The 142,023-nt window shown below is 45.6% G+C and overlaps 4 protein-coding genes across 5 annotated transcripts in view; 3 read left to right on the forward strand and 1 right to left on the reverse strand.

Annotated features, from left to right (window-relative positions):
* Positions 1-18,318, forward strand: part of TTC12 (tetratricopeptide repeat domain 12) — an 18,616-nt gene extending 298 nt beyond the window's left edge. The window contains 21 exon segments of the mRNA XM_037409976.1: positions 371-411; positions 413-523; positions 1,121-1,151; positions 1,712-1,789; positions 2,289-2,410; positions 3,229-3,288; positions 4,258-4,329; positions 5,954-6,014; positions 6,301-6,489; positions 7,071-7,140; positions 8,381-8,469; positions 9,060-9,225; positions 10,832-10,924; positions 11,094-11,157; positions 12,156-12,290; positions 12,839-12,940; positions 13,653-13,721; positions 14,059-14,160; positions 15,030-15,129; positions 16,872-17,097; positions 17,989-18,318. Coding sequence (XP_037265873.1) covers positions 371-411; positions 413-523; positions 1,121-1,151; positions 1,712-1,789; positions 2,289-2,410; positions 3,229-3,288; positions 4,258-4,329; positions 5,954-6,014; positions 6,301-6,489; positions 7,071-7,140; positions 8,381-8,469; positions 9,060-9,225; positions 10,832-10,924; positions 11,094-11,157; positions 12,156-12,290; positions 12,839-12,940; positions 13,653-13,721; positions 14,059-14,160; positions 15,030-15,129; positions 16,872-17,097; positions 17,989-18,064 — 2,057 coding nt within the window. The 3' untranslated portion in view covers positions 18,065-18,318.
* Positions 18,319-24,243: 5,925 nt separating this feature from the next.
* On the forward strand, positions 24,244-35,394 carry LOC119158267. Of its 2 annotated transcripts, XM_037409995.1 has the most exons (6): positions 24,244-28,875; positions 29,461-29,700; positions 30,585-30,741; positions 31,851-31,980; positions 32,669-32,863; positions 33,018-35,394. In XM_037409995.1, exons 1-5 carry the CDS (start codon positions 24,587-24,589, stop codon positions 32,698-32,700), a joined length of 4,848 nt encoding a protein of 1,615 aa, XP_037265892.1. In that variant the 5' UTR covers positions 24,244-24,586; the 3' UTR covers positions 32,701-32,863; positions 33,018-35,394. The 2 variants fall into 2 exon arrangements, with proteins under 2 accessions (XP_037265892.1, XP_037265891.1); XM_037409994.1 differs by lacking the exon at positions 32,669-32,863.
* Positions 35,395-37,078: 1,684 nt separating this feature from the next.
* On the forward strand, positions 37,079-46,595 carry ANKK1 (ankyrin repeat and kinase domain containing 1). Its single transcript, XM_037410080.1, has 8 exons — positions 37,079-37,266; positions 40,983-41,277; positions 41,691-41,842; positions 42,733-42,782; positions 42,880-43,035; positions 43,290-43,408; positions 44,414-44,459; positions 44,851-46,595. The coding sequence occupies exons 1-8, from the start codon at positions 37,079-37,081 to the stop codon at positions 46,197-46,199; spliced, it is 2,355 nt and encodes a 784-aa protein (XP_037265977.1). The 3' UTR covers positions 46,200-46,595.
* A 22,850-nt stretch (positions 46,596-69,445) lies between these two features.
* Positions 69,446-103,163, reverse strand: DRD2 (dopamine receptor D2). Its single transcript, XM_037410094.1, has 8 exons — positions 102,532-103,163; positions 80,653-80,965; positions 77,638-77,747; positions 76,998-77,134; positions 76,132-76,322; positions 75,178-75,264; positions 74,183-74,522; positions 69,446-73,636 (listed from the first exon to the last, which is right to left on the reverse strand). Exons 2-8 carry the CDS (start codon positions 80,932-80,934, stop codon positions 73,443-73,445), a joined length of 1,341 nt encoding a protein of 446 aa, XP_037265991.1. The 5' UTR covers positions 80,935-80,965; positions 102,532-103,163; the 3' UTR covers positions 69,446-73,442.
* Between the last annotated feature and the right edge of the window lie 38,860 nt (positions 103,164-142,023).

Here is a 142,023-nt window from a genome sequence, read left to right on the forward strand (position 1 = left end):
GGGGAGGGAAGGAATGGGGAGAGGAAAATGCCCGCTCCCCCCTTCCCCGCCCCCCTCCCGCCCCGGTCCGAGTTTGGTCTGTGCGAAGTCTTAAGAGCTCAGGTGTGGTGAGGCTTTGTGGGTGCCCAGAGTTGCTTTCTAAACCTAGGAATTTTTATAACGCAGAAGCCGTAGGTAGCGCTTGGAAGTGTATTTGTATACAGGAAGCTGTATTTGTAAATATTTCCCTTTGTAATAGCCGGGCTGCTCGCCAGTGCCTTCAAAAGTGTATGTCATTAGAGGCGCGACTGGTCTGCTCCCTCCAGGACCACTTACAGTCCTTTGTGTATATCTCTTCTTAAATATATTTTTTTTTCCATCCCCTTTTTAGCCACTTTACTGCAAGGCTTGAATTCCACAGACCCAGCTGTCCAGGAAAAAAACCATTGCTGAAATAGAGAAAAGGCTCCATGACCCAGAAACCAGCAAGGAGGAAGAAAGCAGGACTGCAGTGAACAGAACTGTCATCAACGCAGGACCTTCTGTAAGGGTTTTTTTCCCTTTGAAGTTCAAGCTGCATGCACTTTAGGTCTTTTAAATAACACTAATTCACATTCCTTGCCCAGGAGAAGAAGTTTTGAGCAATACTTACAAGTATGTTCTGAGTGTGACTTTATTTTTTTCACTAATTATTTTATTGGGAGGTTCTTGCTGTTGCCTTCTCTTTGCCTTAAGACTGCTAATAACACAGAATACTTCTGTTGGATTTATCCAAGTTGAATGGGAACTCTGAGGTGTCATAACTTGTAGCTTTTACCTGCGCTTCAGGAACTTAAGCAAAACTAGCCAAAGACAGAAGGGTGCCTTCATTAAGTTCATTAGGCTTTAATTCCTGCAGTAGAGTTTGGATTTCAGTGGCGTGTCCCATTAAAGGAAATCTTTCCAGTAACGTAAAAAATTATTAAGCCCTTACTATCCTTTGCTTAAGGGTCAATTTGATATTCCCAGTATGCATCAGCCTGGCAGTTACGGATACCCAGTAGCTTTAAACAGCTTAACCAAGTGTTCCCTTGCTGCTCTCAGTTTTACCAAAACATCTATGTGTGTACATGCATGTGCTGTGTTTCTCCTTTTTTTTTAGGATACGGCAAATACAGAGGCAGTGAATGCAGGTAAGGCAGTGTTCTCTCTAGTATTTAGCATCACTTCGATCTGTTTTAGTAGAGATGGAGTTAAGGATTGCTGGTATTTCATGCAAGACCTAATTCCACTCCTGCCAAAGTCAAAGCTAACTTCTTTAGTGACTTCTTAATAAAAATACAGTCAGATCTAGCAGCACACTCAAGGATCTTACCAGTGTGGCTGTACTTGTTCATAGTAGGAGGCTTGTTGTAGTTTTGTTATCACATTCTGGCCTCTCATCTAAAAAGTTAGTATTCTGAATTTTAGAGGAAACAAGTTTTTCTCTAGAGATGAGATACTTTGAGGCAAGTATGCAAATCCTAAGTGGTCTTTATCTGTATAGCTTGTCATTCGTGTTTCAGTTAATTGTTAAAATGTCCCCTTTAATATTTTCTTTGTAGAGAAATTACTCAGAAATACCTTAGAAATTACTTTTTTTCCTCATCTCTAGATTGATTTTAATGAAGCTTTTCTTTTGTGGTTTTGTTTTGTTTGGTTGTTGTTTGTTTGTTTTTTTAACTAAAATACCACCAACTCTCCTGGCTCAAAGACGGCTTTCTAGCAATTTTGGAACAGGATGCAAAAGAACGAGCTAAGCAAAGGAAGAGAAACGAACGCTTAGCAAATGGTAATTGCTAAAGGTTTTTCTAGCTAATGCCTTCAAAAACTACTTAGCAGGAGCTGGGCTGATTTAAGAGGCTGTTGAGGTACCTCTGTTAGTGCCATTCTTATGCACACTGAGAGTGCTTTGGTTGTCTGATGTCCGCAGCGGTGATTAGCTGGATATAATGGGGTTATATACTTCACAGAGTTGTTGCAACCTGTTCTTCTCCATACTGCCATCTTTATGCTAAGGGTTTGGGATGGAGGGAGTGAGTCTGAGTATTTCAGAGGTGGGTTAGGTAGAGACAAATGCAGTTTGCCCTCTGAAAGAGGAATGGAGATCATGTGCACTGAACAGCTCACAGGTCCCTTGCAAATAATGGCTAGTGAAGACAGCTGCAGTGAAGCTGGACTGGAATCTTGATGGCTGTTCCAACAGGAGACTGGCTTCTGTTTCCTCAGTCACCATTTGGGGAAATAAAAACCAAATGCATGTTTTTGAATACATGTCTGTTATTTTGCAGCTCTGAAAGAGAAGGGAAACGATGCCTTCAGGAAAGGAGACTATGTCATAGCCATTCAGAGATACACTGAAGGTCTGGAAAAACTGAAAGATAAGCAGGAACTTTACACAAACAGAGCACAGGTCAGTGTGTGGAAATGAGCTACCACTATACTGCTTTTACTGTTACTTTGCCAGGATAGAACCTAAGAAGATTGTTCTGTTATATAAGTGAATTTCCAAAAAGGTAAGATATGTTGCCTTACAGAGAGGCTTAAAAAAGGGAGCAGACAATTTTTCCTCCTCTACCGGGAATTAATGAGTTCTGCTTTGCTGCCATATTATCAACAGTTAATTTTTACTGTGGCTGGAAGTCAACAGCGATACAGTGCAGACTGAAGATTTTAATCTTTTTACAAACTTAATGAAAGAGTTGCACAAAGAAGATCATTAAAGGTGTAAATTCTTCCCTCTTGATCAATGTGTCCAAATTCCTCAGAAGCTTTAGTTCTGCTGTGGCTAGTCATTCCTCAGGGGGTGTTTGTGTCTCCTCCATCTTGGATGTGGCACAGGTGAACCCCTGCTCCGCTTGAATAAGTGGGGAACAAATAAATAGTTCTAGTTCATAGTTTTATTTAAATGCACTGATATTTTTTTTATTTAGTTTGGGATCACTTTTATAACTAGAATGTTAACGTTTGCTTTGCATTCTCTACTTGCCTTTGTATAATCCATGTGTGTATTGAATTTTTTATTATTAAATTTATTCTAAGTTACAAACTCCAAGCAGATGGAAGACATGTTTAAGAAACAGATGGTAATTATCCTGCAAAATCAATGGCTAGGCAAATCAACAGACTGACTTTATCTTTTTTTAATTAGGTAATGTTTGTACAATAGTTAGTGGAAGTTGTTTGAAGTATTCTAACTGTTCCATCTGAACTCTCTTGGCTTTATTTCAGGCCTACCTGAAGATGCATGAGTATGAAAAAGCCATTGGTGACTGTGAATGGGCATTAAAGGTAACTTTGACAGGAATCTGTCTTTTATGAACAGGTTAAGTGCTCCTGGAAGGCAGGTTTGTGGGTAACTGATGACATGGAGACAACTTGCTAATGGAAATGAAAGAATATGGTGGTGGTGCACAGATTCCTGCATCCTGAGTTAACTTGAATAGTGTAAAGCAGTTAATATTTCAGTGCTGCCTGTGTGCAGAAGCTTTTCTAGCTCTTAAGAGATTTTAATTAAAAAGTTTATTATAAGTGGTAACGAGCTATTAACTGCACACGCTGGCACACGATATCTTGCCTACCCTTCTAAAAGGGGAAAAGGACCTCTTTAAGCTCACAAAGACCGGATCTGGTGGGAAAGGTAAAGATTATATAAAATGCCAAAGAACTGAATCCAAATTATTCAATTGTGTTACATCAGCAGTGTCCATGACTACAACACAGATTATTAATAATATTGGCAGCACCATTTCAAGAAATCGGTATTTTTGACACACAATTGAACTGGAAAAGATTACCTAATCTGTTAGTGTTGAGCTAGATGTTTCCTTGCTTTGTCTTGTGCACAGCTAATGAAAATTAGTACCTTTTTCATTCCTGGCTAATCAAAAGACACACGGAAATTCTGTTGTTACAGAAGTCTGTGATTGTAGACTTGTTGCTGCAGGCCTTAATACCTAATAGCATAAGCGTCTGCTTATATTGCCTGCAGTGCAGTTTTCTGGGAAGGATATTCGCACCCGCTGCTTTCCACCTTTACCCAGACCGAGGCCTGTGGTCCTTGCATAGGGAAGGAAAGTTGGTACCAGGAGGTAATAATTCAGCACATAAAATTTAGGTGCATCTAGTAGATGGTATGAACACCCACTTCTCTGCTTACAGTTATTTTGGGTAGCTATAACTATTAATCAGAAGGCTGGAAAAAATATTAAAAGGTTTAAATTTATAAACACATAACTAACAATTCCTTTTTTAACACAGTGCAATGAAAAATGTATTAAAGCCTGTTTTCTAATGGGGAAAGCTCACTTGGCCCTGAAGCGCTACAGTGAGGTAAGCTGACCAAATCTTGTGGCTGTGGGACCATGTTTTGTTCTGCTTTTGATGTGATGTTGTGGGTGAGAGGCAGAAATCTGTGACCTTAAAAATCGGTCATATGGAAGTATGCTGAGCCTTTAGACTTCAGAGAAATTTTCTGTGCTTTGCAAAGACTAGTAATTCTAAAGTCAAGTCTTCTTTCCACATCTAGTAGAATAGCCTGTGTCCTTTACTTTGGTACACACAAAATGTAGAAGGACGCTTCTGTGTAGCTGTACACTACAAGATTGTACTCTAATCAACCTCAAAAGAATGAGGGAATTTTCTACTCAGTATACATGGTTTATCTGGTGGGAATTTGTCACCACTCGGCTGTCAGACACCAAGACAGCAAGCTTTATCTGCTGCTGTGAGGCTTGAGTCTAGACTGGGTGAGTGTTTGAGGAGTCTGCAAGGATTGTGTGTTCACTCAGAGGATCCCATGTTTGGCACTTCTGGTGAAGTGCTTCAAGATAGATATTAGCAGTGCATCCTCGGGGACGTGGTAGTGCTGGAAGTGCCATATTTCAGCTCAGGTAAGGACCAGAATGAAGGAGTGTCCTTGTCAGGTACTGCAGACTCTTGTGATTGCAGTCTACTAGCAGTGACTATATTTCCCCCAAAGAGACAATTGAGTAAAGTATATTTCACTTCTTTTATCTTAACTTGCTCTGTGCAGCGGGTGTTACTAATCTGTTGCTGCATATAACTAAGAAATGATTGCACATCACCTGTGGATGAGAAAAATCTCTACAAATTTCAAGTTAAGTGAACTGTTAAGATGAAAGATGCTAGTGAGAGTGATTATCATTTTTTTTTCCAAGATCCTAGTGAAATGAATGTTGAATAAAAGATTTCATTGTGCATTTCATGCGTGAAAACCTATGGAAGCATAAGTACTGTTAAAATAATGGAACATTCTAATAAGAAATACTTAAGCTTGAAGTAAGCTGCCGGATATTTTAGTGCAACCCTGACCTTTCATCCTCAAAAATAATAAAGAGCCTGAAGAGGAGAGCAGCCAAGCTCAAAAGCATTTCTGATCTTGTCAGACATGACTTCACTACAAGTAACTGTAGAGCATGGACAATACGAGTCACATGAAATCCACCTTGAGTTGTTCTTGGCAGCTTGATCTGCGAAGAGGGGTCTTCCCTGTTGTAAGCTTGGTGATCAGTTTATTTCTGAGTGTATGCTCAAGATACACAAAATGCACAAATAAAAGATAAAGATGCACGTGCCTGATCTCTGCTAGTAATTACAGTTCCTGCAGGTTTAATGCTGTGCCTCATCTTCTGTTTTCTCACTGAAACCTTGCTTTTTTGTTCCTGCGAGTATGTTCATAGGTTTTGTACTTGAAATTTTCCTTTTAGTTTGAAATAGCAGGCAGATGTAGGGACTGAGAATAATATTCAACTTACATTTTTAATTATGAAAGCTTTGACTTGTGTGTTTCCATAAATTTTATTTTTCATGTTTATTAAGTACTGTGGCCCAAGAACTTTTGAGCTTTAACAGGGTGACTCTGACTAGGATATATTCTTTTCATCATTTTCCCTTTTATATCTTAAATTGAGAGCCCATTTCTTTCTCTGTTAAGTCCAGGCAGTGTTATGAGAAGATCTTACAAATTGATCCCCAGAAGGAAAACCTATTTAAAGGTAAGAAATAGAAATTTTTACACTGCCATCCCTTGTTTTCTGGTCAAGATGGAACTTAATTGAAACCACCGTGCTGCTCTTCAGACCTTTCAGTGGAGTCTCTTCATGCAGCTGTTGTTTCTGATTGTTTCTTCTTTAAGCTCTGTTTCACTCCCCAGAGCTGTGGGTCATTCTCTGCATCTGTACGTAGAATCTCTCTGTCATGGAGTCAGCTTCATCTTTCACTTAACATTTGACCATCTCAACACATGCAACTGCCATGCTTTGTTTTCTTTTGACTTCCAAGATTGCATGAACGAGGTAAACTTGGAGGAGAAAAGAGTGAAAGATGAAGAGAGAACAATGAAGGAAGTTCAGTCTGGAAAGTTTGCTGCTCTGTCCATAAAAGAACTGCTACAGAAACTTGATAGGCCTGACCAGAATGTCCTGGACTATACAGGAGGGATCAGACTTCTGACAGGAGCCGTGAAAGACTGTAAGTCTTTGATGCAAAGGTTGTTGATCAAGGGAGTTATAATCCAAGTAGATGAATACAAGTGGAGTAATTTTTAAAGGAATGGGGAAAACTATTCCTGCGTTTAAAACATCAAATCAGCAATATTTGATATTTCAAAATTTATGGCCAGTAGAAATTTACATATATATTTTTAGAACTAGACCGATGTTGTAGCTGAGCTGTTAAGACTTCTTAGAGATTTGGGTCTCTTAAGAGCTGTTTCATTTATTTAGAAATATTTGTAATTCTCTGTTGAAGCAAATTGATTTGCACAGCTGGTCTCATGTTTCAGTCTACCTAAAAACCCGTTAAGTTGAAGTCAGTTATTCTTTACAGCACGAGGCATGAATTAGAGCACTCTTCAGCTTCAAAGGTGCTTCTGCTTCAAGTTGCATTCTTGGAGCTTTTCCACACTATTAATGGTGTTCTTTCCCCAGAGCTGTTGATTCAGTGACCTTTTCTTTTAACACTCTGTTACAGAAGAGCAGGAGTCTGCCTTCACCATAATACATCGGCCAGATAGACCATAGGGCTGATTTGTTTATCTCTGAATTTTTCAGGCACTGAGCAAACTTTATTTAGAACAAACAATGGCTTCAGTATCCTCAAAGACAACGAGATTATAAGACGGTAAGAGCTCTCCAAAGGAAAACAGTAGGGTGTAACAGCATGAGGAAATGAAAATATTGTTTTCAAGAAACACAATCACCTCTTGAAATGCAGATGAAATGATTAAAAGATAATGCAATAACAGATTTTAATGTCTGAATGGTCTGACATATCTGACTTCTGCACAAACAGTGCTTTCTTAGATGCAGTGAACAGACAGAATTAATGAATTTCTGCTTTTGTCTCCTATTTCTGTACAGTTATCCTCTCTCATGGTGAGAGCAGATTTGTAAAAAAAAAAAAAACCAAAACAAAAAAAACCAACAACACCAAACCCAAAAAACTCAAAAACAAATGAAAAAAGAAACCCACTAACTAAAACCCCTCAACTTAATATAAAAGAACATCTGAAAGCACTTAGTTGCCTTAAGAATGCCTGGCTAGACTCCCTGGTGCTACTGATTGTCATCAGTAAATATTTGGCCATATAGCTCTGTAATGTAACCTGTGAAACTCCCTAATCCTGTAATCAAGGAAGAGGGTCATCTCTGGTGACCTGTATCTTCTGCTGACGTTATTTTCTTAGTTGCCATTATATTGTGTTTTGGTAATCAAGAAACAGATCTGACTTTGTTTATCTGTATTGCTTTATAAACATTGTTTTCAGAGGGATCTCTTGTCTGAATGTGTATTTGTAGAGTCAGGTTCAGATAGATAATGGGAACAAATAAGACGTACAAAATTTTCAAATCGCATCTTTTGCACAATGAAGTTGGTTCAGAAGAGCACGCTTGGGTTGTGCAGGGCAGGAGAGCTGTTCTTTAAGGCTCTCAGTGGGAGTGCAGCACAGGGAGTTCTTTGGGGCTTATTAGTGTTTTGAGTGTTGCCTGTAAACAGACTTCAGAGATCAAGCACTTCCAAATTGGCTCAAAGATTTTCCTCTCTGGCTATTCACAACTATCTCAGTGCAGAACTGAATTTATCACTGTTTTGTGCTGGGGAATGCCTGTATAGGGTCTGGGCCTGTTGAGGGGAGAGTAGAGCTACTGGATCAGAAATCTGATCTTGGGGGAGGTCCTCTGGAAAACAAGTCTGATAGTCGTAAAAATGTTTAACCAATGCTCTGGGCTTAGAGCTTATGAGCTGAAGTGTTTGTGTGGCAGAGCCTCATCTCTGTGGGGCTTTGCTGATTTCCCTAGCCAAAGAGCTAATTGTTCGATACGTCCTTTGCTCTTTTTACAAGCAAACATTTCTAATTTAGGGGCTTTTGTGCGGAGAGAAAAAACACTGCTGAAGTGGAAATGACTGTATCTCTTCTCTTCCTTTGGCAAGCAGTCTGCGCTGGGAATGGTAATACTATGTAATCCACGTTAATCATTGTTAATGTACTGTTAATATGGCACTTACTGACTCTAAAATTGTTGTTTGGCATGAAAGTCACTTTCCCAGAGCACTTGGGTCTAGACCTTATCGTAAACAAAGTTTTACAGGTCAATACTATTAGCAGCTAACACAAGTTTGGCAGTTTCGTGCATCATGAGGTGAAATTTCCAGTCTGCTTCTGTAAGCTTTTTAAATCTACTGAAGGGGTGGAAAGTAAATTCCCTGTGATTATTGCTGCTCTTAAGATAATATCGCTTGTATCATTTTGTCTTTTTTAAGCAGTTATACCAGCAAAAAGCAGAGTTTTATAGAAGTGCCATTAGAGAAGGCTGAATTCCTTTGACATTCACCCACAAAGATTGGTGGGTGTTCTGCCTTTACCATTGCACTGCAGGAGTGTTATGCAAGATGAACACATCAGAGTCAATGAGCACATTAGTGCATGAAATAAAGACATTAAACTTGTTAAATCAGCACCTAGGGGGAAAAAAATTGTAAGAGTAATGGGGATGTCATTGTGTGTGACGTTATTCTTGGATTTTCTCTTTCTTTAGCAGAAAATCAGCGTCTTCTATTGACTCACCCTGATGTGAATGCACAGCTGCCAAAACTGCTGTCTTGTGGGGTGTCAGAGATCCAGAAGGCAACACTGGCACTAATTTCCCTTTACTCAGAGAATGAGGATGGGAGGAGACTGCTGGTCAGGCACCAGGACCTAACCAAGTAATAAACACTACTGTACCTCAGAAACATTGCCTCAGTGCCTGAGTTCACAGCTGTTCAGAACTCATTCCACTAGCACCAAGGGGACAGGCTTTCTGAAAGGAACATAATGACACTGAGACTTCCGTCCTTGAGGGACGGGCCTAGCTAAGCAAAATTAAAAGGCGTGTGGGAAAAACTTTAGTAAAGTTTGTATCTGAAGATGTCTGTGAACATACAAAGTAAGGGCTTGTTCCTGAGCACGTTCATGTAATTTTGAGGTGTAGTTACCTTGTTGTAAACCAGTAAGTGTGTGTTTGTCAAGCACAACTAGCTTATGCTGTTGTCTCTTTCTTAATAGCTCGTGGCTTCAAGCTGCGACTCTCTTCTCATTTTGTAATTGGTATTTATGATTATTCAGTGTTGCCATGACTCACTGAGTGCAGAAGGAAACAACAGTTGATTACCTTTATCGTGTTATCCCTGCTATTTCTTTCTGGAGTTAAGCAGAGCAGAAATTTTAATTTACTGTTTTGTACTACATCGTTTGAAGTAATGGATGAGCAGAAAAGATTCTCCAACAGTTCTATACGCTTCACTATATGATATACAACACTAATTAGAGATATTTTTCTTTGGGAGGAAAGGTTAAAGAAATTACACATCTGCAAGGATGCTTAAAAAAGGCAGATAATATCACCATGTCCTGAAATACCAGGAGGCTGAAAAATCTTCTGTCAGCTTCTGAAAGAGATCCTGGGCCTGATGGCTTGAAAAGAGTTAGGAAGTTCAGAAAGTAATGTTGCAGATACTGAGCTTCTCAGCAGTCGGATCATCATTAGAAAGAGACAAGACTATAGGTTCTCTTACTGTGCTACAAAGCTGGGGAAGAGTGGCAGAGAATTTCAGCTCAGTGGAGGAGCACGTGGAAACCCCAGCATACGTACTACAGCTGTACTTACTGTTTGGCAGAGCTTCTGGGTTCACAGGCTGAAATCGTGTGAATTGTATGCAGTTCAAATCACACACCCACAAGCTCACACTATTCCAAAAGCTCGAAAGGTGAATGCTATGATGGTCTTTTTTATTCAGGCAGAGGTTAATTTTTTATCTCGCTACCATAAAGCTTTGTAGTTAAATGCCTTCAAAGACTGTTGGGTTTGCTTAGCATGTCCTTTTAAGCCATGCAAGCATCAACATTGACATTCCCTGCAGGCCTTTACAGTCTGTTGCAGCTGTTCAGTACTGGGCTGTGCTGATGGTGTTCTTGGTCCTGACTGTTGCATTCGACTTGTCTGTCCCCAAGATGTTCGCCAGCAGCAAAGCAGCTTAGCTTCAAAAGCCTGTGAAGCTTACATGTTGATGAAATGTTCTGATGCTGACAGAAATTTTATATGTGTTAAAATCACTGTACTTGTGCAAGGAGAGACGATATTGCGAGAGAATCTAGTGCCAAAATACTGTTCTAATGGCAGTTAGGTGACTGAGTGTATTTGGAGGGCAGAGCTTGGTCTGAACACAAAGGAGTTTAAGATCATAAACTGTGTTGGTGTGCTAAAAATGCCATTTTGGTCTTTAATAATTAAACAAAAGCTGACGAAAATTTTGGTTTTTTTTTAAATAACAGATGGTTGCAGATTTTGATGACATTTGTCAACAGCAGTGATACCAGGGCTAGCAGTGCCATGAACATACTGTGTGATTTAACTGAAGAGGAAAGGTAGAGGTTTCTTCATTTGTTTTTATAAAGTTGTACTTTGAAATGTACTAAATGAGCTGGTGATAGAGGCTAGTGATCTTGTCTTTATGTTGCTGTTGTGTTGCCTTTGTCTGTGTTTTTTGTCTAAAACTTTAGGTGTCCGAATGTGGCTTTCTTTATCCCCCAACAGGTTCAAAACCCAGTGTCGTGTCATGTTTTCCACAGGTGCTTTACCTTTATTCACCCAGTTGCTGGTATGAGAGATCTCAGTTTCTTTATTTCTGATTTACTTTTGTGTAAACATGTCTTACAACCACTTTTCCAGTTTTACAGCCAGTTGCTCTTAGACAGAACCCCTCTGGTACAACTGCAGTAGTTACCACGTTTCTGGTTCTGTAGGTGTAAGAAATGCAGTTTTGTCATATGCTTTGTTCAGGAAAAGGTTCTCAGTCTCCAATGCTTAATGCTTACTTTCTTCTACACATTACTAGTTTAATGTTCAGTGAAAACTCTGGACTTGGTTGCAGGTTCCCACTGGTAATCTCTCAGGCCAGGATTTCACCCTGGGCTTTGTGTTACGCTCTTCTTAGTGTGACTTTAATCCGCTGTCATCAACTTGTTATATCTTGGATAGGGACTTCCTCTGTTTCTTTCTAATCTGAGAGGTCAGGGTGAAGAGGTGGCATTAGGTGACAAGGCAAAGATGTTTAGTGGTTCAGATCCCTTTCCTGGTTATCGTTTATTTAAGCTATAAACTTACAATACTGTTGGCACAGAAACCTGTCCTCAGGAAGAGGGAAGACGATAGGGAAGATTGGTTCTGTTGCAGAACAGCAGATACAGTTGGAAAGGAAAATACTTCCACTTCTCCAAACAAGCACCAAGACAATGCAGTGATTATAGCAATTTTACATTGCTTGTTGCTCTCTCCTTTTGAAAATACTTTACTGGAATTACAGCTGCAGCAGAGGATGTTCTGTTCTGTGACCTAAATAAGTGATAGTAGGAAATATTCACAGCCTGAGGTTAGGCACCACAGAATCCAGTCACGTTTTCCCAAGACTCTTAAAACATCATCAGGAGATTCATTGTGAAAATGAGGGTGACTTGCAGACTTGGGACAATCAGGATTTAGCATAGGTGGGTGAGAGATTCTGGAACCCTGTTTTCCATTGCCAGATGGATAGGAACATGTATTTGTTGTTTCCTTGTCACTTGTTCTTAATTTGTTATTCCACTCTTCTGTTTTTAGACTTCTGCCAGGCTGGTGAACCCGGCAGCCCTTGCCCGTTGCATTGGCATCATGGGGAGCCTGTGTGCAGATGTCGTCATTCGAATGCAGATGGCTGAGTGCAGGGAGTGCTGGCAAGCGTGCTTAAAGCTTGTGGTAAAGAAACTTGATGGCTCCCTGGAATGGTGTGTTCAGCCCTGCCTCCTGTGGAAATGGCACTGTGTGATCATGTTTTCTGCCTCCCCTAATAGCTCTGAACCCCTGACTGAGGTCTTTCAAATCTGGCAGCTGGATAAAGGTGTCAGAGCGGTCCATTGTCCACATAAGCTGTGGATGGATAGATGGGCGGAGGAGAGTGAGTGGTCCCTTATTGTAAGTGGCCCCTTTCAGGTTAAGGATGCGGTATGAACTTAGTCCTCAGAAACTAAAGAATCCAGAGGGTGGGAAAGGATCCTGTAAACTGCCCAGACATCGGAAGTTTGGAGTGTGCAGCTTTAGATCCCAAAGTGAAACAAACACAAGAATGAATCTGTATCAAAAAGGTGTCATGAGCTCTGGTGCTCACAGGACTTTTTCTTCCTTCTGAGTTCATGGTGCATCAGGGGAACACCGATGCCCCGTGTAAGTAAGCACACTGAATACACACTGAGGAAGTGCATATTCTGCACCTCTGAACTGATTGCACTCTTCTCCTCTGTACACAGGACGAGTGCCTTGATGTCAGCACACCCACATACCAGGAGTGTTTATTTGCAGTCCTGGGCCTAATGATGAACCTACTGCTTGAATCAAATGCGGTCATCCAGGTATACAAGATCTATGAATGTTCTTTGGTAGCGTTGTTCTTATAATTACTTCCTCAGAGATTCAGAGTTGCTTGAGCAGTAAGAGCATCCTCCTCCCTTGTCACTGTAAATGGGCCTGATAGAAGCCTGATACCAGAACATTCCAATAGTATAGGCAAGGGAATGATCGTGGAATGTTGTGACCTTGCAGTCTGTACAGTGAAAAAGAACTTGACTGCATTAAATGGATTTAGAGCCCTCTTTCACAGCAGGCATGCTGGAGCACTTGAAGGCTGCCACCCCTGGATTTTTGTGGTGTCCAGTTAATTTTTAATTTTTATTGGCATTTAAGGTTACCATTAAGGGTAGTTCACAGAGTGTGAAGTAGAAAAAAATTACTATATTTTCTCCTCCATCACCACCACACACCCCCATATACCCACAGTTATGAGAGAAATAGTATAAAGTACACACCTTTCCATAGTGGTATAAGTGCTTTGTTTGGCATCTGTCTCCAATTGTGTGATATTCTTGGGTGTTTGGCACGTTCCAAAATGATTTAAAACCAGGGGTTCCATCAAGAAGGAAGAATTTCTTAAGTTACATCTGGGTGCTGAAGTGTTAGCAACTTACTGCCGTGTGTGCCCCAATCTCCATTGGATTCTTTGTGGTAGAGTACTTTTGTCTGTTAACCCATTTCTGCTCTAACAATGAGTTTTTCACATTGTTTCAGAACTTCGCTGTGGACGTAAGCAGCAGGTGCATGTCTCTCCTCAAGGATAAGGTTGGAAGGATTGTGACAGTAAGTAGGATATCTATGGACTAATGAAAAATTAGCTGGGCTGGTTTCTACTAGGATTTTTTTTCAATAAATAAACATACGGGGAGTTGTCTTGATCTCAGCTTGGTCTCATCTCTTTCTACACTGAGTCTTTAGAATCTGTGCTGAGTTCAGTTTCCAGTAAGCAATGAAAAAGCCATGTCCTAAAGATGTTTCTCATTATATTTCCTTAAATTTCTCCTTTTATCACTTTAATTACTTTGATTTTATTCTGAAAAACTAGAATAATTTGAAAACTTCTCAAAGTAGTCTGAACAAATAAACTTTTTTTTTTCCTTCTCACTCTTTTCTAATTAAGAGAGCCATTGGAGTGCTAAGTCGCATCCTGCCAGCGTCCTCCTCAGCAATAGAAGAAGCAGTGAAAGGAGGGGTGGTGAAGAAAATGATCAAATTCTTGAAAGTAAATTAATTTTTAAAAATTTACTCTATTTTTGCTTGTATTGTCCCTTAAGAAAACTGTAGTTACCTCTGTGTTTAGCCTCCTTTCCTTGGAGAAGGACCTGTGCGGTCACTCTGACTGCATGTGCCTGCATCCCTGTTGTCTGTTGTAACAGTGCTCTCAAGTTTAATTTTCAGCTAGGTCACCGGTTTGGAGACTAGACTGCCTTCTGTAGTCTGGTCCATAGCCCAGATTTTTCAGCTCTTCCTGTATGAGTCAGATGCCTTTGCACAGCTCTGCTTGCAGAGACCTGCAAATTCAAGAATCCACTACTGCAGGCCCAGCTGGAGGATTAAATCTTAAAACTGGTATGGTCTGATTTGGACCACTGAAAAGCAATGGAGCCCCTTCCCCTAATTACCAGTGAGTGCTAAATCAAACCTGGAAGCAAAGTTTCCCTAAGTCATGCGTATGTTAAAACTGTAGACAGCGTTTTGCTGTACACCTGTGTATCCAGCAGAATGTGTATCCACCCAGCCAGATGTGCATTCTACAATTGGCAGATAAAAATAGTCTAGAAAAATGTGCCATTCAGCTTGCCTCTTGTAACTAGCAAGCATCGGAGGAGTTAATAGTTTGAAAGAAATTGGGCTCCAGAAATTCAGAGAATTTTTTATGTTCGTGGCTTGCAGGAAGGAGGTGGTTCTTGCGTCGTTTTCAGCCTGTGTTCATCTTGAGAGATATACTCTACAAAGGTCTTAATTTGGTATTTGAGGTTACGTGTAAGGAATACCTAACTGTCTCCATGATACTTAAGCTATTCTGTAGCCTTGAGTAAGTTGGGGTATGATGTATATTGTTAATGTATGCCTTACTCTGATTACATCTAGACTGGAGGACAGATCACATCCAGTTACGGTATAAAGACCCTTTCCATCTGCACCAGAAGTAACAGGCAAGCTCAAGAAGATCTAGTGAAGTCAGATAAAAGTAAGTGACAGCTGCACTAATTAGAGGTTGAACACAGAGATGTAATCTCAGCATCATCCAGATATGTTCTTCCCCATTAGAATGGATCTGAACACTGGGTTTCACTCTTGTAAGACTTTTACCGTGTTTTCTGAGTCATGTGCCATTTTACATCCTGAAATAGTGCTTAATGAGCCTTAGCTCTGTGTGTGGATGGAAATAGGCACATCAGATAATGAGCCTGAGTTAGAGAAACGCTGCTTCAGTAAAATGGCTTGATATGCTTTTTCAAAGCCACAGGTATATGTGTTTTGAAAGAAGTGTTGTAAACTGTAACTGAATTACGTTTTATATCCCAAAGTTAGTGGCTAAAATAAGAAACCTCATTTAGACATCTGATTTCCAGAGGCTGAGGCTGTTTATAGTTTCCTTCAATTCACATGTGGATATTTGGCCTGGTATTAAAAGGAAATTGATATGGAGACAGAATGATGCTATCAGACAGGTGTCCTTGGGTATTTTTGAGCATATTTGCTCTAGTCATGTGGTATAACACTACTTAGATTGCTTTAAAACCCAGGTTCAATTAATGCTAATGTACCTACAACAGAGAATACTTAAGTTTTATCTAAATGGTTCAACCTGTCAAGAAACTGTCAGCTCGTGTAGTTCAACTTGAACCCTAGGGATTTCCACTCATTAAAAACCTCTCACGGAATCATCTTCCTTTTGTACACCCCATATTATTTTCAGTATCGTCTGTAGATGAACCTTTCATTTCCTCAGATTAGCAATAACACTTCACTCTCATTCTTTCCACCAGAACTTTGGGTATTAATCTTGCGAGAAGTCACTATTACGTATTTTTGTCACCTCTGTTTGCCAACCTAGACGTTGCCCTGGTGCTAGGAGCCTGTTGGAATCAAGCTGTAGTCCCATGACATTAAATTGCATTCCAGCTGGGCCACTTAGTTCAGCTTCTGCACCAGCGCTGATGCCGTCTGGAGCAGCACTCCCTTTTCAGAAGATATTGCAGCAGGAAAGGTGGGATGTGATCTGGAAGAACAGATGGGACCGTTAAAGAAAAGCAAAGCAAACTTATGTAACCCCCAAGGAAACTTCATGCATGTGAAAGCTGTGGCTGTATTTTATTTAGAAAGTGGTTTATCTGAATGTTTCCAGATTCTGTAGCTGGAGGTGCTGCTGCTGCTTACAGATGCCAGCAAGAGCTATACAACTCTGTCGAGTATAGGCAGAATGCTCTGCCACTCCACATTAGTTATAGAAGTAGATGAGCTGGGCTGCTTTATGTTAGCTAACCAGATACAGAAAGCTTTTCTATGTTCCTTTTTTTCAGCTCTTCTTTCTGCAGCAGCATTTCTGTCAGGTGTAAGTGCTCTGCTCTGTGCATGCCCTGCCGGTATGGTGGGGTGAGAGGCCAGTGCAAGATCCTGCAAGCAGCAAAGGTGGCATGTTCAGTTTCAGAGAAATGTTAAATGCAGAAACACGAGCTCTGTGCTAGAGAACCTCTTAGAGTGTAGGTTCAGTTTTGTGAGAAAGACATCTAAGCAGGTGCAGCTGAGACTGCATGCTGGATCCTGAACCTTGCTATGAAATTCCCTCGCACCTCCAGGTTTCCTAGAAAAATGCCCAACACTGAACAATGCTCACTCCCTAGGAGTCTAGGTAAAGACGGGAAAAATATCAGTGCTACTTGAACAAATCTGTGTGCATTCTGTACAATTAATCTCTCTTTCTCCCAGGGTTCAGTGTGCTTCTGAAGCTCTTGGACTCAGAGAATGAAATGATTGTGGGAAATGCTGCTTTTTGCCTTGGCCAATGCCTCGCAGTTCCCGGAGCAGCGACATCCTTACTGAATTCTAATGTTGTGATGATTTTGTTGAAACACGCTGGTGGTGATGCTACAAGAACTTCAGTGCAGGAGAATGCAGCCATTGCTCTAGGAAAGCTTTGCGTCGCCGAACCAAGGTATTGTAAAAATTATACTTGTTCTCCTGCACTGTTTGGTTGTTAGCAGGTGACAATTCTTGAAAAACTGACCAGTGTAAGTCAATTCTATTTGTAGAGCAAGCAGGTACAGGGCAAGTGATTAGTTTTTATAAATGCTCCATGAAATCTATTCCCCTTCCTCCAACTAGAATTCCCACTTGTGGTACTGTCCTCACAGTACTGCTTTAGGGCTCCTGTGGTTTTATTCGTCTGTCTTAACATGTTTTATAAGGAGTTCATTTTATGCTGCTTTCTGGTGTTACCTGCGCTAGAAGAATGGAAGGAGGAGGAGTGGTGTTACACAAGTCTGTAGAGGTCAGAACAATAAAGAGAGCAAAACCAAAGTATAAATGTCAGCAAAGCGTGTCTGCTGCTGCCTGCTAAGAATATGTCAAGCTGTAGTTAGCTGCAAACTGTCAGCTGGATCTTGAACTGCATTCAGGACGGAGGAGCTGAGTTCAGCTTATTAATATACATCCTGAACCGCTGCAGACAGCAAGGAGTAATGCTTAAGTTCCAAAAAGTACCTTGCTTCCGCTGGAGCTCCCCAACGAGCGATGAAGTATCTGCTCTGAGGTTTTGCAACACACTGGAGAGAGAAAAGGGAAACACCTGACTTTCTTAGTTTTGTTAATTTGAAATGTCACCTATTTGAGCAGTTGTCAAGTATTATTTAGTTTTATTTTCCTTTTTGTGGGAAATAGTGATCTGGAAACTCTGTTTCTCATACTACTTTAGGAGGAATTTATCGAATGTGGCATTGAACATCCTTGAGAGTTTGGGCATGGGGTATAGCAGAGCACTGGAAGCTTAAAATTTTTATTGTTAGTAATCTTGCTGCCCGCAGCAACCTTTCTGTTGTCTTTTCAGGCATGTTATTCAACTGCGGAAACTCAATGGACTGGCTATCCTGAACTCCTCTATGAAACACGTGCATAGTGTCTGAAATCTTCAAGAGACCTTCAAAATGTGCTGTTAATATCACTTGCTGTTGAGTATTCTCTTCCTTAATAAAACTAACTCAAAAGCACATCAACTTTTCAATTGCCTGTCAAAGTGTGTGCTGGTCCTCCGTAGGAGCCAGTGAAATAATATCAGTATAAGTATTAGAAGAGATAATTTATTATCTAGGCTAACAACTAAAACAATGGCTTGCATTAAGCTTATCTTTGCTTTAATAAATGATGTTGTCCTTTCTTACTGGTGATTTCCTTGCTGGTTAATCATTGGCCAATGGCTCCACCTAGTCTATTTTCCAGTTTGGGTCCAGTATCCAGTGTATTAGAAGTAAATAGAAAAAAAAAATATGAGTTGTGATTTTTGAAGAATCCTTTTTCCTCCCCTCCATACGCTGTCCTCTGGTGGGCAGATTATGATTTGGTATCGCACTTTGCTTAAACCTTAAACCTCATACTTACCTGCTTAAATATGTTGGTCTTAATTTCGCTAAGCACTCAGTCTTAGTGTTGACTTATGACAATGAGGCTTGTTTATGAATTATGGGCTGTTTATTGTAGTAGCGTTACGCTTACTATCTTTGTAAATTTAATGGTATCTCTTTGTCCTTTACTTTTGTGTGGAGTTTCCTGATCTTAAGCGCTTTCTCATGGCCCCTTGTGTTCATCTCTAATCTCCTCTACAGTTACTTATTTTTTTTAAATAATAACACAAATGGTGCATCCTTCTAGTGTCTTTTTTCTGGAGAGGTCAAAAATGAATTAGCGCTAATGGCAAGTGTAACTTGAAAGGAAAGGGAGTAATGCATTGCTCTTACTTCCTATGTGTTACTCCAAAAAGGCAGTTTAAGATCCTTCTGGAAAGCGTATCTGTTGAGGACTCCAGTGCTAACAGAACAGCAGCTACAGTACTGCGGGCAGAAGCCTGTCAAATTTAACAAATAGTCTTTTTGCAAATAAACAGATGCACATAGACACAAATCAATACTAAAAGCTTGTAGAACTTCGGCTAGATGAGGGCTTTGGCCATAAATACTTCTTTTGTCTTGATTTCAAACACAGGAAACAAAAGAATATATTACATTTATATGAAGAAGCACAGGTCAAGTCATGTTTGACCTCAAAATGGCTCTTCAGTTTGCCTCCTTGACACATGTGGGTGTCTATTCTGTATGTAATCTTGTCCCTTCAGAACAGTGGCTGACAAATTATATATCATCTCATTTTCAAAATAGCAGCTGAATCATCTTCCCACTTCAGAAGGAAATTCTTGCACCTGGTTTTTCTCCCCTGACAGTGAGAAGCACACAATTGATAATATCACTGGGGTTTTTTTAAGCTCCTGCCATTAATTTATGCCCTGCCTAGACAAATATGTAACAAATGCTGTGTGTAAGGTTCAAGTAAGGGTTAAAATAAGCACTATGCTCCAAACCTGACAAACGCCACACATTGTCTTATGGAAAAAAAGTTATTGAATCTTGTGTTTACAGAGGCAGGATGTCAGAGGGGAACAGCAGGTGGAATGTGTCACCAGAAAATTACAGGAGAGTCAAAATCCTCTTAAAAGCCTAAAAGCTAAAGATTTTCTTGATTTTTTTTTTTTTTTTTTTTTTAACTTGACAAGCTGTGTTTTACTTAATGGAACCTTTCACATGCCAGTTGCTATTGTCCCCTGAAGAACATGGTGATCAGGTAAGAGAATTGCTTCAAACTTCTTTCTGCAAAAGATGTTTGAGAATTGATTTGTCCTCCTCAAAAAGAATTAACTGTTGCAGAATTTTTACAGTTGTACCAGGTTACCAGCAGGAGCTACTGACATACGGGGTTGGGAAGCAGACTTGAGCGATCAAGCAGTTACAGAAGGGGCATTGAGCTTGTACAAGCTGTCATGTCAATTGAAGAACAAAGAACCTGTCAGTAGATCCGAGCTGGGAGTTGCTGTGGATTTATGGTTCACTTCTGTAGTGTCTTTATACTTGTGAAACAGTTGCACCAGATCTTAGTTTAGGAATATATCTTGACTGGTGTTCGGGTAGTATAACTCATGACAGGCTGTGGGAAGAGACCGATGCTTCTCAAGGGTAAGTGGTCTGCAGAGACTATGAGTGTACTAAGTACTGTTTCCAGCAGAATTACATCTTTAGTTGTAAAGTTTCATGCTGTTTAGTCTTAACAGTTCCAAGGCCGGTGTCCATGCTGATGCATGATGCCACTTTTTGTTTGTCAAACGTGATGTGGGTTGAATTGCAAATTGCAAACTTTGATCACAGGATGCAAAATAGCTTATCTGTTCTAATCAGGGTAATGCAGGCTTGTCTTCACACAGCTGATAGTGAGGCCAAGCCCAGGCAATGGTTTGACTGTGAAACAGTGAAAGAAGCAGAAACACAACTGGGAGCTGTGGAACTTCTGCAAGTGGAACCTTCTGGAAAGGGTTTGATGTGTCGGCAAACGTGACAAATTAATGTGTGCTGGTTTTGGGTAGAGGCACTGACTAAAACTGGGGCTCTGTGTGTCAGGTGCTGTGCAAGTGCCAGTCGGGATTGTTTTCTTTCCCAGACAACTTGGAGTGGGGATAAAGATGAAGTGACCTGACCTTGGTTACCACATTCAGGTGAGTGACATGGCTAGGACTAGAAATTTTATCTGTCGGCACCTTATCTGTGGTATTATCTACTAAACTACATTTTTTCAGTTTGCTGAAGGATGGATAATGGCTTATTGTTACTTCCCTAGAGCAATCACCTTGTCCTCAGTGTCTTTTGCAGTGCTTTTCTGTCTTGTCGTTATTCTGCTTATCTGACTTTTGCTCATTTTTTTACATAGGATTTCCACTGCACCCCCAACAGTCATGGCTGTGTAATGTTTTATCTCCTCAACCTGCATTGCTCCACATTTCCTGTCTCTGAGAGTTTCACTCGCTGTTTGTGTCTGTGCAGGTGCCTGGCACTAAAAAGATGCCTGAAATACACTGCTTACTATCTCCAGATGAGTATTTGCAAGGATACTACAGCCTTACAGTTAAAGCTAAAAGGAGTGTAACTATGGCTTTGCCTAAGAAGCCTCTGGTCTCTTCTTTGGTTGTTATGAAAGTTTAAATTGTATGCTTGCTTAGCATTTGTGGTGCTTGTTCTTTCGCTGATCTCATTCCTTTCTCACCAAAGTGTTAGTCCAGGGTGCTCTCAGCTAGGTGGGGTTAGTTGCTATACTGTAATTTGCTTCTCTTCAGCGTGTGTTGGCTTTTCTCTGTGTCTCTTGAATTCAGAATATGCTTTGCGAATGCTTGTAAGCCTAAGGAAGAAAGGATCCATCAGGCTTGATAGAATGATAGAAGCAGCACCACCAGCTGCCTTCCTCTGTGGCCTAACCCTGCTTGGAGGGTCATGGGGAGAGAATGTCCATCTTATTTGGGCTTACAGAGCCAAACATCTGCATAATGGATTGCTTTAGTGAGGTGTCTCCATCTGGGATCCGGACTGATCCTTGCGTATATCTGTCTCTGCACAAACTGGCAAAACCTTCTGACCCATATTGGGTTGAATTACAGAACAGTTCAGTTGGAAGGGATCTACAGTGATCAGCTAGTCCAACGGCCTGACCAGTTCAGGGTAAAACAAAGTTAAAGCATGTTATTAAGGACATTGTCCAAACACCTTTTAACACTGACAGGCACAGGCTTTGATCACCTCTCCAGGAAGCCTGCTCCAGTGTTTGACCAACTTCTCAGTAAAGAAATGCTTCCTAATATCCAGTCTGAACCTCCCCTGGCGCAGCTTTGAGCCTGTTGCCCTCCTCTGGATGAATTCGAGAATTCACGTGCTTCTGAACTCGGGCTCAGAACTGCACCCTGTGCTCAAGGTACTATTTTAACCCTTCAGACAGAAAGAGCTGCCTTGCATGGGCAAACTCTCGTGTTTACAATCACATTTTCCATCTTTGCCACACACGTGAACGCTCTTCTTTTGTCAAAAATCAATTGATTCCAATTGGTCCAGGCTTTTTTTCTTCTTTTTTTTTTTTTCTTTTTTTGAAACAGATTATTGGTTGCTGTCTGACCTAGGCTCTTATAAAGTAACACAATACTCTGCCCTTCCAGGACAAACACAACAAATGCCCATTGCTAAGAGGCAGCAGAGACTCCTTAGCAAGCTGCTTCCTCTCTGAATATAGTTATTGGGGTGACTCGGGAGCTGCTTCACAAGATGCAGGAAAAATTCCCCATCTTTATTCTGATTGCAGCTGGACTAGTGGATTTATTTGGTGAGTGATGTGTTTTGTTCTAATCTCAATTGCTGTCTTTCTGTGTTCTTTTCCTCTGTTACCAGTGAGCAGGAAAACTACGCTAAATATTGTGCCATCAGTCTCAGGTGTGTGACAACAGTGAGATGAAGGAGCAGCTTGTCTCTGTGCAGCTGTGCTGTAAAGCTCAAGATTTGGTTTAAATGGTTCTGTTGTGGGACTGGTATGTGGCCCCAAAGCAGGACGTAGCTGTGCTATTTACCCAAGCTAAGAGACGGTCCATTTCCCAAAGAATATATTGTCTCCTTCAGCCGGGGGAAAGCAAAGGAAAAACTAGAGTCGCTTTTCACAGAGTAAGTCCATAGCAGAACTGAAAATCCAACTCATGTCTGCTGAAGCCTTGTTCAGAATACATGTTTCTAGGCTCCACTGTTTATCACAATACGCATGGGCTCCCCTCTTCACCGTGTTCTGCATTTTCTTTGGGAACAGATGTCCTGCCAAATATTTCTGACAGCATGAAATCAATGACGAGTTTGTAATGTTGTCATGCCTCAAACGAGTTCCTAGGGCTGCTGTCACTCACTGCAGGGAACCAGTCAGTCTTTGCTTTCTACCTCTTGTGTGCCTGTGAGCATACCCTCCAAGTGTCAAGTGTACCTAAAATTAACTTGGCTAATGAAAGCAGTCTTGGGTCTTCAGGCAGACTGTTCTCTTCAGTAAAGATAAACTTTGAGAGGGGTTGTCAAAGAATTTTCCACCTAATTGGTAGTTCTTTTTGTGGGTTTTGTTTAAATTACCTTGTCCCCCTGCAAGGTCTATTTGTGGATATTTACACCGCTTTCTTTATGCAAGACCTTTATTCAGTAAGCACTTGTCTTTGTAGATAAGTCACTTGTGTTGCTTTGCTGAGTTGGGGCTAAACCATGGGAGTCTCATTTGTTTATACAAAACCACAATTCAAAATATTTTTAGATTTAACTTTCCAGTCTCTATCGTCCATTAACTTCTATTTCTTTTTTTTTAAGCCATGTATCAGCTTTTGGGGCTCCCTTGTATCAGCTTACTCTGCTCACTGTTGACTGAAAGTAGTACTGGTTCTCCAAATGACCGCAGAGAAGTTGTAATCTCCTCTTAAAGCACTGCACTTGGATGCCAACTTCAACGATTTAATCTGAAACAAAATGCTAAACCTCTGCTTTAACTTTGTCAAAAAATACAATTTAAATGCATGATCACTTTTTAGCTTTTACATACATTTATTTGCTGGCAGGTGCCTAAGTGAGAATGCTTCAAGTTTTTGGAGAAGAAAGTACACGGTTTGGAAATTTTACTTGGGAATGCCAACCTTGTGAAGGCAGACAGAAAAAAGTAAAATGTGTGGATAAAACAATAGCCATTTAAACTGTAGGTCTGCCTCTTTAAATGACAGTGTCTGCTTCTGATTTGAGAAGTTAAAAGTAGAGAAGTTTCTATGTCCTGTCCACTCTGTGTCACTTCTACAAACCAAACCAACGTTGTCTTGCCTGGTCACCCAGTGTGAATTGGAAAGCTTGTCACAGGACTGGGATGTTGGAGGAGGAAGAGTGGTTAAGGAGAGCCGGGTGAGGTGGCTCATTCAAGTATACATTAATTTTGCTTCGCTGTTAAAGAGCTATCAGCCCATCCTCAGGCAGCCTGAGGGTTTCATTCTCCCTGCATCTTTGGCTGTCATTTATATCCTTGTACAATTAAGATAAAGGGTTCCTCTCTGGCTGGTTAATGCTTTGTATCAGTGTGGCAGGAATTTGAAGTGTCATCCTTCATATGACACTGAATATAAACGGCAGAGGATCAGATTTATAGCAGCTGGCTCTAAGCATGGCAGTGCCAGAGCTGCTCATCCTCCCTCCTGCACAGTTCCGAATGGAGCCAGTGGCCGCTTAACTTTCCGCTTCCCCCTCAGCCTGTTGCAAAGTGCTGCTGCAAGCTGTTATAAGTTCATATACAACTGAATAGGTAACGGGTTTGTTTTCTGTTCATTAGGTGCCTCCAGGAATGAACATCGTGTCGGTGAAGAATTAGGCTTGAGATTTCCTGGAGAAGCCCAACCAAGAGCTGAGAGCAGCCCAGTGCCCAGCAAAGTGCTTTCCGTTACAGAAGATAACTCAGATGAGGTGACCTTTGATTTTCAGAGTCCTGCAGTTGATCCTACTAATGAAACGACAGCTGACTTCATTCCTCTCCACACAGAGGCCGCTGCAAAAAGAACAGCCGTGCTGCCTAAGGAGATGGTTAGAGACTTGGAGGTGCCTGAGCAACCACACTCAGAAGCAGCAGCTCTGAAACTCCAGGATGGACACACATTTCCTAGCAAGCTCTTGAGTAGCATAAGCATCCCTGTCTCCACACAAGGATCACAGGTTGCCACACGTCTGGAGCAACCAGACAGGTCACTACAAGGAAAAGGGGAAAATATTACTGAGGCTGGTTTCAGTCCTACCAGCACTAGTGCTGGGCTGCCTCAGCCCATATTCGGTGGAGGGACTCATCAAGACACTCCCAGGTTTACAGCTGTCTCTTCCATTCCTGGTATCAAGCAGACAGAGGTGCCAAGTCCTAAAACATCTCTTTTGGCTTCAACAGTAAATTTTCATCTTCCAAGAAAAGAAATAGCATCTGCATTTCCCACCAGAGTCAAGATTGCTCTTGAAAGTGCAAGGGTGGACTGGTTACCGACAGGACTGCCTGCCACTAGCAAAAGGCCAAAAGACACAAATGTACAAGTCCAGCCTGACAGCAAAGCTGGCGTGACACCTGCATACCTGAAGAAGACTCAGAGTATGGATGCTAAAGTTACAACTTCTGTGTTCCTACAAAAGCCAACTTCAGGGGACCTCAGTGCAGTCTATTCCAGAATGACGCAGACAAGTGCTATTCCATTCTCCCCTATTTTATCTCTGCAGCAAGAAACAACAGGCAGTAAAGCCAGAAACTCAACAGCAGCTGTAATATATGGTTCCAGACATCCAACCCAGTTGCCTGCTCTTCATACACTCCCACAAGGCAATGTGCATCCTTCTTCATTATTGATGCACCAGGAAGCTCTAGTTCATGACGACTCACTTCCATCTCCATTTCGAGGGCCCATTAGCACAACCGATAGACAACAGCCCTTTTCTTTGCCCCGGACTCTCAACTGTACTAAACACGTTTCCCAGGAAAACAACAGGAGCTCTCACGAAATTGCAGTTCTAGTTTTGCAAAGACATACTGATCGTCAGATAATGACAAGTAAACCTGAAAAATCCAGATCCCCCGAGAGCCCACAGGCTCCTGCTAATTTGCCCTCATTAGGCCAGTTATGGATTTCCACATTAGAACTTCCCCAAACGGCTAAAGAGCTAAAAGGAGCAACATCTGCACCCTTTCCGGCTACGTCTACCATTGAGAACGCAGCCCTTCAGCCTGTAAGCACTCCTGAGACTGTTCATGCAGGGCTTCAGCCACCAGGTACATCTTTTCCTACTTATGTTGGATTGCAGCTAATGGGCATCTCCACCTCTGCTGAGAAAGGACTTCACACAACAACTTCATCCACCTCTACTAGTTCTGGATCTCGGGTTCAAGGCATTTCTGTCCATCCTGTATCTCGGGAAGCCTTCCCTACGATGCTGCAGAGGAGCACAATGGAAGACTCCAAGAGAAAGGAAGTTCTCCCACAACAGATAAGCAAAACAGGGTCTTCCCCCCTGACTCCCCAAGCCAGCACAGTCTCCAGCCCCTCTGGACTGCATGACAACAGGAACCAGAAAGTTCCTTTTTACAGCCTTGCCCCTTCAGCCTCCCAGATCCAGCAAGCTGGCAGCCTGGCAGCTTCTGCTTCAAAACTGCCCTCACTCCATGCCCAGGGAAGCCCGTCCAGCTCGGTAACACCATATCCTGAACTAGCGGTGCCCAGTGTTGCGGCTGAGCTCCCAGCATATCTGGCACAAGCAGTGGTGCAGCAGTTTGGTATGACACATGATGCAGCTACCAAAAACCTCAGTGCTTTTAGAGGTGATCAATTTACAATGCTACCTTTGTCACCATACTTGTCCTTTCTGCTTAAAAGTACTAATGGCATGATATGCCTGCAGCCCATGCAAGATTCCTCTCTACCTAAAAAACTCCCAAATACCAGTGTTGGGGGTCTGGTTTCCATTCAGCAGATCCTGGCAGTGTCAAATTCTTCAGTGCTGGACCTTGCAAACTTAGAAAATCTGAGTCCTTCTAGCATAATTCTGGTTAAGCCTGTATTTATCCTTTTGCCCAGTGACAGACCAGACTTACAGATGGTGCCCTCTCCTGAGAGTGAAGATGACAACAAAACTGCCCTCTCGTTCACAAGCAAGCGAGATCTGAATTTGGGTACCCCTGAAAGCAGTCGTGATATCCCAATGAAAACTAGTTCCTCTTACCCCGTGAGCAAGTTTTTGAGGCCTGAAACTACTCTTCCTACTACATATAACCAACAAGCAGAGAAAACAAAAGTAACTTCTCAGCCAGTGCTAACTAATCCTAATCATACAGCCATCACTAGTTTGTTTCAAACTGTTACCTCAGTACCGAATCGTTTGCTGGAGCCGCGGGTGAGGATTAGCACTGCGGCGCAGGCTCTGCATCTGCACAGGCTGCCTGAAGAGATGCAGGTACCTGCTCCCAGTCCCCAAGATGCCGAGGGGACTGATTTGCTTTTACGTAACAATACGTTAGCGGAGCCTTTCACCTCTACTGTGCCACCATTAGTGATGTCTGCACAGCAGAGCCCCCATGTTGCCCCCAAAGCGTTTTTCACCACTGAAAAGCCACGTTCTTCTGTGTTTCCTGTACTGTCAGCAAAGGGCTTCCTGGATTTTCAAACGCCTGCCCAACCTCTGTTTACTGTCACAGGGACTGTAGATCAGGTTCAGCACGGTAAGAAACTAACGCTGCGAGCTACCAGCCATCACCAAGGCTTAGTGGCCACACCTTCCTCTGTCCGTGCACAGTGCGCAGACTGTTTGACCTTGCACTCGGCTAGAACCATAAAATACCCATTAAGGATGTTTACAAGCATCGTGCCATTGCAGTCCACATCACAACATCTCTTAAGTACCGAGTCATTTCAAAGGCTGCCATCAAGAGTTCAGTTTGTACCCAGTGCATCGTCAGCCTTCTCAACACGTCCAGCTGGAAGTGATTACAAAGATTCAGCAGCGGCCAGCACGGCCTGTTCAGGAGGAGGCGCTCTGTGTGCTAAAGCAACACGAACCCACACCACCTCTGTAAAACATGATCTTACTAAACATTTGGAATTTACTCCCATTGTGCCTAAGCCCTTTGTAATGACAGAAATACTGACAACAGCACCAGCACGTACTCCATTTTCAGCAAAGGTCCAAATGAAAACAACAGATTCTGTGAAACTTCTGGCTACAATTACCCATCCAAGGATGTATACCAGCTCTCCTGCGAGCCCACCTTCACCTGCATCTACACATGTTCCCCTGCTGTCAGCCACGAAACGGGACCAAATCCATCAAGCCCCAAGTAAACTGTTCTCACAGGCCAACTTGAGAGAAAATGCAAAGCCAACTGAAATCAGCACAAGTGCAAGAAAAATAGGAACTAGTAAATTCTTGGGAACAGGCATGTCTCTGTCAGCTGTGTTTAACACAAGGACGAAGCAAACCCCCACAGGGCATAAGGTTTTAACCCCAGTACAGCCATCTGTGTCTGCAGGATCTCTTGTTGCTCTTGAGAGAGAGCCTAAATTGACACAGAGCATGTCACGTTCTCCATTAGCAGTGACTTCTCTTTCTGCAGCTAAGAATGATTATATCACTGCTTCACTTACAAACAAAAAAGTGTTTCACCTGCCAACACCAACTATTCAATCTGATCCAAACTTGGCGCTGCCTACAGTTGCCGGAGTCAACAAGTCAACCGTGGTCTCTACACCAGTGGGGAAGAGTGAGGACCTGTTAGAGAAAGGAGATGCAGCCACCACTAGCCAGCTGTCTACTCGGGCACCAGCATCTTCACCACATCAGGCATCAGCGAGACGTCCTTTGGAGAAGGTGTCACTGGAAGATAACATTGAACGTGAGACCGGTCATTCCAGCCCTGACACTGTCATGCATGCCAGTGAGCCCTCGACAATAAAAGCATTTTCTATCTCTGCTAATAGGCTTGTAAATAAGGTTACTAATCAGTTAGCTGTCTTCAATAAAGTAGCTGCCAATGATGCTGAGATGCTTCTAGCCGGAGATCTAATCCAGTTCCTTCCAACCCCAGAGGTCCCCTCATATTCGTCCCAGAGTCTGGTAGCACTTACACCACAGGGGGATTCCTTGCTGGGTGTTGCAAACACTGGGCAGTCTGAGAGGCTGCTCTTGAACACAGAGGCAGAGGAGATGCTTAGAACAAACGAAGTAACAGAAGAAGCGGCTGAAGGCTTGGTAACTGTTCTAACCCTGCTGGATTCGGAGCCTAGTGCGCTGCTGAGTGAATCACATCAGAGGAGGGTTTTGCAGTCAGATGCTGCCATTCTGAATGGGTAATTATCTCGGCGTAGTTGCTGGTGTGTATTTATGCTGCATGATTTAAGGGGGGCGTGGAGGGGTGGGTGCTAATTTTCAAATTGCTCCATGGGCTCAGTAACATGGGTGTGCTGTGTTGTGGTTTTAAAAACACCTAGTTCATTCAGCAATGACCTCACATTTAATGAAAAAAAAAAAAAAAAAAAAGAGTCTTCTCACATTTTGGATATTAACGCTGTCATTCAGACCTAGTTTTCTTTTTCATAATAGCCTTCAGCTCTGCCTCTCCTCCCAAAAACAATCTATATGCAATTTTGCAAGTGATACTGCTTAAGTGATCGAATGCACTAGCAAGGAAGGTAGATATTCCCACACAGTAAGACCATTCCAAGTTCCCCTCAGTTCAAAAGATTTGACTGTGCAGAGGGGCAGGAGGTGGTTCTGGTCGTGGGAGGCTCTGTCATGCCACAGTCTACATGTTGTTCGTTTGTTTCAACTTGCTGTTTGGGTTCTCTGCGGAGACTCACCCTAATGCTGTTTTACTCCTAACAGGCTGTGGAGCCTGAGTTGGACCTGAGCTCTTCTTTGCTTTTTCCCTAAAGCCTTGCAGTTGTGAGTGATGACGTCTGTGGCTCCGGTAACTACACTGTGCAGATGAGCTTGCGCCCTGTTGCAGAAGCAAGCCCTGAGGTCGAAGGGTTGGCACCTTCCCAAGACACTTTCCTGGCTTTAGTCGCTGTGCAGAGTAACAGCAGCCAGCCCGTACTCCAGATCCGGTCGTGCTGCGTGACACCCTCTGCCAGCCCGGGGGCACCGGGCGCGATGTGCTGCCTGTTCCACAGGTCAGACACGGAGCTGCAGGGGTGGGTGTAGCTTCACACTGCTCTTTGAGGCCTGGCTGATCCTTAGAGGACCCTCTCTCTAGCCTGTGGCTGCAGTCTGATCTCTGGAGTACAGAGTAAGCTCAAAGCAGCGAGAACAAGTCTGAGAGTGCTGTTCCCTTAGCTGTCTTGTAATTAATACCAAGGGCTTGGTAAGACAAAGAACCCTCAGGGAAAAAGTCTCCCTTCACCCTTTGATTTATGTGAATAAGACATCTTGCTGCTCCACGCCATGCTGTCACAGATACCAGGTTTACAGCATCCTCCTGCACTTACTGCTAGGGGATGGTGCAGCCTGGAGCAGAGCAGTCCAAGGATGGGAGCCAGGCTCCTCCATGGGCCTCCATTTCCCCATCAGCATTTCACAGCTGTTCGTGCCTAACCTGACTGGATCGAGCACAGGGAAATCGGAAGATTGATTAGTTGGTGTTTGTACAGCCAGAGGGCATGAAATATGCATTAGAAGTGCTACACGTTATTGTCACCAGTAAAAGAGCTTTCTGATTTGCCCATATTAGCATCTCCCATAGGGGGAGATGCCCTCTGCAGTGCTTCTGAATTTGTCTGGGTTAAGGAATGATTATTGCACTACAGCAGCATTTGTGGTGGTTCTAGCGAAATCAGCCTCCAAGAAACAATTCTGCTGCTCTGGGACCGTGGCCTTCACAGCAGGGACAGGTACAGCCTGAGACCCTGACATTTTTTGGATTTTTGTTTAACTCTGACTCTGTAGATGCAGATACCTTGCTTAGAACTTGCGCAGACCTGTGTCAGCAGATCCCTCTCTCAACCCTTTAGTCAGGGAGAGCTGGAAATTGAAACTGTTTGCCATTTGTCCTTGTCAGGTTGCCATTTGAATGCAGACACATCCAATTACTGCAGAGCAGTAACTCTAGAGCTGCTAGCTTCACCATCCAGCTGTTCCAGATGCTGAATCACTCGGTGGCCTATTTGCACTGTGAGCTTAATGTCTGTCTGCATGGCCAAACAGGATGTGAACAGGTACGTGGAACGGGCCCCATCTCACTGGTCTAAGGAACTTTTGGAAAGATTTGGTGCTTCCAGCAAGTACAGTCAATTAAGTAAAGAATCTTAATGGTAGATTATAGAGCTCCACCTTCTTTCAGCTCATACAGTTCTTTCTTAATCCTCCTGCGTACTCTGTGTCTGCTAAAGCCTCAGCGGAATTTCTGCTCTCAATTAAGCTAACTGAGCTCACAATGGTTTATTTTCACTTTACGTGTAATCAGCATAAGAAGCGTATCAACAAATAAGCAAGTAGCAACCTTATAGGAGAATGGCAAGGTGAAGGCTCAGCAGAACTGTGTAATTTTGCATTGTAGAATTATGAGAAAGGGCTCAAATCTGTCTCTGTATTCGATTGTTCTGGGTCTGGGGTATAGCATTTTTCAGGCTTCCACAAGCTTGGAGGGCTCAGGGATAAGGCTTCTGTGAAACACTTGGCATGGTGTCTCCTACTTAGCCATAGACCATGCTGTGGATTTAAAAGACACAGCACTACAGAAGTCATGCAAAGAAGTGTTTGAGAGGGATCTAGAAGAGACATTCATGAAAGTTTAAGTGGTTGAGGTGCACAGTAGAGCTAGAAAAGATCCAAAATTCAGCTGGTCAGGCTTTTAAGAAGCCTTGGCAGGAATTAGAAAATCAGTTGTATGGGCACATGAAGGATACATCTGCACCTCGCGTATGCCCTGCTTGCTCTGGCAGTACTTCCTGGCCTGGAGGCGCAGCTGTTGGCCCTAAAAAGAGAGTTGGACCCTCTGGGAAAGAACTTAGCCACCTCCTGTAACAAAGTCACCGCATCAGGATCATCCCATATTTGGTCAATCCTTTTGTTAAAAGTCTGGAGGATGAGTTAATGATATGAAATGATAGCAGTAGTTGCTAATCACTAGGGAAAAGGAATTAGGGAATAGAGATTTACATATGGGCTGGTCCAAGCATTTTTCTGAGGACACCTTACTTTTTCTGAGGACACCTGCTGCCATCAGCACTGTGGTTGCTGCAGACTGTCCACAGTCACTAGAGCAGGAGGTTCTGTTCAGGCGCTGCCAGTATGCTTTCAGATGTTCTTCATGTGTCTTTCCCAGGACTGCTTTGAAAGTGTGGAGCCACTTATCCAGCCAAGTGACAGGAACACCTATGGAAACCTGCACAACCTGATCTCGTTTGGTCCAGTTTTGAGAATGAAGAACAGGTTTCTATATAAACCTGTGGAAGGTGGGTCTCCTGGTTTTGCTCCTCTGTCTCTTGCAGGAGCTTCTGTTTGACTTTTCCTGCTCTAAGAAAAACAGCACACTTGTAACAACTTTCTTGACAGCCATTTGGTATGACTAGGTGATATCCCAACAATATCCTCACCTTTGTTGTGGCCTTCCAAAATCCCAAACATGATGGTTAATCAATATCAGATCTGATAAATTTTCATACAGGAGACACAGCCAAATGCATCCTCTACAGGAAGTGAAGCTTTAGAAGGAGGAAAAGGGCGAAAAATTAGGCTGAATGTCTCTGAGAAGAATTTTCCTGCATGTTGTAGTATTTTGGTGAAACATGTTGACTGAGGATGAGCAATGTCATTAAAATAATTGTGAGAAGTATTCACTAACTCTTTCTTTCAAGTGGCTGGGTTTTAGGTGGCTTGAGATAGGAGTCACCAAGGTATAAGGGCCTCCTTTTAAATATTTTTTTCTGTTAGTTTTGCAGCTTTTAGAATGAAAGAGCGATGCAGTCTTTTCTTTTCTTTTCTTTTTTTTTTTTTTTTTTTTTTCACTGAGCTTAGGGAAGAGTCCGGTTATTTAGAAGTAGTTATCTGGTACAGCAGGGAAACACTTAATTTAGGAACATTAGGTGCAGAATGAGGCTGGCCATGAGTCAGGAGTGTTTTCTTTTTTCTTTCTGTTCATAGGTGAAATACAGCAGCTGGTTAATGTTAATTAGATGTTGTCCAGCTATTAGAAAGGAATGACGCTGAACGTGGTACATCATGAGCATGAGAGACTTCTTAAATCCACTGGCACCATCCCTGAGAGTCACCTAACTTCTTATGTCTTTACTTGTTTATGCAAAGAATATTTACTGCTGGGATCTTATGGCAAAGAAGGTAGTGTGTTTGGAAAGGCACTACCCTATGGAAAGAGACTTTGCCCTACCTGCTTGGCATGCTATAAAGATGAATGGGAGTTTAACCTTCTTTTTCTTCTCCCTCCCTGTCGTAACGCTGTTCACTGCTTGATTACTTCTTTGTTTATTTCCAGGTCCTGATTCTGCCATGCTGGTACCCATTTTGCTGGGATCTCTTACTGGCTTTGCTGTCCTGGGCAGTGCTTTCATAAGCCTTTGGCTGCACCACAGGCAGAAAACCAAAAACATAGGCTGTCCACAACTCGGAGAAATCCATGGCCTGTGAACTACAAGCAACTGACTGGTCCTGCAGATCCCATGCCACTGCTGCTACAACGATCAGAAAAGCAATTGATTTTGCTTTGCACACTATTGTTTTGTAGAGCTTCTGCCGACCCAGGGAGCAAGACATCCAATCTCCGCTTTAAGCTTGTCTCTCCTTCCTTTCTTTTGTTCTGCATGAGCGAGTCCACAAACTGCGGAGTAGAGAAAGAATTGTAGTAGTGGTCCAGCTGTAAGGGAGAGCAGAGCTTAAAATGCAGCGTGTGCAAGCACCAGCACACTGTTCACAGAAATGGGACAGCAGACGGAAATCAGGGTGCAGAAGAACCATGTAAAATAGAGCAGTGTAGGCTAGAGCCATGCCATCAAGGAGAATAGGTTGTTAGGAAAACTGACAAAACCCAAGTTTATTGATTGGAATGTGGACAGGACCCAAAAGCTCCAGAGATCCAGCCTCTCAGCTTTACAGCTTTTCTCAGCTGAAGGAGCTGAGTCCCTTTATCCTCACGTTACTATTTTCTCTTTGTCAGTGGAAGCAAGTTTCCACTAACTGTTGGTAAAATCCACGTAGTGGGAGAAAGTTAGGAATGCAAAAGCATTGTCCATAAGGCTAAATTTGAGAGCGCATAAAAATAACTCACCATATTTAACTTACAGGTCCAGTTTCTTTACTGTTGATGCCAGAACACAAGCAGGAAAGGGGCCACAGCCAGAGCCCCTCGTGTCAAAGGCAACAGGGAAGGAGCCTGCACTTCCTCCTGGATCGATCTGCCTCCAAGAATTTCTTCAGATCTGATACATAGCTAAAAATCCCAGGTCAAGCCTCAACAACAAATACCCTTCAGAAATACTAATTATTTTCTGTATTGCAGTGGTGCTGAGGAAACCAGCACCACGTTGTGGCTGACATTGACTTACCTACAGCGATGGTACCTGTGCTAAGCCCTTAAAGACGTACGTGCACGAGACCCAGACGAGTGTCGTTAAACCCTTCTTACAGCTGGGGAGTCAAGGCACAAAGCAAATAAAAGTGTGTGGGCATCAATACTCTGATGCAGCCAGGAGGGAATTCGGCTTTCCTGTGCCCTGACCTGCTCTTTAACCAAAGGACTGTTCTCTTTCCTGAAATAAGTTTGTAAACAGCGTCTCGGAGACTGACAGGACAGGTTCTGTATGGAATAGCAGCGAAAGGAATAACAACGTAAAAAGCCGTGCTGCTTTTGGCACTGCAGTGCACCTGAAATGCAGCCACATGGGAAGCAGCTTCCTAGAACCACAAACAGAAGCGCTTTGTGGCTCTGAAGGAGCCTGGCACGGTGGCCAGGTACAGTGTGGGCAGAGCGGGGCCGCAGCTGGGCCACCGCAGCTGGCACGATGGGGGCCATGGCTGCGGGGGGAGTGGGGGTCGGCCGCCGCCTTGGCAATGAGAGTTGGCAACTGTCCTCGGGGGCAGGTCAGGAGCAGGACCAACAGCCTTTGTGGGGACAGTAGTCAGGCACCTCAGGGAAGGGGTGTTGAGCATCTGTCCCGCAGTGGGGCGACACACTCAGGCGTCTCAGGGTGAGGGGGTTCAGGGTCATCAGGGCAGGGGTGATCAGCAAGCACCCCAGAGAGGGGCCAGCGGCAGCATTTTGCCACGTTTTTGGGGTGAATAAACCAGATAGACTGCTGTGCTGGCTGCTGCGGTATGGCTGCCTTCCACTTTGCAGATGGTTTGTTGGTGCTGTAAAGCTTTTGAATGTCCCAGCAGAATTTTCGTCGCCGTCTGGCATGCTTTCCAGCTCTGCAGCGGCTGGGGTGGGACACGCCAGCCAAGGAGCCAGCAGCACAGCTGGTGGCACACGGCTGGCTGTGGCAGCCAGAGCCAGGTTTGTCTGGGCGATGTTGGGTCCGTCAGCGCAGGGGCTCTCGGGGCTGTCAGTGCCCCGGCTACGGGCAGCGTGTGGCTTTTCAAGTGTTTCTCTGACCACCTTCCTATGTGCGTGATGTCAGCTTTCGGGTTCCTGATGAGGAACGAATTGATGAACTTGCTTTTCACACCATTGCCAGGCATGTGCCAGGGGAAAGGATCCATCCAGTTAATCGACTGCTTCCAGCAGTCAGAGACCGGAGGGTAGAGCCTCTGCTGCAGGCTGACCTGTCGGTCCTGTGACAAGGCCCTGAGCCGTCAGGAGGTGGCAGAGGTGCAGCTGCTTTTTCGGAAGGAAATAAACCGATGCTTGCGCGTAACTCTTCGGTAGAGCGTGGTGTGTTGTTTTTGGGTGCTTGAGCAGTGTCTGCGCTTGGTGCCAGTCTGGAAGATGTGGCCTGCCTCTTGTTGGACCTAATGCTGTCTGTTAGTGCGGTGCCTCTTACAAAGGCGGTGTGGGCTTCAAGTACCTGCACACATTCTACATGTGGAAATTCCTGTTAATGAAGACCAAACACCTTCCTGTTCTGCACGTGTGTGATGAAACCTCATTTTGAAAAGCAGAGCCTTTCTTTGCTAGGGTCCAGGGAGGCTGGACTTGATCTCCTTCCCGATGCCAATTTACTTTTCCTATTTTTACTTGTGTTTGCCCAGCATCTTGTGCTGCTGGCAGCTGTGTCGGGTACACTGAAAGAGGGAGGGTCTTCCTATTTCCAAAGGGTCATGTACAGTCCAACCCCTGAAAACCGTGCAGATGCTCAGTCCCTGTGAGCAGGGCTGTGATGGCCCTTTGGCCACTGCTTTACATGCCCAGCTCCATTTGCCCAGGGCGCCCAGCTCCGAGCCTGGTTTGGCACCGGCTGGAACTCTGCAGGTGGCAGCAGTGGTGCCTGGGGAAGCACCAATTCGGTGAGAAAAACGATCTGTGAGGCTTTTATCAGGGTAGGCGGGGGGTGTTGGGATGCAAGGGGTAGTTGTCAGGTCAGGTGGCGCTGGATAGAGGTCCCTCTGGGGACCAACCCAGCATCCCTCTGTCCTGGATCTATCTGCCTCCAAGAATTTCTTCAGATCTGATACATAGCTAAAAATCCCAGGTCAAGCCTGAACGACAAATACCCATCAGAAATACTAATTATTTTCTGTATTGCAGTGGTGCTGAGGAAACCAGCACCACGTTGTGGCTGACATTGACTTACCTACAGCGATGGTCCCTGTGCTAAGCCCTTAAAGACGTACGTGCACGAGACCCAGACGAGTGTCATTAAACCCTTCTTACAGCTGGGGAGTCAAGGCACAAACAAAGCAACTAAAAGTATGTGTGCTGTTACTAGTGCTCACAGGGTAATGGTTCAACTGCTCAGACCAGCTCTTCCGTGTTGTCTTATTTCTTCAAATGCCCCTCGCAGGCATTTATCAGCACACTTTATCTCTGAGGTTTCAGTATTTGCTCAGCTTCATGCACTCATGTTTGCCACCTGCTAGTTTTGGGCTCTCTGTTCTTTAGCTTTCTGGCGGATTTTCCACTTTTCTCCTTCGTCCAGCTCACGTATGCAATGCTGCACTGTAGCCTTGTGGTTTTTTCTCTGTGTAAAGCTTTCCTTTCCTTTAAGTATCGGTCTGCTTCACTCTCACCCAGCGTGTACTGATGCCTCAGGTGAGGACTCCCGTCCTTAGCACAGTGCCATTGCTCAAGGACCGCTGCATCGCCCTGTTTTTCATCTTGCAGTGTCTCAGCGCTCGCCCAGCCTGTGCTGGACATGAGGGGCAACCTCGCAGGAAGGCTGACGTACACCCAACCCAGCCGAGCTCTGCACAGCAGCCTGGCATGAGTGTCTGGAATTAAGTAGTGCAGCTCCTCTGCATACCAAATGGGAGTGACACTGAGGATCCACCTCTTGGCTCATCTCAGGTAACTCCCTATGCAACTCAGCAGTAGGAAGAGCTCCTTTATTCTTCTCTGATCCCGCCGAGCAGGAGGCAGACAGCCAGGCTGCCTTTTCTGTCATGACTTCGGTGGGAGACCGGCAACTGAGCGGCTTAACTGTCTTTAATAAGGAGGATTTTGAAGAAGACTGGGTTAAAGTGGCCAGTGGAGGCTTTGGGCATGTCTACCAAGTCAAGCACAAGAGGTGGAGAACAGTTTACGCAGTGAAATGCTCTCCGTACCTGCTGCAGGACTCCAGCATAGAGAGGTAACTGCGGTCTCTTCTGGGTCACACTGTCGCTTAGAGCCGCCTACAGTGATGTGCTAAAAATCTGAAGGAAACGTTCACGTGGCTGCTTCTCCCTGGGAAGCCTAGCTTTTGGTATCCCAAAGGGAGTGGAAAAAACACTAGTGAGCTGGAGTTCTTTCCTCTTTCTTTCTTATGTGTGTATGTGCATGTGCAAGCAGGAAAGGAACACTTGGAGTAATTGGTGCTGAAGTCTGGAGGCTGAAGCAGGCATCCAAACTAAAGATGAGCATGTGGATGAAAGCAGCCTGATTACTTATTTTTAGCTTTCACTGGACATTGGGACTAATGGGTATTGGTTAAACTAAATTATCCCTTAAAATTACCAGGTTTAAAGCCGAGGGATGGAGAATTTCTAGCTGGTTTTGCTGGGCTCACAGAGTGCTCTGCCTCCTCGCTTGCCTTCCCCTCCACGTGCCCTTTTGGTGGTGCATCTGCACCCCCGGTTTGCTTTTGCTTTTGCTCTGTCTCTTGCCTGCAAGACTCTTCTGCTGACTGCCTTGGGTCTGGAGGTAGGATAAAGCCAGGTAATCGCAACCACTGCTGATACCACATACACTATAGGCAATCCTGATGAAAAAAACAAGCAAAGGTATTTATTCTAAAATTTTATTCCGTTCAAGTTGGAAGAATCCCACCTGGTTAAAAATCACGTGCTCGTATGACATCTTGTCATGTTACCGACAAGAGCTGAGGTGGTTCAGTCTGAGCAGTGACTGTCCTCTTTAGATTGCATTGCTTGTGCTTGTCAGACATTACATTTGCATTTCATTCTCTTTTTGGGCAAAAAAAAATTAGTCCAGTTAATCAGTTTTAGTTCTGTTTATATCAGTTCTAGTAAATTTAATCATACAGCTTTCATGGATTTCAAGTCCTCGTGTACACTCCAGAAGAATGGTTGAATGTGAACAAAGTGTTCATTGATTATTTTTTTTTTTTTTAACTACTCCTGCAATCACCAGGATTTGAAAAACTAAATCTGAAAATCTGAGTTTGGGAAAAATACCTAACTAACAGTATATGTGCCTTCAGTAGTTACTGTACTGGTCTCCTAGGGACTGAAGTTATACTATTTTGTCATTAAAACAACTTTGCACTACAATGCAGTGTTATAGAAGGCTTTCCTACCCCTTAGAGGTGTCCAAACAGCCTTGAGGCTGCTCTGACTTAGACTACTCAGTATCCTGGGTGAGTTCTGGGGTTTCGGGGCCAGGCTGTGCTGTCCTGCACTGTGGCTGCGCCACGAATCCCTCCTGTCCGTGGGGGCTGTAAGAAGGGCCAGCATCAGCCCCGTGGTCCTGTGCGCCTGGGGGGGTTCAGTGGCTGCTTCTGCTTGCTTTAGAAGGTGTCTGCTTTTGCGAGAGGCAGACCCTCGGTGTGCACTTTGTCTAAGGCACACACATACCCCCAGAGAACCTCCTTGAGTGCACGGCGTATCCATCTGGCGTGAGCCTTGCCATGCCTGTTATAAAATGGTTCTGGTTTCTCCGGCAGCACCACATACGAGACCCAGATGCAAATCTGAAAGCTTCCAGGCCACTCAGTCGGAAAAAAGCACAGTGGCGCGGTTGTCTGGTAAGGGGGTGAAGGAGGCAACCGTTTCAGAGAAGCTTGTGAAAGTCCTAAGCACTCCTGTCTGTGGGCTTGTGAAAACAACGTGTCCCCGCAGGAGCGACGCGTGGAGGCAACGGTGCGGTGACTTCCATCTGCTCACATTCCGGATGCATCACCAGCTGCTTCGCACTGTTCCTTCGACATGATGGGGCAAATTGACAGCAAGTTTGTTAACCTTGGGTGGGTTTGCTTGTCAGGAGGAAAGAGGAGATGCATTTTGTGGGCTGATGGAAGATGCCCCTGTGGGCACGGGAAAGCTGGGAGGGCAGGTGCTTGGTGGCTGCCACTGAATCTATGTATCACCCAAGAGAAGGAAAGAGGGCGGCTGGAAGACGGCTCTGGCCTCAGCTTCTGTCAGCTGTGAAGGCCCGTGGTTCATAGGTCTGTTGAGGCTGAGGAGAGAAAAAATATCACCGGGAACCCACAGAAGAAGAACAGCCACAGTATCTCCCAGAGGGCTGAAACACTCGGATTCTTCCATGGGAACTGCTCTGGGGCTCTGGCTTTTCTCCCTTGGAAGCCTCATCTCTTGGGGCTCCCTCTGCTTGTCCAACACCCACCTTCCTGCTGTGCGTTCTCACGTCTCTGTGCTGATGGTGCGAATGCCTCCTCTGGGCCAAACCCCGTCCCCCCACTGCTCCCCACCACGCTGGGCTGCCCCAGGGTCCAGCCCAAGCTCCTGGGCCGTCAGCCCTCACCAGTGCCCGGGGCAGGGGGCAGAGGGGGGCTGCGCCCAGCGAGTCTGTCCCAGGAAGGGACCCAGAAATCACAGAAGTCACTTCTCTCTCCATGCCCATCACTTCCCGGGGAGGGGGAAGGAGCGATCTGCAACCCTCCCTGCTGCAGGTTGCAACTGCTCCCCTGTGTCAAGCCTTTCCCCTGCCGTGGGCTGGGAGTCCTCAACACAGAGGCACATTTTGCTGTGGGGAGCCTGCTGGAGGAAGTCTGGCAGGAGGATTTGCTTAGCTGAACTGTGTTTAGAGCTATTAGTGGCCTGGCATGATGTTGTTGCAAGCTCGGATTCATTCCTAGGGTGTGCTTTTTAAATGTAGTTTTGGCACTTCACTGCTTGGCTGCTGTCAGCGTGCTCTGGGCACCCCAACTCGTTCAGCAGGTTAGGAAATGTAAAGATTTAGTGAAACAGGTCTGCCGAAACAGGCAGCGACGGACAAGCATGTCTAGACTCCCTTTGGGACCACATTCCCAGTGCTCAGCGACAGAAAGCTGCAGGCAGAGGCATGGGGATAGGTGCAGCCGAGGCATGCCCTGGGGCACTGCAAGCCTCCTATGTCCTGCTCCGCAGGTGAGTGTGTCCCTGGACCCTGGGCTCAGCAGGTGAGTGTGTCCCTGGACCCTGGGCTCCGCAGGTGAGTGTGTCCCTGGACCCTGGGCTCAGCAGGTGAGTGTGTCCCTGGACCCTGGGCTCAGCAGGTGAGTGTGTCCCTGGACCCTGGGCTCCGCAGGTGAGTGTGTCCCTGGACCCTGGGCTCCGCAGGTGAGTGTGTCCCTGGACCCTGGGCTCTGCAGGTGAGTGTGTCCCTGGACCCTGGGCTCAGCAGGTGAGTGTGTCCCTGGACACTGGCCACCTGCGTGCAGGCTGTCACTGAAGCTGCCCTGTGGGCACGTGGTGTCTGACAAAAGCATGGCTCACCGTGCTGCACCTGCTCCTGACATCGCACTTTCAGGGAAGCGTCACTTGGGAATTTCGCCACAGTATGGGAACGGGCACGTGGACGAGGCTTTCTGTGATCACTGCAGGTCTCTTGAGAGCTGGGCTGAGATGGACGTTTTGATCGCTTTGTCTAGGTGCATCGTGGCTGAATTTGCCCAAACAATCCTCGGCTCATTTTGAGACGTCATAACACCTTGTGTACTAGATTTTAGTCATGATGTGGTTGCATCACCAATTCAAGAGGCAAATTGGAATTAATCATTTTGGGGTCGGCAGGGCTGCTTGGAAAGGCTGGATGTCACTAAGCTACTGTACAGTAACAGCCTGTGAATCGTCTGATACCATTCTTTGGTTCCACTTTTTAAATTGTTTTTATTTTTTATTTTTGCAGGACCAGTATGAACTGTCTAATGGAAGAGGCAACTAAGATGGAGAAAATCAAATTCCAGCACATTGTCACTATCTACGGGGTCTGCAACAGTCCTTTGGGGATAGTGATGGAATATATGGCGAGAGGGTCCTTGGAGAAAATTCTTCCCACTCACAAAATGTCGTGGCAGCTCAAATTCCGGGTTATCCATGAGATGGGCTTGGCTATGAATTTCCTGCATAGCATGACACCTCCTTTGCTGCACTTAGATCTAAAACCGGGGAACATTCTCCTAGATGGGAATATGCATGTCAAGGTGCGACCTTAATACCATGTTTGTAGGGATGAGTTATTTCTCAAATAAGAGAAAGGTTATTTTTGCCAAATGAGTGCAGAATCCTAGTGAGTTAGGTTCTTCAGGAGCACTCAATGAAAGATTGACCGGTGGGGCTTAGGAGAAGCAGCTGGTAGACATATTACATGGTATTCGCAAGATCATCCAGGCAATTTGTGCCGGAACTGGGAACTTAAGGCTCCAACTGAGGAGGAAACACTGATCTGCTTGACTCAGCGAAAAAATTACAATTTTATCAGGGTTTTATCAAGTTTCAGCTGCTAGACACCTCCTCACATCCCTGACCATGAAGGATGGAGGTTATTTCCCAGCTAATATAAGGAGGGGTGAGATTATGAGCTAAATTGGAGAGGCTTTCATTTTTCTGCTTGCAGATCTCGGACTTCGGGCTATCAAAATGGATGGAGCAGTCTAGCCGAATGCAATATATTGAAAGTTCTGCTTTGAGAGGCACTTTGAGCTACATCCCCCCCGAGATGTTTCTCCAGAACAGCAAACCCCCAGGAATCAAATACGATGTGTACAGGTAAGGTCCCTGTTCAGAGGTCCCACAGAGGTGCCACCTAGCTCGACACCGAGCAAGGCTGGCACGCTGCCTCACTGCGTTTATGTTCTGGCTCTCTGCCTTGCCTCGTGTCCTCGGTGGGGAACACACCGGGAGTGATGCGTGGCACTCCAGCCTCCGTGGTGGAGAGTGAGGGGCAGTGGGGTTATCTGTGGTTAACCACCCGCCTCTTACCCGATGCACCTCTGGGCTCACCGAGCCCACGTGGGCTGCAGGCTCCTTCAGTTCCATCGTACCCTGTGAGGCTGCTGGAAGTGATGGAGGAGTAAGTTTAGAGCACGGAACAGACAGTGTCTGCCCTTCCATAGCAGTCGCTGCTCAGATTTGTTCTGATTTTAACACAGCTGTACTACTGCTTGCCTGCTTTGGTGTTCAGCTTCATTTCGGTCAGTAGCTGGTGGAGAAAAGATTTCAACTTCATTGTTTTCCTTTGGGCCAAAGTGCTTTGCAGCCCACTTACACGAGCTACATATATACGTTCTGGAAATCCGTCAGCTCCTTAGCCTTACACAGTAACGCAAGAAGAAACAAAGGGGGGTTTGCATGGCCACATAAATTTGCAGGTCTCTAAACCCCGAAGTAAATAAAGTGCAAAAAAGGCACCGAGAGCCTGACTTTCACAGGCGATGTCCTAAGTCACTCATTCACCACCCCAAGCCTTTCACTGAGGCATCAAGGATGTATGTGATGATTCATAAGATCTTGTCCTTTTGGTGAGGGGGCTGAAATCCTTCCATCCTGAGCAACTTCCTTCCTTATTTTTCCGTTTGTCAAGAAGATGAAAGCGGTAAGTGACCTTTATGTCCGTGTACCTCTGGGGGTGTTTGCTCACGATCTCTCATTGCCTGCAGCTTTGGGATTGTCATTTGGGAGGTCCTTATGCAGAAGAAACCTTACGCAGGTAAATATGAACACTTCTTACACGCACTGCACTTATGAAATGTTGATTACAGCCATTTTCACAGAGGAAAAGCCCAGCGCCCGTTGCTCTTTTTCAGGAGCCAACATGATGGCCATTATCGTCAAAGTCGCAGCAGGGAAGAGGCCGTGCCTAGAACCCATCAGCAACGAGTGGCCAGGGGAATGCCAGCAGATGGCTGACTTGATGAAGAGGTGTTGGGACCAAGACCCTAAGCAAAGGCCAAGCTTTACAGGTGCAGTAGCTGGTTGTGATACGTATTAGCCAAGGGCCAGCTGGATTAACAAGCGGGCGATGAGCTTGTGTATAACTCTTTGCCAGCTAAATTGCCTGTCACCTTGGAAATGTTTGGTACCCATTTGCTGTCAACACATCTTTCTCCTTCTTTCCTTCCTCCCCACATGGAGGATACATGGAAGACGTGGGTACTGACTGCGTTCTGGCCGTCTGGGTATTCTGCACAGCTAACAAGTCTTTTTGCTCTGGTAGATATCCCTGTGGAAACAGACATGCTGCTGTCACTGATACAGAGCCATGTCGTAGATCCAGAGAACGAGCGTCTTGTCAGGAAGATGTCCCACAAGCCTGCCATCTCTGGGAGCCAGCAGGTGAGGAAGGCTTCCCAGTACCACTCGGGAAATTCCACTGAGTCCTTTCCCTGCTCTTACCAGCTCTTGAGGATGTGTTTCCTTCCTCGTCATTGTTTAGCATCAGACAAGGGCACCTCAGCCACCTTGGCGCAGTTTGTTTGCGTGGGTTGTGCAGCTGTAATTCATTTATGGGGATGGAAACCTGCAAATAAATTTAGCAAGCCAGTGTGCTGAATGATAGACAGTCTGAGAGGAAGAGCTTTCTGCTTGCTCTGATGTCAGGCGGGCCTCGGTCCTTAAAAGAAACTCAGGCAGACACAGAATCACAGGGGTTCTGCTTGTGGCACTGGCATACATGAGCAGAAGACCATTTTCCAGCTCCATGGAACTGAGGACGCTGGAATTAAATAAGTCTTGTAGGAGAAAAAAAGAAAAAAAAAGAAAAAAAAAAAGTGAATCCTGTGTTTCTCTGACTAAGAAAAAAAGCAGGTTTCAGGATAGTCACAATTTTAGCCCAGCTACCAGCAGGTAATTGTCCCTAGAAGTCAGCCTCATCCAAGGCGAAGCAGGAGCTGAGAGCTGCTGCTGGTTTGAAGTTGTGCCGAGCTGTGCAGGCAGCGGGCAGCGAGGTGCCTGAGCGGAGGGGAGCGATGGGGGGCGAGGTGTGTGTGTGTGGGGGGGGGTGTTCCCCGTACCATAAAGCAGGTGACCGGCTGGGATGCTGCCCCCGGCCGTGGGCACGTGCTGCGGGGAGGAAGCAGAATATATGCATGTTTGGGAGCAAACAAGTAAAAGGAGGAAAATCTCATTAATATCCAGAGATCGTTCTCAGGCTCCCACATTCCTGTTAGTGTCGTGATTTGCTCTGCTGCGGTTTAGATGTCAGAACAGGATCGGATAGAAATCACTGGAATGATAGTACCAACTTCTAGAGCAGTAGCAAATTGCTGTATGCAGACATTACAGACTGCAAATAAGTAACTTTGTCTTATGGCTTTTTTTCCCCCCTTTCCTGAAAATGAGAGTGACAAAGAAGAGTTCACCTTCCCCCGAGACACCAGAAGTGGTGGTAAGTGGGGGACTTATAATTCAAAAATAAAGAAGGAGAAACCTACAAGAAGTAGCCTATTTCCTTGCTCTCCAGGGATAAGGATCTGGCTCAAGAATGTTTTCCATGTGGGTGACTTTTCCTTTTAAATGAAGGAAAATGAACTAACTGTACAGGAAACGGCAGGGACAGTTCTCGGCGGGGAGAGGGCAGACCTCTCGCTGCTTTCTAAGGGCCTGCAGCCTTGCCTCATTTCGTATTCCCTGTCTCTAAAATGACTTATTTAATTTCGTTTCATACTGTAAAGATTCCCATGCTCTCCCTCCCATCTCGTGCACACCAAACTATTTCACTTGACCTTACTCTCTCCCGTTTCTCCCCCCACCCCCACCCCCCACCCCCCCGCCTTTAGAAACTGATAATCAGGAGGTTCGTATGCCACCTGCTTACGGTCAGGCTGAAAGTCCAGAGGAGATCCTGTCCGAGGAAATCTGCAGAGTCCAGCAAAACGGCCTCACGCTGCTTCACCTCATGGTGATCCAGGGAAATGTGGAAAAGGTGAAGTTTCTCCTGAGCTGTAAAGCCAACGTGAACAGCCGGGTAGTCTGTGGCTACACCCCCCTCATCATGGCTGTTCAGAAGAGGTCACCAGAGATCTGCTCGGTTCTGATGGAGCACGGCGCGGACATCAACATGCCTGACGATGATGGTTGGACACCTCTTCACTTCGCTGCTCAGAACGGGGACGACAGAATCGTACGCCTCTTGCTGGACCACCAGGCGCAGGTAAACGCTCAAGAGCATGATGGGTGGACCCCTCTGCACCTGGCATCCCAGAATAACTTTGAGAATGTGGCCCGAGTACTGCTGTCTCGCCAGGCTGACTCCAACACCCAGGAGGTGGATGGGAAAACGGCCCTCCATGTGGCAGCTTGCTTTGGACACGTCGGCCTGGTGAAACTGCTCGCCAGTCAAGGAGCAGACCTGGAGAAAAAGCAGAAGAACCACAGAACCCCACTTCACGTTGCTGTGGAGAGGGGCAAGTTCAGGGTAGTCCATTACCTGCTGAAGAACGGGACCTCCGTCAACAGCCTGGATCAGAATCATTACAGCGCCCTGCACCTGGCCGTGGTGAGGGGCAAGTACCTCATCTGTGAGAAGCTCATCAAATCCGGAGCCAATGTGGAACTGAAGACAGACAAAGGCTGGACCCCCCTGCACCTGGCTGCTTTCAAAGGGCACATCGAAATCATCCACCTGCTCAAAGACAGCCACGCCAAGCTGAATGCCAGAGGGAGCATGGACTGGACACCACTTCACTTGGCCACTCGCTACAGCGACGAGCCGGTAGTCTGTGAGCTGCTGAGGTGTGGGGCAGACCCCAACATCGCCGAGAAATCAGAGTGGGCCCCCCTCCATTTCGCAGTCCAGCGGGGCTCCTTTTTGACTGTCATCAATCTGCTGGAGTGCAAGGCAGATGTCAACGCTAAGAACAAAGTGGGCTGGACACCCTTGCACCTCGCTGTCCTCAAGGGCAATATGGCCATTATAAAGACCTTGATTAAGGCTGGTGCTCTGCTTGACCTGGAAGATACCACTGGCTGTACAGCCCTCCAGCTGGCAATCAGACACCAGAAAGAAAACATCATTACGCTGCTTCAAGGCAAGGACTCGCTGATTAATAGATTGGGGAACAGGACTCTGGTGAATGATGCTAAGATTTCAAGACCCAAATTTGTTCCAGGAAGGACGGATTTGTAGATTCATCAAGTCCAGCATTTATCACTTCAGCCTTCCAGCTTAAACCACCGTATCCTGTCACCTGGTGATTACAGGAAAATAGTTGTTTTATTTTTCATGGAAGTTTCGAAGCATGAACACTAAAAGAGTAAAAGAAAATGGAGCTGCAGAAAGAAGCCGACAAGTTATTTTCCAGAGTCTGACCAAGATGGTAGAACATTTTGGCTTGTTGATGCTGGCTTTAGGCAAGGCTTTCCTGTTGTAATACTTACTGTGCAGTGATGGAAATGGGTATATGTACTCCCTTTTCATATGGGCAATGCTGAAGATGTGTACAGCAGCCCATATATATACACGTGTCTTCCGCAGATTTTATTGCTTTTATTCTATGTTTCCCTACAGAGCAAATTGGTGTAAAACGGCCTTGGCACAGGTGGGAATTGAATCATGAAATTCTCACCTGCTGCTGGAAATAGATACTAAGCATATGGTACAGCAATGTGTCAGATTTTCTGACATCTCATTTTTGTAACAAGAATAAAATAAAACAAGGAAGGAAGAAAAATCACTAGTAGAGAGTATTTAAATGGATGCAACACAGAGGAAAGAAATTCCAGAATAATTCCACTCCATCCCTTCAGAAAAAAAGAGCCAAGAGCTTTTTTTCCTAAGCATTCAAATTACTTATTGACCGCCTCCACACCTCAGGCTTTAACCACTGAGGCTGTCATTAGAAAGACTGCTCTAAGCGTAAACAATGAGTGGGTGCAGCTCTGAATCCTGTTCCCTGCCATGAGGGCTACCAGTAACCTCCAGTTGTAACTTCAAAATGCTGCTGTGGGATTGTCATAGATGGGTTGTAAGCCTTTCTGCTTAGGAAAGCAGTATCTAATTAGGGTTACCCCAAATTCTCATCGCCTTTTTTTTTTTTTTTTTCTTTTTTTAAGAGCCCTGAGCAGCTGGGAAAATTAGCAGGTACTTCGTCAGTGACAAGGGGCAGGTGGGCTTGTAACAGCCCGCTGTAGGTGTTAGCTTAAAAGGCCAGGCTTTAAGAGGGGATGGGATGGGGGTCTTCTGGAGAGTGATGCTTAAGGAGTTGAGTTCAGTTGCCTGGCTTCGATCCTTTCTGCTAGAGATATGCTTCTGCGGATGAGTAGAACCGGCTTTATGATAAACACATCCTATTTGTATGCCTGGCCCTCTTTGGGGGGGCTGGTTTCAGAGGTGAAGAATCAGGGAAATTGTTCAACAGTAAGTTAGGTGGCAGCGTAGGTTACTCGCTGTGCTGGAAAGGAGGCTTTCTAGCCCCAGAGAAGTTGTCAACAGCTGATATACAAGAGAACTGGCTGTTTTCAGGTCAAGGTCTACGTCATGTCTCTGCTGGGAAATAATTCTTGATCTCCGTCGGGAAGATGTTCTACAGCTGCATTACTTCACTGGAGAACATACAGTCATCATGGATTCGATTCTTTTATCACAGTAAGTAGCATTCACGTAGCTTGTGACAGCCCTGCTGTGATTCGACAAGCACTTCCAAAATGAGCCTGGGATGATGACTTTCTTTCATGCCCTTAGCTGGAAAAATGCTGTAATGTCAACAAGTAATCCACAGTTCTGGAGGGGAGAGGGTGCATCTTCCCTGATGGATGTTACTAGCCGGGGGTCCTTCCTTGAGCAAGTGTTGCTTTTTATCCTTTAGAGGTGGAGAAGTAAAGTCTCCTTGTGCGTGCAGCACGCTTCAGGTCCCAGCAGGGCAGTAATGCAAACACGTCACGTGCTTCCTACAGCGAGGGGCTGGTGGGCTCCAGACAAACGGGCTCCCGAGGAGTGACCAGGCAGCTGTCGAGGCTCCGGGAGCTGCGCTTGAGCTGGGAAGTGTAACCGTGCTGGGGACCGTCTCCTCTAGCTGAACCTCGGTGTCTGCTCCTGGTTGCTGGTGTTTCGGTGCCATCTGTTCAGAAATGTGGGGCTGGCTCCTTCCCTTGGGAAGAGGGGTGAATGGCGTGCGGAAGGGAGCTCCTGCTCGGCCGTGGCCAGCAGTTGGAATTGCTCTAGGACAGGGAAGTTCTCAGCGGCTTCCTCGAGGCTCGGTGTGCCTGGGAAACGCCGGCTGTCCGGGGGAAGCTGGCAGCTGTTGGAGCAGGACAGGGCAGAACATCGGGTTTAAAATGCCCTGCAAGAACTAAGCTGTATCGTGATGTGTAAATCATAACTGCATGTTGTTGTTTAACGCGGCGTGCCTTTCCTTACGTTAGCTTTGACCCACTGAAGGTCTCTGGACTACGCTAAATGAAAGATCCGGAGGGATGACTGCGATGGCAGTGCCTGCTATTAAAAATAGCTTAGTCTCTTCTCATGCATTTATTTTCCTTTTGAGCAGCTGAACATGTTGTGAGGACGTTATCAGAAGCTGGGCAGGGGGAGGGCAGGCTACAGGCTGCTTTTCCGTGGGAGAGACGACGGGATCAGCCGCCACCGGAGGACAGCAGTGCGGGAGGAAGGTGTGCTCCTCAACCACGAAGGTGGGGAGATGCCTGGTTTGCTTCCCACCTCTTGCAGGGCACAGAAGTCTTTGGCTTCCAGGCTTGCCTTCTGCTTGAAGGGGGTCCACTACCCTGCCTTCCCCGTGGGAATGCGATGCGTGTCCGTGCAATACGGTTTTGCAATTATCTGCTGTCAGATCCTGACAGAAGCGTTTCAGATTGTCGGTATGCCGCAAAGGTTTTCTTCTGGCTGTGTACATGGAACTACCTTCATTACATTATCAAGGGATATAGTTGATGTTGTTTTCAATTGACATGTTTTCTGTGGGGAAATGGATGATGTTACTTATGGGAAAAGTCAAAATGATTCATGAAGTGCTGCCTGAAAACTTCCAGATCTCGAGAAGGTTTAAAAGCCCAACCTCTATTTAATTTTAATTTTTACATTAACTTAGAATATTAATGTGTAATATATTTGAACTCTGGTCTTCATCATCCTTTGACACCAAAGCAAAACCTTCAGATATTTAAAAACAGGTTGTATTAAAGCAATTCATTTGTAGCATTTGCAGTTGCTGGAGCAAGGAGCTCTGCAGCTTATGAATTGAAATGCTGGTGAGGTTTTATTTCGCAGGGAGCTTAAAAAGGTACCTTCGTTTGCAACAAAACCAAACGAGGCATATAGAAATTCCTCGAGAATGGAAATAGCATTTGCCTACCTGCTCATGCTGTTCACCTTCCAGCGTCAGCTTATGATGCAGGTTTTCAAAGGAAGGAAAGGGGCTGTACAGAGCGGGATTGAAGGCTGCTATAATATATAATATATAAGGCAAAGGAGCTGTGTAGCTTGTACCCACCATACAATATGGAACCAAGTTTCCATCACCTGTGCTAATATCTCCTTACTTTTCTTCCTCCCCCTCCCCAGTTGTACCGCCCCAAGGGGCACCTTGCATCACCTAAAGATTGCATACGTGTAACCTGGCTTATTTCAGACAGCTCCCAGCTTAGTTCCTGTTCTTGGATGATGTTCACTTTCTGTAAGAGCGGAGCTCTATGCACAGCGCGAGTATCTGCAGAATTGCTCTTCAGCTGATGGGGGACGTCACTTGCTCAATACAGTCCGCAGTCTTTTTTTTAGCCGTTATAGTATTTCCCTGCCAAAGAGCTGGAGCCATCTGTTCCGCTTTGAAGCCTAGCTCCGAAATCCGGAGCTCTTTCCCGGTGCTGGCTGCTAAATGTGCCCTGCCTTCAGACCAGGGCGTGGACACAGGCAGGGTTTTGGAAGAGGCTGTTCTGCTGCTGGTGCTTTTTTCTTACTCATCAGCTGAAGTGGAAGGGAGGAAGGGTAATGACATCTTTTGTATTAAGTCAGTGCCTGGGGGATTGAAACAAGGCAGCAAATCGGAGAGTAAATGCCAGGGTCCCAAGTGGCTCTCAGGATGCCACCCTCCTGCGATGGACCTCTCGCACACAGAGGTGCCTGGGTGGGGTTACCCGTGTCTCGTTAATCAAGGAAAGCCTGCAATTTAATGCACTGGAACTAGTCACAATTGTTGAGCTCTGAAATTATACAGCTCTTGCTCTGTTTGCTCTCTGTGCTTCTCAGTGCCTTGTTATGAGCTTGACATTCCAGGTGATTTTATTATGGATATCATGCAGATAGCAGGACTGTGGCTAATATCTTCTATTTCTGATGGTTTTGTATCACAGCAGAGTGAAAAAGACCGTACCTTTGCAGGCTTCTTGCTGATGCTGTAGTTACCTTCTTGGGTTCTGTGGCGTGCTGAAGGCAAACTGCATTACATGGCATCAACACTGGCCAAACGGTGAATGGCTGTCTAGCTAGCACCCCCACCCCCACCCTGGGGGCAGGGTTCCTTCGTCATAACACTTGCAATGGAAATAATTAAATTTTGCTCCCGTAAGAGTGTCCTCCAACACTTCCCATTCAGACGCTCTGGTGAGGTGCCCTAACTTTATTTAACAGGAGTATTGTGATGCAATGGCGTTTTTCCTTAGCGTGCTGTCTCCAAAGCGCCCCGGTCCGTGCCAGGGTTGCCCAGCCAGCATCCTTTCTCTTAAGGCCAGAAAACTGGGGACCCTGGGGGATAAAGGCCCCAGTAACACCAGTAGTGCTGCCCGCAGAAGTGCCAGGGGCTCCGGTAGGAAGAGCAGGGCTCAGACCCGTACGGCCACCGCTGCTGCCGCGTGCCACAGCGTTCCTCTTGCTCAGCCTCAGAAGGGTGTTCGTAGCAAATCAGCAGCTTTGCCTCTAATTAAAATGTCATACTTGTCATGTTCGAGCACCCTGGAAATCTCTCGCTGAGACCTAAGCTGTTTAGCTGTTTTTTAAGCTGTCAGAGGCGTAACGTTAAAGAAGTACGAGGCACAGACAGGCAGCTCTCCTTTGGTGTGACCTTTTTACTCCAATATCACTTTGTAGCTGTTTTTCTTAGCAGCGATGCTTGAAATTCTGCAGGATGATGGATGTGACTGGCAGCAGGAGCACTGGTCCCCCTGCACTAGTAATGCCTTTAAAAAGGGGGAGGAAAAAAAATAATAAATTCCAACAGCCCAAATAACCCAAAACCTCAGTGGTAACTGAAGTCAGTCCAGGGAGGAGTTTGGGGTGCTTTTTGTTGTTGGTTTTTTTGGTTGGGGCTTTTTGTTTGGTTGTTTTGAGGGTTCTGTTTTGTGGGTGGGAATGTTTTGTTTGGTTGGTTTTTAATTGTGTGCTCTCAAGGGCTCAGGCTTGTGATGGGAACCTCTGGTGTTCATTTTACTCCATTTAATCTCCAGGTAGCAGATGGGGGCAGGCGGGGGGAGGGATGGAGGTGGGACATGGAGGACCGACTCCTCCTGCTGTGCACAGTGCATTTCCCAGCTTCTCTGGGTTGGTCACAATTGTTGCTTTCACCAAGGTGCAGAGATGTGAGAATTCAGAGCAGCACAGTTCACTGCCCCGTGCCTTATCCACACAGATGCACGTCTCTGCAATCCTGCATGTGATGGCATCTGTGAGAGGAAAGGGGAATAGTAGAAAAGCAGCTGCAGAACATGCTAATGTGATATGAAAAATGAAGGACTTCTTATTTTATATATATATTATTATTTTTAATATCAATATGTTTTTTACATATTCAACCTTGAGGTCAGCCAATGTCATGTGAACTTTCCTTCCTTCCCCCTCTTCCTGGGAATCAAAGTTGAAAGGTTTAGGATACCAGAATCCTCATAAATGCTGAACAACAACAGGTTAAAGACTTCATTAATCGCTAAGGGTGCTTTGGGTTTTATTCTCGATGTTTATGTCCAGCTCTGACAATCTTGCAGCTGCAATACAGCAGGCAGGGTGTATGGGTCTTCAGGAATCTGAGCTTTTGCAAAACTTCTGGCTTCGCTGTATTGGTGCCCCCAGCAGCTGCCTGTCGGACAGGAGCGAAGGCAGATGTTTGCAACTGGCACTTCATTAAAAAGGAAAAGCGGGGAGGGAGGGAGCATGGGTTTGGTTGTCAGCCAGGACAGCCTAGAACCTGCCTTGAGGACCACCACATGGTAACGTAATATAATAATAGTTTTAATAACATCTCTATTCAGACATAATTTGTGACAGTGGTAATCACGTGATTAGATAAATTTAATCTGGTAGTGTCAGCTAACTGTATGAAATGAGCAGGATGTTAGAAACAGGGAATCAGCCTGGGATAAAACTTCTTAATCTGCAAGGAGAGGACCAACCCAGTAAGTGTCCCAGTCAAGTGTCGTCCTGTTGGAACATGGATAATACAGCCTGTGTTGCCTGGGAACTGGGCCCCAGTAAAAGAGAGGACCCTGGGAAGAGCCCTCCCTGGAATAATAACATCTCGCTATGAGGGCCAGTACAGAAAGAAAAAGTGATGGCAAGGGAGGGGTGTTCAGCTGTGCACTGATCTGGGGAGGATCCTTAAATGCCAGTTTTGCACCAGAGTAGGGTATTCCTCTGGATCCACTGCTGCTGTGCGAGCTGCGGCATCTGGAGCTGTGGTCCTAGGCCTGCCTGCGTTTACCTGATTTGCACAGAAAAAAAAATCTGCTCTGGAGATGCTCTGCAGAAGGGCAGCTGCAGGCATTGTCCGCGGGCGGGGGGCAGGCGTCAGGCACTCGGTACAGCTCTTTCTCTTAACTTTAGCCATACTGCTTCAGCTGGGGGAAGCGAATGTCTCCACTGCTTAATATTATTTGAAATATTTACACGGGGGAAAAAAGAAATCAGATTACCACATAATTCAGCAGCTCCTTCCTGACAGAAAAACAAAACTCAGCTCGTATGTCATAGAATGTTCCCTAGAAAAGCTTAATTAAATTTATAATGAAAATAACAGGGGATTAAGAAGACACAGGGGAAATAACATTCCTCTTGCAGAGCATTACAGAGGTGATAGAAGCAATTTGCAGAGAAAATTACCTGTTTGCTGCTCAGTTTCTATAGAAATTAAATGAGTCTTTACAAACTCTGAAAAACCGCATTCCAGCCTCCGCTTTGTGACTGTGCGACTTGCAGCTTATTTCTAAAATTAATCGTAGGTCTCCATCCCCCCCTTTTTCCCCTTGTTCAGATACATTTTAGTCTTTTGTCCCTGCTGATAAACATACTGATGATTATATCGTGTTCCTAATGGAGACCTGCCAACGCTGACAGCCAAGGCAGCACGTCAGCAGTGCCTTTGGAAGGGAGCGGTGACAGGACATAAATCTTCTGAACAGCTCGTTTCTCGAGTGCACTGTTCAGGCTCTCCAAAAGACCAAAACTGTTGACCCTTATGTGTGACACAAAAATCACGTCTGTGAGGTACCCAAGGTTGCTTGGGTGAGCAGAGCCACGTTCCTCACTTTGCCACCGACCTTGCTCGGGAAGGCGAGTGCTGCTCCAGCACAAGAGGTTGATTTTTGTCCTTAGCCATGTGTGCCTGACCCTGAGTGGGCTGAGGGGCTGCCTGTGGCCTTGAGCCAGGGGGATAGCTCTGAGCACTCCTGCAGTACCCCAAGCGCAGGAGAAAAAGCAGCCGCACACACTGATGGTCCTCACGTGCCCGTGTTCGGGGGCAGTTGTGCAGCACCTTCAGCAGTGGGTTCTCAGCACTCTTAAACTTAAGACTCTTTTTTTTTTTTTTTTTTTTTTTTTTTTTTTTTTTTTTCCTCTGTATCTAAGGACAAATTTCAAGCAGCTTAATGCATAGCAGCATTTGAATCCAGGGCTCTACTAGCAGTGCCACAACCCTCTTGTTTGGGTGAAATCTGGGAAAGGGAAGGGAGACACTCTGCGCCTGCTGCTGACAGCCCTGGCTTACACAGTGAATCTGCACGCAAAGTCCACGGGCAAACGAACAGAGGGTTTGCTAAATGCTTCCTTGTATTTGTCTGTGAAACACAACCCTGGGCAGCTTCCCTCTGTAACAGGCATTTCATGTCAGGGAATTCTACAGCGTGTTTACTCCGTGCCCCCTGATGGGATGGCTCGGGAGAGCTACTCTGAGCATCTCCACGTCGCATAGCAGCTCCAGCCAGCGTGAACCACGGGGACAGTTTTAAATTGATTATTCTTCCAAACCTTGTCTGACTTGGCTCACATCCTGCTGGAAATGAAACATCTTACAGCGTAAAAGAGCAATGCTCAGCTCACGTTAGTTCTGTGCATGGTATGAAAAGGTAACGCAGCCAAAACCTGGGGCTTCTGTGACTTGTACTTCCGAAACTGGAACCACGTTAAAGCTGGACAGGCTGTATCGCTGTCATCTTGTGGAGTTGTAGACACGCATGTGTAATTGGTGTAATTCGTTACTGATTTGATTTCACGGTGGTTTTCATTTACTCAGCACTATGCATGGTAGAAGATGATGGAGAATCAGTTCTGGAGGTTGATTGGGTTCTCGGGCAATTTCATATGCTTTTATCAATGAAACTCCTGCTGCTGACAGGGGCAGGGAGGCACTGAAGATATTTTTGTATGGATATGGTTAGGAGACTACATCACAGCAACTTTTACTAGCTCTTAAAAAAAATACACAACCAGTATGATACCTGGTGGTTTGTGTTTTCCACACTGCTTTACTACTGCCCTTCGCCTTGGGCTGGAGACACCAGCAAGGTAACTCCTGTGAGCTCTGTCTGACCCCGTCCTCTGCTAATTCCATTCCCGGCACTTCGGGCACACCGGGCCGGCTGCCTGCATCCCATTGCCACTGCTTGGACCCAAGAGATCCATGGGGAAATGGCCAGGGTGCAGCTTCTGACACTGTTCTCGACAGACACCACACGTATAAATTCAGTTAAGAGGAAAGGTACCGCCAGAACCAAGGAACGGCCTTACAGCACCTCACACTCTTCCAGGCAGGTGGAAGCCGGGACTGTTACTGATTCCTGAAGTGCTGTCTGCTCTCTTGGTGCTTTGACTATAAACAATTTTCCACTTGAGAAATTTACAGCCCAAGTAACAGAAACTGAGCAAGCGGGGACTTGTCATGTGCAGCGTGGAGCAATAAAATTCCCGACAAAAAAAAAATTGTTTGCAGGAGAGATGGTTTTGTCACGATCAAAATGCTTTGTGGACATTTCAGTGGAAAGTTTAGGTCTTCTGTGGGGAATTCTTTACAGTAAAATGTTTTGAAATGAAATCTTCCTGTCTGCACTTATGTTTTGCTTTGATCAAACACTTTTGTTTCAATGCTATTGGATTAAAAAAAAAAAAAAACGTTCAGTGTAAATTGACAGTGCTCTGGCATTTTTCTGATCTGAAATGAAAGCAAATATCACAACTGCAATTTCTTCTGGCTGGCCAGAACCGGCCCCCAAGGTCTCCTTGGTACAAGTGTCGTAGGGCAGCTGTGAATCTTGTGGGACAGCAGGACTGGTCATAAGGTTTGTCTGGGGGGAAAAAAAGGAAGTGGCATATCCTCTGTGAAAGGGATGTCCAGAACACGCTTGCCTTTCACTGATTCTGCACCCTTGAATATTGGAATTTCTTCCAGAAGAGAGCCGTAGAAAGTACCTGGCTTGGGGAGGGTTAGTTTTAATTCATGACTAGCATGCGCTGAGAGGCAGCCTCATGATCCTCCTAGGAGCAGGGTTAGAGGGAAGGACTGGGAAGTCATTGCTATTATCTCGTCCCCTCTCCAAAACCAGGGGAAAAAATCGCATCGGGGGTTGTTCTCTAGACTGAGGACTGCCATCGCTCACAGGTACGTGACTTCTGATTCCCCAGCAGTTCTGCAGCTCATCCCTCCTCATACACAGCTCAGAATGGCTCTTTGGGAAACAGCACTAAAAGAAAAAGGACAGTCCTGAAAGCAGAGAAACACGGTGTTTCTGGGGAAAAAAAAATTTCCAGTGGATCTCGCTGCAGCAGACATCTTCTGCTGACCTTTGGAATTTCTCTCGCTGGTTTTGTTACTGATGCTTGTGCAGGATCAGCCCCCGTGGTGGAGAGCAGATGCTGGCGTCCCGTAGTGCTGGGTGCTGAACCATGCTGGGCGCCAGCGCTGCTTCTGGTCCTGAGGGAGCTGGGGTCTAAAGGGACAGCACAGCAAACACACGGGAGGAGGGAGATCAATTCCTCCTGTGGAGAGGAGAAACTGCTTATGTGAAGGAGGTGTGAATCTGCACGAATCCATCCTGGCACTACCTGCGTGCCCAGCCACGCCTCGCTTGCTGAACGATCTCTTCTGTTGCTGTGAATCTGGTCATGAGATCGTACGGTCACAGCACAGCATCATTCAACTGCACCTCCTGCTTGGGATCCCAGCGTCTGGTAGCAAATGCCCACTGCTTTGCTTTTCTGTTGCATCTGTTGCTCTCGCTTTTTAGAAATTACCTTCATTGAAACTTAGGGTCCTTAATTACTGTCCTGCCTCCACCCTGGTGTAAGACGTCAGATCTTTGAGCTGATCTGAATTTGTCTGAACCTTGACTTCTACATCCCCTGCTGTCTCCAAATTGCTTCACTGCATAAATGGATCTTCAAAGATTGTGCGTGTGTGTGGTGATGCCTTGTGCTCCTGCCTGGACAGCTTCAGATCACATAGCTCCCAGCTCTCCAGGCAGTTCTACCGTTTTGCTTTGGGAGTCACTACTTTCCTCCGGGTGTTTCCAACGCTGGCTTCTCCGCGTGGCTGCCTCTCAGCAGTGGGAACTCTGCAGGGGGGAGAGCTCCTGCTTCCCAGGGAATACAGTTCCTTTGTTTGGCAGTACTGGAATTATCTAGAAAGGCAATTCAATTACAATTAATCCCACATTTTGGAGGCAAATAGATCTGAATAAATACATCTGGGGGCGGGGAAGTCTGTTTTTAGCAGGAATGCTTGTGTCTTTTCCATGGCCCCTTAGGTGTGGAGAATCAAGATGTTTCTGACAGTGATGATGTGAATGTAGGAGGGGGTGGTTTTAATGTAAGAAGAAATAGTGAATTCTGTGTGTTTCTTTTCATTATAAGGAGGCGACTGTAGGATCTGTATTGGATCAGGCATCGGTGTAAGACATGCCTTACTCCCTTCACAGACTCCTCATGGCCTGACATAATTAATCCTCATCTGGCTGCTCTTCCCAGACTATACAGCACTAACCTATGCTACTCCCCAGCTTTAGGGAGTATTTTCATCCTCTTGCTTTGATATAATTTCAAAAAGCAGCTCTCGACTCAGTTCTATCATCGCATGCAGGTGTGCACTAACTTCCATTAGTAATGGAGAAAGGTGCCTGACTGGGTGTTGAGGAGTGCTCGCTGTTTGCTCCTACCAGGCATTTCACTCCCAGCAAGCTGAACGTCTTTTGATCCTTTCATCAGCTGCTACTTCCCTTTAATCTGGATTAGAGCACAGCATGAAACCCTTCTCTCCTGCAATTTGCTACTGGTCCTTCTCTTATTTTGGGGCGGGGGAAGGGGAGAGAAAAAATACCACAAACCAACCACACAAACCAACAATGATTGTTTTTAAAGCTTGGTAACACTTTGCGTTGTTACAGCCCCAGGGAGGCCTGAGCTCAAGAGCACGGGGGCAGGCTGGCAGGGGGGTACCACGGTTCAGGCCGTCACTTTGGCAAGTCAGCCCTCTGCTCCTCACACTCTCTCTGGCCTTGGGAAAAGTCTTTGCTACGCAGGAGGAGATTTATATCCCTACCAGAATAAGTAACACAGGCTACCCCAGAAGTTCAGCACCACAAAGCTGCTTCCCAGCAGCAGCTGCCTCGTGCCCAGGGTGCTCAGCAGGTGATGGAGCTGTGCTTGGGACGTTCGCCACGTGCAGGGCAAGGACCCTGCGCAAGGGAAGCCCCCAGGCCTAGCCTTCCTCATCGAAAGGAAACTGCTGCTTTTGCACCTCTGAGTGGAGCTGGGATAAAATCCCAGAAATGCTGGAAGGCCAGAGGACCGCTCCCATCAGCGATGCCGTGAGAAAGCCTGCCTAGTCCCAGAGCTGCCTCGTGTGGATGAAGCCAGGCAAGCATCTGTGCCCTTTCTACAACCAGGTCACCGCGTTCGCCAATAAACCCGACCGGCGAGCGGTTAGATGTGATCGCCCAACCTGGTTACTGCTCTCATGGTTGGGTACGTAGCGAGAGGATGCAGCTGCCACCTGGCGCAGTATAGATGAGGGCCAGGATGAGCACTGAGAAGACGGGTGAGAGAAGCGGAGTTAATGGCTGGAGTAGCTGGGAGTATTAAACTGAGAGGAAGACATTGTCTCTCTTGACCTGAATCCGAAAGGCTGATGCGATTGCAGCGCTGCTTCGGTGCCGAGTGCTGCGGATCATCCACTGTGTTTAGCAAAACCTTGTGAATGCTTTCTCTCATGTCTGGGTTGCAGCCTCTCCTGGCCCAGCAAACCCTGTGTGGTGTCCGTGCCAAATTCTGGCCTAAAACACACTTGCTAAAGGGAAGGAAAGGAAAAGGGGATGGCGGGGAAACCAACAACAACAAAACAAAAAAACCCCAAAACCCACACACATCTGATTTAATGTTAGGGTTTTGGAGAAAGAGGACTCATGTCCCTCAGCTTGGACATGTGTCTTGTTCTGCCTTCGGAGTAAGCAGGATGAAAACCTGGAAGAAGCAGACTTGGCCATCCCATACAAACCTCCTCCTACGGACTCAGTCCGTAACAATTCTCTCTCCTTCAGAGTGCTGCTGTCCCGACGGGGTGGTTGGCTCAAACCCAGAAGAAATTAAGGACAATGTCTTTACTCAAAGAAAATCGCTCTTTTCCTGGTTACGGTTGGTGCTAGAAGAGCAGTGTTCTGAATACAGCTGGAAGGAACCCTGGGGATGGCATCCTGTCCTCCACATAAAACCATCCTGAAACACATTCCTCTAGCTTGTCCTTGAAAACTATCAGTTATAGACATCGCTTCCAAGGGCAATTCATTCTACTGCACTATTGTTATAGGTGTTTTTAAAAAAAAAAAGTTACCTAGAGTTTAATGTATATCTTCTTTGCTGTAGTTTAAATGAGGATGTAAACGATTGCACCTAAAAGTCAGTCAGTCCAAACTAAAGTACATCATCTTTATGTTACCGAGTCTTGGATCACGGGCCACAGTCTCTTGCAAACTTGATTTACAAATAGAATAAAATCCTAGGAGAACAGAATTAATCACATAATGGTTGTAGAGAGGCAGTTGCTCATTGTATCGGTGTTGAAAAGCTGCGCTCTGTTTGGTTAGCAGGAGAAACTGCTGATGCTTTTATGAGTCACTAAGTACTGATGTGTGTAACAAATTGCTCTGCTTTTGCGAGGTCGTGGTGCAGTAGCTTTTCTTTAAGTGAGTCTCAAATTTTCCCACTAGGGCTGGAATTGACGGGTACGGGTTACCGGACTGGGGGTTTGGGTCCCAAACCTGCCCATGTGCAACCACTTAATGAATTAAACTGTACTTATGCTTAGCTTAAGTTAACCAGTTTCCACAGTGGATCAGTGTGAAGAGCTGAACTCTGGATTTATTACAACTCCTTTCTGTCTAATGCCAGTTATTAAGGGGGACACGTGTGAACTCCTGGAGTAAATATCCTCAAGCTTTTTTGCTCTCTAGGATACAAATACCCCTTTCTGATATATTGAGTTGCCTGAGTATAATTCAGTTAACAGAGGCAATTTGTGAATCACATAACTAACATGCAGCTATAATAAACTACCATTTATTTAATGAGTAAGTGCTCCATTACTGTTTAAAAAAAAAAAAATCTGGTTTTAAAAATGAAAAATCAAGAAGGTAAAAGATCAAAATCATCCAATGGACAGAAAGCTCAGCCAGCCCCCCCAGAGCACGGCTTAACTCTCCATCCTAGAGATGTGGCAACTGTGCTTCTCAATTAAAAGAAGAAAAAAAAAAAACAAAAAAAAAAAACCAAAACCCAAACAACCTTGCTAGTTAGAAAATATCACATTAAAGATTCTATCTCCATCTGGAGTGATTATAGAGAGGAAGATTAGTCCAGGGTCAACAATAAAGAGGGACAGTAATTAGCTGCAGTAAGGGGTAAAACGAGCTCTGTTTGCTGCTGGCAGTCCTGTGGTCCAGTGCCTTTGCTTTAGGAAAAGAGAATCGTGGATGCTGATGGAACTTGGCTCTGACAGAATTCACGTTAGGGGCACGTCTGGGTCCTTGCACAGCACTTCTACTGCTCTTCAGCACAGGCTTATTTCTTATTAAGGCTTTGTATCACCATGAAGATTTTATTGCTATTCTTTGGACAAAGTTCTTTGTCTGCTCCAAGCAGGATGGGGGTGAAAAATAACTATAAGGAGTTCAGGGAATTAATTTGTTACTTTGGAAAAGACTCCAGTCTGCCAAAAGGTTTTGCTGATACCGACCTGCCTTTATTTTGAAGACATTATTTGTTGTCTATCAGCCAGCACAACTTCTCCCAGGAGAGCTGAGTAGGTCTGTTTGCTGGCCTATGTGTTGCTCCTTTTGACTGAACACAGTTGTGTTCTGCTTATGACTCATCCCTAGGGACTCCCAGAGAATGCTGGAAATTGTCACAGGACAAGAACCCACTGTGACATTTTTAAAAAGTAACTGGGGGGGAAACAACTGCCAAATAACCAAAGAGATGAAGAAAAGAGAAAAAGTAGAACTCATCCAAAATCTGTGGAGGTTCTTGGAAAAGAGGGGTTTTCAAGGTCACTGTCGTGTTAACGAGATGTTCAGGATGTCAAAGCACTTCATATTGTGGAAGGACTGGGTTAAATGGACATTTCAGAAGCTTAATTGCTTGGATATAATAAACATACCCGTACAGTAGCAACGGAGGAAGCCCCCTTCAGCCTTTGCGTTGAGCAGGGGAGCTTTTATTCATTTAAAGTGAACGGCTGTGCATGCTAACAGGGGTTGACGTTCCCTCCCCAGCTCAGTACGACTGCATTCGGCCTTTTTACCCAGCACGATCAGTTCACCAAATAAAGGCAGCACGTGCCCCCTCGCTGCCCTGGGGAGCCTGCCACGTGCCGTAGCTGCTCAGCATGGCACGCGTTGAGTTTGCCTTGAGCAGCCCTGTGGTGCTTCCTGCTGCCTGCCCTCGATGGCACGCGGAGAGCGTGGCAGCACAGCGAGGGAGGAAGGGACACGGTACGTTAGCGCATCTCTTGGCTCGTGCCCAGCATGCACGGGGTACATACGGGTCCCAGCACGCCAGGGGTACAGTGGGATTCACATGGAAAATACATTGCATCTGCTGTGGTCCAGCTGGCTCAGCCGAGCATCTTGAAGTTAGTAGGGGCTGTAAGAGCAGCTCGTTTAACAGCAAGCCACCCAGATTTTCTATACTAAACCCAAAGGCTCCAGTTAGACCTTCAAAACATTTCCAAAGTTGCCAATGCCCAGCTCAAGCAGGGTCTGCCAGGCAAATTTCTCAGACATCCTCTCTTTTGCATTCTTCAGCTCTTTCTGGCCAGAGGAGGTCTCGAGAGTGCAGCCAAGTTTATCTTCAGGCACCCGTGAGGTCTGCAGGATCTGAGGTGATGGCTGCATGTTCTTGCTTTGCGGTATATAATCCTTCTCTTTGAAGAATTTCTAGCCTGACACAGAAGGACAATGCATTAAGGACAAAGAGCCGGAATTTCAGTTGCCTTTTCCTCTGAAATAGCTCCTTACTGCGATGACCCTGCTTTAGGGCAGGAGGGAGGCTCTTCACAGCTGAAGTCAGAGATGCTTCTTTTACATGGGTCAACAGCTCTACCAGCGTTTGCAAGTGACCACCAAGTTTCTGGACTGTCACCGCAGCGGTTATGTTCACAACAGAGCAGTAGCAATATGCGTACATCATAATTAGTCACTGATAAATATACTTAGTCACCACCCAGATCTTTCCATAAGCTGTTGGTTTTGAAGACGTCTGTATTCTGCTGAGTTTTGGTGCATGTGGATAAGGCTGGTTGCAACTCCCGGCGGAGAGGCGGACAGTCTGGAGACGGGAACACGGCGAGGCTGTGATGTGGACAGGCAGTAACTAATGCCACCCCCGATTCCTCTGAACCACATCGTAGGATCGTAGGGAGAAACAGTTCTGGCCCCTTCATACCGTGCTGTCACCTGACGTCCACCCCGCTCTACTGTCTGGGGGATGATCACCACAGCAATGAGACACAGCCACGACTGGCGGAGCCCCCGACACTCCTGCTGCACCCCCTCTCGCAGCGCTGGCATTCACTGCCAGATGCTTGCTCTGAGCACCCAGAAGTGACAGTGACTGACGCTTCCTACCGTGCGTTGCTGTGGGTGCCAGTTTCCACAGTCCTACTCTGCGCCCGTCCTGTGGGCGGGTGTGCGTGCACTCTCACAGCCCATCAACATCGACCAGGGTAATTGCAATAATTAATTCTTTCAGCTCCAGTTGGGTTTCATGGGCCGTGGCAGCTCGGCACGACTGATAAATTGCCACTTTTCAGTGTTGATCTAGGCTGGGAGAAAATACAGCCTTAAACCGAGCAAACAAAACAGAGGCTTCACGTTGCCAGGTTTGCTGCTTAAACCTTGGTGGCGAGTGAACTGTGCGCCCGATGCGGGCAGCATGGGCTAAGCAGCAAGGATTAGTTCCTTGGGAATGGGAGCTGCATCTGATTTTAGGAAGAAATCTGCTTCTTTAGATAGCTTTGGCTTTTCTACTCAAATTTTACTGGTTTGGTTTTTTGGGGGTTTTTTTTGGTCCTAAGGCTGACAGAGGATTTGCGAAGGCAAATGATTCCCGAACAAGTGTTTTTATGGCATATCTTTCAGTTAATCTCCTCTTCACGTGCTCAGTGCTGAAAGATCCACATCTTTGGTTTTCAGCAGAGATTAAAAGGTTTAAAACTGTGTGTGGGGAAAAGTGCTGCAGTGGGTCAAGGCAGGTTTTGGAGAGGATTAGCGGATTAGGTCAGGAGCGGGAGGGTCTGGAAGGTGCTGGGTGATGTGCAGAGAGTGTGGAGCACGCAGGGAGCTCAGGCAAGTGGATCAGACGAGGTTACAGGCATTTCAGACTACATGCCTAGGAGGCTGGGTCTGCTCTTCCCTGCATGCTGTGAAGAATGCATGCATTCTCCTGTTCCTGGTGGCAGAAGTCACGTGTGCTTTGTGTTCATTGATCGTCAGTCACATCTAAGACGTGCTGGCCCCCCAGTGAGGCGCGCTGACATGTTCATTTTGCCGTTCCTCAGCGTGCGCAGCCCATCCCGCACACGGCCAGGCTGGGCTCTCGGGTCTCCTGGGGGATTCCCTGGCCTGAACTCTCGGGGTGGGACTGTGCCTATGCTGTCGGTAGGAGATAAATTCTCCATCCCTTCATTTAGGACTCACAGGTCCCTTTTTTTCCTCTGTGTTTTTTCTCTTTCCTTACTGCCTCTGCCAGGCAGGGAGCGGAGGCTGCTGCCCGCAGAAAGGTCTGGGGTTCAGGCAGGGCTGTCCCCGGCACTAACTCCTTGGAAGGTGCAAACTTCCCGATCAGAGTTTACTTGAAGACTTTCTGCTTTAAGGGATGATCAGAAGAGGAGAGATTTCTCCAAAAGTTCTAAGTAACCAGAGGGACTGGGTTTTGCTTTGTTTGGTTTTGCTTAGTCAGTTTCTTCCACTATTAATCTTCTGAAAGCTAAACAAATAGCTTCTAAAAGCTAAACAAACACTAAAATGTTTTCTACACAGATTCCAAAGAAAAACAAACAAAAGCCTTGGAAGCACTGCTCACCAGGCTGGGGCGTGGGCTGCACTACCTGGGTGCTGTGCACGCACGGGGCCATCTGCCTTCTGGCCCTTGGCTTGGCTGGGTTTGTAGGCAGAGGTGGAAATCGCAAATCCACTTCATTATGCCTAAAACACAAGCGTGGATTTCAGACTTTTGGGGAACACATAGTTAGGGTGAAAAGACAGCTGGAGGATGAGTCTCGTTGCAAAAATGTCTTTTCTGCTCGTGAATTAACCTGTCCAGCATGCTTCTGCATGTACACGTGTGCGTAAAGTCAGCTCCTCCTCTGGCAGGCAGTAAATATGCTTCCTGAGGTCTGTGCCCTCACCTCTAGCACAAGGACAGGCTGGGATGAGCTCCCTGTGGATGAGGGTGCCCTACCCCTCTGCTGGTGCCACTTCGGTGATGGTTACCACAGGGTGACAGTTTTACTCCAAGGCTTTTTGTTGTAAATGCCTGTTCCCAAGTGCCTCGCTTTATTCAGGCAGCCTTTCTTTGTCAGACTGGCTGGGCGAAGAATTGCCTCTCAAAATTAGTCTGCTTCATGGAAAACTTCCCTTTGCTTTTTTTTAATTAAGGTAGAGTTTACTAGCATTTTCCCTTTTGCTGATCTCTCTGAATCACAATCCAGTTCCTAGTATTTCCCTCTCTTTAATCTTCTTGAATGATTCTGGTTTCATCTTCAAAGTAATTTACTGAGCTTGTTTATCAAAAAGGCAATCAGACACTTCTTAGAAGGTGCCCGGAGAACTGCCACATAGACCTGACTGTTTCCTTTGGTAGGTGGGCTCAGACATGCAGGCGTAGCTCTGTGGCTAAACGGGTTACCACGCATTAACTGAGCCACAGCAACTCACTCTTTCCATAATCTTAACTCCTAGCAAGTGCAAGGTAGGCATGTTAATGTAAACATCATGAAGGAATGCAACCTAGAGCGTCTGCCACCCACTGGGAACATGCGCAAACTCAATTACTGTAGCACGGTACATTGCCAAGCCACGATAGTCCCGTCATGAATCTACATCCCTAGCTTAATTTGCTGTGACTTTTGCATCTAGATTCCAGCCTTCATACATATTGCAGAAGCTGATTCCCTGTTGTTCTGCACTTCTACTGTCATTTATAGCAAAACAGAGTGCAAAGTGGGTGTACAGTGCTACAAAGGCATAAACATTTTTCCTGCTGTCTCTGCTTTTAGCCAGCCTACTCGTTGGATTGAGATTCTGCAGCCCTTTTCCAAACTCACCAGTTTTGTTTCGGGTCAAACCCTTCCATTCTGTGTCATTAGCTGTACTATTCCCTGCTGGCGAACCCAGCCCACGGCCCGTAAGGAAGCAGAAGCAGCAGTTCAGCTCTTTAATATCAACTCCATGTGTCAGTGAATGATCTCATGCAATGGGTTTAACCCAGGCCAGACACGGGCACATTGGTGTGTTTTTAACCTACTAACCACAGCCCATGACACCGCATTTACATCAGCTTCAGACCAGGCATTGGTTGCCCCAGCTGTGGGCGAAGTCATTCTTGTGCCATTATGCTGCAAGTCTCTTTAAAGGACCCACAGCAGCAGCTTTGCACTCTGGCTGCTTTTCTCTAGCAAAGGAGAAGAATTACGCCTGAGCAAAGTCACCTGTGATTTTGACTAAAGCTGTCCCGAAGGGAGCGAGGGATTCTGAAAGTGATGTACGGGCGTGTTTGTTTGGACCAGCACTGACTCTCCATTTCTTCAGGCAGACAAGCTCTCAACTCGTAACCTGTCTCATTCCATCATATTTTCAGCTCCTGGATTTTCCTCTGTAGCCCTGTACATTTTTCCAGCTTATGGTTTGACAGCTCTCAACTCATAAGATCTACACAGAGATATTTTTTTTGTTGCTGTTTGCTCCTGCGTTGCTGTTATTATTTGGAGACAAGATTGGCTTTCTTGCTAACATTAATTTCATGGTTTCTTGCCTTTGCACGTGGTTTGAAACGAAAATCAACTTCATGGCTGCATTATCAAGTAAAAATTAACGATGGTGATTATGAAATGGTTAATGCAATTACAAAGCCTGGAGTCGTGACCCGATTCTCTCCCAGGTGAGGTCTGTAGCCCTTTGCAGCTGGTCTGCACGCAGCTGAGTGGGGTTTATGTAGTGGTTAAACCACAGATGAGTACAGATAGGAAGCAGAGAGCTCCGCGAGGACACTTGTCTTCTACTGATTATATTTTCCTCCACGTGCAGGAGTCGCTATTAAAAGCCCAGAGTATCAGCTCCGACGTTGCTCGGGTGATGCTGAAGCCTGCTCTGTGTATAGGCAGAAAGAAGCGGTGCAGCATGTTGTGCTGAATGGGCATCTGTGCGTGCCAGCTCCGTGGCGGTGTTGCCCGTGGGTGAGAAATCAGACCCTGAGCATGCCTCGGTCGTGTCTTCTGCTGTCCGTGCTACAGGCAGTATGTCCCACTGGAAAAAGGATCTGGACAGTGCCTGGATGCGCTGTCCTCTGGCTATACTGACATCCCTGAGTTTGCGTGTCCCTGCCCTCTGCTCGCCCCGAGCCCAGCGCCTGATTATTTTGGAAAGCAGCATGACTGGCCATGGTCAGGAATCTGTCATGCCATAAGATATTCCCGCTCCCACCCCTCTCTGCAGGACAGGCTCCACGTGGGAGGACCTGGCGTCTCCCCCAGCCCCCGGAGGAGCCAGGCACGTCCTGCTGGCCCAGGAGGGGCGAGAGCAGCGGTCCCAGGGCGCGGGAAGTGCAGTTCCCCTCGGCCGAGCTGGGGAGAAGCTAAAGCGAGGAGGAGGAGGGTGTAAATGGGTGTGCGTGGGGTGCTGGGGGAGAGGGGCAGTGGGGGTTGCTGGGGTGGGGAGCCAGCATGTTGCTGAAGGCTCACAGTCGTAAGTACCCCGCACCCCCGGCTCTCAGGTGGGCAGGGATGCGCAGACCCCTGCCCTCTTGGGCTTCTCCGGGCTGGAGCTGATGAACCTCTCGCCACTGAGACAGGGCAGTGGGCCCGAGAGGCTGATTGACCTCGCCTGCTCCGTGGCGAGAAGACTCCCCAGTGAAGTGAGAGCAGCTGAACTCCACCATTGTCCTGTAGGGCCTGTTTTAATCAGCTTTCTGTGCATTTGTGGCTTCCGTTTTGCTTTACTTTTATAAAACTTGCTAATGTATGACGTGTCGTATTCCTGCTACACATTACAAACTCCCCTAGCAGCATGTTAGTATCTCTGTAGTCGCTCGGTTAGTAACCAGAAGTGATGCCTTCTAATCTAGAGCGAGCACGAAACCTCTGTGCTCTTTGCTTGCTTCCCTTCAGTAAGTCTGGCATAAAATCCTGCAGCTGAGATTTAAGTGATGTAATCTTTACAGCCTCATCAAAGCAATGGATACCGTTGATTGCATGCAGCAGGGAAGCAATGCTAAGCTTGGTTAAATGTGCTCACTTGTTTTCATCATCCCACTTTTTTTTCATGGGCCCAGCATGGCAGCTTGGGAATGCAGAATGTTTTTCCTCATTTAAAGGGCCTGGGTTTTGCTTTGCTTCTGAAGTCTCTTTAAATGCATTTCTAGGCCTGTTAATTTTTCATTATACCTTAATTATATTTAGTCCACTATCATCACTCTGTCATTGGTGAAGAAGGTTGTTATTTATGAGTCAAAAGCTATTTATGAAGCAGACAGTCTGGTATCATCAGAAAGACAGGAGTTGGGGGAGCAGTCTTAATTATTAAAAGAAGCTTTGATTAAAGAGAATGAGTTAATTTAACAAGTGCAACTGGTTTTTTCTATTTTTGTGCTACATGTGCAGAAGAAAGCATATCTATATCAGGCCTGACCTGAATCTATAGGACTCGCCCAAATGTGCCAGGAGATGGACAGATCAGTTCTGTTTCTTTTTTTTATTGTTAATGGTGTGACCAGTGTTTGCTGGCAGTGCTTGCTGGGGTGGTTTTGCAGTCCGCAGGCTCAGAAATCAGATTTTGCTGGAAGGGAGAACCTCACCGGAGCTGGCCTTTATCCCGACAGGCTAGGGCTAGACATGCTAAAAACAAGCTGGTGTGTGTCCTGTTGTTTCGTCTTGGAATATCATTTATTCTGTTGTGTTGGGGTGGGGGAGGTGTCATTTGAGCACCTAATTTTCCATCAGTTGTGGTGGCTTTGGGTTGGATCACACGGCAAGGAGAATTAACTGTCAGTTGAACCTCGTAGCTTTGGAGCTACTGGTTACCGCACGGGCTGAAGGCTTCGGGGCAGGGTTTAGCTGTCTGCTCTGCGTTGGTTCAAAACTGAGTTGACCAAGTCCTTTGGCTCAAGCCAAGGATCCAAGCTGAGATTTTGGTTTGTTAGTTCTTGGAGACAGATGGTTTTCTATCCTAGCAATAGGAACGGAGTGATTGGTTGTTTTTTTTTTCCTTTACCCTCTTTTTTTTGTGTAAAGAAAATAATCATGGTGAGAACTAGCCACAAACCCCAGTAGCGTTGCAGCCTAAGCTGATGTTTTACAGCTGTGCTGACTAAACCTGGCTGAGGTTTACCTGCATCTGTTGGGTCAGGTTTGGGTAAATACCAGACATCTGAGTGGGTAGCTTGAGAAAACAGTGCAACAGCAAGCACGATACAAGTGTAAGTATTCCTAGACGAAATAATGAAGTTCTCCAGCATAAAAGTGAAATGCAGAAGGGAAAAAAAAACCCCTCCATGCGACTAGTTGCTTAACCTGGGCATAAGATTTTAAGTGTCTTCACAAAACCTCTTCTGCAAGACCAAGCGATAGAGGTGGCCAGCTGGAGTGCTCCCACTGCTGTGAATTCATACATTAGGTGTGCTTAGCCAAGTGAAGCCCATAATTATTTTTGGGGGGGCATATCAACTGCTGCATAAAATACAGCATTAAAAATACCGTGTTTATCATACAAACTGCCTGAAGTGCCATAGTGGTCTGACAGCTTCTATTTATTTTCTCCATGCAGAGATGGCGAGTGTGTAGATTCCACACCACTGTTTATTGTGACCAACCAAACCGATACAGGTTGGTGCTTATGTTTGACTCATACGTATTTGTTGCCCTCAACTTTTACAGACAAAGTCCCAGTGAGAGCAGTGGCTTTCAATCCCCATCTTGAACCTGTACTGCTATGGACCAGATGTGAACGAGTAGTGCCAAAAAGTAAATACAGGCAGCTGTTGTGATGCCAGAAGTGCCAGCGTGACTGCTCTTGGCTAGGTATTTATCTGTTTTCCATCCCTTCCTCCTCCAAATACTCCACAGTCTGCTTCTGTCTAGAAGAGAACAGAGATGGAGAAATTTAAGAACATTTTCTTTTCTGCCTGTGTCTTTCTCCACCCTTTCATTCCACGTTTGATTCTCCTAGCTTCAGTCTAGACAAAAGCTGGAATTCTCAAGGACAGACTGGGATAAGGGAGAAAAAGAAAAAATACAACCAAATGGAAAAGCAAGTCGGAAAAAATGCAAGATCTCATCTGAAGACCATCTTTTCCTGTTTTGTAGGATGTATAGTGTAACCATAGGTCCCTAGAGTCTGACCCCTTACACTAAACACCATCATCACCGCTGCTGGTAAAAAGAATGAAATAAGCATGTAACATCAGGGTAGCATGTGCAAGTCTCGATTTAATTACAGTGCTGCATGAAGACATTTGTTGGTGCCACAGGTACTTGTGATGGGTATTATACATTCCTGACTCTTCAGGGAGTCGTGTTTTCACTGGAGATTTGCACCACAGAGGTAGTGGCGCTTTTTGTTCCTTTCCTTTTCATTTCAGCAGGATTTAATAAGCTGGTTAGACCTACTGTAATTAGTTTACTCTTCAATGAGGAAGATAAACAGTATCATGACTGTAGTAGGAGCAAGCAGGCAAGCGCCAAATACGGTGCAGGCAGAATTCACTAGCTTCTTAATTAAAACCTGTTCGGGGGGCACAGAGAGCCACATGGGCTTCAGCAGGCTGTGAATCACAGGGAAGAGGAGCAGGAACAGGAAGACTCAGTAAGCAGAACTAAAGCTTCAATTACAAATAATGAATCACAAAAGAGGGACTGTATCAAGGGTCTTTAGTTCTTCAGGAACGAAGAAATGAAATCTTCTCACTAATGGGCTTTAAAAAACATATCGGTACCCTTACCATCATCAGCATGTCCCGCCACCGGCAGTCCTTCGGAAAGCAGTATTTCTTCCCGAGTGGAAGTGACAGCGAGGACTGTATCTGCCAGACTCAGATCTGTGGCCAAGAGGCCTCAGAGTCCCATACGATGCATCTTACTTCTCATAATTTCCAGAAGTTTCTATGCACCCTTTCCATCACAACGGCGGGCTGGTTGTCGTCGTGCCAGGTGCTGTACAGACGGATTGCTAAGACTGTCCTTGCTCTTGGCGTTAGTTTTTTTCTCTGTAAAGCCAGAGGTGATGATGTCCTTTGGTCCTCTCAAAAAATGTAATGAAGGCTGGATTCATGGGTGGGAAGGGCTTCAGTTTGTTGTCGTTAAGTGTAGATGTTTTATGTGAAAGGAGAGCCTGCTGCAGAGGAGATGAACAGACACGGCGTTACCACATTTCCAAAGGCAGTGGGGATACAGATATTCCCAGAAGATACCTTTGAGTCTGGAGTGTTAGGAACAAGTGGCTTAAAATGTCATTGGGATTAACGATGGGCTGCAGGTGATTTCTCCCAACAAATACTTAATCTCTAGGAAACGACACTTCTTTTTTTTTTTTTTCCTTTTTGTTCCAAGTTAGCCTTTTTTCAGCAGCTTTTTTTCCTCCATGACATCTTGGAGGAGTTTTTCATCTAGTAGTTCAGGTGAGTTGACCTATAAGGTTCTGCATCTAGATTCAGAAGCAAAGTTTTCCGACAAGGTACACAGTATTGAAGTTGATGGGTTTGTCCTGGCGTAACACTGAACACAAAATAAAATTATGGCACAAGTTAAGACATTATTCACATTCCACTTATTTTTGAGGGCTTGCACCAGGATTTAGTACAGGGCAAATATAATCTATGGCAACTTTCAAATACTTTAAAGCTTTTTTGTCTATATGCATATTATTTTCTATTTTGATACAGCTCCCCCCACCCCTGGCCCCGTTAATTCACTAAGACAAATGGCACCCTTCTGCTTTGCAATTGTGAATATGTTAGGAAATTAAGCAGTAGGGTGTTACTATTTATCCACCAAAAAACCTACTAACTTTACATTATTCTTTGAATCTTTTAAGTAATACCAGTCTGAACTGATTCCCGTTACCGAGTGAATTTGCTTGGTTAAAACTGGGGAAAAAAACCCAACAGATAAATGTGTGCCTGAGATCTCTTGAGTTAACATCTCCAATTTTCTGATTAAAAAAGGATTGGAAAGTTTCCTGTGCTTCTGTAAGAACTGTTTTTTCCCTTGCCTATAATCCTATTAGCGTACAAAGTACAGAAATTCTCTAGCTGCATGACTGGCCCCATCTTACACGTTCGTCACGTTTTGTTCCGACAGCAACACGTTACACCTGGTTCACGTATGTCAACAGAGTCTTGCTCTGATGAGCACGCACCCCCAGTTCAGTTAAGACATAAGACCTGTTTCTGCTGAGGGTATAAGCTGAAATCCTTCGCTAAGCTGGGGCACATGTAGGCAGCTGTAGGATCGCTCTTCATTCAAATTTACAGCCATGAGCAGACCCTGAAGAGCCGCGTTCAAGTGTTACACCAGCCCATGGGCTAAATACTAATAACCCTGGTTATCAGCCTCCTCCAGGAACACAAGGATTATTGTGGAAAGCTCTGGATCAAGGTGGGACTCTCGTTCCAATTTCAGAAAACAGCTGAGAGCATGTGTTATAGCTGCCTGACACCACCACTTCTTGACACACAGCTGGAACACATTCTACCAGCACAGTCCATCCCATAGGAAAACGCTTTGTAAGCAATACAGGAAAACCACAGGATAAAAGAAACTCCCTCTTGGCAGCCGTCTTTATCTATTCTAAAGCAGAAACTATGTGAACATTCCACAAACTGCATAGAGAGAAAAGGGATTCTATTGCTCTCTGGATTGTCTTTTCACATCTTTAGCAAACAGCAGGCAGCTGGAAGTCGGGAGCCTGCCTCTGCGCGTGGCTATTGCAATCACCTAGTTCTCCAGATCCCAGGTAATTTCTAGCCAGACCTATTTCCATGCCATTTTCTTCATCTTACTAGGTTTTATTTACAGAGATAATACAAAATATATTGTGAACTGAGTACAATCGATAAGTACAGTGTGGATTTGGCAATGCCACAGTCAGCGTGGTGGAACTATGCTGTTCAGGGTTTTCAATTGTTTTAATCCATGAAAGATGGTTAACAAAAGGTAAGGGATGCTGGAAAAATCCAGACCTTTCCAGAGTCCAACTTGGACCCAGGAGCAGGTCCAGCTAAGGGACTTTCTTAGGCTTTTATTGTGGCTTTCTCCAAAACACACACTTTATTTCATTTACTGTTGAGTTAAATTAGGCACAATGTTATTCTGCGCTCTCTCTATTGAGAGACATAGGCAAACCATATCTGAGGTGGTCCTTGGCTCCATGGCACCCTGAAGTTAGGTGAGAAGAACTGGACCAAACTTAGTAGACTTGTTCAAGTTCACATGAGGCGGACATGGCTGCAGGTGCCTCACCTGACACACTGTCTTCATATTTCTACATTCACTGCACTAACACTCCTCACCTAGTTGGTTTGTAATGCTTGTAAGAGACTGGAGATGAAATGCTGGTGGGCAGAAACTGCAGCTGGGCTGGCTGATGGCAGATGCAGTTGGTGTCCTGTTTGATCTGAACGTTTACCATGCAATACAAGGTATCGCTTCTATAATTCCTCTCCATCTATTTTTTGGCTTGGGCTTCTGTTCAATTCATCCTATTTATTCGTATTTACAACGCTGTAGTGATTCCACGTGAGACTTGTGCTCCCCTTCTTCCTTCTGCCCGTTGCTTGTAGGCCCACGTTCTTGCAGGGATTGGATCTGTAGGTGGCAGAACCTTCTTAGCCCACCTGGGGACCTCTTAAAGTTTTTCTCTCAAAGCTTCAGCAGTTTAATACTGGGTACATCAGCTCAAGGTGAAGGCAAAGCTATTGCATGGAGTTTCCGCAAGCTCTGTCTGGCTCCTATTGCAAAGCGGAAAAGACGGTCTTGTCTTTGGTGACAATCGTATCAATGATGTAACACGCAAGCCGGTAGCGGCAGTGACTGATCGCTACCTTCACGTGGCTCTGCGACTGTCTGTGTTTAATGCACTCAAGGTCAGGTGGTCACAGGCAAGAATCAAGTTGAGTGTGTCTTGATTTTTGCTTCTGCTTTAAACACAGTGTGAGGGTAGCTCTGAAAGGTGCTCTTGGGGTTGGTGTCCCAGAGTCCAAAGGTCATCTCGAGGGATGAGGGAACCTCCCACGCGAAGGTCCTCGTGACACCCCCACCCAGAGGTGCATGGGCATGGCGCTGCTGTAACACTGTAGACCTCACTCCCAATACAAGAGCTCGAGGCCTCTCCATGGCTGCCCCTTTGTGTGCGTGAATGGCATTGGTTTCTTTTTTTCTCCTTAAAAATGCGGTTGCTGTTTTTCCTTTTAACAGTGGAGGATCTTCATGAAAGCCTTGCGAAATTCAATGTTGAAGGTGGTGTAAATAATTGGGTTGACAGCACTGTTGACATATCCGAGCCACGTAAAGGCGCTGTACATTGCTGGGGGGATGTTGCAATCGCAGTGCATGTTCAGGATGTGAGTGATGAAGAATGGGAGCCAGCAGATGATGAAAACACCTGGGGGAAAAGGAAAAAGACAGATTTTGATTGCTGAAAGCTGGACAAATGTTGAGACTATGAGAACAGTAAGGTTCTTTTGGGTATAAAGGAAGCGTTTCCCTGAGGTATGAGCCTTCTGTTTGTTAAGTCTTCTAGCCTATAAACTAAGTATCCAGGGACTAAAGAACTTCTTTGCTGATGTAATTAGACTAGTTACCTCAAAAAATCTGGCCTTTGTAGGCGCCGATTTCTTGCAGAGCTATGCTGCCTTTTGTGTTCCAGAAAGCCCGCGAGCTCTCTTGCCCCTGCACCCAGCCATCTTTTGGCAGCCCAAACGCCCCACGGAGGGATGCCTTTTGTACTGACCCCAGCTGAGGAGGAGGTAGCCTTCCTATCGGCAGCCTCTTGCCTACTTGCCTACGTGTCCTCCAGGGTATCAAGTGAAATTATTTCTGTGGAGGCCTGGAAAACAGTCTACACTGGACATTCAGACTGGCTACCCTCATCCTGGGTAGCTACTGGTTTTCTGCAGAAACACAAGAGGAAGCCAACGCGCACTCTCACCGAGTACGATGGCTAGCATCTGAGTGGCTTTCTTTTCTTTCTGTTGTGATAGTTTCCTCCTGCTCACAGTCTTGAGAGAGGTCCTTGTCTTGCCGTTGGGCATAGACTGGATCTCAAAGACCTTGGCTGTGTGGGGTGCTTCTTTGGCATGTCCATTCTTCTCTACTTTCCCAGGGCTGTCCAAAGGTGCCTGCAGGGTTGAGTTGGTGCCCTGATTAGAAGCAATTGGCACAACCAACTGGTGGTTGCTTGGTGCCGCAGGTTTGATGGTGGTTTTCTCAGGGGGACTGGTACTGGACACCATCTCCATTTCCAGCTCTTCTATGTGACTCTCCGCCTCCTGGACAAGAATCAAATGTCCACAACACAAAGACAGATAAATATACAGAGAGGAGCAATGAACATTCCTTGCAGAGTGAAGCTGGATGATGCTGAAGAACAACCAATCCCTCTTCTCCCTTCCTACGTTTTTGGTAGATGCTTGGAGAAAGGGCTGTGAAGTCTTTACAGATAAGAATAGTTTTGGGTAGATGGGGTCGACAGAACTGCAGTGAATTGACTCTCCTTTATTGCACAGAGAGGCTAAGAAATGGGAGAGACGCTGTCTACACTCCCCATAGGTTTTATTTAGGTTTTTCAGAATATACATAAATAAAACTGAAATCAACAAGCAAAACCCAACAAAGCCAATGCAGTCCGAGACTTAAAATAAATAACAGAGAGGAGAAGAAAATCAAAGACACGAAATGTTAAAATGTCATGGCTTTTATAGCTGATCTTTAGGTGAGCTTACTCTGGCTTTTTGAGCTCTGTGATCTTAAACCCCCTGCTTCACTCTAAGGAATGGGAAGAATATTTAAATTTTGAGACTGAATGGTAACCTTTGTTCTTAGTTTATTTTTCTCCCACCCTACATAAATTCATTTTGTGTCCTAGGAGGAGAAAAGGGAAAAGCTAAATGCTCTGAAAAGCTACCACTTCTCTTTAACACTCACCACTTTGCGCTTATTAACTTGGAAACTCCCATTGGACTTCACAATAACTGTGCAGAGCTTGACGTCTTCTGGATGAGTGCATTTGTCCTAAGGGGCAAGCACCAGCTCAGAGGTTACACAAGCAGAGAGTAATTGGGAAGGGAAGCTGGTAAGGGAGGCACGTGGAAATACAAACACAGGGCACGAAGCAGAAATTAATCAGTGTGGCTAAGGTGCTGAGAATGATGGAAAACTACTTGGAAGAAGCAGTAATGGAGGCAACTATCCCTCGTGCTTTTCGCCAAAGGAAGGAAACCACAAAGATCTCCTGTGTTTCAGTCTATCCCTGTCTCGCTGCCGTCTTTGCTTGGCATGGCACTGGCCTCTGAGGCAATGCAGTTGGGAGGCAGTGCCTCTGGGACTACACATTCCTACGGGGTGTTTTGCACGTGCTGCGAGAGGAGCGTTTTGACAAGCAGTCTCACACTTAAACACGCTCAGCTGGACTCCACTTACATACATATCTCATGCTTTGAGAGGCTGTTTTCACTGCAGAGGTATCATTACCAGCGATGTAGTTTGCACCCCAGCCACGCAAACAATTTCCATTGAACTTCTTCGTCACAGCAGCAGGACTGACTCAGAAAACAGCAGTCTTGGGTACCCCAGCCCAAACTTAGCAAAGCCAAGGGAAATGCAGTCTGGTTAATGAAGCAGCTCCTAATGCAAGTTTGCTGATGAAACATCCCCTGAGATCCAGGGAGGTTTCTGAAGCACCAGCCAGTGACCTGATAATCCAGAGTGTGCAACTGGGACTCCAGAATGGCACGGGACACAGCATTCACCTTTGGGATCCAGTATTGCACCTAGTCCGGCCAGTGCCATTTGGGGAAAGGAGGAGGCGCTTTGGGGGATGAAGTGGAGCAGGAGGGGATAAAGGACAGACTGCTGAGAGCAAGGCAGAGGTCTAGTTACCTTCAGCGGGGCTTGCGTGTCTGAGTCCAGGCCGTGGCTGCTGCGTTTGGTGTTGACACGCTTCCTGCGCTTCCGGAGCACTATGTAAATCTGCACGTACACCAGCAGGGTGACAATGAAGGGAACGTAGAAGGAGACGATGGAGGAATACACCACAAAGGCAGGATTGGCAATGATGCACTCGTTCTCATCTGGAAGACGAAAAGTTTCAGGGTGGTTGTCCCTGCTGCTAGGAACTAGCACCAGCTTCCCCCCTCTTCAATCCCTCTTTCAGAAGGCACACGGATACCCAGAGAGGGAGGGGGTCAGGTTCTAGAGGGGGCCACCATGTCAGCTGGAAGTGGTAGCAGACTCTCCTTGGCTCACAGGGAGTCACATACGTTCCCAAATCCCTGGCTATTGCTTGCCTTATAACTAGAAGCCTGCTGATCCCGTGCTGGACACAATCTAGTCTTCCTATGAAACTGATGGCTGAACAGCCAGTTCTCTGTCTCTCCTGTCTCATTGAAGTTATTTGTCCCGTGACTTTCCTTTTCACGTGTTTTAATAGAAGAGGAATTTTGATTTTGTAGTGGACAAATAAATCTTCATGTAACACTGAGGAGTCCTGTGTAAACTCCTACGTAACCTCAGTTCTGATGTGTCTAACACACTGGTCTGGAACAGCAAGAGATGAACAGACTCAGAAGCCACTGACAGAAGTAGCCTGGGATGACACTGGGAGAGGACACCTGAAACAGGGATGGATACATCCCAGTACACCTAAAAACTGATCCCCATGTTTACCTCTGCCTTGTAACAGACTACCTGGGGACCCAGTGAAGCCAGGAAGATGCCAGCAGCCATGCAGGTGGCTTAGCACTCACCTGTGTTGTTGAGGCCAAAGAGGAGCGGGCAGGAGATGGCAAAGGAAAGCACCCAGACCACAGCAATCATGACCGTGACCCTGCGCTTCGAGCTGTAGCGGGTATTATACAGCATTGGCATCGCTACCGCTGTGTACCTGCAGCGTGAAGATACAAACCCAGTCGGGTGTTACTGGGCCAGTGCTGACCAGCTCCATGGGAAGAGACACCTGGTTACTGCTCCAGAGAGAGAATATGGGGCGAGCAGGGTTTCACGGATCTCTGAGATGCCTGCGTACCCTGTTTGGGAAGGCATGAGGCTGGGGTCAACCCAGCACAGCATTTTTCTTCCTCTCTCTCTGTGCTGCTGCCTCTTCCCACTGACATCTGCTCCACCATTCACGTATATAAACAGAAGGACTGAACCAACTACTGGACACGTACAGGCAATTGCATTTAATTTCTCAACACCTATGCAGCAGCTCATGGTATCCCTGCTCAGACCTCATTTAGGTCCTACAAATTGCTCTTCAAAAGACCTCAATGACACCAGCTCTCAACATTTTCAAGTCTGTGAGTCACAAGTAAAATTAGACCGTATGAAGATGGCCATAACTTGCCGCCGTGGGTTTGACATGACTTGCTGCCATGGAGCCCTCACCTGTCAATGCTGATGGCACAGAGGTTGAGGATACTGGCAGTACACATCATAACATCAAGGGTTACAAAGATATCACAGTGGATCCGACTAAACCTCCACTCACCCACCACCTGCAAAGAGAGAATCGGGTCAGCAAAAGAACTCACTGAAGATACACTACTGAGAGGGTCTGAAGGGAGAATTTTGCACAAAGACAGAAACTCTTGCTGGTAGCTGGAGTTCTGCTGGTTCAAGGGGGATCAAAATTTTGTCTGCAGAAGTTCCAGCTGGAATGAGGTCCCACACAGTCAGTCCCATGCCATGGCAGTTAGGATGGGCTGCCACCGAGTGCCTTCCAGGGCTTTGTCCTGTCCAGTCTGAAGGTCTCAAATGATGTCATGGCCTCAAAGGAGGTACTCTGCTCCATCCAAACCATTCTTTAGAGCATTCCTCTGAAGGCTTGTGTGATTTTGTCCTTCCTAATTCCATCCTGTTACTCTGCATTGAGTTGGACAGCCCAAACAGCAAACACAAACCTGGGCTCGTATCCCAGTGACGTAAGGGAGAGCAAGTCTCCTCAGAGTGAGCTCTGTGAGAGCTTAAACAGGTCTCTGAAGCATTGCAAAGAGGTATTAGGAAGGAAATACATTAATTTTATATCCTGAGCATCTCTAATTGTACTTACAGCTTTTTATTAGGCTTTTTTTTTTTTGGCAGTTATACCTAGCAAAGATCAGCAGTAGAGAAGCAGGAACTTTCCTTCATCTCTTTGTTTAAAAAATCAGGGTAGAAATTCCTTACTTTTTTTGTGTGTGTGTGAATGAAATTAATTTAACCCAGTGAAAATTCTTTATGACACTACATGTTGTGATAAAGACAAAGAATTAATGATAACACTTCCAGTTACCAGTAGCCTTTTTCTCTTCACTTATCTTGTTATTGCAACTGAACTTTGCCAATTAAGTTTAATAGCAATTATTAGGACTGCTGTATTTGACATGTGATGAAAAAAGTATATTTCCCTCTAATAAAAATAGAGTCCTACTGCATTTGAAAATAGAATGAATAAGATACCTATTCTTCAGTTATTTCTGCTCTGATATACATAACCATAGGCAGCATAAAGAAGGAAGAATGACTGCATTGAAGCCTGAGTGACAGATGAATACTCAGTGATTAAAAAAGCACTTAAGAGACAGTTATATCAGTAACTTTGCTGAGAATTTGCCCAAAGGCAAAGGTTTCCAGCCAGATATAAGCCTCTGCAATATCAGTTTCCCAAACCCATAGTTCTGAGTTTATGGGAGATGCTGTAAACTGCAGCAGTTCTTTCTCTTAGTGCTTTCATTTAAGCAGGAGAAACCTTAGAAGTCTGGAGGTAGAAGATTTGTTTGCATCGAGGCTGATTTTTAAAAGGATTTCCTTTTGACATTAGTTTTTGTCCAGGCACGTGACACAAAGCCTGAAAAAGAAATGAATATATTTACAGAACAGAGGGCTCTTCTTGGTTTTGGTTGCAAATCGTGGACTCAGAGAGGGACCACAGTGTGCCCAACCCACGTCAGTCCTATGGCTCCTCCTCTGGCATGGAGTATTTGTCATGGGTTTTGCTGCTTCAGGCTAGCACTAGATTTAACAGAGAGTGGATAGGAGCAGAAAGGGTAAAAAAAGTATTGCTGAGATGTAGAGACCTGATTGTCCTACTTGGTAGATTCAGGCAGCTCAGGTTCCTGGCCAACTCCGTCTACACGTGAGCCCAGAAAGGGGAAGGCATCTTACATCGTTTGTGCTTTATTCTTCCACGTTAAAATAAGAAGCATCTGAGAGACTCTTACAGCCGGGCATGAGAGAGCAAGAACTTGTCGCAGCATAAGGGTCTGCTTAAAATGGGTTGTCGCAAAAGAGGAACAGAATAGAAGAGCATAGCAAGTCCCAGAGGCATTCACTCCAATCACAGCCAGCCTGTGGCCATGTTAATAAGCTTCAGCAGATGCACCATGCTTTACATTTTTAAAGTGCTATGAAAACAATAATTAACTGGAATGATAATTAGTATTGTGGTTTCTCGACAGCCTATGTCACGTCAACGGGTTTGGTTTGCTTTGCATTAATATTTAATGGGCTAATTGATTACGGCTTCTTCCCCGGCTCTGCTCTCTGTTTTATCATTTGCTGTCATAAACAAGTTCCTGAAAATTATTTGTAAGCTCACTATAGTTTCAGCCTTACGCTTTCTCACCGCCGTTCATTCTCTCTCGGTGGCGGTTGCCGCCAGCGTGCCAGGTCCCAGCTGGCCGAGGGGGGCCAAGGGAGAGGGGTGGTATATCTGCCCTCAGTCTTCCCTCTAGAGATGCATCTCATACTTTCAGGTTATTTACTGTTGCAAGAGTCGTTTGCCATCAAGTAAACAGGTGGCAATCTTGGGAGTGTTTGGCTTTCACAAACCAGGGCTCCACGCGGGCACGGCTCTGCGTGCAGAAGTACAGAGCTCTCCTGTACCAAAGTGATGTGCTAACGGCAGCGGTGTGAGAAGTACCTCACCTGTGATTTCTCTCAAATATTGTATCATAAAAGCTGTGAATTTACCTCCTACTTCTACAATTGCCTGCTCCTCTTACTACTGTAGTCCTTCAGAAATAGGGGGTTGATTACTTTTTGATGCAGTTTATTAGCGTGACACCCATGATGTTGTAGCAGACCTGTTCTTGTGTTTGGGAATGAACAGTCAATCTATGTAGTTTTGAAAACAAAACTGGAGTCCTTTCACTCTTGATCCCTCTAAAAGCCAGATTTTCAATGCAATTGGACTGTAATTTAGCCCTCTGAACAACAGTGTACTTTCAAGTCAGCCTGTCATCTGCTGTCATGTCCATTTCCTGGAAAAAATCTGATCAACTGCTAGGAAATTAAAAACACATTTGTTCGGGGAAATTCAGGAGGTCTTGGAATGGCTGGTGTCCAGGCTGCTAAACCTTCCCTCCCTTTACCCACTCACCAGAAACATTCAGTACTGCAAAAGAAAACTGTGTCACCTACCTCCAGATAGACCACCCAAGGCATGACCAGAGTTGCTACCAAGAGATCTGCCACTGCCAAACTCACGATCAGGTAATTAGTGGTAGTCTGAAGGGCTTTTTCCCTGGACACAGCCATACACACCAACACGTTGCCAAAAACGATGACAAAGATGAGGAGGGTGAGCAGCATGGCATAGTAGTTATACTGAGGCTTCTGGTCCGCATGGGACTCGTTGAGTGGCTTGCTCCAGTTCCTGTCGCTGATGTCACCGTTGTACCAAGAGAGGTTGAGGGGATCCATGGAGGTAAAAGTGCCAGGTTCCGGCTCCACCCTGATGCAAAGATGTGGGAAAGACAGTCAAAGGCCAACATGTAAAATAGAAGTAAAACAAATATGCGTGTGCTACCTCTGGAGGCTGTTCCCCCTCCCCTGAATTCCCGTGCACTAACAGCTGACTGCCTGGAAATGCAATGAAGAGCCAGGTGGGAGGCTGAACTGATGGTCAGATACCTAGGCAGGGATTCAATAAGTTAATTTCTATTTCCAGTTCATGCCCCAGATTTTTGTTGCCAGGGATATTAATTACTCTCTGTTAGGGCCAATTCAGATTTTTGTGTCGGCTCCCCTAACCACCAGCTGCTCCCTGTTAGGTGTGCAAGGTTCAGGGCAGATGTGTCATGACCCACTTTGTTTATTTTTCATGTGCTTCGTGGGGCTTTGGGCTGTGTTCTCTTTTTTTTTTTCTTTTTCTTTTTTTTTTTTTTCCCTTTGCTTTTCCTTATTCTTTTCCTCCAGCAGGGAAATAAATAAATAAATAATGCTACAAACCGAGTTGTGATGATAACGAAACTTGACAGTAACAGTTCTAAAGTCAGGGCTGGACTGTCCCTGCCTTCTGCAGTTCTCCCGGTGAGGATGCTGTGCAAAGGGGGAAACGGTGGGGGCATGACTGGGTGCCCGCCCAATAGCCTGGTGCTGGGAAGACAGGTCTCCTTGGAAATCTGGGGCATCACAGTAAACCATCGTTCCTTCCCTGGCCATTGGCCACGTCTGTGTGCTTTTTCAAAAATGACATATAAACAAATCATGGGGGTTGCTGTAGCGTTCCCTAGAACCTGTTTAGGGGGTTGTGTTTGTTTTGTCGAGGTGTAGCAAAGACAGCTCAAGTGTCTTTTAGTCTTTTGGAGTTTTTCTGTCTGCCAGGGCTGCCTTTGTGCTGTTCTTCCCTAGCTGGGCCATTTTCAGCACACAAGGAGGCTGTCACCAAGAAGCCTTCCTTTGGTTTCCACTGGCTACAGATCAGGTCCCAGGCTTACAGGCATTTTTTCATGGATGAAGAGGAAGAAGAATGAAAATTAACTGAACAGAGATTAGGAAAAAAATGTTCTAAAGAAATGTTGCTGTCTGGATATAGAGGTTTGTGGGGTATTAGCTGCAAATGCAGACAGCAAAAAAGCTGCTTTCTGCTGAGGAAGATAGATAAACAAAGCTGAAGCGTGGGATGTGGGATGTGCAGGGAAGGTCATGGTTTGTGCTCTGATATTGTGCTTGATATCTTGAACTGATATCTCTTGGGACGTACTCCTGTACGGTGCAGGCTAGTGAAGGTGCACGAATGTCCATGATATCCATTACATGGATTTTATGCCAGGAGGTGATGCAAAGCAGTGATATCGGGACACTGCATGTCCCTGGACCACTGGCATCCAACTGCGTGTATGTCTGCATCATAAGAGACGGGCTAAAAGTTAAGCTACATGGTACAGACCTTGGCAGCAGGTGTCAGTGTTGGGGTCTTTGTCTGGTACCAGCAGATGAAAACCAGATTCCACATTTGCAATGAGACTGCAGAATATTTGGCCACTGGCCCTGGCATACTGGAAAGACCTTTTCCTGGCTGTGTGGTGGGGGTCTCTTAGCTCTCATTTAGGTGGGCTTGCTGAAGAGCTCCCAGGGCAGGATCTGCGCAGTGGGTGCTCGTGATGGTTGGCACCGTCTTCTGGGTATTTTCACACCATGTCTGGGTCCCGCTGGAGTTTCTACACACTTATAAAAAGATGGGATTTCCACATGATGTGTGTTTGCTGAGGCAGTATGGGCTAAAATGGGAATATTGCCTCAGCCTGCAAATCATCCCTGTCCTCTGCACAACGGAGCCTGCAGCACAGGCAGAGCTGGAGATGCTCAGCGCTGACAGCTGTGCACCTAAGTGCCTTTCAGAGAGCCACGGAGGCCACGAGGAGAGGGGCACGGAGCTGAATTTCACCGTATGGGCTAACAGGTTCCCTGAGCTCACCAGGACAGCTAACGCCAGCTGCTCCAAGGACAAGCAGGCAGAGCAGTCTGATCACGATAACACGGCTCTGGCACACAGATGCTGACATCAGGGCAGAGCTGTGCCTTTGAGCAAGGTGAGATCCAGCCCAGTCCTGTCTGCTGGAACAGAGCTGCTTTGTCAACTGGTTAATTAGTACAGCGAGGCTGGGCAGAATAGAGTTGTGGTACCCGAGCGGGCAGCCACAGCTGCAGAGGGTGTCTGGAGTAGCGTTAATCCACGTCCGTCACTTCAGCCCCTTGCCAGGATTGTTTGTGTGTTTAAAAGCAAAGTATCGAGACCTGTACCTGGGTCTGATGTAGTCCCTACATCAAGAAATGGTGATGTGTCAGACAGCGTGGTCAAAAAGTAAAGGCAAGAGGTGTTTAAAAGCAACTGGAGATTTTGGCAACTTTTCTTTGGGGGGGTTCTGGTTTAGAGATCTTGAAGGAGCCTCATTCACTGCTCAGCACTTCCTAAATTCAAGTACTCTGTGCTTCTCAAGCTGTATCTCCATAAAGACCACTGTGATCTGAAAATCTGGCCGTCTTTTCAGACATCCCAAACCAGGCCATTTAATTTTCTTAATAAAAGACAAAGCGAATTCAATTTATTAAACCATATAAGCGATCAAAATAGCAAAACATTTGCAAATATCAAATTCACCTGGGAACAATGGTTTCTTTATGTTTCACTGAGCTTTTGTGTGCTTTTCTCATTCAAAGAACAATTTGTATAATAATCCTTGGAAATTTGTTGCATATGGGTCCTTAATAGCTGATAATTCAAAAAGTGTCTGTCTGACAGTGCTATCAGCGACACTTGATAGCTCTACAAATGTCTTCTTAGAAACTGTCAAAGTGTCAGAAATTAATTAAATGTTAGCTTATGTGACTCAGAGTGAAGGGGAAAAATCAATGCTAAATGCAGCAACAGTTTTTTCTTTTCTCCTGTTGCCCTTTGATAATGCAAAAGTATCTAGAGAAGGCAGAAACATGCATAAAATGCAGGATAAAAAAAAAAAGACCACAGGAAAATGGAAAAATATCTTAAAAGAATAAAAGGAGTGGAATGATTCAATATGTGGAGGATCAGCCTCTTGGTCCTATTCTGGCTTCTTCTGAGCCCTGACTGCAGTTCCCAAAACAGAATTCTGCTTCATGGAGAAAAGGCCAGAGACAGGGGTGAGTTACACACACGTGGTTCCAGCCCTGCTCATTTTACAGCCTGTTGCAACTGGGTGGTGGAGTTGGAGGAACCGTACACAGCTAATCTCTCATGGCCATCTATTGGGCATTTACTTGGTGGGGGTCAGCGAGGATATAGTGAGCAAAAGTTCTCTTCTGTTTCCTTCTGCAGCTTATGCAAGGTATTTTTTTTTTTCTTTCAGTAACGCTGTTTTTACAGCAATAATTTTTGTCTTTTCATGCAGCCGATCATCATGAGGAAAGTTAAAAGAGGATGCTTGATGTACCTATGTACAAATGAAAAGGTTTGGTGTTTCCATTGAAACAAAAAAAAAAAAAAAAGGGTTAATCCAGGAAAATGAAACAAAAAAACTTTAAATATTTTGCATTAAATAGGGAAACTAAAACACAGTGTGATTTGCGATCATCAGTTAAAGGCTGTATCTGGTACACATCCATATGGTACAATTACATGGACAACTGTTAATTCCTAACTTTTGAGGCTTTGAGTTTTCAGTCCTAAAAATAATCTTAATTTCTCCAGGCACAGAACTGGCACCATTTGGAAGCATTATGGTAACCATTAGAGTGCCTTGTGAGTCTTTCAGCATTGCTTAAAGGAGCACTTTTTATTTTACTGCTGACAGTTTCTCAGTAGAGAAGAAAGTGGCACTTGAAAAAGCTGACTGCAAGTGAGTGCTTTTTACTGCGTTTGTCCAGACACCTGCGTTTTCATACGGAGGCAGAGGGAAGGGATCATAAATACGGAGAAAAGGTGGCACAAGCGGGAGCTCGCTACGCTCTGTCCTTGGGGGACCTTGCTGGGGTTCGCCGTCCCTGCACGCCAGGGGCACAACAGGGGCTGGGTTTTAGCTGAGCCTTTGGATGCAGATGTGGGTAGAGTCCTGAAACGCAACGAATTCCTTTGTGAATTAACTGCAGTAAAGCCACTTTAATTCCCGTACAGACTCCACACAGATTTTTGGTATGGCTGAGCTAATCCAGATATGGATTTACTGGGAGGCCAAGGGCAGGACAGAGCAGCAAGGTCGCAGCCCTGTGTTTGATGCCAGCAGCGCAGCAGCACGCCTGCATCGCACAGAGCATCAGTGCCACCTTCCCCTTCGGTCGGACGGGGCATAGGCTAATGCCCTTTGCATTAACGTACCTGGCTTCTGCTAATGCCCTTTGCACTAACCCCGAGTGCCGCAGCTCAAGCATGCCGAGCCGGGAAGTGGTTTGCCATCCAGAGGGAAACAGCCTCTCCTCAGCTTTCTCCCTGTGCTTTCCAAATGTCTTTCAGCAACTGGAGATCTGCTGCCTGGCAGCTACTCCCCACTGGAAATGACAGAGAAAAGGGAGCCAAGATAGAGGCTGCGAATGCAGAGCCAGAGTTTTTCTCTCCTTTGTAGTTAACTCCCCGTTCTATTCAGAGAGCAAACTGAAAAACATGTTTGTTTGCAGTACCGGTATTTCTCCTTGGCTCCTCACGATTGATCATCTAATTACGTTTGTGGCAAACAAGCACGACATCTCCCTGGCAAATGTGTAATGTTCACAACTGGCAGCAGCAAAACCGTTTGTCTTTCTGGCAAGATCTGAAACATGAAATATGTATTAAGCAGAGAAGCAGTTTGCTGTATTGTTTAGAGATGGATGTACCAGCCAGCTCGCTGGGAAGCAGAGGCTAAAAGGCTCCAGCCCTACAGCTTGTCTGCGTTGGAATAGTGCCCTGAGTCTGCCCTCTGCTCTTCTTCGTTCTCTTAGTGCACTTCTGTGCTAGGTCAGAGGTGCCTTGATGCGGTGCAAATGTCTCTGTTTCAGAAATAGCAAAGGTATAATGCTCTTCTTGATTTTTACTCTGCATGCAAACACCCCCAGGCATGATATATTCACCGGGCTGACCCGGAGCTAGCGCCAGCGTCTAGCAGACACCATGAGGCACTGTCACTGCAGCATCTGGCTTCTGTGGGTAAAGATCTGTGGCGCTTGGTGCCCATGTGGGCCTGGCTGCCAAAACGTGCAGTCAGCCTTCGCTTCTTCAGAGAGCAGCGTGCCGTTCCCTGCGGCCTTGCCCCAGATGTAACGCGTTTAGTTCAGCCTGGAGCAGGCGGGTGAGGTGGGCGCTGAGGGACGCAGCTGCGAGCGCCGTGCCCCGCTCCCCACCGCAATGCCTGGGCAGAGGCTGAGCTGCTTCCCCGGGCAGGCAGCGCGGCGGGGGCTGCAGGCAGCCAGCAGCACTGGTGTCACCTGGGCGTGCTTTCAGGGGACAAAGCTTCCCTGTGGGCTCCACACACAGTCACACTGCTCAGCTTGGGACTCCCAGCTGCCAGGACACCCCAGGGACTGAAATCTGTGCAGACCTAGCAGGAAAACAACAGCAAAAGCCACCAGCAACAATATCCTGATGGCAGCTGTTCCCACAGCAGCCTCAGAACCATCTCCACCTCTCTTTTCCAAAGTCTTGCTTGCCATTCTTGCCATATTGCCTAATTGCTTCTAATTGCTGCTACCCAGATGCACCCATCAGGTTACTGAAGTCTCACCTAGGACCATGTGAGAAAGGTGTTTAGAGACAGATTTGCTCCAGAGGCATTTCTGTTTCACAGAAATCAATGTCTAAGTGAAATCTGCACAGTACAGTGCCTCCCTGAATTTTGTCATTTTCCTCTGAAATGTTGGAATCAAAGGGCCACAGGAAAGCTGTCAAACTGACATCCTTTCTGTCCTGAAGATGCTTCTTGATGCTATTTACTGGGCTCCACTGAGAATGTGACTGCGGCATTCCAGTCGAGGGAGAGAACATGTTCTTTTGGAACAGGGAAGTGGTGGAAGAGAAAGAGAAGGAAAAAGTGTGCTTGGGGAGCTGTTTTGTTTCCCTGTCCGTGAGCACTGTGCAAAGAAAAGAGCTTCTGGAGCAGTTTCACTATTTTTTGCATGTAAGCCCAGGACTGACAATCTATGCTGTGAATTCCAGGTCTTGGTTAACTGGAGAGCAAGGAAAGTGTGCAACAGATAGCAGTAAGAACCTCTTCCCACCCGTTTCTGTGCAGGGGACAGTGTCTGCAGGTGTCGAGAAGGAGGAGGGAAGGTCAGGAATTGGGGAAATACTGTAAATTCTGTCTTGACCTGAGAACTGTAGTATTCACTGCTGCTGCTAAGGCTGATGACAAACCCTGGCCACCTGCCTTGGCATCTGACACGCCAGGATCAGGCGATGTACTGAACACAGGCAACGTCCTGGTGGCTTTAAATAAACCTGAGTCCCCCAGGCACTGAGCAGTAGATGCCAATACAGCTGGGATTTGACAGTCATGACCGGTGAGCTCCTGGCAGTCCGTCCTTTTGAGGCAGTTTTGAGCACTGACTGTATCCCCTCAGAAGGCAGTACTGGGCAAACTTAACTTTCTACGCTCCTTACATTTTCTTAGTGGTAGGTCAGTCACCAGTAATGAGTAGATTACACAAGCAGTAGCCTTGGCTACCTCTGCGCCCAGAGGTACTGAAATCAGAGACAAAGATCCTGACAAGGCTGGGGGGTTGGGGGGCTGAATTCGAACTTCAGCACTGTGCAACCTTCACAGCCACCTAATACAAGAGTTCTCCCCATCAGCTCCTTGCAAAAGCCTCTTGAAATGCTTCCTCCCCTCCTGCCTTTCTCCATGGCTCCCCGCTCTTCAGACCCTTTGTTTTTCAAGATACAAGTGCGAGGCATTTTGAACACGGTTATTGCTCACTTCTAGTTCAGAAACGTTGCTGCATTTCGTGTGGCCTTGCGCGATACCTAATTGGATCTTCCTACTAGAAAGCGCCTATGACGCCCCGGTGTGAAGAACCTAATCCAAGCACTTGGGGGTTGTATGGAATACACACCTGCCACAGAGCCTTTGAGTCACCAGCTTTGACCGTTCTTGCTGATGCCACAATATTTTCTATTCACAGTGCTTTACTTCTCAATAATTGCATTGTTCAGAGCTCTCTGCACTAATTCTGTAACGTGAATCACCACCGCCCGAACAGCAGCGCAGGGACAGAGGGTGAGGAGAACCACAGCAGCCTGAGCTCCTTTCTCAGGAATGCAGAGATTCCTTCCTGGGGGAGTGGGTGACAGGAGGAGCTTACTGTGATAGCCTCGTAACTCAAGCACCACCGGGCTGACTCCTGGTTTTAATGCAGATGCTCTGATGTTTTTGACTTCAAAAAGTCATTTGATTTCTCAGATCTCCATTGGCGGTGTTAGTGAATTAATCATATCCCTCTTTCCCTATGATGCCATGAATTTTCTCCCGAGTTTGAAACTGCATTGCAGAGAGGAGAGGGAAGATGTTTTTCTTTCTCCCAGAGCACTTGTCCATTATCCTTTGGTACTGTGGTGATGGAGCAAAGCGTTTCCCAGGATTGCTGTGGTGTAGGCAGAAGTGGCACAAAGGGAGCGGAGGGGCTACTGCCCTCCCTATTAAAAACCAGCGCACACATTAATCTGGACCATTTGGAGAAGGATGTTCTAAGGCTGAATTTCACTGGGAATTGACTGCCTCCTGCTTTCATGTCCTTCAAAAATCTCACCCTTAGTTAAAGTCTTGCCAGGTTTTTGGGTGGGTTTTTTTGCATGTCTTAATGGAAGGGAAGAATTCAGCAATATCTTCCCTAGAAGCAGAGAAATGCACATTTACCTTGCTTTAGCATGTTTTACTGCTAATAAAAAGCAGATTCCGTTTTTTAAAAGGCCTTCTCTTTATTCAAGATGTGCAGCTTGTCATAGGGTTTTATCAGAAATTACTTGGAATTTTCTGATTTTAAAATTCTCTCATTCCAGTATGTTAAACAGTCAAAACTAGTAACTTTTGCAAGAAAAAGTTGTAGTGGGTTGGTTTGGTGGTTTGCTGTTTTTTTTAATAAATGAGCTTTTTAGGATCTATCAGGATTTCAGACCTCTTAAAATATCTCACCTGAAAATGAGAACAAAGTAAGACCTATGAAATAACTCTCTGCTCTGAAATTTTAGTTCAGTTATACCCTTATCTTTGTGTAGTTCAATTATGCCCTTTTCTTTGAAAAGATCTAACTCAAAACATTTTGGTTACCCAAGTTCAGAGTATAATTTGCAAACATTTTTAGAGAATTCTGAGCCATTTTCCCTTCAGATCAGGTTGCCAAGAGTTCTAGCATGGGCTCTTAAACCATCGCAGCAGCCTCGGAGCCTGTGGTCTCACTGCTAACCTTCCTTGAAGGAGACTTGACAAACCCACAGGCAGTCACCTCAAGCGCAGAAGGGCAGTTTATATCACAAATCACTAGTTTTCCTTCCAGAATGAAAGCAGATAGAAATAGTTTCTTCCAGCAACAAACTCCTTCCAGAAAACCCCATCACTCCCTCTACCCACCTGTAATTCAGAAGAGATGTGACTCCTGCGTGGCAGGCTGCTGGAGTGGAGCCATGGAGTCCTATTACTCTTTCAGAATTTGTGGGTACAGGGCAAGCTTTAATCTTCTGAGCATTTGGCAGATTCAGAATGTTGCAAGCTGGAGCCACTCCAGCCACAGCCCACTCGAACAGTTCTCAGCTTGGTGGAAAGGATGGGCAGACAAGGATTTTTTTAAAAATCATTTCTGGCTGAATGTGCTTTCGATTTTGGACACCCAACTAGAACTATTACACCGATCTCAATTTTCAGTGTTGAATTTATTTCTTAAAAACAAAGACCCATTCCCAAGTCTTACACTGGGCTTGTTTGAAAACAAATTGTAGAAACAATGAGATCTTGCGCTGCAGGGTCTAATGAAATCTGTAACAGCTGCAGATAAGGTTGTGAATTAATAGTGGAGGGACTGTGTATCACTTCCCTCCTGCGCTCTCCCATGGAGATGGCTGCTGGCAGAGACAGGTCTGACTAGGAAGACATTGGTGCTTATGAAGTATTGCCCTACCACAGACCTAACGTCCTGTTCTGTGCAAAAGCCCTTTTTTTTTTTTTTTTTTTCTTAATTCTTTCATGTGTATCCTAATGCCAAATCTCTCTGACTAGATCTGAGCCTCTGACTAATCTAATAAATTCCCAGCCTTATGATACCGGTGTTCTATATTATTTTAGAATTTGTTATGTATTTAAGATCATCCGCCAGTGCCTGCAAATAACCTTTAATCAGCAGTAGAGCTAATTGTGTTCTTTTTGAGGGACTGAAAAGGTTGGATTTCTTCACTCCCCACCCCCAGCAGTTATGTATAGAGGCAGCTGAAATTTGAACAAAATATTTACTTTTAAGTACTGCCTAAAACATGGCAAATGTTTAAGGACTTTTTTGCAATTATTTAGTTTTATCTGTGTGTAGTGTTCACTGTACGTTTTGGTGCTTGGCATTTGAAGTGTGTAACTTAATTTGATTGCAGAAATAGATTGTGTTAATTCCTACATTGAATAAGCCTTGTGTTTTCCCTCCAGCCAGGCTTCCTGTGTTTATGCAGCACCTAGCACAAGGATATTTTAGCTCTGAGTCTTTCAGCCATACTTTATTAAAAGTAAATAATAATAATTCAGATTGAGAAGATCAAATATTTGCCCTCCACTTATGTCATCTAACATTCATTTAACATCTGCTCTTTTCATTGCCACTCCTATCACTAAGCTTGTTTGCAAAAATGTTTGCCAAAAGAAGTGAATTCCAGAGGAAAGTAAATTCCCCTTGCCCTCGCCCTTGCCCTTCCCCTCCCCTTTTCTTAGATTTTGTGCCTGTGTGCCCCAAACCATGTATGACTAATATTTGCCATGAAGCCCCTTTTAATAGATTCTTTGTAGAAGGTTTGATGAAGATGTGTCAATCAGCACAACATTCATGTGACTCCTTCTTGCTCTAATTGCCACTTCCCGGTGTTTGAAACTTCAGGGAAACGTAGGATGAATTATTGTCCTGTCCCTCATGGCAAATGAGTGCAAACAGAGGCTACAATCGGCAGAGGGGAGGCGAGGAGGCTCCGTGCATTCCTCCTGTACAAACCAGCCAGTGCTCCTCAAATTTCAAATCCTAATGATCTTTAATCATTTAATCCCTGACCCAAATCAGCTCCACTGTTCAGCTTAGTCCTGACTTCCAACACCCACCATTGTCATCTTTGCAAGTCAAATGTGAGCAGAAGAACACGCCTCTAGTCCCGAACCTATCCTTTTACATCTCCTCCCAAAGGATGGGCACCCAGCCGCAGAGGAATTGGGCTGGATCACCAGCTTCTGTAAACCAGCAGTTGCTACCATGGCCATAGTGCTGGGAAGGATGGGAGAGTCCTGTGGTTCCTGCTCCTCACCGTGGCCAGTCCGTGACAGGTGTTTGTCTTAGCTTCTTCACCTAACCTTCTTGAACATCTTCCAGATATGCATAACAGTTCATTAGCTTTTATATACACAATATATATTTCCTTTCCAGTTTGTCTTTCCATTCTAACACCGTTGCATCATTGCATCCCCTCTTTGTTCAGCTTTGTTCCCTACACAGCAGATCTTTCCTGCTGTTCCTTGTGATACAAAAGCTCGTGTTCTTGGAAGAATTATTGCTCCTAGGCAAGCTTTTCTTCCCAAGGGTTTTGTCATGATTTCAAATGGATTTGGCCCTCAGGTAGTATAACAGAGGTAGCATGTGTATTTGGATTTCGAGCAGACATGTGAGAAAGGGCCACATGCAGTGTTTCAAATAAAACTCACCTGAGAATGCCAGGGAACCACTTGTAAAAAAAAAATAAAAAAATAAAAAAGTGTAAATTTTACAGAGTAATCTTGCAGAGAGTTATCAGCTTGCCATTGGAACCTTTGATAGGAGCCATTTCCTGGTGGTGTCCACATTTCAGAGGCTGGGGAAATTTGCGGGCACGTCCTGTGATGGTGGTGCATCCCTGCTCACACCCCTCTTTTCCCCGGGGTGCCTGAAGACATCCGCTCCCCTCTAAACGTACAGCAGGGAAGCAGACTAGAAAGGAGCTAGGCATCTTTTCCCCCCAGCCTTTTGGCTGAGCGAATGAGAGACGCAATGTGACAAGAAGTGTCATATGCGATCAGAGAACCCTATACGATGCTGATGTTGCCCCCACCTGATCGGACCATCGGATCCCTCCCTGGCTCTGTGGGAGCCAAGCACCCCCTCGTGCTCCTGCTGTAGCGATCCGGCACCTGCGCTCTCTGTGCCCGGTGTTCCGCTCGCCTCACGGCTGTGCCCTGATGTGCCTTTCGTGGAGACAGAAGGAGGAAGAGGAGCTGGCCTTCATCCTGCCAGTGTCTCAGGACAAGGATTTTCAGACGCGTCTAAAGAAACTGAGTGTTCATTCCAACTTGTTACTACTTGTTGAAGCTCCTCAACATTCTAGATAGGCCACCTGGTTCTGGTTTTTTGAACCCTTCACCAGCTAAGTGATGTCAGTGGTTTTGTCCTGGTTTCCTAAGGATGCTCCTCTGGATGCTCACAGGGGTCGGGGGAGGGGGGTGGTGTCTATGCATTTGGGGGTATATTTTTCTGCGCCTGGCTTTTGGAACTGTTTGATTAGTGTCAAACGAGCTTCCTGAGAGCTGAGGGGTCTTACACTGTGTGTTGAGTTCTCCTGCGTTACATGAAATTTGACAGTGGAAGGAGAAGATAGCCATCTTCTTGCATCTCCTCAAAGACCTCAGACAACCTGTGCGGGTGAGATTCAACCCACAGGACAGCAGCTGTTCTGCTCCCACTGTGGGTGGCACAACCAGCTTTGCAGGGGAATGCCTGGCTATTTTAGCTTTGTCCGGAGCCAAGACGTTAGAGATTTTAGCTGTCCTGCTTGTTTTTACTAAGCAGAAGGCATTAAACTGAACTTCTCCCATAGGCCTTCATTAGAATTCAGGCAAGCTCATTAGCATTCTGAAGTCTAACTACCACACATGTGTGGATCACAGCCTAAGAATAGATTGGTCTCCCAGGTCTCCAGCCTGTTGCTAGAGTATCCTTTGCTCAGCTGATGGCTTGGGGCTGATTCTTCAGTGGGGGAGCAAGAGCTGTTAATCCGACAGCTGGTAGAAACCTTGAAAAAAAGAGATCTTTTCCCCTTGTACTCCACATGACTTTTGGATAGCATCAGTGACAAATCCCTCGGCAGGGGAAAGGGCTATTGAAAGCTTCAGTGCTCAAGAGCTGTTCACTTTGGGGAACGGTTTGAGTCATTTCTATTTCCAAATCGCAGAACGTCTGCTGGGGCAGAGGAGACAGTTGCAAGTGGGCGCAAGCCTTCGTACTACCCTGGCCACCTCTCACAAGAAGTCAGCACAGACGGGCTGGTTCTGCTTGGGCTGTAGCCTGTGTAAATTCTGCCACAGCCCTGGCTGCATGAACTCTGCGTTCAGTTATAAACACCGAAGGGGGTCTGGGAGGGCGCTGCATGTCTCAAGGCAAGGAATGAGTGAAACGCTGCTGGTGTTTTGTGGTTTTCAGTGGAATGGAGCCACTTTGGTGAGGCCAGCTGCCAAGCAGGGCTTGTTGCCTGTGTTTCTCTAGCCCTGGGATCACTGCACACACCCAGCTGCCCTTGTAAATTTTACCTGTTGCCTTTCACACTGTCAGCAAAACTTCCAGCCTGCTGCGAGGCATTAGCATACAGAAGGTTTTAGCGCACAGAATACAGCCATTTTGCCATGGAAAACCTATAAGCTAAAGCCGCAAAAGGAGCAATAGGAGAGGACAGGAAAGGAAACCTCATTACCGCTGCTGTTTATATTGCAGCAGCAGCTGGGCCCCCGGGGGACTGCTCCCGCCTCCCCCCCGTGCAAGCACCAAGCCGCTGATAACCCACGCGGCGGCTAGCCTGGCCGGCAGGGTCGGTCAGCCCCAGCACCCAGACACAGCACCCTTGGCTGCCAGCCCAACAGCCCGCCACGTCCACGGGCTGAGGTCACAAGTGGAAGCGGTGAGCAGAGTATCTGGGAATGTTGTTTGCGCTGGCAGCTCCTCCAGTAGAGTTTCTCTGGGCTGGGTTGCCAGGTGTAGTGAAAACAACCCTGCAACGGGGTGAAGTACAAGCTCTGGCTGACAGGACACATCTCCTGTAGCGTGCACATCTGGCACCCAAAACAGTGAATATCTCATTTTATCTGAGGCTTTCAAGTGCAGCCATTGCACACGACGTCCATAATGAATCCAATCCATAAATCCAGTAGTCTGGACCTGCTCTAGTTATGAATTCCATATTATTTCCATATTCCTGTAATCCATAAACTCATTAGCAGAGCTCCAGAAAGTCATGAATATTTTCACCCTGTTTGGCAGGGAGCAGATACTCTTTCAGATGATACGTTACAAGGAGCCACTAATGTTTTTAATTATGGAGTGCTCGGTACAAGTTATTGTGAAAGTTAAGGCAGGACTAAATCCAGTGCTGTCTTCAGCGGCTGTTTAATTCATCAGCAATATAAATACAGGGGTGCAGAAGAATAAAAGTAAAATGTGCATGGTCTGAACTGTCCTGTTTGCTGAAGGTGAACAAGCAGAGCAAGTCCAAGAAAAACCTCCAGCAGGCACTGGTCTGCCTAACGAAGTGCATGGGAAAAGAGCACAGGAGTGATGTTCTCTGTTATATGCAGTGGTTCTCTCCAGGAAAAAAAAATTAATTGCCATCTCTAAGTGATGTGATTTGCCATGGAATTATGGGTTGCTGTTGTTGCCTATGTCGTCACACCTGACACATTAAGATGTCTTGGAATAGTATCTTCGGGGCAGTCACTGAATGCTGATGGAAATGTCCAAGTTATTGAGCTTTCTCTTGTGCATATTATAGTAAATGCTTTACTTTAAGGTTTCCTTTACATGTTCTTTCTTTTTCCATTTTTTTTCCTAAAGTATATTTGTCATCTTTACAAACCATATCTCTTATGCTAAGGTTTTGTGGGTATGATTCTGAGGCCTTCAGAATCAGGAATTCAACAGTAAACTGAACTGCAAAATGTAGCCCCAAACGATCTTAACTTATTATTTTCTCTTTTGTAGTTTTCTGTTGCTGTTGTAATTTCCTAATTGAGTCCTCACTTCACACTGAGGAAAAAAATAATCTATAGATAAATAAAAAATAACACTTGGAAAGGATGACAAAGGAAACTGTGAAGAAATAGACATCTTATGTAGACAAACATCCTCCTACATAATGAATAATTGCACATCATCATTGCGTGGATTTCTCTTTTATTAGTAAAACATCTTTCAAAGGAAATGCGTATATTTGTACTTTAGAAGACTATTTGGACTTTACAGGTGGTCTGGAACAGGGAATGGTAAAATGCCAGTGACAGAAATGCTCACTCTTCTAGGAACATTAGCCTCTGTCAGAAGCTCTGAACTCAGAACTTCTGCAGCTAAACAAAATGTGTTAGTGAAGAAATTGCTGAATTTGTATGGGGGCTGGGGGGACAGAGGAAGAAAAGGTGTGAGAAAGGCAGTTACCTTCTATAAAATACTGTTTCAGTTCAACTGAATATGGAAATATTTTTGGCCGTGGAGTTTTCAGCTAGCCCTAGCTCTTACAGCTCTCCAGAACTGATGTTGTGATCAGGGGTAAGACGTTTTCAAAGCCTGCTGCCTCTTCCCACCAAATCTGCTCTGTATGCACACTTCCTTCCGCAACAAGGACAGTAAAACTTTCCCAGTTTCCTCAGATCTTGCTCAAAAGACATCTCTGCCAGCTAAGCTCTCACTACGGTGCAGTCATTGTGATTCTCAGTGTGATCCCTTGTCCTGCAGAGAACTCATTGATTCCTCCAATTGTTTTGAATATAAAACACGCTACATGCTGCCACAGACTCCCTAAGGGCACAAAGGGCCAGGACAGGTCTGGGAAAGACTAATGTGACTGAAACACGTAACCCTTAGCAAATACACAGTTGTGTAAAGCTGACGTGTTATTTAAGCCAGTGAGCTGCGTGCTGCTAGTTCAGTACCCAGCGGCGTGTCTCCGAGAGCCTGACCCGGCTCCCAGGGGATCCCTGAGAGCGCGCCTGCCTTGCCATGGGAATGCATTAGCCTGCTCTGGTACACTCGGAAATACCTATAAGCAGAACTCTGATGCCCAGTACTCATTAGCAGATAGGAAGGAAGCCCTGTAGTTATTAATAGATACTCTAAGCTCAGCTGCTTTGAAGCACAGTGCAGACGCTTTGAGCTACAGCCAGACTAAGAGCCAGCGATGGGGATGGGAACCGTATGTGACCACATGTGCTGATATTTACTCTCAGCCCCTGCCTTCATGTGGAAAGAGATCCACACCCAGGGATCCCTTCCACCTGGCAGCTCTCTCTCTAGCGGCTGCCCCAGTGCTATCCTTGGAAATGCTAACGCCCACTTTACAACCAGTTGCAACGGTTTGAGGAAAAGACTTGCTCTTTAGTCTAGTTTTCTAGGGATGAAAGAAGCAGGGGAAACCTAAAGTTCACGAGTACCTTTGTGTGCATTTGTCAAATGATAATAACTGCAGTATTTTATAATAACAGCTGTAATGCTTTAATAACCTCCTGTTACACTGGCAAAGGGCTAGAATCCCCAGTCATGGATCACAACCAACTTGAGATACATACTTTAAAACTAAAAATAAACCAATAATAAGGACATGTAGGAATCTTTACTAGCATGGAGATTCTGATGTTGATTTTTTGATTCCCTAGTTAGTAAGATAATTAAAAACCTCCATTCTGATCTTACTGTTGGTTTGCCATTAAGAAAGTGCAAATAAGGAGCTTACACAACATGCCTAGCCCATTCACTCAGAGTCATGGTGGGCTACAGTATTCCTGTACAACCACAAACAGATTTGTAAAGCATCTATGACCTCACGAGGATGCTGAATGACTCATGTACTGGGACCAGGGTGACTCTTCCTGTTTAATGATATATGTGGGGGGTTAGTGGCAGGGTGCTTTTATTTGTAATGCTTTTTAAATTCGTAAGATCTTTATAATTGTAGCTTTTCAAGCATGGTGACTAAAACTCAACTCCTGAATCGGTGTGTTAATGTCTGAATGAAAGCAGACTGGCTGGAGGCACCCTGTTGGCTCTGATGTGGCAGAGCACTGGACTCCCAAGCACATAGCTAAGGCTGTAACTCAGAGGTGTTCTTGCCTAGAGTGGTCACCAGAGAAACCAGATAAAAAGGTTTGAAATCTAACCTCAGACTTCGTTAATCCCATAGGTAATCACATTTTTCAGGACCGCATATGATATGTAGAAGGTTGAAATAGGCAGATGCAGAGGTAACTGGAGGTCAGAGAGTGCCTGTTGGACACAGAACCTTCATTTGCTAAAAACTCCAACTTGCCTGAGATATCTAAATAGCACCTGGGGCAAGGATTCAGTTTAGACAAGTAATTTTCAAGGTGTAAAATATTACGTAATAGATTTAACTTTTTGGATATGCTGTCTCAGCTGCAGCATTCAGGGGAGTATGATTCAAAACCCTGAGATGCTGGTGCAGAGTTCATTTTTCTGTAAAGCTGCAAATTGCACAGTGCATTCCAACAGTGTCAATTTTGCTGATACATCCTTAGCGTTAGTAGTCGGCAACCTGAAGCGCTGAGCAAAATCAAATACATGTATTTATCAACTACTAAGTGTTTCCAGCTCCTGGGACATCTCAGACAGAAACAGCTGAGGCTAAAGAGTCTGAGATTTGGGATAAATAATGAACACGTACAGAAAGGGAGATCCAAATCAAAATGAATGTTTAACTGCAAAGGCTGCACGATCGCAGTGGCTTTCGCTTACTTCAGCAGGACTGGGCTGCACTCTGGTTAGCTTTCCCCAGAGAGTATCTGCCAGGTTTGGTGTGTTTATTTAGCTCCATGAGAATTTTGAAGTGTGGATGTCATTGTGATTCTGCCAGGCCCTACCTACAGGGCTAACACCATGTTCTACTTGCCTTTACTGCCTTTACTGCTCCTTGCAGTCTATCTCTTTTTCTCCAGTGCTACATAACACATAAGGCTGCATTTACATTTTCTGAATGGACTAATCATGGCTCTCTGCTTTGATAAAGAATGTGCAACCTCCCACATAACCACATGGAAACCACAGGAAGAGTAAACCAGAAATAAACCCGTTCTAGGGGGTTGAGAGAAAAATACCCACCACGATAATTGGGAGGGCTGTACAGAAAAGAAGCAACTGAACACATAGTCACGTCTTAAAAAAATTGTGATGCTAAAATATCCAGATGAAGGACAGCAAAAGAAACATGATTGAAGCAGAACAATTGGTAGAGGAGTTAATACTTATTAGCAATCATTTTAGATTGAATATAAGTTGGTTTTGTAACAGCACAAGGAGTGATGCATTTGACAGGACTTCAACAATTGCCTCCCCCTTTCCCAAAAAATCTAGTTAGCAGCACCCTGGCACTAATTGATCAGTCTCGCATGCTTCTAAAGAGTTAGCCAAAGCAAATACAGTTACTGAAAGTTTTTATTTGTAAAATACAGTGAAGTCAGATCCCAAATAAGTCTTCCAGAATCTTTCCTCCCTATATTCCAAATCTTATTATGTTTCAATGTTCAGTCTACTGTGTTTTCTCCTGCAGCTTTAAAAAAATAGGCCTGCATGGTCAGACAAAGTTCAACCAGTCCAGTAATTTTTCTCTGGTGGTATCCAAAAGCTATTGCCTGGGCAAGGGTGTAAGAACAGAGCAAGTACATATGTTGTTTTTGCAAGTACTCTCCCATCATCCAGCTCTTTGGAGCTGAGATATTTACTGAGCCAGTGTGGTTTCCATGCATAACACTAACAATTGGTGGGACTTCTTTCCCTTGGAACTGAATTGCTTAGTGTTCCCTTGAACCTAATTCAACATTTAGGAACGTTTAGCATCCAGACATCCTGTGGCAAGAAGCTTTACAGCTAAATTACATGTTATGTGCACATCTCCCTGTCCTATATCTCCTGGCACTGAAATATCAGCTATGTGCTTGTGAGAAAGCAGACACTCATTTCCAGATTTCCTAAGTCTTCAGAAGCAATCTGTGCACAGAGGGTGAAATTGGAAGAGTTATTACAAAAGTCTTGGAAGGTTCCTGAGCCACATTTATCTTATTCATATCTGAAGAGCTACAGATACTTGTGCATTTGAAGATAAGTATTTTTCAAAGTTCCTTGCTGTTTTAGAGAATTTGCATGTAATATTTGTTAAAGAATATTGCTGGTGAGAAAAAGGGTATGTAATTGTAGCACAGGGGTGTTAAAGAGAAGCAGGCAAATGCTTTGTAGAAATAGAGCATAGGGCTTAGGAGTTCATTCCATGGCTGCTTTTGCACGGTGGAAATAAGAATGTCCAAAGTTTTCCAAGTAACAGGAAATTTTGCTTTCTTCTAGAGGTGGTTTGATTTTCGTTTCCAGCCAGATATTCCCAGCAGTTTCAGAGGTAGCTTCAGAATATAATTCCATAAAATACCTTGGGTGCCCAAGGATAAGAAAGCCTAGGGGTAAGTCAGTTCATACCTGGTCCTCAGGGTTTTACAGTCACGGGGCAATTTGGCTGTTACATAGTGCAGACCCCTTTTCTGTCTGGTCAGTTTGAAACGACCCATTTGCAGCAAGGGGTTTTAAAACATGGCAGTGCCTTGTGAATTATCTTTTTCATTCAGTAATGAAAACAAAGGCATACCAGGTAATTATACTCTCTGAGAGGAAGTTGTACCATGGAAAAAGTAATTCTCTGTGGCATTTTGACATGTATAAAAATGTAAGAATTATAAGCTCAAAGCTGAAGTAAACAGGGGGTGGGAGGGAGGAGATTTGCTGATTTAATACAGAGGAACACAGAGGAAATTGTACTGTATGCACTAGGCCTTTCTGTTTCATTGAGGGGGCATACCTTAGTCACAGGTCCTCCCTGGTCTGTGCCGTCGTTCAGTCTCCTCAGCCTAGCTGCAGAACACTGCTGCTCTGTTCCAGTTGCATTTACCAGCACGTTTGTAACAGGTGTGTTATCAACTGACCGGTGCCTTGAGCCTTTCCTAACAGTAGCAATAGCCTGAGCCAGCTAGCCTGGGGGAGTACGAGAAACTGCATTGAACCGACAGTGAAGTGCCATTAAAGGAAAGGCTGAGAATTTTTCCCAGGAGGGTGTCTTATACTTCAGCAAAGCTGGGAAAGATTAAAATGCAGTTGTTGTGCTTGCTGCCCCGCATACAAGCAGTGCATGCAGAGCGAGTGGATGTCAAGCTGTGGTTCCCTCGTGAGAGGAGTGCGTATATAAAAATCACCTTTGCTTTGCAGACTTCATGACAATTTGGGATTGGGTTGTGGGAGCGGTGTCAGGATGGGCGTGGTGGATGCTATGTGACCACTTCTCTAATCTAAAGCATGACCTAGCCTTCCATGCGGAGTGTGAAAGTGACAAAGAAGCAAAATGTATGGGATAAAGGAAGCTGTTTGGCTCTGGGTAGGATCCATATTAGCTATGATATAACTTATAACTCCTATTAACCCAGCCTCATCTGGCTTTTGAAGGATCTGTGCTCCTCGTCTGAAGTCTGAAATATGCACTTGTGCTTTATAAATGTTACAGTACGCCAAGTTGAAGCTCCTTTTTACACACGTGCAATCTCAATGTATGTGTGCCCGTGGGAGTTATATGCAATGTAATAGCATGGCAGATCTTTACACAATGGGTTTGTGCACATGTAATTGCATGAAATGCATTTGGGTGGCATTCTGTGGTCTGTGACACATCACATAAGGCGATTCACACAATTCATGTCAGATGACTGCTGTATACTATCTTTAGAAATATCAAGTGAAAAGGCAGGGCCCAAATGCTTATCTTTGTAATTCTGCTGGCATATAGTTATTCCTCCAGTTCAAATGGCCAAGAGATTTGAAGTCTGCCCTTCTCTTTCTTTCTCTCTCCATCATATTTGCCTGCCATACCATACACTGTCTAGGTAAGCAAAAGGGAACCACTTGGTACCTAAATCAGTGGAAAGTACTTTTTTATACAAACTCTGTTCAGAAATACGGGAAGTAAAGAATCAAGGTTCTAATATAACAGAATTTCTGTAGTACGAAAAAGAAGTTAAACGGAAAAAAAGTAACAAAAACTACAGAGACAGTGCTCTTTACACTTCTTTGACAGAGTTAGCAATATTGTCAATAGGCTGGTTTTTTCTAGACTGCTACAAGCAATTAATGGATTTTTACTTCGAAAGAAATAAAAACCCATAAGCATCAGGATTAGGAGTTCTTAAGACCACTGTGTGGTTAAAGAACAACTCCATGACACACTGAACATCTAAGAAATATAACCCACACTATTTTTCAGTGAATTGCATTTGTTACCTATTTGACCAGTTATGTTATAAGCTTGTGGCTGGTTATTTATAAAACAAGCAAGTTATTTTTCTTTTTTACTTTGAACTCTACTTGAGTGATTCATGCTCCACATGCTGTTAGCTCTATGGCTCCATGCTTTGCATGTGGGAAAGTCAGGCTGAGAGAGGCTTGAGAATTAACATGTGAGGATGTGCTATCTGTGTAGAAACCACCTACAGTCAACAACCTGGGACAAAAATACGTCAGCATTGAATAGGACGCAATGCAATCCTGGCGTCTGCTTCCCTGCCCTAACTCCTCGGGTTCCACTGGTTTCAAAAAGCCAGATGAAACTTATAATTGAAGGGCAATGGAAAAATATTAAGATACAGATAGGAACAATTCAGATGTCCTTCATACCACAAAGGTTACTGTAAACCTTGCACAAAATCTGCTTGCAACATTCAGAGGAGTGTTTCTGAAAGATTTCCTTCCAGGGCTTCTTCAGGAAAGGGTGACAGATCTCCTGTCCTTCACTGGGAAAGAATGTTCAGCATCAAGACTGGTGCTGAGAAGGAAATTTCAAGGGACACATGTTTTGCCATATTTAAAAATTGAGTGTTCTAACAGCAAAAATAGTGTTCTCCCTCTAACTATTTGACTGAATAAGCTATTCTTTGGGGAAACGGAATGTACCTACATTATATCCTAGCTACACATCCTCCTCCTACAGTCTTCCCTGTCACTCTGTTTCCATGTGTCTATGTGAGAGCAATGTTAAGCATCAACTTCTAAAATTATCCTAGCTTCTTAGCAACTCTGAATGTCTCCTTAGCATTTAGTAACAATTGTTTATTGCTTTGCAGTTATTGTTTTAGAAGAAAAAATTAAGGCAGTCTGCATTTTTAAATTTGAAAACTCTCTTTCACCTACCCTATTTCAGAAGAGAACATGGATCATTTGGTATAATGGCAAATATTTTCTTTTTCTACTCTCTTTATTTACATTGCTAGGCAGTGGTGATTGCAGCAGCTATTATTGTCTCTGTTCCATTCCTGGGATATTCACGTTTGTATTTTTTGAAGAAAAGTATCAACACATATCTCTTACCTTCAAGCCATACGAATCTCTGGAGCAGAGGTGGCAGTACTTTGTGCCAAATATATCCAAAACACCACAACTCTCCACCGTGGCTTTTCTCAAGCTCTCCAGGCTTTCAAGCAGATTTTTGGTATTCAGTACTCACAGACAAGCAGAGGAGCAAAAGGAAGAAAAAAAGATCACCTGCCTGATCCCTGCAAACTGGGACTTATGCAGGTGAAAGTTGCTGTGATTAACCCCAAGCTGAGCTAGCAACTGCTTGAACTTCAAGAGCTCAGGGAGCGTATCGGCTTCCTGGGGGGAAGCGATGTCGGAGCAAAGCTCTCCTGCAGTAATTCGCTGTTCATTCCTTTCGGCACATCGCTGGGTGGAAAAGCAGCCGCTCCGTCTCCGCTTCCCAGAGCCCAGATCTGGCTAGCTGGTAACCAGAGCCGCCCCCTCCTCCCACGGCGACATCCCGACAACCTGTTCCCACCACAGCTCCCTTCGCTGGCCGCCGGCTGCGATTTCCCGCAGCGCTCCCCTTTCCTGCCTCGCCGGCTGGGGCGGCGAGTGGGGGCAAAGTTTCCTCCCTCGAATCCCACCGGCTCACGGCGGGGGGGAAACGGCTCCTCTGCCCCGGGGCTGCGGGACGCGCTCCTCCGGCGGGCGCGGGCGGCAGCTTCAGCACCGGGGGAGCGGACAGCGCCGGGCGGGGCGGGGCGCGGCCCGCGGGAGCTCGCACGGAGGCAGCCGCCCCCCGGGACGCAGCAGCACACACACCACCCCCCGCCCCGAGGACCCCCCCGCTGGCAATGAGCCTTCCCCACCCCCACCCAGCCCTGGCTGCCCTCCCCTGCGCACGGGTGCCGGCTGCTCTGGGGATGTCGGGCCGCCCTCAGTGGAGACGGGGCAGGCAGCACTCCCAGGTGAGTGCGGGGGGTGTCTTGCAGGGTCTGGGGGTGCTGGGCAGGCTCCGGGCTACAAGGTTGCTCGCTGCCCTTGCATATGTCTGTGCAGAGCTGTCGGGTTTTGCTACGGAAGGCAGGGAAAATAGGGAATGACCCTCCGGCATGGATTGGATAGGATAGCATAGGATAGCATAGGCAGGCAGAAATTTCTAAGTGAGGAAGCCGACTGTAGTTGTTATTGCTACTGTAAACAGCTTGTATACTTTACAAAGAAACAGGTCCATGCCAAAGAGGCACATCACTCACCTGCATTCTTCCCCAGTGGAAAAGTCCCAGCACGGTCCTATGTGTTTGCTAACCACCCAGGCTAAAATTCGCAGCAGTGCTCCCGGTTTAAACACTCTCTGTAATGGTAAATAGATCTCTTTGCAATTCAAATACCAAGAGAATCCATTTCCTGAAAGGACAATGACAGTGTAGCTGCTGCTGCTGCAATATTTTAAATCTTTTTAGAATTTAATATCTTTAATACTACCTAACTTTCAAAGCATTAGGAGTCCACAATTTGAAGGGTGTTTCCTATGAAAGCTTTTCTTTTTTCCAGAAATGGCTTGATTCTCCTTTCTGCATGTGTTTTTCATATTGCCATGTAACACCAGACAAAGAGAAAACAGAATGAAACCCACCTCTGTGGTCGGGTTTTAAAAACGTTCTGTTTCTGGAGGATTTTCTACCAAGGAGTGGATCTAAAATACTGCTTTCAACCTTCTCAGACTGTGGAACCCTAAACATTTTACAGCAGAGCTACTGACCCCTTTAGGATATTGCATATATGAGTTGCTGTGAAATGTACGTGCATTTGTCTTTCTGAGTCATCTTTGCTGTTAAAGTCAAACCAAGTACTCTTGAACTTTCCAAGTGTTATGGAAATAGTTTCTTTTCTATCCAAGTAGTGTTCCACTGTGAGTTTTGCAGTGCCAAGGTAGCCAAATGAATACTAGAACTGACACCCTCAGCACAAAACCCAGAAACAGCCACAGGAATTGCTGCAACATTGCAGTAACCCTGAAGTATTGCTCTGAAGTGTTAAACCATTACTCAGTGCCAGTGTAGGAAGTATCAGACATTATTGTTCTGGTCTATCTAGGACACTGATTTCTCCTTGTAAAGGAGGACAGGCAAGTTTTACTACATATGGCATTTTACTTGCCTCAAAAATATATTTACTTACTGGATGGACAACACTAGTCTGAAATGTTTATTCTTTCTTTGAGGTCAGGAAGGATCTTGTCCCCTCCTAGCCTCCTTGGGCTTCCAGCTGTGTCACAAGTCTGCTTTCCATCCAGTCATCTGTAAGAAAATCAACTACACTCCAAGTCAGGAAAGCAGTGATTTAGTAATAACCAGGCAAGCTATTTAATGGATGAGCTCTGAGTCTCACTGACTCTTTGCCATCTGCCTAGGCCTTCTGAAGATGTGTTTAGCTGCTTGCAAGAGTCAGATCTGTGTATTGCTGCCACTATATTTTTTTCAGTCCTACTAAAGAAAACAGTTTTTATTGGGTCCACCAGGAAACTGTGAATTAAAGCAATGGCTAGTCTGATGGAAGATGGTGTTATATATCACATCTCTTGCCTGTGCTAGAAGTGCAGCTAGTTTGTTAGTTTTAATCAGGCTATGTAGCTGTCCTTATGAAGTTTAAAGTGAGATTCATTTCCCTTGGATTTTCTATAAAGAATTTCAATAAATGCCCTAAGGTTAGATGAATCATGGGAGAGAATAAAGCACAATAACAAGAAAAACTGACACATAAAATACCCCCAACCCTGAACCTGAAGCCACAATAAAATGAAACCTCAAAACCACAAGTATAACCTTCTTATAAGAAGCAAAATATATTTTTTCTGGTGCATTTCTGGTTTGTGATTGCTCACTGGAGAAGTCCGAGACTAGCTTTTTGGTTAGAGGTTGTTCAACAGCAGCTCTCTGCAAGCAGACAATTCTGAAGAGTTGTTACTGGTTAATCAGAGTAGACACATCACTTCTAGGACATAGCTCCTCTTTGATTTTAGGGATATGACAAGTGGAGTACAGTTCCTGGGGCAAATATCATGGGTGTTCTGCAATATTTCCTCAACATGTGTACTCTCTTTTTGCTTCTTTAACAGAAAACTTGGTCATCTAAACAGCACTGGAAGCAGAATAAGGTAAGATGCCTCCTGCACTGCACCATACCACTGAAAAAGTAAAATGAAATATCAGTCATCAAGATCCTCACAACAATATAGCTTTTTATTTTATGGTTCTATCACATGCTGCTGGGGTGGAAAGCTTTGAAGAAAATTATAGAGTCTTGACTGACAACTTTATTTCTCTGATGTAAGGAACAGTCGGGCACAAATGCAGAAGGGGAAATGTTTCTGAGTCCACTGGGGACAAGGCAGAGGTTTCTTAGGTTCCAGGGCAGAACTGTAGGATGAGATTTCCTGCAACTTTATCACAACTCTGTTGCCTTCTGTGTCAGGCCCATCTCTTTGACTTTGCCTTTCTGGAATCAACATTCAATATAAAACCAAGGAAGATTCTCAGAGCAAAACACTTCAGTGTACACAATTCTTCCTCAAGTATATAAAAAAACAAAACCAAAACTCCTTAACGTGAAGTAATTGATATAAATACATCATATAGGCTTCTAAATGGCTCTCAGATCTCATAGCAAGTGTGCCACAAAAACCCTAATTCAGAATACTGCCCGGCTCAGCCGGTTACAGTGCAGGAGTGGAGTACCTGTTAGCTCACGGGAGCTGCTAAGCACCTCATTCAAAACACTGGTTCTGCAGGCTCCCAAAAAATGCCATTCTTCCAAGGGCCGATGCTATGCAGGTAAGGAGGAAAGTCAGAGAAACACAATAACAAGGCCAGGCTACTCAGCCTCAGCGACTCCTTTCTCTCTGGCACCTACAGCCCCCTGCAGCCAATATTACACACTGGATTTAGCAACTGAGACCCCAGGCAGGAGCCCGAATGCCCGTCCCACTTCCTCCTGCGCTGCCTGATTACAGCTCAGGCTGCCATTCTTTCTCCATCTCCTCACCAGCTAGCAGCTCCACTATTTGCAGAAAGGTCAAGACGGATCCATGTGCAAAGCTGAATGGAAGTTGGCAGGATTTCTCTCTCATCATGTGCACAGTCCTCCTTCACAGAGGACTGCTGCAAAGTCATTTGACTGCGTGTTGTGCCACCCTTATTACAGATACATAGAATAGCACATTAGCATTTTTTGCAGAAGATGCTGTCTCTCAGGATAGACCTATATCTGACTTCTGAATAAAAGACTTGAAGCTCAGGAAGGCAGATTAGTCATAATGAGCCTTGTGAACTTGAATGCTCTGTGTTTTTTTCAGCTATTCTGCCAAAACAAGTAACATTACCAGACTCTTGCTCGTACTCACTTCTAGTGTAGAGGGAGTCTTCACTTTCGTCAGCAGAAGAGGCACATAGGATTCTTAGGGTCAGAACTAGCTCTTGGGAAATTATTAGCTCTGCGCCTTGCACTGGTGTGTAAGAGCAACTTAGTCCTACCAGAGAAAGTACCTGCTACTTGTTACGGGCTCACCTTTAATTGCATGATATTAGAACTACCCTTGGGAAATTCAAGCTCTTGATACAGCTGTAGATATTATTTTAACCAGACACATGTAATCATAATCTGACAGGCAGCGTCCTATCAAACATGCTGCACTTTTACTAGAATGAGCTAGTAATAAAGTGTAAAAATGATGGGCTGCATCAGAAATACCTCACCTGACATGATCTGAAGGTTTGGCCTGATGGTTTCTGAAGTACTTTCTGTGCTTTCCTTTTATTGTAACCCAACGGAACACAGTGGCATATGAAGGAGCTGTAACTTGGGAGAGTTTTTCCCGTGATGCAAACCAAAGGTAATGCTTTGTTACTTACCAACTCAGCACACGAACAGCCCATTATAATGCAGTTCCCCGAGGGGCATGGCTTGTTCTTTTAGCGCTGCAAAACCCAATGAATCGTGTCCCTCCAGATGAGAGAACTGCCATCTCTGAATCTCCAAGAGTTGAGCAAAAGCCATGCCCGTAGTGGGCCGCCTTTGACGTCTGCTGGCACGGAGCCTGTGTGGCTTTGGCAGCGGTGCAGTGTGTCACGTTTCACCCGAGTGCTGTGATCCTCAAAGAGGAAACAGGCAAACACACTTGTTGCCTTCTCAGTGTGCTTGAGCCAAGATCCAATCTAGTCACATAACACTGGAAATGACTAAATTGGTTCATTTTATGTTTAAGAAATCAATAGTCTTTCATGTGACATTTCTTCAGAAGCCAAGATGGATATTTATATCTCTCTGGAAAGGAAATAAATTCCCACCTTCTTGCATCTTTTCCAAAGTTGCGCTAGGAGAATGCTAGTTTCTCCTGTGAATAAGGAGTCAATAGTCAACTCAAAATATTTATTCTAAAAGTAATTGTGGTGGGTTGACCTTGGCTGGAGGCCAGGTGCCCACCAAGCTGCTCTATCACTTCCCTCCTCAGCAGAACAGGGAGGTGAGAAAATAAGATGGGAAAAAACGTCCACCTTGTATGTCAAAACAAAGGCAGTTTAATGAAGCAATAGCAAATGTCACACAGGTGGAAGCAAAGGAAAAGACATTATTCTCTACTTCCCATCAGCAGGTGATGTTTGGCTACTTCCCGGGAAGCAGGGCTACAGGACACATAACAGTTGTTCCAGAAGACACATTTTGTAAATAACAAATGCCCCCACCTTCCCCTTCTTTCTCTTAGCTTTTATATCTGAGCAGGCGACATATGGTATGGAATATCTCTTTGGTCACTTTGGGTCAGCTGTCCTGGCTACGTCCCCTCCCAAGATCTTGCCCACCCCCAGCCTGCTGGTGAGGAGGGGAGCGGGGGGCTGGGGAGACAGCCTTGGTGCTGTGCGAGCACTGCTCAGCAGCAGCCAAAACACTTTCTAGCTACCAACACAAGCACAGCGCTACGGGGGCTGCCATGGGGCTCAGCCAGGCAACACAGCACCAGAAAGTTCTAATAATAGAGAGAGGACTGGGAAAAGGGAGCTCTGACCTGCCTCTGCCACCAAGTTACTGTGGGGCACTGGGCAAGTTTTTGCCTTTTCTCTGTCTTAGCCTAAAGTTAGGACCAAGTTTCTGGGTTGCTATGGGCTTGGAGTTTACATATTAATCAGCATCTCACATGTTCAGCCAAGATTCAGCCCAGTCTGCGTTCTCTCCCTGTTTCAGTCAATAAAGTCTGTCTCCTGGCAGACAAAGTTCCTGCTAAATACTTGATCTGGACAACGTGACTCAAACTGCCCTCTATGCCATTAGTGAGTAGCCTGGCACAACCAGCCATAGGTGGCCAGACTTGGCCCTGCTATTTTAAGCTGAGGCCACAAAATTTTGAAACACTATGTAAGTGCAAGTACGGTGAACACATTGCCATTCATCTCTCTGCCATGGATTTCCTTTCCTTGGCATAAGAATAATAAAACTCACATTTACTTTAATGCACCGGGTAGTCTGAAGGCTTTCGTCACTCCATTTTACTTATTAAAATATCCCTGAAGCTAGAAGAGCACTACACAACTTCTGTTGTTTCTCTTTTGATCATTTACTATTTCCTATAGTGGCTTTTATCCTCTAAAGTGGTCTGGTCAATTCCCACAGGATCCCTGACTGGGGAAACGCTATCAGTGCACATCCAAACAAAATAAAATTTGCTGTAGCTCTGTTAAAAAAATATTGGCTTAGCTCTTTAGAAAGCAAATCCAGGTTTGATGCAGAGGGTCAATAATAATTTGTAAGTGAATAAAGGGTTGAAATATGCATACTGACACCCTGGAACTTGCAGAGCACACTCTTCTTTCTCAGAGTAGCTTTTTGGAAACTAAAAACTCAGTTAATTTCCTTCTTGTGGATAAGTATAAAAGATGCACTGCTGAAAGGGGTCAAGATTTCATGGCATTGCCATTGTTCTTCACCAGTTGGTGCCTTTTGTGCTGCATACTCATCTCACTGCAATATTTTTAACAAGAGATAAGGACAAGACTATGATGATTTAGAAGCACCTGTCTAGGTGCAGTTTATGAATTCTGATTAACCTTAAAAAAATTCAGTACTTAAATATGCCAGTGCCGATGGAGCTGATCAGGTGCTGTCAGACCTGTGTCACACATGCTTCACATCAGGGAAGCAGAGACATGTTAAACTGTGATGGCTCTCCTTCAGCTGGAGACACTTGTCATGTACATGCATAAATGTCCCAAATTCTGAATGTTAAAGAGAGAAGAGTCTTCCTGTTCTCTCCATCTTTTGTCTGGTGCTTTTTGTCTGCTAACAAAAGCCCTTGGGAACCTTGAGTGTTGGCAATCAGCTTGGAAAAATTCACCTGGATTGCAAGAGCCTCTTTTCTGCCTTTCCCTTTTTTTCACCTCCTTGTTATTTTTCCAAAGCTCGGCAGCCAGTGGAGACATGTAATTAAAGTTAATTGTGATTGCTCAGTGATGCAACAGCCCCCTCAGTCACATGGCTTCAGGGTGCCTCTGGCTCACATAGGGCTACTGCCTTCGAGCATGAGTGGGCATGCTTCAGGGCTACAAGTCTGAAAAAAAAACCAAACCACTCTTCTCTCCAAGCCACCACAGCCCTGTGCCAGCATCCTCTGTTGTCCAGCCACTGGCACCGTTTGCTTTTGGGCACAGGAAAGTCCCTCCTGGCGCTCTGTTCCCAGAGGGAGGTGGGCAATGCCACCTTGTCCCCCAGGAATCTCCATTTGCATGATGATCAAGTCAGGCCACGTTGTCAGCACCTGACAAAGTGGAAGGCTAAGGTGCTGGTCTGGCACTGAAGAAAATGATGGCTGTGAGTACACTGCAGCAACACTGGGAACCAGTGGAATTCCGTTTCCTCAGGGTTTTCATGCCTGCTTTTCGTGGCTGCCTGTGATGGATCTATGGTAGAGCCTCTGGTACTAATCAAGACTTCAGCTGCAATTTTTCTTCCCCAAGGCAGAGGAGGAGACTGACACCGCTTTGATATAGGATGAAAGACAATCCTGCCATGTCCCACAGTTATATACCAAATCCAAAGCTGACTTCTGGCCTTTTGCCAATCCAGACCTCACTGGGAATGTTGCTCTGTTGTGCCTCTTTGACACACCATAATTTCAGAAGTATCTGCATTAAATAACCTGTCTTGGTTTCTGGGAAAAAAAAAACCAAAACAAACACATACCTAAATAGTCCTCCAAAGAGCGATTTTAGCATCATTATGAGCTGGTGTAGCGGCTACTCAGTGGGCTGCAACACAGTCAGTGTAAAGCAAGGCAGTGCTTCAATGGCCCTTCACCGTGCTGACAGCAAGCGCATCAGCTCTTGCTGATGGGTGAATTAATTGCTGGATTCTTTTTAAATGAGGCCCACAAATAGGACGCAAATTCCATTCTGACACTAGAATGAAGGTTTGGTGGCAACGTTAAATTGCCACTAGACAGGTAATAACATAGTGCCAAATTCAGCCTCACAAGGGACTGTCCTGAAGAAATGTTCATCTGCAGTGAGCTTTTCCTTCCTAATGAAAAACAGAGCCACAGCCAGCTCCCGGTAATGAAGGAGTCGGTAAACCTGATTACGCAAAAGAAAGGTTAGACAATGATTTGCAAGAAGTGATCAATAAAGGACACAGCAATGAGCCAAACAGAAGAGCCAGTAAATACACGGTACAAGATGTATTTGCCTCAGTAGCTAAGAGGTCTTTATCCATGTGGCATGGAGCTCAGCAAGCTTCTCTGCCAGACATCAGCCATGGTATACCACCTCCAGAAAAGTAGCTACACATGGGCAAAAGTCACCGTGTCTGTATCTAGCAGTAATGGCACTGCAAGCAGCACAGGCTAAGGCTCTGGCACAGTGAGTAGCACAAGCTCAAGAAAGCCCAAAAGGGAGGCACAGGCTCACATCATCTTCTCCATACCATCTGCGGTCACCTACAGTTTGTGTCCCAGAAGTTTAGACACATGCCAACGACGGGTTCACACCTGTGCTCCAAAGGCAGTATCAATTTTGCTATTGTTTCATGCATCCCTAACTAATGTGATTGCTGCTTTCATTAAAGTGCCAGTGGAATTGGCTGGTAAGAGGTACAGGGTAATCTGGGCAGTGCTGTGCAGGGTTCTGGGTTCAAATTCTTCATTTTGCTGTGAATTAGAGAGGAGCAGAATGAAGGAGTGCAGAAGGGCCCACCTTGGTGCCACACACACATCATCCAGTATGTAAAAGAAGCAAAACACTTAACTAGGAGTGGAAAATGGGGGTGCAGCTCAGGTACTGCAGAGCTGAGGAGGCTGAGAGCCCTAGGAAAAGCATATTCACAACCAGGCAGAAAAGCTGCAGGTGCTCAATATTAGGAGAAACTCCAGGGATTGGTACCCACAGAGAGGACAGCTAGCTCCTAATAGGCTGGGAGAAAAAGCCCATCAAAAGTTGGATGACATTAAGTTTTCAGACCCCACAGCAGATTCAGCACATCACACTGGGAGGGCCCTGCTGCACACAGTGAGTATCAGCTGCAAAGAAGATTCTCTGAGAGCTCTGCATATTGCTGCTAGATCAAACATAATCTTCCTTACCCTGGCTAGCCTCTAATTGCTGTAGTTTATTTCCCCAGATTGCCTTTTTAGCAATTTCCCTGCAGACACAGTAAGTATAAAGTTTGTATTAATCACAATGATTAACATTTATTGGTGCAGTAAGTCCTTGCGAAGGAAACAAGTTTTGTCTTCTGTGTTTTGCAATCAACGGCCAAGCTGCTTAATTAACAGCCTGGTCTAGCAGAAATCCGTTCCCTGCCTGCCTCATATCCAAATACTAACTACCCAAATTTACTTTTTCAGGATTACAAAGACCTTTCCCAACCCCGAACCCGGCGCTTTCCCGCAGCTTGCGCAGAGGGCGCCCTGCCAGCAGTTTTTCAGAAATGAGATTCACGAGCTACCTGGATCCTCTTTGCAGTTAGGGAAATAATTACTTTACGCGATATAATTTGCTTAAAACCATGACAGTTTTAACTATAGTTTAAGGCTAAATGACTGTTCAGCAAGACAGCTGATAAAATTCACCCTGTAATAAGACTGAAGCAATGTAAACAAGCCCAGCCCATTTAGGGCTTTGAGTTAATATAGATGTCAAATACTTCTTTCAATATCTAAATTTCCCGAGCCATCAGATATTTTCCCCCTTTATAAATGTATTCATAATAGATCTCATCCTTTATCACCTAAACCCACAACATATGGCTGTCCTAAATGCCTATAATTGGTTATGTTGGAATATAAATTAACCTCAGAAGAAACATCATCTAATTTGTTGAAATACTACAGGCACCTGTGAGACAGTGTAATGGGAACTGCTGCAGCACAGCTTTGGGGAGCTCCAGGCCTGGCTCCCTTCTTACTTGGAGTGTGGCTGCTCCAAAGAAAACGCAGCCTGAAGCAGCCAAAAATGTCAGGGCTTTGCCCTTTAGAATAAAACGTGCCCCGAGATATTTTTCTCTGCTCTGCCAGGCTCCTGCAGCAGCTGTGCTCTGCTTAAATGTAAGATGTTATCTGAGTTTACCTTCTCTTGGATGCCTGGCTGTAATAAGGAGCTCCTTTTAAGAGCCACCTGGAGGAACGGTGACACTTCCCAGGCATTTGCACAAGGGCACGATGCACAGAAAGCCAAGGTCACCTTTATGTACAGGTTCTCATGTGCTCTGCTGAGCCACGCTCGGGACCGTAGAAAACCGTAGCTGATTAAGGGTGACAACCCACCCGGCTTTGGGCAAGAGGGGCTGGAAGAGTTTTTCAGCTCCGATTATGATAATTTCAATAAATGGGGGATTAGGACTTGGTTTACTTGGTATCAGTAGATATCAAGGTTTACTGGTGTCAGCAGAAAGGCTGCTATTTGCTTCCACGTGCTTTGCATCAGGTCTTTGGAGTGAATCAGCCCAAAAGCAGAACACCAGGCTGGTGGAAATCATACCTGTAGAGAAGCTGAGTCAAATTACTAAAAACTAAACCCCTTCCCCTGCAGCCTCTCAGCAGGCTAAGTAATGCCAAATAATTCTAATGTAAATCACAACCAGCAGGGAAGTATCTCTGGGGCCTGATGTCCTCTATCCTGCTCGGTTAGTAACAGCCATACAATTGCAATTGCGGTGATAAAGCTCAAAATTCATTTGCAGTTGCTTGAGTTGTGGTGATTTATTGTTTGGTAATTATCCTGCTGGAGCCTTAAGGGTGGAGTAATGTCCCCGATTTACATAATCAAGGTATCAAAGTCTTTAGAGCAGGGCATGCTATCAGCAGATGGCCCTACCACGTGTAGTAGGGTCCCATTTTTTTAATAGCTCGTGTTGCACTCAATCTCTATCTGTTTGCCTTTAGGAAAAGTTCACTGTCTTCTACTAATTAAGCGTCATTTACATTAACACAGAGAATTCTTCCTGCTTTACTGTCAGCCAGCTAAAGGCCCGTTCAGTGGCAGTCCTGACCCATCTCTGTGGCCGAACAGGGGGTGTAAGCGGCAGGATCTGTGCAGGCAAGACAAAGCTGGAAATCTACTCTGAGGACTTGACCACTGTGGACTCTGCATTTCCACAGCAGATAGAGTTGAAAAGGAAAATCAGAACAATAGCTTTGTCAAAAGCTGGTAGAACAAAACAGGAAGATCTAAATTCACGGGCAGAACAAGTACGTGGATCTTTTTTTATTATGGCTTAGTTTGTGTCACTAACACAGTAGGTGTTGGGTTTAGAAGGGTTCTTGGTGTAGCTGTACCGAACACCACCAGATACCAAAATCCTTCCTGGCATTCTATAAAGCTCTTAGAGCCCCTCCTTCCCCAGCACAAGCCACACATTATGGTCAGTTGCAGGAAAAGAAGATGAATGACATCAGGACATATCAGGTCGCTGCAATAACACAAAATTTGTGAGGCTGCACCATGCAAGTACTTTGATCTGGGCCTGTTTCCACTTAGAGTGCTATTGAAACTGACTTTTTTTTTTATTTTTTTTCCTCTCATTGCTCCTGTAAAATTATTTGCGTTTCTCACAATAAATACAGAGCCAAAAAAAAAAATCTGGTTTTCTTAATATTTTTGTAAAATGAAGTGCATTTTTCAATCTGAGTAAAAAAAAAAAAAACCACACAGAAAAAAAAAACCCACAAAAAAAACCCACCCAACTTACAAATACCCAGCTGCTGACCAAATCTCAGCTGTATGGTTTTTCTTTGACTGAACTGTTGGAACACTTCTGTGGGCCCCCATCAAGTGTTCAGAAAGTGCAGCTTAACCTTGGGGAATAAACTGCTGAAAGATAAAAATCTTTCTGTTGAGCTTTAATAACAGGCTAAGTGATAGCCTTTAAGACTATCTGGCATTGGGTCTTTTTCCTTTTTTCTGTAATATTTCTGGCTTCAAAAAGAATGTTCCTTGTGGAGGGAGAGACATGAGAAGTTACTGTGGGAAAATAATTAATAACAAAAAACAAAATATCTGGGGGGCATCTACTGCACTGGAAGGAACATGTAACGTTTTCCTTGACTAAAATGAATATTTGAGGGAACTTGGGTGCCTGTGCCCCATGGTGAGCACTGAGGGGCAAAAGGTTCTTCCCAGCTGTCGGGAGATGTGTAAAGGACTTTCTCCCTCCTGGTGGGGCTCTGTCGGAGCCGTAGGCATGCATGGTGGGGGCATGCTGAGCTGAGGTGGGAAAGGGATGGGGTGATTCTGGAGGAAGGGAGTGAGAAAGGAAATAAGAAGACAAATCTCAAAAAAAAAACCCAAAACCAAAAAAAAAGTAGGCCAGCATGAACGATTACTGCTTTCTATCATCCCTGCTCTGACAGTAATTCTCTCCCTCTGGGGATGTCTTGCAATTTGATGATCTCAGCCCTGCGCCCTCCCTCCTTGGCAGTGGCTGGCACAGAAGGAGGAAGAGGCATCGTGTGGAGCATCGAGGCAAGAGTGAGCGAGCCCAGAGGAGCGTCGTCGGGCTGAAGAGTGGGCAGGAGCGAGGTGTTCTGGGCAAAGGGCCCTCTGTGGCGTCACCAGGGCCCGGTGATGTGTAGGCTTTGCGCTGGGTGACCTTCCTCGGTCTTTGCTTTTGTGGTCGTTGGTCTTTTGGTGCCTTGCTCCTTCGGCTGCCCGGAGCGAGTGGCCACCCTGTAAGGAGGGGAGAGCCACCGCCTCCACAGCCGAGGGGGAAACGGAACTCGCTGGTCCCCAAGGCCACCCTGTCTGCAGGGGAGGGCTGTTTCCTCGCTCAGCCCCAGCGGTGTGGTCAGTGTGACAGCTCTGTACCTGGGGCACATGTGTCACAAGCCGTGGAGCCCCAGTCTCTGGAAGAACATGTTCTGGAGGAGCATATCTGCTGCCTAAACTAGTTTCAGTCCTGTAGAGGAGTGAAGGCAGTGGGTTGATTAGCACTGATAACATGCAGCTGTGGCCTTGCCTGAAGGCGGTGGGTTGATTGACATGGACGATGTGGATGTGCAGCTGTAGCTTGTTCCCACTAAGTAGTTAAATAGCCCTGAGGCTGGTGGGAGAAGGGGTTGGAGGGAGGAGGAGCATTGTGGTCTGGCCTCTGGAGGAAGGAGAACCACCATGATGGTAGAATCTGATAGTAAAAACCTTGTTGCAGCCTACTAGCCTGTCTGTGCTGCAACACTGTCCTTTTCCCATTTGGCTAATATTATGTTGACTGAACAAAATTATTATTTTTTTTCCACTCTGGTTTATTTGTAGCTGCTCTTATGCACAGCTCTGCTTTTATTTATGCTGCATACAATTTTAAGTTTGCATCAAAGTCTTTGCAGTTGCGAGGCTGTATGTGCTTGTCCCAGGTGTTTGCAAAGGGAATCCTTAGGGATGGGACAGTAATTTCCAGAGATGAGTTTCGTAGCTTGATGAGTACAAGAGTACTTGTTTTGTCTAGGGTGGAGTTTCATAGTTTCTATGCAGCTCAGTTTGCATTTAGTTGTGAGTAGTGGAATATCTTATGCCTGAATCTCTGTGACTTTGTAACTTATGTTGTGCGGGCGCGTTTGTACTACCAGCTTTATTCCAGTGAGAGCTGGCAGCTGGGCTGTCCGCTCTTCTACTGCTCGGCTCGTTTTCTGAAGCCCATCAACAAAGGTTCTACCTTGCATGTCATTAAGAGTTTGTCAGTTTTATTTGAAATGGGGCTGCTGGGGCTGTGTGTGCATTAGGAAGGAAAAGGTGGGTAGAATCACAGAACTGTGGAGGTTGGGACAGACCTTTGTGATCGTAGAGTCCAACTGTTAACCCGGCAGTACCAAGTCCAGTGCTAACCCAGGCCCACAGGTAATGACTCCCTTAGTGCAGGTTGGCAGAGCCCACCCAAAAGAGCACTCCCAAGGCATTTGTACTGATGGGTGGGACCTGCAAATGTGGGGCTGGGACCACTGCTTCCAATGTTGCAATAATAATTTTCAGAGCTGTAAAGTTTGCCTAGAAGTGAAAGGGGAGAAAATGCTGGAAAAGGTCTTGTCTGCAAAGCTTTGAAAAGTCAAAATAACAGAAAACAGATCACCTTGTTCATCACTACACATCGCAGCCACAAACCTTTGTGAATATTGAAACTTGCTTCTTTTAGATGGGCTCTTTTCTCTTCTGTCTTGTCAACGTGGCTTCAGGTACCTGCCTTGTGATGTCCCTTGCCGTGTGTGATCCCTGCCACATAGGGATGCTTCCCTGCCTGAGGTGAGCACAAAGATAGAGACCACATTTCAGAAGAATTCCTTGCAACGTGTTTTCCTTGGGTTTGGTATACAGCACTCCTTCCAATCACCATACAGAGGTTTGTATGAGGGCAGAAGCCTGTACGCTGCGCTTCCTTGTGTGGAAGAGCTCACTTCTGTGCACCACGTGGCTCCCTTACTCCTAAGGCAGCTGGGGAAATCAACAGCAATGCAGAAAACATGGTTTGTACAGAACTGAACTGAGTATATATCTTAAGGAACAACACATTGCCCTTTGAAAAGGGCATTTGCATCTTTCTTGAAGTATGTAAACCAGAAAGATGACTCAAAAAAACTGCAGGAAATTAAACTATTCCTTTTAGTTGATAAGCTGGCAATGGGAAAAAAGATGTAGAGTATTACAGCAAAACAGAATTGCACCCCTGAAGTTTCACAAGCCCCCAGTGAGAATGCAGCTTTCCCTACGGCAGGCACAGAGCAACCGACTGAAAGGGCTCTCACAGAGAGCTACAGTAAAGGATGGAGTGCTGTCCCTGGAGTCATACACAAATGGGGAAATAATACGGCATCTACTGCCCCAGAACAATGCTCAGATGCAGGTATGTGCTCTGTGTTGAGCTGCTGCTGATTCAGGGTGATCACGTCTGAAGTTCTAGGTGCTTGCAAATACAGCCAGCTGGTGATGTACTGAGCAAGAGAAATTAAATGCTCAAGACCAAACCTTCCTCCATGTTCAGGTTTCCTCTGCATATACTTACTAGCATCATCTCTTCTGCCAACTTTAGCCCTCACATCAGCTCTGCACTTTTTCCAGAGTCCTGGTATTGTCTGAGCCTCTTGATAAATCACCCTCTAGCCCAGAAGCCTGGCAGCGTTCCTCACTGTTTGACTGAGCTGTTGCTTTATCTCATGTCTTTTGGTATCCCGCTTTTAGACAGGAGTCATGGTGACCACAGACTGCAGTGGGTTTGTTTTGTTTGGGTTTTTTTTAATATAAGGCTTTTTATTTTATATCAAAGAATTTTAAAAATCTCAAAAATTACTACAGAGGGCTGGGTCAGAGTTGTAGTCTGACTGTACCCTTGCAGGGAAGAAACAAGATACAACAGCAACAAAAAAATACAATTTATAAAAGAAAGCTATTCCAGCTTGTCATTAGATTAAAACCCACACATATAAAAGGCTTGGAATTGTATTTTAGGATGAAATTTTGACTTGACATTTCTGAGCCTTGTAACTCTGTGCCTAAAAAATGACACCAGCACTTTTCATCTGCTTTTAGCATTGGCTTTATACCAATAATTACCACCACCTTGTAATTAGCTGAGTGTTCTGAATCTCTCTGCTTGTCATTACATAAATTAGGTTGCTCCCATGAAAGCGTGAGCATTCATGTGTTCTTATTTGCGTGAAGTCTCTGAGTTTTCCATTCTTGATTCAAATGTTTGTTGTTAAGGCCACTGCATATAAAGCAGCAATCATCAAAAACTGTAACTCTCATTAGACTCATTCAGGGATATTTCATCTTCATGACTTTATGGAGGATGGGAAGAAGGGAAGTTACGTATGAAAACACAGATTTCTAGACTATATACTTTTATCTGCAGTGCAGATGATTTTTTTTTCTCAGTACAACCTCAGACACCCTGTGTGTGTTTCTTCCCAGGGTCCCTCTGTATTTCCCATTGATCCCAGCATGACCTGCCAGGGCCGGTGTCCTGATACTACAAGACAAGATGAGCAATGAGTAATACAGGTTGCCTTGCTCCTTGCACGCTTGTGCCTTGTGGTTGTGTTCTTGGCTTGCGCTCTGAGAGAGGATTCCCCTGCGACTGAGAGTTTTGCCCTGACTTCTCCAAAGGGGTGCACTGATGTCCAGCAATGCCACTGGATTTCTGAAGGGCCTTTTTTCTGCTGGGATACTGATTTGGAGCACTCTTCTTTACTCAGCTTCAGACTTCCATTAAATGGATAGAAATACTTTCTTTGAGAGTCCTTTCTGACTGTCAGGTTAGTTTGAAGTCGGCTGAGGGGCTCAGAGATTGTTAAAGTGAACTAAAACCGTTTTGTGGGTGGACTCATGGACAGCCAGATCGTGTTTTTATTAGAAACTGGGGAGAGGAAAAAACCAAAAAGGAAGGAAAGCAATGGCACACCTTGAAACAATGTTATTTATTATTATAATAGAGTTAATGTCTATCCAATGTTTTGCTACCCAAATTGGAGGAGTGAGCAAAGCAATATTTGATACATTGCCAAGGGTAACATGTAACATGAGTGTTAATTAGCTCTTACAGAACCAAAATTAATTTTCACTGTCCCTATTCGCATCCTAATTAAGTAGCACTGTCAAAGATGGCCCACCTGCACTCTTGGTTAAACAAAGTCATTCCTTGAATGCGGCACAGCAGTGTGTGCCTCCCTTGCCTATCACTAAGCGCATTGCTTCCTGCTCCATGTTAATTTGCAGAGCCTTTCTGGATTCCTTTTCAAGAGATAAAATTATGAGCATCTGAGACAAGGCTTAAATGATTTCTCAAGAGATTGGAAGATAGAGACGTACAACTTAGCCTTGAAAGAGGAGTTTGCTTCGATTGTTCAAGATCATATTAATTCAGCTATATATGTTTCCAAAGGACTTACCAGTGTAGTTCTTCTCATGCAATCTTGCTTTTAAACTGACGTTCAAAGGATTTTTATTCCCTTAAATGGGAAAGTAGGAGAAAACCTTTTTTTTAAGCGTAATTTTAAATTATGCTTCTAATTAGGGGAAAACTGTCATAGAAATTATGCCTTTGCATTGTCACACACAGAAAATTCAGTGCCAAGTTCACACTCCTATTGTTCCTGCCTTTGCCTAACAATTTGGATAGCTGTTATACCTGGAGCATTTTGTTGTGCTAACGTAGCCTGTGAAATGCAAAATCCCTGTGCTCAGGATCCTGAGATGCTCTGAGTGAGGGAGACTGGAAGCAGAGGATACAAAGCCGGGGCTGCCTTTCCACCTAGCTTGTTCCGTTATTGAGAAGACGTGAGCTATTTATTGTGCTTGTATCAATATTGGAAGAACCTTTGTCAGTGGAAGAAAAACCCAGTCTGAACACAGCTTAGGCTGGATTCTAGCTCTGCTTATGAGGCTGCCCCAGGTAGCACCTGGCCTGCAGAGACCTTTCTGTTCTAAGTGTCCCTTCACTTGGCTCCTTGTTCTGTGAAAACGAAAGGGATGGACGGGGCTGTGGTTTTACCAGCCAGCCTCTGGGCACTGAACTGGAAGGTTTCTCTTCGACCTTCCCAAGCCTGCTCTCCCATTGGAGGTGGAGCTGCAGGCAGCAAAGTTTGCTGGTGGGCTTATGGAACTTCACAGCAGGGCGATCTCAGCCCTCCGTTCTGCAGGACTGAATAATGGGTCATATATGATTTATTTAAAGAACAGGTGTGCTCATGTTTATCTGAGGGGACCCTTATTGTTGACTTGAAGATATACTAAATCTTTGAACGGGTGACACGGGGAGTGTGCTAGTTGTCCAGGCACGAGATATGTTAATGTCGTTAACTTGAAGATGCACTAGGTCCTTGAATGGGAATGTGCTAATTGTCCAGGTACAAGATATGTTAATGAGGTCCCGTAAAGTTAATGAATAGGTATGAGTGATTTGTATAAAGAGGGGGCTGAAAGGTTCCCTTGGGGTGCATGACTTTGGTGGAGCCATCCCCCGTGCACCCAGCGCTGCTGAGTAAAGATAACCTCCGCTCACTCGAATATTGGTGACCGATTTGATCAGGACACAGCCCAGGCTAACCACCAGGATGTCTTTTAAGACCTTCTACTGTAAAAGCGGTGCTTGTTTCTATGAGCAATATGCCCTATAGTCCATTTTCTGTGTGAAGATCTTCATTTGGGGTATGTTTGAAATTATATAGCTGATCCTACAGCTTCAAGTGGCTTAGACCCATCAGTGTCAGCTACCCAGCAGCTTCCCACACAAAGACAACACGTGTCCAGATCCAGGAAGAACCATTTTGCTGCTTCAGAAACATCGTTCTGCAAAGAGATACTGATTTAAAGAATCAGTCACCAATATTCGAGTGAGCGGAGGTTATCTTTATTGGGCAGCGCTGGGTGCGTGGGGGATGGCTCCACCACAGTCATGCACACCGAGGGGATTTTTCAGTCCCCTCTTTATACAAGCAACTCGGACCTATTCATTAACTTTCCAAGAACTCATTTACTTATCTCACTAAACTAGTGACCATGATTTAAGTCCTTGTCTTTGCCACGTTGTATAAACAACAGGAACTTAGGACCAGATAGCCTTTTTAAAGATGACAAATCCAAGGACTTAGCAATTAGTACATCTGTCATGTTGGCAATAAGGGCCCTTGGACGTTTCCCAACTTTTAGATAAACAGAAGTACATCATCCTATAGATAAGTGGCAAATCATTCATCATTCAATACGCAGTTGTGTCTGACACCAGCGTGCCCTACCGGAGAACTCCTGTGGGCTATAGGGACCCTGAGAGCAATAGTGGTAGGCTGGGCATGCACTGCCGTCACCCTTGGGTTTAGCACTGTAGCTCCTGTTATACATTTTTACATTTTAGACATTTATATTTTTACATATTATACATTTACATTTTACCAGGTCTAAGTAGCTCCCTTCTCAAACCAGACCTGATATTGGGGAAGAACAATTCCAGAAGTAGCAGCTGCAACATAGATCTGAGCTCTTTTAGACCTTAGCGGACCTAAAAGTTAATCTTTTGCTTTAACTTTAATAGCAAATCAAAAGCCTAGCAGTTAAGCCTGTAGACCATCTGGGTCTTTTCCTAGAGTCTACAGAGCTTTTCACCCTTGTAAATCCATTCATGCTTTGAAGAACGAGTGACATGTTGCTGGGGGCCAAAGGATCCTTTATATTGTATGAAACTTTTCCTGTAAGTCCTTCCCAGAGTGGCAGGGAATGCGACACGGTGCTGGGTTTGACTGTTGCTGGGTAGGCAAGCTAAGAAAGTCTTCTCCTCATAATCATCAGTCTGCATTTGAAAGGCACGCTGGGGTTGAAGCTGCAGCCTCTGCTTGTTTCCAGGGCACGCATGAAGGGGTTACAGGGCTCGGATGCTCATCCCGAACACGCGCCTTTGTCTCTCCACTGGGAATCTCTGCAAAGTTCAGGAAGAGACTCCTCTCTGTTTACACTGAGCTCACCTGCTGTGATGAGCCCAAGCTTCCCTCCCATAGGAGACTCTCATTCTGGTTAAATAAAAGCCAGTAAAGGTCAATGCCGCATGCCAGATTAGTTAGGTTGGAACTTGCAGGATTTTACCTGAGAGATGAGTTGACTTCGGGTGTCCTGCATTTGAGGCCAGCATCCCAGAGCCCAGGCTTTTCTTCTGCTCTCTCCCTTAAGTTTTGTTGAAACTCACAGCTAAACTGTAAAACCCAGCATATTTAGGAAAAAACATCTTCTCAGGAACATTCCAACCATCCCCATTTACCAATTCCTCCCTCCTCTGGTAAGAGCAAAGGGTTGTTTTATAAGTTAGTAAATCACTTTTAATAGGCAAATTGGTGCTTGGAGATAATCTGCACATTTTTTTCCTTTTATTTTGCATTCATTTCAGGCTTAACCATCAAGTCTGCAGAATGTATCACTGCCGCGATCAGAATACTTATGTTATTAAAAAAAGGAGAAGGATTTAACGGCTAATTGCGGAGAAATATTCTGCAGTATGCACCTCGCATCTAATTTAGATTAAATCAGCAGATAAATATGGTAACAGGCTGCTTTTTATTGAACCAACAAACAAGAAAACTCTCTCTCTTGGAGCTGGCTGCAAAGCTGTGTGAGCAGTCAGTACTGACTGGACAAAAATTCACCTGGCTGGAAGTCTTAGGCAAGGCTCCAGAAATGCTGTGTGAGAGGGAGTGCTGTTCCTTGCCACTCTGGACACATCTTTCCAGGCTCAACAATTTTTCATTGCAGCCAACTTTATTTCTTTATGGTGTTAGCATTGTTGTTGTTATCAACTGGGAATGGTGAAAGGGGTGCCAGGAAGAGCTGCTCTTCCTTTGGACTCCATGGGTTTGTTGCTGTCTTCAGGCTGAAGCTCTTGGGCTGACAGTGAAGGTTCAGGATATTTGCCTGCTGTGGGATGTTCCTGGGTGTACGGCTGGGTACCACGAGGACTCGTCTTCTGCTGACCCTTGAAAAACATCCCCTCACTCAACTGTTTACAGAAGAGGCTAGCCAGTGACAGCTGCATTAGGTGATAGAGATATTCATGCTAGAGAGCTCTTTGGTAGGTGATTTCATATCATTTGTTGTGCAAGAAGTTGGCGCTTCTGATTAGAGAGCAGGGGATCTGAGCTGATTTGAAAGTCTCTGGTGCGAACTTCCCGCATGGCTGTGTCTCTTCAAACTTTGAGTTCCCAACCTTAAAATAAGTCGATGACAATAACGTTTCTGACCTTACAGAGACCTAGGCAGGAATAATCTCACTGGAGGTGAAGCAGTGCTCGGCAGTACGAGGTCTGGTGCCTTGGGCTGCCGGCTCTCCAGGGAAGAGGGCTGGTTCCCATTACGTGTCTGTACAGGACCCTGTAAAATGAGGCTTCACTTTCAGCTGCGAGCCTGGGCACTGCTGTTGTGCAACACTGCACATAGTGTAGGAAACACCTGTCTGTGTAAGGAACTTACCTTGCATTCACAAGGTAAGCTGCTACCTTTATTTGATTCCTCTTCCTCTATTAATACATCCCTGGTGCTCAGTTTGTTCATGGCCAGCACAGTTTACTGGAACACGCAGAGTTCTTGTCCGGCTGCTGGGGTGTAATAAGGGAAGCAGGAGATTCTGTCAAGCAACTTTGCAGCACCCAGGATATCTCCAAGCTTTTCTCTCTGTCTGTGACGTCTTGGGCTGCCTATCCACTTCACTTAACAAGACCAAAACCCCTTCCCCTGCTTGCTTCTGTCTCTGCTCTGCCCCTGTCCTCTTGTCCTGCAGCTGGCCTGTGGCAGTCAGAAATCGCCTCTGATCCCAGAACTGGTGAGCACGTGAGCCTGTACTGATCAGTTGGACTTGATGATCTTAAAGACCTTTTCCAACCTAAACAATTCTATGATTTCAATATGATTTCCAAAAAGCACACCCGCTCTGGGAAACTGGTTATTCTGTGGGAAAGCAACTAAAGAGAACAAATATATATGAGCTCTGGCAAACATGGAAGCTGAAGGGTACGTTACCAGAAAAGCCAGCAGGCTGTTTTCCAAATGCCTGTTCCTGGCCAGGACTGGAGCAGATCCGAAATACCCCGACAGGGCATGCGCAAACGGCATCCTTCCCTCCGTGACTCACCACCATAGCCTGTGCGTACCCTGCATCTCAGCTGCCGAACCTCCTGATTCTAGCCGGTGTTCAGCACAAGGTCAGTGCAAAATAATCCCTTCTCCACATCCCAAAATGCTCAGGTGTTGTTTTCCTTGTTGACATTAATAGTAACTCTGGAAGGCAGAAAAGAGGAACAGAAAGACAGGCCAACGAGCAGGGTGAATATTGCCCTGCCTTACTTGAGCTTGTGCAGGAAAGGAGCTGCAAGGTCAGAGGACGCCAGGACCAAAGCTCCCATGGCTTCCCTGGAAAGCTGCACTGGGGCACCAGTCGGTCCCACTGCCCTACAGATGGAGCAGCACTGCACGTCGCGGGAGTCACAGACCTGTCTGCTCCCTGCACGACCCTCGACAGGCGAGTGTGAGCTGGAAATGTCCAGCGCTGCAGACGCGTGTCCGAGCAGTCTGTAGGCAGGCATCTGGTGCCAGTTTGTTCTGGAACAGTGGTCCTAGCTGTTACCGCTTTAGTTGCTTCTTGGTTTAATGAGAGGCTTCACAAATTGCTGTGGAAAGGGGAGCCTGAGTTAAGCTGGGGTTTGGGTCAAATAGGTTTGATGCCTTCCTCTGACACAGGCTTTTCCGGTGTTCTTTGCCCTGTCGCTTATTCCCCCTGCACCTTGGTTCTGCAGTGATGAAAGTAACGACAAGCATCCTTTGTTCCTGCTGTAAATGAGTGCTGTGCAGATGACAGACAGGGCTGTGAGGCACTGAGATGCTATGGTAACAGCTGGATAAGTATCATAGATGAATGAAAATTGCTTTAGCACTGCCATTATTTGTTGGGAGATGAGATGCCTTCCACTTTCCGGGTGTCCTTTGTGTTAAGATTTGCCCCGATATTATAAAAAGAAATCTCAGTGCCATTAAACAGTGCACAAAATAGGCTACATGGATATTGGCAGCCAGTGTCAATGAGCTTAATTAGAAAAATATTTTCAAATTAGAACTCTAAACTAGGGACTTCTATTAACCCTGCAGCAGTCCACCTCCGCTCAGCATACTGAGCAGGCCATCAATGAAAAAAATACCAACTTGTTAAAGCAATAATGTAACTAGTTCTAGTTATAATTGCTGAAATGTGAAGCCATCCTGCAGCAAGGCGTCTGTGGTTCGTATGACTTACAGTCATCACCAACTGCCCAGGGCCCTTGGCTGCAGACATGTGCCAAACCGCAGCGAAAGCAACGAGTTAGCTGTGGAGCAGCTCTTTAGTAAGGGGCTCTTGCTTTTATCTGTGGAATCTGCAGGCTGCTGCAGGCTCGCTGTTGACTCACTGGTCTGGCCAGCTGATGCAGCAATAAAGCAGGAAAGTTGTCAGATTTAACCACAAAAACTTACGTGTGAATGTATCAGCATGGGTGTCCTCTACAGGTCCAGTCATTTCAGAGGGAAGTGCAACACCCTCTGCAGTTGCAGGATTATTTAACCAGGGGAAGTTTTCTTCTCCCTGCTGGTGGAGGACTGACACCTTGAAGCAGGAAGGTTGCTATTCTAAAGCATCCAAGTTTCTAATCAATTTTCACAGTTAAGAAAGTGCTCATCTGGACATCCCACGTCATGTTCATTCCACGGCTTTGGCACTTCCCATTTCCCACTTGCTGTACTTGTCCTGGACATGTGTTTTTTGCAGATAATCAAATAATAGTTGCTGACTGTTTCTTTTTTCTCCAATTGGTTTTCCAGCACCAGGGAAAAATACAAAAATCAGTGGCAGGAAGGAAAGGGAGCTAATTGGGTAACAAGACCTAATTAGCCAGGGATCTCACAGGGGAGTCCTCCCTGGGTAATTGCTACTCATTTTCAGCTGTGAATACAGGAAGACAAAATAGTTTTAAGAAGCTTAATCAAGTCCTTGCAAAATACTGCTAGCACCCAGTAGCTGAACCATACTTGATCAGTGCTTGAGTGGGGAGGGTAAAAAGAATGTATTTACAAAGGGCTCTTGAAAAGCTCTCTGAGTATCTAATTAGACAGATTTCCACTAGCAGCTCTCCCAGGACCTGATTTCTGGTCCTTTGGTAAACATTCAGAAACCAGCCGAGTGGTTTCAGCAGTTGTGTTTTGGGGCAAGTTGGTTTCTTCTCCACTTGGGGAATATCCTTCTGGACCGAAACCACCATCCCAAGAAGCCCCAGGACCGCAGCCTGGAAGTCGTGGGGAGCAGCCTGCAGTTGGCCTGAGGTGGTGGGTGATCCTGAGCACAGGGCAGTGCTGGGAGGAAGGACGGGAGCCTGCACTGCTCTTCTGCAGCAGAGAGAAAGGTATGCATTGCATTTGGAGCATCAATAATGCAGCAGCTACACACAGAGCTTGAAGCTGGGTTTTGTCTGTTCTGACCCCAGGTCTCAAGTACCTGGTCACATTTGTCTAACGCTTGCACACCAAAAAGGTGATTTTGGGGTGCTGGGCAAGGGGATACCAAAGGATTTGCCTCCAGCGTCTCCTGGTTATCGTGCAAGTGCCAGATGCTGCTGTGTACAAGAGTGTCTGGTGCTATAACACAAACCCATTTTCTTTAGAAATATCGTAGTCTGAATTGAATTAGCAGCAGGACTGCTCCTGACCTAGCACAGACCACCCTCAAAATGCCAGAGAGGGAGGCAATTGTGGGGCTACACAGTGTCAGGCACAACAGAGCTGCTGACAGTAGCCAAACCATCCCAGTTTGCTTACTGGTATAACTGCTTCTACTCCTTGCAGAACAAACCCAGCAGTGTTACAGCTGCAAAAGGCATGTGTGTTCTTGCAGCTCATGACTCTAACCCTGTGAGCGACTTATTCTGTTAGCATGATAAATACATGCTGTAGAGGAACGGTACTAATTATGACCCTGTCACCTTCATCAGCTCCCCACTAATTGTTTTGGCTTTTTTTAATCTCAGTGCCTGGAGATGAAACATGATGTTTGGTTCTGCAAAGGAGTTGAAAAGAAAAGAGAAGAAAGAATTGCATTTTAAAATAGAATCATCAGGTAGATCTTTCTGTTGGATTTGAAATTCAAATGACAGAAATTATAACTAATTTTTGTGTTATTAAAATAAGGCACAGGAAATTTTTAGAGGACTTTCTGGGACTGCCCATATTGACTCTCAGTCCACTGACCCCACCTTGCTTTGCGCTCACGTAATGCTCCCAGCCCAGAAAAGTCTCCGTGTCATATCATAATAAAACTTTCCCAAATCTCTCCAGGCATTGTCAGTTCAGAAACCTCTCCGGTAGTGACTCTCTTCCTAGATTTTGAGGATGAAGGGTAATGCCAGCTTGTCATGAAGTCTGTGGATCCTGGAAGAACAAGGATTAGGATTCAAGCCTGCAGGTTAGGGGGGAAAAAATAGGATTTGTTCCTCCAATCCACCCAAAATAACAAGTCAATGGAGCAGTATCGGAATTTTCTGCTGGACATTGCTGCAGGGTGATGTGCAGCTGTTCAAGACCATATAAGACCAGTGCGCAAGCAAAAGACCAAATACCTCACAAAGTGAAAATCAGCACTAAGATTTATTTAGGGGTGACACTGGCACTGAAAAAATCTTCCCAGGTGCCCTTCAAAAGATCTGCTTACAAGAACAGTCATCTCACTGCCGTGGGCAAGTTCTGTCACTGCGCCAAGACCAGAGTGTAAGCAAGTCAGCAGTAGCTGCTGTGTTGACTTTCATGGCTCAGAAATGGTTTGAAAATGATCTCCAAGATTTCTGTGGGAAAAGAGGATCTCTGGACGCTGTTAGCAAACCTTGCAGAGAAATTTTCAGCCACTTGACGATGGCAATGAGGATGTTACTGCTGCTGCGAGAGCGGCGAAGTTTCTGGAGCATCTGAGCACGGTGTAGATCAGACTATAACAGTGCTCAGCTCTTAGCAGAAAGCTTAACACAGAGTGAGGCGGGTTTTATTTTCAGCTGTTCTATGCTTTGCTTATCTGGGAGTTTGTTTCCTTTTTTTCCTGGATGAAGCTACAAAACATTTTATGTCATGTCAAGGCTTTAACTCGTGTTCCGGTTTGTTTTGTGCAAGCCTCTAAAGGCATGTTGTAGCCACAGTTGGAGAAATTGATAGATATCACCCGCTGCGGAAATGTATAGCAGCATTTTGAAGGGCCATACAGCAAGATGGATGGGCAGAGCTTTCAACGCCTGCTTTATCAGTTTTATTTATTGCTTTTACCACTTTCTCAGCCATCTACAAGCTCCCTCTTACGGGACCGCCTTTGTCAGCAGAGGCAGGTGTGAAAGGCGCTGTTCTGCCTTTTCCAGAGCAGGATGGGGAAGGTGCTCACCTGACACAGACCCACCATGGGACACCCTCGACTTCAGCTCTCTGCTCCTCTTCTAACCTTTAGGTCTGCCATAACCTGTCAGACTTGAAGTTCGCTGGAAGAGGAGCCTGTCTCCCTGCACCTGCCCACCACAGCAGCGTTCGTGTGGACCCTGGTGCCAGACAGCACAGCACGCTGACAGCTCCTTGCTACGAGGCCAGCTGAACGGGGGATTACCTTTCTTCTCCGAGCTCATTGGGAAATCAACTTTACTCGTGATTTGAAGGTGCCTTGCAAGGCACCTTTACTGACAATTTTGTGGCCTCATCCTTCATAGCTATTGAGCATTGATTTAATGTCTAGGCATGTACCCCCTGGCTGGTGTGGTTTCCTTTGGAAAGAGCAGCACAGCAAAAATATCAGCACAAGGCCTGGTACTCTCCACCCCCGTGAGATTTAATGTGGCAAATGACCTAATGATTTAATTGGCTTGTTCAGGTCTTGGTACAAATACTTCTATGAAAAAAGTGCCAAGATACCCATAAAGAAATGAAGCCAACCATATAAATAATGATGAAAGGTGTAATTGCAATCCTCCTGCACGAAGCACATGAGTCCAGGCCTGATTTCCCGTGGCTGCCTCAATCTCCACGAGCCGCTGCTTCAAGCAGCCTATGAAAGAAAAGGAACTTGGTATGTGAATGCAGCGTTTTGCACTTGTACACGTTTCTGTTTTACCACGTATTTATAATGGAAAGGGAATGTTTCTGTCTGCTGAACCTGTAGCAGAGTTACCATTTTCAGAAACACTTCCCCCTGAATGGAGGATGCAGGGGAGTGAGTGTGGATGACAGAAGAACCCGTGTCCTTTCCCATCCATCTCCCAGTCTACAGCCAGGGGAGCTTTGACAATAAGAGGCACAAAGAAGGTAATGTATGAAAATGTGCTCTGCTAGTTCTGCTGCTCACAGATTGTTACATGCAAGGCTGAGACTGGCTATTTTTAGCTGTTGCAAGGTATGCAAACAGAGGAACATCAGGATGCAAACAGAGGAACATCAGGATGTTGACCAGGAATCAGGAGATGTGTCTGTCTCTAGATCCAAACGAAGAGGCTCAGCCTGTGCTTCTTGTGAATTGGCATGGTTTGGAGGCAGAGTCATGCATATACATGATTTGCTCTGCAATTGACGCACAGCAATCAAATGCAAAGTCATTTATATTTTAAAATCCGGCCTTTAATTGCCAGCCCACGTTTATCTATGTGTGTAGGCAGAAGGGAGAACTCTTCACCCAGCTACATTTGGATGCTGGCTTTTGGGAGGGAAAGAATTGCTAAGAGCTGCCTCCATCCAAGGCTGAAGCTTTTTTTGCAGAAAGCCTTGTGCAAAAAGTCACAAGCCTGAAGGGGGCTGTTATCTTTCAGGAATCATCTTCCATCTAGCTAAGCCCCTTGCTGAGGCCACAAGCTATTTTGTCATGCCTCTAACTTTAAATACAGGTTCGCCAGCCTTTCTTGCTCCAGTCACTATCCCAGGCTACCTTGTCTTAAGGTTTTATATTCAATTTTCAAATCTTTAAATCCCATCACACACAGATGCGTTGCCCTTCCTAGCCACGTGTTAAAATATAATTCAACTTCTTTGTCACACATGTGCATGTGTACACACACACTCTCTCTCTCTCTCCTTCCTCCAGTGACTCAGCCTTCCCACACTACGTAGACAAGCTGGTTTCATGAAGCCTTCCTGCTCGGACCTGCATGACACCATGTCACCACCAGCTCACACAACCCAGCTCCAAACCTGTCTGAATCGCACCAAACCCCAGGCCCATGGGCTTGAGTGGTGTGTCAGCAGCAAGAGGGGGAGCCTATGGACCCTGAGAGCAGGGGAGAGACAGAGTTATTCATGATTTAAGGGTAAGGCTGGAAGGTTTGGAGGTGAGAGGAAACTGTGATAACTTGGGAGACCTTGTCAAAGGCTGATGACTAGAAAAGTGAGAGAAATAAGGCCATTCAGAACCTCGTCTGTGGTGCTAGTGCAAGAAGAGGTTCACTCTGCCTTGGGGCTCAGCTGCTTTCCAGTCTAATAGTAAGAGATGGGCGCATTTTCAAAGTGCTTGTTAAACCTCCACATCCTTCTGGTTTGGTCAGTATTTCACTGGGTTAGCAGAAATGTGTATGCCCTGGGATCACTGGTGTTCCTAGGTAGCCTTTCAACCTTCACAAGTTCAGTACCTTGTTTTTCAGTGCAAGTACCGGCTTTCTCTCCGAGATGCCAGGAGCCTGGCTAGCCTGTCTGCTGGGTGGGCTCTCCAGGGGACCCAGCAACCGCTTCAGTCTTCCTAATTCTACATCCCTTTGCTTATCCAGCCTAGTGCCCATGTCTTAACACCAGATACAGCAGTGGAAATCTTTCTTTTGCCACGTCTTGTTCATAACAGGTCTTTTTCTCAGAAGAGCTGAGACACAATGGAGTGAAGCCTTCCAGCTGCGTTGGTGCATTTCTACCGGGCAGTGCTGGAGATTTCAGTCTTTTCTTCTCTGTGCCACAGCCAAGCTGTTCATGGAGATCTCATTTCCACCTCAAAAGCATAAGGACTGTCCCACTTGTGTTGCATGTCAGGTACTGAAAAGGAAGATCAGAACAACAATTAAAAAAATGTATATTAAAATTCTCTGAGTGAAGTTCAGCGCTGCTGAGTGCGGCAGAATTGAGAGGAGGGTGATCTCTGTGATATGGCTAGTTACCCTTACCTTGTCCTTTTCTTTCTAGAACCAAATTAGAAGTTAATTGTTGTATAAACTGGCCGAATGGGAAGGACAGCAGATGTGGCGCTTAGGGATAGGGTTGGTGGTGGACTTGGCAGTGCTGGGTTAGTGCTTGGACTCGATGATCTTAAAGGTTTTTTCCACTCTAAGGGATTCCTTGGTGCTGTGACAGGTGAGGCTCAACCCCAGGCAGCCCCGTCACACTGGGACTGTGCTTTACAGCCAGAAAGTCAGGACCCCTCCTAAACGGAGTATGTGCTGCCTGGGGAAGCCTTGTACAAGCATCTCGTCTCTTATCAAGGTTCTGGTCAGCCACTCTCTTGCATGATTAAGCAAAACAATCTTCAACTCTGCAAAGGAATGAGGCAGTGGTCATTCAGGTGCCAGATCTCATCTTTCAGGCTTGTGGAGGGACATTTATCTCGGTAACTTTATTTTTTAGCTTGAAAAGATTCCTTTCCTTTTTGATGGGTAATCCAGGCGTGGGGAAAGATGACAGCCATTCATGGTTTTTTGGCTATCCCAGCCAAAACCAGTACAAATACCAAAAGCAAACTTCCAGGTGAGCAGGGCACTGTCCAGAGACCAGGGAGTTGCTTTCATCCAGGGCCTGGCTGGATACACCTTCAGTGAATGAGGAAAAGGGCTTTTGTTATGCACCATTTTGAGTAAAATTGATCCCTCTTCTCGACAGCGATCGAAGAAATCGAATCGGGATGGGCAGGTACTGTAAGTCTCGTTCACTCAGATTAATTCCATGCACCTAATTCCTCATAGAACCTGGCAGCACCATTTCATCCGTATTGAAAATAATGCCTGGTAAAGCCATGTATAGTTATGTAACTTCATTAATTCGGATGAAAGAAGCTAATTCCATATTTCCTATAACTTTTTTCTCATTGCCTTTGGCGGCCAACCAGCAAAGCAAACGAACTGTCCTCTGATTGATTTTCTAAGAATAAACCCCTATTATCCTGTCTCTGGCTAAACCCAGTTTAGTGCCCTGAACTGGGAAGCCATCTAGAGGCAAAGGAGAAATACTTCACACTTCCATGGGTTTAGGGGAGGGTGGTAGAGCATCGTTTTTGCACACATCCACGCTGGCAGTGGTGTTTGTCTCTGCCAGCCTCCCTGGCTGTACTGGGCAGCCCCTTGCCCAGCACCGCTGCGTTCCCTTTCTCCTCACCTGGTCTCGTGCTGGGCTTGGTCTGGCCAAGGTGTAAGACAAGCGTTTAATTTTCCAGCCACTTGTGAATGCACCAGAGATTTTGCTGCACTTTATTCTTATGGAATGGCTCCCAATAGCTAGTAATACTGCGAGCACCTGAAAATTATTTTTTTTAGTCACAGCCTAAACCACAGCTTGGACTTCTCTCTCTGGCTTACTGTCAATATTTTGGCAAAATATCTGAGCTGCCTCTTCCCAGCCTGCTTCCCTCTCCCTGGTGCCTCCTGGCAAATGGATGTGGATCTGTTCAGCACCACAGGCAAGCCTCAGGGGGGAGGGGAAGATTAATTGAAGACTTAATTTCTTCTATTTTCATTTGATTAGCTAAGTGGAAGAGGCGTGAGTCCCTGCTTATGTGCTACTGGGGGCCTCACGTCAGCCGTGAATCACAGCTCCCAGCTGCCACAGTCTGGTTGCATGTCAGGTTAATTACGATATTGTAGTAAATAGTCTTGCAGGCAGAGTCCATCAATTATAGCCCTCCACATGCAAGCTGCACAACTCATTCTCCATCACTTACCCAAGACAGGACAAAGATGAGAAAAAGGAGTTCAAATAAAACTGGGATGGGTCAGGGGTTCAGGAATGTCTCCAGCAGGAGGGTTGGGAGAGTGGAACAGGTCTGAAGGGTCCAATTCTCCAACAGGCAGCAGCAGCCAGCTGGAGCCAAAGGAGCTGAACTCATTTGGCCAGACTGTCTTGGGTACAGTAAATAAATCAAAGTTAGCCAGCGATCGATAAAATGAAATGTGCTTGCACAGAGTCTTACAGGAAAGCTAGATAATCCCCAACGTGTGAGGGCCCAGCAAACAAGGAAACAGATTTTCCTTCTTCTCCGTCTTGACAGCCTAACATCAAGCTGCTGTTATTGCCTTGGTACCACAATACCATCCAGCTCCTGCCCTTCCAGACTGTTGCAAATCAAAATTTCTTTTTGTGGCTTAATACTGTTCTATGAGTGCCTTGAACTAGGATTGGCCTAATCGATGCCCAGCAGGGCCGTCAGCAGAACAAAACCATAAGCATCACTACTGCGTGCAGTGAATGCTTTTCAAAAACTAGAGCTTTACTCTGTGCAGTGTGAATGCCAGAAGCCCTTATGTTTCCCCTTCCCCATTTTGCCACAGGCCTCTCGTTCTCTCTGTTAGCAAGTTGGTGCTGATTTCTTTCTGGTTTTCATTGCCCTTATCTTAATTTTAGAGCCTGGTACATCACAAATAATATTTTATTGGTGTTTGTTTAGAGACAGATGGAGGGGCAATGAGAAGGTACAGTGAGGAGTTACTGTCACCTTCCTTTTCATTATTAATCCTGCAACTGAATCAATTAGTCGCTAGCATGTTGGTAGCTTTTGACAAACCTCCCGCTGCACTCCATCTCCTGAGCTGTGTCTCATGCCAGGGACTAGCACTCTTAAAGGAGACTTCCACTGAATTGACTACTTTCATCTTCCGTGCATTGCCCAGAATCTTCTGGCCATGCTGGCCTGTGCATCAGCCCCAGTGAATGCTAAACATTTAATTTGTGGCCAGGAGGGAGCACAGGCCAGCCTTGGTTAGCTCAGCCTGATGGCTGCAAACACACAGGCCACCATATGCCATAATTTCAGCCACCCCATATATAGCTCTCTTAAAATACCAGCCACCTCTGCCCTTCCGCACTGTGCAGTGCGTGCCTCCCAGGAAAAAGATTTTCCAAAGATGTATTCAAATCTGGCCACCAAGGAACCCTACCTGGTAACATTTTGCCTCCCGGATCTCCCTCCTGTTTTGTCCATTTGCTTATTTTCCCCATCAGCAGAGGGTTTTCCAGTGGAAAAGCGTTGCAGCCCTCCCTGGAATTCAAATCCTAAGGAGAAGCAACGAGCACACAGAGCCTCCATCCCTGACGAAAAAGCAGGGACTCCAGCTGGCAAGAGAAATCCAGGCTGAGAGCTGCCTAAGGCTTTCTTGGAGATTTAGAGTAATTACAGGGAACAAAAAACTTCATACTTTAAAATGTCAAGCAGTGTTTATCTGAAATTCTTCCCAGCTAAGGGAAAATGAAAGAAGATGCAGCAATAAAAAGGAGGGGTGTCAAATCCGGCAGCCTGGAAAGGCGTGGGCTGGATGGATCGCCTGCCAGACTGACCCTCTGGGCTCTAATCCATAAGCACCATCCAGTCCTCCCTGGGGTCACAGAGGGGTGTTAACACCCCCAATTTCAGGGAGCATCTTAGAGTCAGCACTCTAACAATTTTTTTTCTGCCTCAGTTTCACTTTTCTGTGCATGTAAGGTCAGAAACCTCCACTTATCCACAGATGCCAGAAGAATGAGTCTGGAAAAGAGAGCCCAAGGCCACCTCACTCGGAGACACGTGGTTCGAGGCAGCGGTGAACCTTCCCGTACTGAGCGAACTGGGATGTGATGTGCCCATCGTATGACTGGACCAAAGAGAGGTTGAGCATCGTGTCTTCCTCACACTGCAGCTGAGCCTCAGCCACCAGCCTGGCTGGGAAACGGCGAAGGGCAGGGTGATGCGGAGTGACAGAAGGTAACTATATTGCAAAGCTCCTCGGAGCATTAGATTTGAAAGATTGTCTCGGAATGTATGAAATGCTCCAGTGCTTGTTACAGCCCTGAGAGAATGCCAGGCGTGACGCAAAGCAGAATTGCAGCTACCATTGATATCTGGCAGCGGTGTCTGGGCACAGGGGGCTGTTGTGGGAGATTAAATCCCCCAGCCTGGGATGTCTCTTCTGGGCAGTGAGCGCTACCACGTCTGTGCTTGCAGAATCCAACAGCACCAGGAATTTGGCTGCTCCTCAGACAGCAGATTCCCAGATTCCTCTTTGATCCAGGCAATGACATTTGGGCCACCCTTCTGCACAGGAGAGCCAAACCGGGCGATCAGCTGATGGCAGCAGGTCTGGGAGGACAGCACCCCTACCTGCAGCTGCCACCCCGTGCACAGAGCTTTTTAAATCCTTACTCTGGCCTCAACAAAAAAACCTTTGGTTCATGGTTTCCGCTGAGGCCAGCGCAAAGACGTGCAAAGCTCTTTGTACAAATGGACCTGGGCATCTGGCATTTCAAGGCAAACCCCCACATCAGTCCCATGGGCTGCAGTCGGGGGCTGCACAGCATTTAGTGTCTGCAATGCCCGATGGCCTGCCAAGGATGCCAGGGACACGCTTGCTGTGCTGCTCCTGCCCGGTGTGCTGCTCTCCTTGCCAGCTTCTGAGCAAATAAAATCAGCTCTCGGAGGGCATCCGCTGGGTAAAAATGCTGTATTTTGCATGCATCACCTCCCTGCTGCTACCAAAAGAATCCATGGTGTTTATAAAAGCCTTTTCGTACTTACTACCCTGCACACCCTTTACCTTGTATTTGAGGAAGAAAATCTGAGAATAACGTCTGAAACAGACAACTGAAGTGGGTGAGCTCTGCAAACACTGACCTAGAAGGTGTTTCAGGCCATGAACAGGCATCGACTCAGTCAGATAGCTGCTTGCTCATGTCCCATCAGACAGCTGCTTGCTCATGTCCCAAAGCGGCAGGCTTGGCCACGCGTTTGTTCCAGCCCAGGTGCTGGAAGCAGACAGACCCATGAGACTGCATCTTCCCAGCCCAGTTCCACTGGCATGAGACTGGATTTCAGGGGCAGCAATACCCAGTGAAGAATCCTGTTCCTGAGGAGGGCTAGTCCTCACCATCCTGAGTCAGGAGCAGCATCTCTGCTGGTATGCCGGCGATCCCAGCTGCATGCACTAAAACCCAGGAGTGCAACACACTCCTCCTTTCCAGGAGTTATCCGATGTTTGTGAGGTGCTTGAGCTCAATGTTGCCCAGAGTGTATAGGAAGAAACTTCTTAAATGGTAGTTACGTGGCGGGGAAAGTGGAGAGGATGTGGTATAGGCGCATCACAAATTTATTTGATTTTTATTTAGCAAATGTGTTTAGGTGCCATAATTCCATGAACACACTTCATATCACTGTGTTCTACTACACGAGCGTCCCTTTGGGAGAGCTGTTATGTTCCTAATACAGATGCTGAGAGAGAGACAGTCACGTTTGCTGCACTAATGAGACTATGAATTTCAAACTTACCCAAATAAATGTTGCCGTTAGGATCCCACATTTATTTTCTTTTATGTGAGGATGCTGAGTACCTATTGATTGGATTTGCGTACACAGTGGTACATTGTGTTTTCAGCAGGTATATTTGCATATGCAATTGAATTAATATGCTCCTGTGAGTGCAGTGATTGCTGTATGAGTCTGGTGACGTATTTGTCTCTGACTAAGAGAAATTTGGGCTTTCTATCTTGTTGAATGGATCTAGCTGCTACAGGTCGTATGGAAGCAGGAACCAGATAGTAAGATGGAGGTGCATGATTGCATACTGGCAGCGTAAGAGCATCTTGTTGAGCAAGAGTCCTGTTTTGGCAGATCCTGCCAACACAGACGTTTTGAGACAGTCTGAAAGACAGGGAAAAGACAAGCCAAGAAGGGATGTACGTGAGTACAGCAATAAGCAGGAACAAACAATGTTCTTCTGTCATACAAATAGTCTAAGGCAGTGTGTGGAGGAGAGTTGGCCTCTCCCAGCTCCTGTCGCAGGAGCTTCCCCCACTAAATCTCTTAGTCTTTGCTTGTGACTGCTCCCAGCCCATAATCGTATCATCGTATCCCTTCACCATTTCCAGCTCTGACGAAACAGTAGTTCTTCCCGTTAAAGCCTTTTGTCTGGACACAGAGAAGATGGTGTCAGCATGGATGGATGGTGGACAATTCTTTTGCGTTTATTTAGCTGCGTTACAGAGCACAAGGCATTGCTGTCCTGGCCGCACCATGCTTCTGGTCACAGTACACACGGATGGCAAGAGGTGGGCTTTGTCCCCAGGGGTTTACACATTTCCCTGAAGGTCCTTCACCTCCCAGGTTCACTGGCACCCTGGGCAAGCCTTGGGCAAGCTGTTGGGTGGCAGCAAAAATGCCCCTCTGGAGAACATTGCAAAGGTCCTCGGTGTTCCATACTGTTTCCAACTGAGAGTTGATCCGCGTCTCTGACCCTGCAGCAGGCGACCGGTGGGGATCCCCCCCAGGATTGTCTCTCTGTCAGTTCCAGCTTTACACAACAGGACAAATTTGCTGCCTCTGCTTTGTTGCGTGTTGCCAAGTGATAGCGGTTTTGCAGGAAAGAAACACATAGGAAAATAGACCCTTGAGATGAGCCCAGAGGAGGTGGCAAACTTCATAAAGGCAAAGCTAATGAACTGGAAACCGGCAGCAAGGCAAGACTCTGCCAAGTTGCAGTTAAAATAATATCAAATAAACAAGGTCTCTTGCGTACAAAGAATAAAAGTCCCATGTGGAGAGAAGAGCCTGCCTTGTTCTGTTGCACAGCAGGAACTTCAGAAGGATTTTTTTCGCCTTTTTGCTCAGAAGTTTAACTTTCCCCTGAGGCTTTGGCGTCTGTGGGCATGGAGACAGTTTTTTTTGTCTGTTGCAAACCACTGTTACATCCTCCCTCACCTTACTTCTCTGTCCACAAAACATGCAGCCTCACTACAACAGACAATTTATTGGTCTTCTCAGTACTTTGCTGCTGCTAGCAACTTTTGGAAGGTTATTTGTCCTTAAGTACTTGTAATTCTTCCTCTGCAGGAGCATAATCAGTCATTATTAGCAGCAGTTTCAGACTCTAATCATAAAGCTGTTATTTCTGCTTAATCCTAATCATGCTAAATATTAATTTAACATCTAATCCTCCAGGTATCTAGCAATATTTTGCTGCTGCTATCATTATTATTATTATTGTTGTTGTTATTATTGTTACTATTACTATTATTCCTATTAATGTGACACAGTGAAAAACTAGCACTGTAGTAATCGCATCCTTATTTATTTACCATTGCATACATCTGGCTGTCTCTCTTGTCACCCTGTGTCATGCAGTCTCTCAGTGCAACATCCACAAAAGAGCATCCCACATGTGGGAGGACACCCGGAGCAAGGGACAGGGTGATGCCCTTAAGGAAAGAGCCTGGCAGCACAAGGGAGGGTGCAGGCACCTGATCCCACACCGTTGCAGTCCCTCAAAGAGCAAAGGGTGAGGGCACAGGGTGCCCAGAGCTGGTGGCAGAAACCCCATGTCCCTGCTTCGCTGTTTTTTTCTCTCTCACCTGAATCATCATCTAAATGGTTAGAGTTGAATTTGGATTTGATATATATGATCATGGTTTGTGGGAAAATGTCACTCCAAACGCACTCTGCTTTTCTTCTTCCTCTACCATCTTTTTTTTTTTTAAAAAAAAGCGGGGGGGGGGGCATAGCAAACTTGTTAAGCTTTCAAACACAAAGCAGCAATTTACTATCACCGATGGAGAAGTGACAAAGCCACTGCAGTAAATTTCACAGTAGGAGCATTTACCAGGAGTGCCATTATTAACAGGTAATTATCTGCTGTGATCAATAAAGCTATTTTACAAATGAAAATTCAGAAGCCCTTAAAAACTGGTGAGGGAGCAGGTAGCAGCCTGCTGCAGGCTCCTTTCATGTGTGGGAAATGCCATCATTTCCCTAAAACAAGAGGCTGAAGAGCTCTTTTTGATGCGGTGATGCTCTGAAGATGTGGTCCGGTATTCTGTCCATCTTTGAAAAGCGCAGGAGGGCAGCTGTGCCAGACATCCCATCCTTCAGTGAACTCGGTCCCTGCTGCTGCTCCGTAACGTCGGCACAGAAAAGGGAAGGAACCAGAGGGAGACACTGCATTTCATGCCAAATCAAACCCTCCTGACCCCTCAGACCCTATGACTCAGTCCAACCTCTATTTCTCCACATGTACTGACCTAACAGTCCTTTCTAACGGGAGCATCAAGAGTCTTCCCTTCTCCAGACACATTTAGTGAGGGATGAGAATCACTGCGACCTCTAAAGCATCAGCACCGAGCACAAAAGGCAAAAAGACCTCCTAGTGGCTGACCTTGTGCCATTATTTAGCACTCGCTGTGCAAAACATGGCTATTTGTCACAGCCCCTTCCTTCTTTTTGCTCCATCATCATCTTTGAAATGAGTTACGAGGACCCAGAGCCATGAGGCAGCGCTGACCCTGGGCAACGAGCAGTGCAGACAGTCCCAGGGCCCCTCGGGGGACTGCTGGTCCATGCCTGACACCCCCCTCCCCCACCCCACCCCCAGCTGCTCTTTGGAGGGTCTCTGACACACCAGCTACAATATTTGATCAGTATCTGACAGTCGTGCATCCTTGCTGTTATTTTCCTTGCTTTAACAATGACATCTAACGCAGGAAATGTACCTGGGGATTCTTGCGTTTATTTTTACAATAAAACCTGTGATTTCTACTTGAGGCTGCGAAAGAGCAGCCAAGTGACACAGAGGTTGGTTCATGTGATTTGGACTTTGTTGCAGTGTCCAGGAGCCTGGTGTCCCTGCTAAGCAGCACTTCCTCTACTATTTGGCAGATGTAAGATGAACCACCTAGACCACAGGAGGAAATTTGCTCCTTCTGTGGTTGGGAGTGAGGATACAGCAGCATCCAACTCCTCATTTCATTCCCTGTTCAGAAAATAGAGCCATTCTTTGGGGGCAGCTCCCCTGATTAGCGACAGAGTTGCCTGGGATCCCACCACCAACTTTCTGGAGCTTCCAGACAAACCCCGCAGCTTCTCCCCACGCTCTCTCACCTTCCCCCCCGGTGTGAGTGAGCCTCTGCAACCGGGAACCCACCGCTCACCAGACCCTGATCAAACACCCTGGTAAGTGGACGTCTCTCTTCCCCTGATCAGGATGGAAGGGGCAACAGTGCCATTTTGATTATTTTCAGTCTGATGACTTGCTTTTTAGGACATAAAGAGCTGGAATTAAGCGGCAGTGAAATGTTTGTGTGGGTTATTGCCCACGGGGAGGGTAGCAGAGTAGGGGGTGCCTGTGCACAGCGAAGATGTGAATCTCTTGGGGTCTGCCGGTGCCGCAGGCTGGCCCTCTGCGACGGCATGGAGCGTTCCTGCTGCCAGCACCCACGTTGCTGCCAGCACCCAGGTCAATGTGCAGTTACTCACCCCACAAGCCAGCCGTCGTGCCAGCAGTGTGCCAGGCAGGGCGTGCACATGGTGACACGTGTGCACAGAAGGACACACACGCCGCAGCGCAGCTGTGCCGCCGGTGCTGCCGAGCTGGGCACTGGAGAGTAAAAGAAAACCAGCAGGAAGCTTGCAAGCAGCAGCTCCCTTTGTATGAATTATGATACAGTCTTTGTTACGTGATTATATGGTAGGGTATTTCTTAACCAGAGAAGAAAAAGACCTCATTCCCAGCACTGTCTAAATTCTGAACGTATAACTTTGAAAGCTTAATCATATCCTTTTCACAGTGCTTTATGGTTTATATATATTTGGGTTTTTGTTGCTTTTTTGTATTCACTCCTTTCGCTGTCAATTTAAGCTTAATATTATTAAAATTGCTCTGGTTCGCTCTGCTTAAAATTCTCCAGTTACAGTGTTTTTTGGAAAGAAGTGCTAAGTCAAATTCTTTCTCCTAGTTCTTATTTGTCTTTAATGACTCATTAGATTAGCACCTTTGAAATTGCCAGCAGGAAGCAATAAGCCCGCTTATCAGGAAGAGCCTTGCAGGAGCCAGCAGCAGGGAGCTTTGCAGGGACAGGACCATGCACTGGACCTCTGGGCTGGGGAGCTGATCTTCTCTCAGGACATAAATACACGCCACAGATGTGTGACGTGACTAGCGCTCCTGAGGAGATGCTACAGGGTGCAGGCAGCAGTGGGTTAAAGACAGCACCCTGCAGCCTTCTCCTGCACAGCAGGGTCAAAGGCTTTTTGATCTCTTTGCAGGGTGAAGAGGATAAATCATCCCCAGAGCCCTGCCACCTCACCCGGGGGATCTGTGTGTTGCTGGTGGGATGCGATGGAGCTAATTTGCCTCCTGAAGGGAAGACAGGCAGGAGAGAGCAGCATGTGCCTGCAGGCAGGGCAGGAGGCAGAGCTGCTGGGATGCTCATTGCCCTCAGCTGGAACAGGGGCTGCACCAGGGCCCTGTAAAAGGCCAGGGGGAAGGATTCCCTCTCTCAGGTGTGGGCTGAGCTGAGGACAGAGGTGATCCCAGTGGCCGCGATGGTGAGTGCTCTGCAGGGT

Source organism: Falco rusticolus, chromosome 16, assembly GCF_015220075.1.
Source record: "Falco rusticolus isolate bFalRus1 chromosome 16, bFalRus1.pri, whole genome shotgun sequence".
In the NCBI taxonomy this organism is placed as follows: Eukaryota; Metazoa; Chordata; class Aves; order Falconiformes; family Falconidae; genus Falco; species Falco rusticolus.

Excerpts from the sequence above, each read along its gene's own strand:
- LOC119158267 (XM_037409994.1), top strand. The coding sequence starts at position 24,587 with ATGGTTAGAGACTTGGAGGTGCCTGAGCAACCACACTCAGAAGCAGCA. Across the intron at positions 28,876-29,460 it reads GATGCTGCCATTCTGAATGG|CCTTGCAGTTGTGAGTGATG; the intron begins GTAATTATCTCG and ends TTTTCCCTAAAG. Across the intron at positions 29,701-30,584 it reads ATGTGCTGCCTGTTCCACAG|GTTGCCATTTGAATGCAGAC; the intron begins GTCAGACACGGA and ends TGTCCTTGTCAG.
- ANKK1 (XM_037410080.1), top strand. The coding sequence starts at position 37,079 with ATGACTTCGGTGGGAGACCGGCAACTGAGCGGCTTAACTGTCTTTAAT. Across the intron at positions 41,843-42,732 it reads ATCAAATACGATGTGTACAG|CTTTGGGATTGTCATTTGGG; the intron begins GTAAGGTCCCTG and ends CATTGCCTGCAG. Across the intron at positions 43,409-44,413 it reads CCATCTCTGGGAGCCAGCAG|AGTGACAAAGAAGAGTTCAC; the intron begins GTGAGGAAGGCT and ends CCTGAAAATGAG.
- DRD2 (XM_037410094.1), bottom strand. The coding sequence starts at position 80,934 with ATGGATCCCCTCAACCTCTCTTGGTACAACGGTGACATCAGCGACAGG. Across the intron at positions 75,265-76,131 it reads ACACGCAAGCCCCGCTGAAG|GACAAATGCACTCATCCAGA; the intron begins GTAACTAGACCT and ends CTTGCCCCTTAG. Across the intron at positions 74,523-75,177 it reads AAGTTAATAAGCGCAAAGTG|GAGGCGGAGAGTCACATAGA; the intron begins GTGAGTGTTAAA and ends ATTCTTGTCCAG.